This window comes from Lipophrys pholis (assembly GCF_963383615.2).
Source record: "Lipophrys pholis genome assembly, chromosome: 14".
NCBI lineage: Eukaryota > Metazoa > Chordata > Actinopteri > Blenniiformes > Blenniidae > Lipophrys > Lipophrys pholis.
Window position 1 is genome coordinate 20,939,841 of NC_137633.1, and position 120,662 is coordinate 21,060,502.

At 42.7% G+C, this 120,662-nt stretch overlaps 3 protein-coding genes across 6 annotated transcripts; 1 reads left to right on the top strand and 2 right to left on the bottom strand.

Moving 5' to 3' along the window:
• Nucleotides 1-34,371: 34,371 nt before the first annotated feature.
• Nucleotides 34,372-47,829, bottom strand: exoc5 (exocyst complex component 5). Of its 2 annotated transcripts, XM_080479367.1 has the most exons (19): nt 47,646-47,826; nt 47,250-47,344; nt 45,467-45,516; nt 44,905-45,052; nt 44,501-44,695; nt 42,945-43,009; nt 42,724-42,752; nt 42,160-42,269; nt 41,992-42,036; nt 41,765-41,905; nt 41,595-41,677; nt 41,308-41,517; nt 41,074-41,221; nt 40,871-40,979; nt 38,932-39,052; nt 37,613-37,699; nt 37,410-37,518; nt 36,519-36,734; nt 34,372-35,531 (listed from the first exon to the last, which is right to left on the bottom strand). In XM_080479367.1, the coding sequence occupies exons 5-19, from the start codon at nt 44,564-44,566 to the stop codon at nt 35,343-35,345; spliced, it is 1,728 nt and encodes a 575-aa protein (XP_080335493.1). In that variant the 5' UTR covers nt 44,567-44,695; nt 44,905-45,052; nt 45,467-45,516; nt 47,250-47,344; nt 47,646-47,826; the 3' UTR covers nt 34,372-35,342. The 2 variants fall into 2 exon arrangements, with proteins under 2 accessions (XP_080335493.1, XP_080335492.1); XM_080479366.1 differs by lacking the exon at nt 45,467-45,516 and having other exon boundaries at nt 47,646-47,829.
• ap5m1 (adaptor related protein complex 5 subunit mu 1) lies at nt 47,820-53,563 on the top strand. Its single transcript, XM_080479368.1, has 8 exons — nt 47,820-48,084; nt 48,953-49,613; nt 49,727-49,954; nt 50,051-50,190; nt 51,686-51,771; nt 51,883-51,995; nt 52,128-52,224; nt 52,316-53,563. Exons 1-8 carry the CDS (start codon nt 48,017-48,019, stop codon nt 52,396-52,398), a joined length of 1,476 nt encoding a protein of 491 aa, XP_080335494.1. The 5' UTR covers nt 47,820-48,016; the 3' UTR covers nt 52,399-53,563.
• Nucleotides 53,564-64,653: 11,090 nt separating this feature from the next.
• Nucleotides 64,654-88,539, bottom strand: slc35f4 (solute carrier family 35 member F4; the record flags this gene model as incomplete). 3 transcript variants are annotated; one of them, XM_080479319.1, is made up of 8 exons in its annotated part: nt 64,654-65,357; nt 67,086-67,175; nt 67,994-68,186; nt 68,268-68,393; nt 68,838-69,057; nt 69,885-69,971; nt 70,091-70,185; nt 88,148-88,539. In XM_080479319.1, 5 exons carry the CDS (start codon nt 69,024-69,026, stop codon nt 65,116-65,118), a joined length of 840 nt encoding a protein of 279 aa, XP_080335445.1. In that variant the 3' UTR covers nt 64,654-65,115. The 3 variants fall into 3 exon arrangements, with proteins under 3 accessions (XP_080335445.1, XP_080335444.1, XP_080335446.1); XM_080479318.1 differs by having other exon boundaries at nt 69,885-70,185; nt 88,148-88,538; XM_080479320.1 differs by lacking the exon at nt 88,148-88,539 and adding an exon at nt 76,602-76,677 and having other exon boundaries at nt 69,885-70,185.
• Between the last annotated feature and the right edge of the window lie 32,123 nt (nt 88,540-120,662).

A 120,662-nucleotide genomic window follows, 5' to 3' on the forward strand; every position in this document is an offset into this window, starting at 1 on the left:
CCAGCTGGACTCCAAGCCTGACAAGGAGATCCGCTCCTATGTGACAAGGAGGGCGGAGCTGCGGGACGACACTCATATAGTGCATGGCTTTCTTCTGCCCTATCTGCACGGAGAGGGCACATACACCAGTTGCTTTGATTAGTGTCTGCGGCGACCCTGCAGCAAGCAGGCGATGGCTGTGCTGCACTTGGACAAGGAGTGCGTTGTGTTGGCACAGATCCTTTAGAAGATCGGCATCAATGGCAGATTTCTCTGACCACAGAGCCAAGAGTGTCTCTGGGACCAAGGTCCCATTCAGGTGTACCCCCCCCATGATGTGGGGATTGTATAGTGGAGATCCATCGTTCGCCAGTGCGCATAGGAATGATGGATGCTCTCTCAGAGACTGATAGCTCCTAGACTGCCGCGACTGCTGGCCGTCAGGGAGCATGACAAGAGGGGTGTTTGAGCCAGATTCTTTGGAAGGCGTACACATGGGATTAGAACTTCTGGACTCGATGGCAGCGTTCATGCTGTCAGAAGAGGGAGGGTCCATGTCTGGACCGATTCGAGTCGGGTTGCGTACTTGGGCCCAAAGGTACCCGCGACGGCAATCGATCAGTGGGGCTAATCGGTTAAGGAGATCTTGGCCAATGAGTAATGGTTCTGTGTCCAGCGTGGTGACATAGATGGGATGCACCAAAGACATCTCTTGGAAAGTGACATCCACCCAGACGCGTTGGGTGATGGGTGAAGTGTCCTGAGTGAAGCTTCTGATGTTAATGCTGCAAGCTTCGACCTGCAGTGGCTTTCCAAGAGACAGCAGAGCTCTCGCAAGCTCGGCGAAGGTGGCTGAACACATTAGGCTTATTTCGGACCCGGAATCTAACAGCGCGAGGGCGTTTACACATCCTCCCACCACCACGGATGTGTAGATGCGGTTGGCGTTCTCTCGGTGCACGAGATTGCCTAAGAAAGTCAGGAACGGCAAATCGGTGGACTGGGAAGCTGTCGTTCTTGAACGTTCTCCCGCCTCACCTGTTTCTCCCCCCCACCCGACAAGGTAAACCTTGTTTGTGGTGGGTCGGGGCCGCCGCTCTAGTCAGGAGGGAGGGGGCCTACGTCCCCGTCCCCTTGAGGGGGGGTGGCGCCCCCTTTGGTTGGACAGGTCCAAGTTCTGTACAGCCTCTTTGATGCAGGTTTGAACCCACTGCTGTAGCTCAGTCTTTAACTGGTCAGCTCTGTAGCGACCGTGGTCCCTTTCCGAACCTTTCATTTTCCACTTTGAATTCGGGTCGGGCCCTTTCTTCGGTTGGAAGTTTTGTTCTGACCTGGCCCATTTTCCACCCTTTTGATTCTGTTGTGCGCCTTTCTGCTCAGACGGAGAGGGTGTACCAGACCCTCCTCCAGCATTCGTTCTGGGTGTCGGCAACTCATCGCCCTCAAGCCTCAAATCCGTGTTTTCCCTTGGCTCCATTTCCAGGACCCTCTGGTCAATGTCAGGCTTCTTACCCGGGCATTGACGCAATTCCCACACCATCTGCGCGTGCTGGCGCAGTTCCTTCATGGTGGGTTTGGCGGTCCTGCAAAATAGAGCCACATCGAACCTCCCACTGTCGTGGAGGTTGTTGACAAACAGAGACTTGAAGGCGTGATCTTCCTCCAACCCCGGTGCATTGCGGCCTTGGAAGTAGGCCACTCGTAGGCGCCTGTAATACTCCTTTGGAGGTTCAGACTTCCGTTGGGTGATCGCGAATGCACCAAACGTTGCCGAAGCAGGGTCATTGTACAATGAATACTCTTCCCGGAGAGCCTGGCAGAGGGTGGAGTACCGGTCTCGGGTGTCTGGCGGCAGGGATTCCATGAAAACATGGACTGTTCTGGACGTTGTTTTCCAGAGAAGCTTTAGCTTCTCCCGCATGGAAGGACGTGCGATGTCGAGGAGGCAGCGTTCAACCTCACGGAGGTAGTCCTCGATACTCGCGTCCTTGTTGCTCGGGTCAAAGCGTTCGATGTCCTTTGCGAGGGATTCGAGCTGGCGGGTCCGGACATCCCACCCCCTCACGGGACTGGGGCCGTCAGAGTCCTCTGACGACAGTTCCCCGTGGACTGCTGTCTGACGCGGGTCGGGGCCGCTAGGGCCATACAAGGGAGGTCTACTGGGGTGTAGAGGCACCCTCCTGGACCCCTGCTCCCGACTGCTAGCGTCGCGTGGGGGCTGCAGATGGGAAGGAGTGGCGGAGTCGTCGAAGCGCACCGTGCTGCGGCTGCGCGTGGGCTGAAAAGAATCACCATCTAAGCTATATGAGGCGTCATACCTCTGCGTTGTGGCGCATGAGGAGTCGATAGTGCCAGACCTCTCTGGCGAAGCCAGATTACGACGACCCCAATTAGGGTCACGTTGCGCACCTAGGGTGGCAGTGTAAAGCTGGTGTCGGAGATTTTCTTCCCTCTCCATGCCCATCGCGATTAGCGACTGAGCTTCTTCTAGGTTTTCCTTTAACTCCTGGATCTGAGGCTCACTCTCTAGTGTGCACTCATCGACCTTCGTCTCCTTATGAGGAGGCAGAGCCCGTTGCTTCTCGGGCTCTGAAGGCTGATCCTCGTCCTTGGAGGCGTCCAGCTCCTGTCGGAGGCGAGCGTTGTCCTTGGATAGCCTCTGGTTGTCCAGACGCAGCCGATCCGTACGCTCCTCCGCCTCCTTTGACTGTAGCTCTGCTCTACGCTGGTAGAGCAGGCTGATCTGGCCCAGGACGTCCGGCACTGTACGTGCCGGCTTGTCCCCTGGGTTGTTGACAAAACTTACCAGCTCTCGGATCTTTTCTTCGCAAATCTCAACGCTGTAGCGTTCGAGATTTGCTTTCTCCTCCAAGGAGAGACGGACGAGGTGGGACACCACGTCTCGTATGGCCGGCTCAGTTAGCACCGGCGGAGCCTCGGCTCCCTGTGCCCGGGAACTCTTACCCTCCATTGAGTGGTTGAGATTTACGCCCGAAGTCAACAACGTTAGCTGTGGTTAACGGCAAATTAGCTTTGCTACTACACAGGTAACGGCTGTACCTGTGTCTTACAAACCTCTCGGTTTCGTTAATTGCTCGAGCTGCACCCTATCCAAGTTAGTCAGATGCGTCTAACACCTTGGCGAGCAATATTGTTAGTGTCTATTAATCGTAGTCAGAAATCTTAACACAGCGTGTTAATCATGCGTAGAATGCAGGGAAAGCAAGGCACTAACCACTTCACAACTGATTTCACACCACAAGTGACTTTGTTCGACAGTGCTGAAAAAGTGTATCTTGAAAACCAATTCTGGGAGAATAAAGTTAACGGCTACACCTTAAGTGAACGATTCAGGATTATTTTGTGCAGTTATTCGTAACAATGCTGGTTTACAACAGCCTCACACGGGGCACCATTATGTTGGGGTCAGCGTGTGATCAGAATATGCAAATTACCCTAGTGGTAGGCTACCGGAAGGTTCTACCCTGTCAGAGGTAATTTACATATAAACGAATCGCCAAACAGAAGTAAATTGTTATTTACGGGTTGACAATTACTGATCACTAGCGGTAGGCCACCAAAGTAATGGATTACTGGAGTAATAGATTACTAAGGTAATGTACCAAGTGTAAGTTATGCAAAGCTATAAAGGTTGATTGGAGTAAATAGTCAGTTATCGGCCAACAGCTTTGAGCTAAAAAGGGTCGCCTGACGGGAGGAACCTCCACGGGGTCCAATCGCGAAGGCGGTCCACCAGTGGCACGACCGGTCAACAGGCGTGACGGGTCACTCCTTTGTTGACAACTGCGGGTCAGTGGCGTGACCTACCGAAGCGCCTGTGGACCCACAGGAGGCGACTCGCTGGAGTAACCGGGGAAAAGCTCAAGCTGCGAAGGCGTCACAAATGGCTATTGACCTATCAATGAACAACGGTACTTGATTACGAGTGATGATTAAATTACGGAGAGCAACCTATGATTCAAGTTATCAATGAAACAAACCTGCGATTTGTAAGTCAATAACTGAGGGGAGGCTGAATTACTTCGGTGGAGTGGACCACCGAAGGTGATCTGCAAGTAATTTAGAATGGATTGTTAATCAAACAAGTTTGGTTATTTATCTAATAACAATCGGGAGTAATCAAGGAGGAGTTGGAATTAATTAAGTAAAGTCGGGGTTTACTAATTAAATACAATGAGTTATTTGAATGAGCTAAACCATTGAAATTGAATTAAATGCAGTTAGGATTATTAATTGGATAAACTTGCGCTTTATGAATTAATAATACTGGATAATTGGATGCTGAGATGCACGAAAACCACTTAAAAATGATTAAAAGCACTCTTGAGTATTAATTGAATAAATTGACTAATTTATTAATTAATAAAGCATACAAATTATCTATCTGCAACAAAAATAAATGAACAATAGCTTAGAGACAATTCAAGTTGTGATTAGGTTAACTGGGTAACAGATCAATCAATAATAGTGCGGGTAATTAACCACAGAAAATGCGATGAAACACTTAAAATTATTTAAAAGCAATGCGGGTTATTCCCGTGGAAAACCTGCATTCATTCGCCAACGCCTCCTAGGTGTGTTAAATTACCCAAAGCGTTAAAATCATTGAAATTGATTTAAACCATTCAAACTATTAATCAATTGAATATTACCGTTACTTAATCAAAGTCGGGGCACCAGCTGAAGTTAGGGTCTTAAACGAAACATCAGTCTTAAAAAAGAAAGTTCAATTAAAATGTTTAAATTATTATTTCTGATTGAAATGATAATCGCAATTTAACTGAAGCAGGAAAGGAAGGCTGTAAATCCGAGCACTGACTGTTACAACCAGCAGTTGTCGCTGAAAAGCACACAAAAACCACCAAGAATCGTTCAATTCAACTATTAAGTGTTTATTAACAAACGTCTATTCCTAAATCATCAATCTATGAATCACATCTAATCAATAAACATCAAGCAAGATCTCATAAAACAACACAATACAAAACAAAGCCGGCTAATAAAGTGTGTGTGTGTGTGTGTGAGTGTGTGTGTGTGTGTGTGTGTGTGTTCGAGTGTGGGGGAGCGATGTGTGTGAGTGGGTGTGTGTGTGTTCGAGTGTGGGGAGCGATGTGTGTGTGTGTGTGTGCGGGTTTGTGGAGCGAAAGGGGCGTGACTTGGTGAGAGGGTAATGACCACGAACGTCCACCAGAGGGAGGTAGACGTCGGCGGTCCGGTGTAATCACCCGATCTGGCCACTAGGTGCGCGTCGGCGCGCGGGGCAGTTGTGATGACTTAATGCAACCACCAGATGGCGGTACGAGCGGTTGCAATTACCCACGCGACTACCAGAGGGCGCCAAACGGCTCGGCGACCCGGCGAGGAAATCGATGTGATTACCCACCCGGTCACCAGAGGCGCTCGGCGTGCTCTGCCTGGGATAGCGTGACGTCACTGAGCTCCGCACGGGCCGTAGCCGTCGGGAGCGCGCCGGATTCCTTGTGGCCGAGAAATCCGAGCCGCAGTGAACTACACACGGTCCCAGGGACGCACTGAAAGGAGGCGCTTGGAGGCAGCGGCGGCCGTACCGTGCGCTGGTTAGTGAACAGGGAAACAGAGGAGAAGAGGAGAGAGAGAGAGGAGAGAGGAGGGGGTGTCTGACTGTGTACACTGACGCGACCGCCTCAGCTTACACGTACAGAGTCCAAAAACGGCTGTTCAGGCAGATATGGACTCTGGGAGCAGAAGCGTGAGCTGAGGATGAGGAGGCTCGCGCGTGCGTGCGATGATTCGCGTGGATGGCCGTCCACGCGTAGACACAAAAGTACTCAGAAACAGGGATCGGCGTCCCAAAGTTACAAGTACCAACAATAAACACACAGCAATAATAATATCACGTTATTCTAATTCCTGCCCAGACTCTAAGCCTTACTTGGTTGGACGAGGGGGAAACGTGCTTCCGTGGCCAGGTGAAATCCGTCGATTTGTGGCCGCGGGCGGTTCTCTGGCGTCCCAGAAAATAGAGACCTGACGTGGACTACGGAGGGGGAAACCCGTAGTGTGATCCGAGGGGCGATCAGCAGCTTCTTGCGATGAGGGGGGGAGTGAAGAAGCGATGCTCAGGTCGGTCTGCAGACGAGCGTGCGGTTGCAGCGCGCGCTCGGGGTCCGGATGATGCAAACAAAAAAAGGGAAGAAAAAAAAGAAGGGGAAACCAAAAATAAAGGGAATTCCCGCTTTTCTTGAGCTCGTCCAGCGAGGTGAAGAAAATTCAGGCCCGGTCCAGGTGCGTTAACACGAGGCGCTTTGTCTCCTTACGAAAAGGTGCGTCTGGGTTGACGCGATTTCGTTTTGGAAGAGGCTGGATCTCTTCCCGGGCCTGAATTTATACCGTTATGATGTCTTCCGGGCTCCCCGCGGCGTTGGCCGTGGTTCAGCCAATCCACGCGGGGTTGGCTTGCGCGTCACCGGGCCGGTGACCCGGTGATGACGGGATTTTGGGTCCCCCTGCCGTCGAGCTGCAGTGCCGCAGCTAGAGGAGGGGGGACCCGGGGGCCCCCCAGGGGGGGGTCATGTGATCAATGGCGAATTTTCCAGGGTTGAGCACATGGTTTCTTTGTTCTCAAAGAAACGTGGCTCACCCCCCTCCTCGCCCCCCCCCCCTTCCTCATGAGGGTGAGTGAACAAAGGATTTTGGCTCCAACACCATAGTTCATGCAGTATCATCTTTTGTGATCACTGTGATGCTGTTCATGACTTTGTCTTCAACACCTGTCATGTTATGGCAAAGTTCTGGCGTTTTATGCCAGTTGATGTCAATAAAATAACATCAGTTACTTTATTAAATTCCTTTAATTCAAATTGAGGTTTTAGCTTTTTCTTTATCCTCAAATTAAAATAAATATACACATTCATTAATTCATTCATTCACATGTCAGGTGTTGTAATCTGAGGCTGCTGTTATCTGACGTTTAAAGCCACATAATTTAATCTGTGTGTTTTCTTCACTTATGCTCCAGTTTTGTTTTGTTTTTTATCAAATTGTTGTGTGTATTAAGTGTCTCAATATTTGGCAGATTGTGCTTGATATATATCTTTTTAAATGGTGACTTATGAGAACACAGTTGAATAACAAACTTTGACATTTTAAACTGGGTAAAAGTAGAACAGAATTATGAACACCCACACTGGACCCTTTCAGCAGCTTTCAAGAGACATCAGATGAATATGATTTGTCACATTGGAGCATGTTCACACTGTTTTTTAAAAAGTTAACCAAAGTTTCTCTCATAGAAATACCCATCATTACATTTAACACTTACAGAAGTGAGGTGCAGAAGAGTATTTTGGGGGCTTCAAAGCAAGGGACGGCAATCTCCATGTATCAGTTGCTTATTCTACAATACCAGAAGCTCTGCAACAACTAATAAAATCATGACGTACAAGAGAAGAAAATTGATGCCATGCCATAGAGCTGTTTAAATATTGATAGTAGCAGCTGTAACAGTGTTTACTTGACAGTGTTTTTCAGTGAAAATACAAAGCTTTTGTTGTGTTTTGGGTGTCCATTTACACGACTACAGTGCTCAGACTCACTGAAAACACAACTTTTAGATGGCGAAAACGCTGCTAATGCACATGCAACCCACTGCCGTAGTAAATAGTTCTTCTGCTCATGTTCAGATGGACAATAACAACAATGTTTGCCTCCAGAGTGCCATGACTCCCAGTCAATATTCTCCTGAGACCTGGTCATTTTATTGATGACAGTCACCGTAATATCAATCTAACTTGGTTGTTTTTCCATGCGAATGTCCGTGTTCCCATTGTTAATGTATTGTTCTCTACCTGCATGTGTGTGGTTTCATTACAACAAACAACAGCACCATTTTAGTGGCCCGACAGGAAAACTATAGCATTGTTAGCATTTCTGCCGTTCCCGTGTAAACAGACGTTGTTTTCAAAATGTTACTGTGCAAATGCGAAACAAAATACGTTTTCACTTGAGACGTTGTGTAAAGAAGGCATGAATCATGACTGATTTACACTGTGTCCATACCATTCTTCACTGTGTTGAAAGACCAAAAAAAGTCACCATTATCCACTAAGTTAAAAACAAGTCACCTGAAGCAGAGAGAAAACATTAGCCAATAAAAACCACGTAACATGTTACTTTTTATCATGAGACTCAGCCCTCTAAAGTAGTCCCAACTTTTATTGTGGTTCCGTCAGGATATTTATCTCATCACCATCCTAACATCCCCGTCACAAAAATTAGGAAGTAGATTAAAAATGGTGTTAAATTACACTTTATACATTGTAATGAGAGACCAATGAAGCCTCTCATACAAAAACATGTGACTTGTCAGCTGCATAAACTTTGCTTCCGAGTGAGTTCTCCTTTTCCTTTAAGGAATTTGTAATTGGCCGTTGGTGATGTAATGCGGTTCATAATAAGCCCATTAAAGCCTTTCTCTGTGCTGATGGAAAACGCAGTGGCAATATGGACACCTCCGCTATTTATACCTCTCAAATCCTCATGCATATTCACACAGTGCAGAGACGGGGAAAGAGCAGGCAGACACCCTGACAAATAAGTGCCTGGATCTCATTTCTTTTGGAGTCTAAGCTATTTCAGCACACTGGGCCTCCTCCCCTCCTCACACTGTGGCCGCAGCCTCATCCATTCTCTGGCTCGGCCCGCTTTCATTTGCTCTGGGTCAACAAGAGCAAGAGATGTGAGTTTGTACGAGGGTGTTCGACAGAGCGAGACAGAGGGAGAGAGATGGTAATAACAAGACTTTACCAGATAATTTCTCCTGCTTTGTAAATCACATCAGTTAATAATCAATATCGAGTGATTTCTACTTGAGATACACTGAACTTGAAGATTTTGTCTTCCAACAACTTCTCTCTCTTTTTCTCTTTCAGTATCTGTGAAATGATAGAAATAGAGGTTTTGAAGCGAACTGAAGTACAAGTAAAGAGAAAGAATTCTTTTTTTTTAACTCTTGATACAAAATGATGTTTCAATGCATCTTCAATCTTGTTTGATCACATGCACATATATGTATTCCGACGTGCACACATACATATATTAACTGTAATTCCATTTGAAAGGTTTGGAAGATTAGTTGACTGTTGATTATTGGTGAAACTTGAGGACTTAAATTCAGTGTGGATAACTCAGCTGTTTTCATTCTTTCATTACAAATCTAAATTGCCCGAATAAAAGTTGAAATTAGAATCAAGCAAGTGTGAAGGGTGTGAGGAATAGAAAGTACACATATTTGGTTTTCAGTGTAGGAGGTAAAATGAAAAAGTAATAAATCATATTATACATAATCATATTACTATATAGAATACATACAATAGACTACAGAGTCATAATTATATAAGTTATAAATTAAAAATGAACTTAATTACAGTGGCTCCTCTGCATAACAGTCCTACAAATGAAAATATCCAGAGTGAATTTTCAACAGCAACACCTGACAAAATAGTTTTTTCTGGATTTATTTATGTTTTCGGAGAAATGCTCATATTGTAAAGAGCAGCTACAATTCTACCAAGACGTACAAAGTTAACACTAAAGTGAAGCATAGTTTAACTGATGTATGACATAATGTGTTATTCATATGTCAGCATTCTGGCTATTTTACCCAGAATGTATCTGGAGACAATGTTATATTCATATATATTTGCTTCTTGTAATTTGGAGGGCCACTTCAGCATTTGAGTTGCATTAAAATTATTCTATTGCAAAAAATGTGTGATTACTTGCCATTTGCCATTATTTGTATCACAACATAAATATTTTAAATGAAAGTGGGGGAGGGGTTGAGGGGTGGGGGGGTGTTAAATAATGTATTTATTTATATGAAGTGACTTGCAGCTCAGAAGATTGAGATTCCTGTTGTAAGTATTGAAAATAAACAATGCATGATATTTACGGAATGTTTTGTACACTACACCAATGGTTGGTAGAACATATTGCAGAGCCAACAAGGTGTGCAATGAAGCCTGAGACTCCATTTGAGAACACAGCACTCAGACTTTGGTAACTAGTGTTAACTAGTACATTATACAACACTGGGTGTGATCAGCTGCCACAACCATCTCACTCGTGGTGTTGTCACAATTATCACATAACTTCCTCTAACCAGGGTAAGAACATATAGCACGGTGACCAAAAAATAACAAAAACACAAAAAACACAGGCAGAATAACAATTAAGAAGAAGTCCTGGGAAATTGCATCCCATAAGTCCTTGCGCTATCCGACCCGACTGCGCCACCATCATCCCACAGCCAACACTACAACATATTAGCTTAATTGGCAGCAACTGATGTCACGAAGATGTTGTATGTGCTTTATGTTTGACGCCTCTGCTCTAAATGCTTGTTAGAAGGTTAGAAGGTAGATAGTCAAGTTCAAGCTGAGCCCTCACCTGATCACAACTGCCCCGTGTGGGGTCATCTGGCAGCGCACAAGTCATTTTGGTCTGTTTGATTTGATCTACCACCATTAAAATCCCATGTTTTTAATCTTCAAAAGCTCTACCCTGAAATCCAGAAGTTATGCAGAACTGTAAAAAACACCTAATGTGTATTTGTGTAATGTCAAAAATACATCAAATGTAATATTTGGACGGGCTAATGTGGATGCTACTGATACTGGGGCTTTTATGTCACGTGATCCTCCTCCAGTAATCAGGAGGTTCATGAAAAGCTTAAATACTAACAGTCTGCACATGTAGATGTAGAAGAAGAAAGGAGAGAGACAGAGAGAGACAGAGAGAGACAAAGACAGCAGCTCCAGACGTTATCATTTACTGCAATAGTACAGATTAAAGAACTCACAGAATACTTGGTGAACCATTGATATCAGTGGTGTTCCAATAGCCTGGGACTTTTAAATGAGTGATTCACTGTACTTCAATCAAAACACAAATTATAACAAAGAAAGTGATCAAAAGTGAAACATGATCATGGAATTAAAGAAATAGTTAAAATAAGAATAGTTTCAATTGTGGTCATTTGAATTTTCCTCCCACATCTATAATGGGTGCCCAACTCTGTTGCAGAATTAATGTCAAAATCAGAGTCAGGTGAGGATATTATGTTTCTACAAACCATATTGTTAAAAAGTGCAGTGAAAATTACCTGTACAAGTTTATAAATGTCCACACAGACATAACCTAACATTCTGAGTAGGAGTATTGTTTTTTTCCCCTTGGTTTATCAAAGTTAGTCAGCTCCTGGGCAGATAGTCTGGCTGACCACACTCAGCTGTTGTCACATGAGTGGTGGTCTGATGAAGCCGGCGCTCCCCCTCGGTCTCGCTCCGTCCCTCTTTGTTCCCCGACCCACACTTCTTAATCCTGCTTAATTTGAGTGCAAAGAAATTCACATGTGCCAGTAAGAACATTTACAGAGTACACTGCCTCCATTTTCCCCCTTAAAATAAAACCGGGCTTAAGCACTAAGCTGTATTGATCTTACAACTTGATAGTGTGATTAGAAGGGAAGATGGTGCCTTTCTAAAAAAAAAAAGAAAAGAAAAGAAAGTGCACACTTTGAAATGATGGCCCACGAGAAAACGCTTTGGATCGGTGATTCAATAGCAGCGGAGAAGTTCCCTTGAGTTTCCGCATGGATACGTCTTTGTTGTAATGTGTTGCAGAGTTTAGTGGAGAGGAAGGTAAAAGAAGTGTTTCTAATCCAGCGAGGTGGCGTTAACTCTGGCTGCCGTTACCATTACCAGCTACCACAGGAGAGGAGGTAGAGAGAAAGCTGGGGAGAGAGGAGGGCGAGAGGCAGCCGAGGGCCACAGAGATGCAGATTTGTCCCAATGGAGATTTGAACACCTCCGTATACTGTGGGTGGGCAGAGAGCGGCGGAGCTGAGGGGCTGCACGGCCACCCGGTAGGAGAAACTCTACACCCCAGCGACGGTAGGCATTAGTTCAGCACCAGCTCTTCAGCTCACACACATTGACAAACCCAAAGGGCTGCGAGAAGGAGCGGCTTTGATCACCGAATCACTGGCAGTGACGACGAAAACACTTCCATTTAACCCACTTCCACTACGTTACAAAAAAATGTCTTTTCCATCAAAGTAGCACAAAGCTGTTTGCTTTTATTCCAAAAGAGACCAAACGCTCTGCGGCTTCTGTGTACGAGTGTCATTTTAGACTCCAGATATTAGATGTGCCGATAAACAAAAGAAAAACCACTTCCAATAAAAGTGTGCCACAAGATTTTCTCCACATCAAGCCAAGAAAAGGTGAAAAAGCATGAGATGAAACGTCCTCACATGACAATGGGAGTATTTCATTGTTTGCTGATACTGAATGTCTCAGATCTCATTGGCATCTTCCTCTGGCAGCCTCGCTCGCGCTCCTCTTTGTATTTTTATTGTGGATTGTTATTTACTGGCTCCGGCGCGTTATATCGCTGCCTCTCTTTCCTCAAAACACCTACTCATTTGAGGCCTGATTCATTCCAGGCTAATTCATATTCCCAAAGGATTAGAGACATTTAATTTGGTGATATTTCTGTCATGCACACTCTGGATGTAGTATTCAAAGAGTCGTCCCCTCCCCATTTGCCACAAGCACAAAAGCACACAACAAAAAAAAACTAAAAAGCGCTGCAACACACCGTGTAGTTGTCTCGCTTGCCAAGTTAAACATCTCCGCTGCCTCGCATGTGCTTGAAAGACTCTCGATCCATGTCTTCGTTGGACATCAACATGGTGGTGTGATCGGCAGATAAGGGTTCAGAACAGGGACAGGGAGAAAAAGAAGTGGCAGCAACGTGAAGATAAGTATTTCCGAAATGAGACTGTGGTGCCGAGGCTCGCTGAAGCACACGCGTGTATCAGTGGATCCAGATAAAAGAGGGAGAGTGGAAAAGATTGGACAAACTATGCAACAAACAGATTAGATCACAGGAGAGAATCCATTTGGTTGATGGGAACGATTTGAGTCAAATGTGAATAATTAGGGTGCAAAATATAGATTCTGTCTATAAAATCCTCCCGAGTGACTCACTAATGCCTCCAACTGTTAATAAAACTAAACTAGAGTCAGGCCCCGTTTACACAACATTTCTAAATGAACACGCAAAAATTACATTGTATTTTGAGTGTCTGTTGCCAACGGGGCCTCAGACTATTGGAGGGGTTTGAAATGGGCAGAGGTGAAAAAGTGGGTCTTGTAGCACTTTTTACCCAACATAAGGTGAGCAGGAGTTAAACAACATCACCAAGAAAAATATAAAAGCAGTTCTTTAGAAATGTTTTGCTGATGCCTTTAAACTCCGATCAATTCCAAGAAATTAAAAAAGAAAAACTGTTTTCTTTCTAATTCTATCAGAAGGTGATTTACCTTCTGATGGAATTAGATCACATATACAGCACAGCCAAACGTGGAAGTAACAAAATATCAAATAATTACATCACTGTAATTAGGTAATATGATTGGGTACTTTATGTGTGTGTTTGACGTCATGGAGAAATGACAGTATATAATCTTGTTTTAACTGCATTTTGTATTTAAACTGTGGTTTATATTTGAAGTTATTATTGTGCTATAATTGTCCTTTTTTAACTCATTTTTGAAACACCTTGTGTTTAAGCATGTTTGCTTTTTTTGTCTGCTTTTTTTGCCGCATGAATTGCAGTCAAGTGTTCTCATTATAAGAAAAGAAATTGAAAAAAAGAAACCTCTGATGAACCCCCCCCCCCCCCCCCGAATGTACACCTGATCGTTTACAAAACAAAACACAGAACCGCATAAACACCTGGTTTAGAGCTACTCTTAGCATGTCAAACCTGTAGGGGGCAGTGTAACAAGAAGCCTGCAGCCATAATAACCAACCACAATCCTGGAAAAAAAACACAACGTTACGTTATTTCCTGTTCGTCATTATTGGCACACGGATCATTTATTTGGACTGATAAAGAAGCAGAACTTCTTCTAACTGTGATGGTAGAATATAATGTAAACTGTAAAAACAAGTACTGCTTTCACTGTATCCATTTTCATCACAGCATTCATACTGTAAACCCGGGTCGCACACAGATGATGCCGATGTCGCATATTGTGACGTTAATCTCTGTCTATCCCGCTTTCGATGCAAACTGAGACACAGAGTTTTTAGAAATCTCCACTGTGGCCAGAGTTCTCAGAAATCCTTGTTTGTTGCAATTATGTGTAAATGCAAGACCCAGAGAACACAGAGAAATATCACAGTTTTGTAAATACTCTGCTACGTGGAAACGTGGCCTAAGAAATAAGAGATATCACATGAGGAGAAGCTTTGACCAGATTGTCAGAGATCAGTGGATCTCAACGCAGACTCATACATGAGAGATAAGGTTCAAGTTAATTAAAGGTCCGAGGCAAAATATCTTGGGAGGGTAAAGGCCAATTCATACTGAATAAAGACAAGAAGGAAGTTCAGAATTTCAGGGTTTTGCCGGGCACAATGACGTAATTTTCTTCGGAAAGCTCCCTCTTGCCGAAGAAATGTTGTTCGGCTGTGCCAACCGTCCGGGCCAAAGTATCTCCACGCCACACTGCCAAAGTTTCGCCAAGTCCGTGACAGGGAATTTGCGTTTTGTGTTCACACACTGCTGGGTGCTGCGCACACACGTACCAGCTTGCTAATGAATGTGTCAGCCATATTTTAATCATGTTTAGCAAGTGGCCTCGCCACTGTGTGAGCCCCGACGCACGTTAGCATGTAGCACGGTCGGGGTTACGTCACGTAATGCCCCAGAACACGTCACTCAGGACTGTCAGCTCCTACGGTTAAAACGTGCAATTAAAACTGGACCAACATCGCAGCTCAGATACAAACTTCCTTTTATTACTGAAACAGTTCAGTGAAATGTATTTCTGAAAACAATCGAAAAGCGAAATAAGCTCTGCAGTTGAAAAGTTAAACCGCCGCTACACAGACGTGTAGAAGCAGTGAGGGGGCGTGGCCTGCAATTTTGACAGCTTCTTCCCGGAGTATGAACTCTCCTGCCGAACAAGTATTTCTTTGGGCGGTTCGTAGCCAAACCTTTCTTCTTGTTCTTATGGGACTATGCAGCAATCAAACCAAATGGTAAATCCAAAACACAAGCTAAGTACAAAACACGAAGAGAAGCACGAGGAACACCAGGAATAACATGGCCGTCTTGACAAAAGGTACAGAGACGATCTGACTGTGAGACAAGAGAGAGGGGGGGTTTTGTGTACAGCGGCGAAGTGGAGCACACAGGTGATATACGTAAATGCATGAGACACAGGGAGGGAAGGCAATATAAGTAAGAAAGTAAGGCAATATAAGAGGAAGTATAAGTGTGCAGCGATGGAGACGAGACGGGTGAGAGATGAAACAGGAAGAAACAAAAAAAGTATGACACCCAGACTTTACTCAGACACAGAATAAGATGTGACGCAGACGCCTGAATATGAGAACCTGTTTACACGGCAGCGTTTCAAGTGAAAACACATCATTTTGTTTCAGAAAAGTTTCGCATTCACACGGCAGCGTTTTGAAAACGATGTCCGCTAACACGAAAACAGCAGAAATGGGGAAAAATTTGTAGATAACATGTAGTGCCACTAGTTGGCGCTGTTGTTTGTTTTTGTCATGAAACCACACACATATGCATGCAGAGAACAATACGCTATAAACATTAACAATGGGAGTACACGGACATTCGTATGGACAATGAAGTTGGATTGTTATTACGGTGACTGTCAACTATAAAACTTCTTAAAAGGAGAATATGTGCCGGGAGTCGTGACACTCTGGAGGCCACCATCGGTGCTATTGTCCATGAACTCGCACATGTGCAGAAGAACCCTTTCCTATGGCTGTGGTGAACATTTGCGGTAGCAGTGTTTCCATCATCTATACAGAGACGAAACCCAAACCTTTTCCAAAAGTTGCGATTTCTCCCATTTCCGCTCAGTCATGGTGTATTCAAAAAGTTCGACCTTGGGAAACTATTTTCAAAAAGTTGTGGGTTTTTTTGGCTCCAAGCTCCATTGTCTTGAAAACAGATGCTAAAAATGCTACGAAGATTTGACATTTTCACTTGAAAAAAATGTAAGCAGGGCATCAGTCATGGTAACACACACACGGACTAAAGCAGACATGAACACTGACATCACTTATGAAATGTGCACAAACATAAACTACAACCTGAGTTCAATTTGAAACACAAAGAACCAGGAAGAGAGGGGAAGAAAGTCAAGGAAACAAAGCAAAAGACAAACCAAAAGAACCAATTCAATCACATCCACCAGTTCTTTGGAATTTTGCTGAATCCAGATTTTAGTCGGAACAGAAAGGCGAAAACCTGATCAAATAATGTAATCGATACCGTTTGCTATAACATGAAAATGGAAAAGGTGGAGGCAACAATAAATAGTTGATGGAAAAAGAACATCTGGTTGAGTTTTGTTTTTTTATATCAAATTGTTTTAACTGACAAATACATGTAACTGCATCTCCCTGCAGTAACGATGGGAAGACTATCACCTATCACCACAGTTTCAATAAATAAAGAAATTACACACTCTTGATGAGCCATAACATTATGACTGGTGATGTGAATAACACTGATTATCTTGATATCATGGCGCCTGTTATGTGAGTGGCTAAATGAAGCAGCAAGTTCACACTCTGTCCTCAAAGTCAATGTGTTAGAAACAGAGAAAATGACAAGTGTGAAAACAAGGCTTGATTTGTGATTGCAGCACAGCTGGGTGAGCGCATCCCCAGAAGCCAGAATCTATCGAAAGTGATCCACTGAAACAAAAGTGGTGGCCGACGTTCATTGGTGCAAAAGGGAAGTGAAGACTGTCCTGGGTGGTCTTTGTATGAGGAGGAAAAGGAAACCCAAACTAAAATAGTAGGGTGGTCATAATGTTATGGCTTGTTGATGTACCTTTGTAACTTCTGTATAGAGCCTGTGTTCAGACTTTGTTGGAGGGTATGAACTGATTTTTTATTTTTTTTTTCTGCTTGAAACTCGACAACCCCGAGGGTGTAAATACTAAAACAAACAATTGATGCATCAACACATTCACTCTCTCCTCCGTCAGTGGAGCAGCTCCAGGCTGTGCATCAAAGCAACGCCACAAATCGCAGGCTTATTCTCCTCACTTCTTTCTTTTCCTGGCAGCACACCGTCCACAGGTAGAGAAGGTCTGACGCACCCACCCAGCAGCCGCTGACTTCTCCATTCTTAAAAGTGTTGATGCAGTTTCTCGGCAGTGTGGCCTGGTTGTGCGAGGGCAGCGTGACAGTGATGGATAGCCTGTGAGCTCGGTACCAATAAGAGCCTCCGACTGGCCGTTTTAGGGCCCAGGACTCCAGTAGATGGGCCCCTCCAGGAGACCTACTCTAAATTAAATCCTCTGAGGCTGCCAGGCTACAATGACGCTTTCCCCCCCATACCCCACACCCTTTCTCCAACGCCGCCTCCAGCCAGCCTCACTTTTGTTCCCCAAGAACAACTTTTTTTTTCTCCTTAATTAATTCAACAGAAAGTAATTAAACCTTTGCATTTTGCCGACATGCCTCGTCTGCCCCTGCCCGTACGAGACACAAAGGCAAGGTGGGATGGAAAGAAGAAATTAAGAACACTCAGTGCCAAATGACCGTCGGAAGCAAAACAATATTAGCCCCCCGAGTCAGTGGCCGGGACTCATAATAAAGGAATAACAAGAGCGGGCGTGGAGCTGAGATGAATGCTCCACGGTGGCAGCACAGGTTGTATTGTTCGGCGGGAGGTGGAGGCCGCTGAGAGAGACGGCTGTAGCCACAGAGCCCGCTCTTAATTTGCTGAGTGATGTAAGTCCTCAGGGGTGCGTGTTGTTTGGCCCTCAGGGGTAATAATGTACTTGGCAGCTTCAGCCAGTCGCCCCTGAATTCAGCACTTTAAGTGGAAATATTAAAAAAAAAAAAAAAAAAAAAGGAAAGAGAGAGAGAGAGAGAGACATTTCCTCACTTCTCAGTAAGTGCGATTAAAAGCACAATAAAACAGTAGAAGGAGGAGCCCTGCAACAGGAGGACTCAGTAGTGCTTATATCATCATCTTTATCTGAGTAAAAGTAAAAAAGAACAGGTTCTTAAATGTACCTAAATATATAAAGTACAAATGACTCTCTGGCTTCAGTCATCACAATTCGTCTTCATTTCTCTGGAACCTTTTAATTTTTTCTGCGGAGGAAAAAAGAAATGTGTGAACACACATGCACGCAAACATAAACAAACAAAGATCTTAGTTAAACTTTAATCAGGTCAAAGTGTCTAATTAAACTTTTTTTTTAATATGTTAAAGAACAAACACACCGGGAAACCTTCAAATTATTTCAAATGCGAAATTCAATCAAATTTTTTTTTCTGTAGCACCAAATACAGCACAGTTGTCTTAAGACACTTTTACAGAGAAAAAGCAACAATTTCACATTAAGCAAGCAGAGGAGAAAAACTCCCCTGTTAGGAAGAAACCTGCAGAACCAGACCCAGAGTTGGATCACTTGTGTTATTCCGGTTGGGGTTGTTGGATAGGATAGGAAAGGATAGGACAGAAAGACAGATGGGGAGTGATTCAAACCTTGTCTCAGGCAGGGGGTTGGAGATTAGAAAGGAAAGAAGCTTTCTGGTCTAAACCTACAGCAGCTTCACTATAAAGATGAACCAGCTCTCACTGACTGTGCTTATTAATAAATGTGTAAATATTGAGTGTGACTGTGTGTCCGTGGTGGCATAACCTGCATTAATTTATAATCCCACTGGGATTATCTCACAGCACAAAGTTGAGTTAAACAGAGCAGAAAAGGGATGAACAGTTTAGATAATACACACTAAACAATAAATAATACACACTAACTAATAGCGTGTTTCTCTGTATTAACCTGAGTCTTGTTAGTTTCTTACAACAATATAGTAACATTTTTATTATAAATTGTTTGCACAGTTAAAACAGATGCACAAGTTGTTTTCTCCACGGCAGCACTGAGCTTGTTTGGTTGTTTCATATTGATGCATTTTATCACACATTTAGGAAAATATTCTGGACTACCTTTATGGATCAATACAACCACCAAAATATCACACCTTGCATACAAAATATAATTTTAGAAGAAATATTTCCACTTTCGACTGTCCTTGTCCCTCACTGTCTACCTGTCCTCTCCTTTTCCCGATGTCTACTCTCTAACCCCAACCAGAAGAGCAGAAAGTCCCCACCTCTGAGCCTGGTTCTGCAGGTTTCTTCCTGTTAAAGAGAGTTTTCCTTTCGACTGTCCCCTCTGCTTGCTCATGCGGAACTGTTGGTTTTTCCCTGTAAAAGTGAATTTGAAATGACTGTGATTTATCTGGAGTGATAGAAATAAAACTGAATTGAATTGATATAAGAAGGCTAAATAAGTGAAGAACATCAATTAAAAAAAGTCTGTGACAGTGAAAGGTGTCCTCTACACTGTGCATCAGTAGCAACAACACTACCATCAGTTATGTAAAGAAAAGTACATTCAATCCAAAGTCTCGCAGTGCTGAACACTGGTAATCCACTACATCCATTCTCTTCACCTGTTATGGGACCAATCCCAGCAGACACTGGATAGAAGACGGGGAAAAACACTGGACAGATTCCAAGTCTTATAGAAAATCAGTGCACGTACAAGAGGAACATGTAAACTACTTACAGAAAGGCCCTCGAGCCTGGAATGGGAACTAGTAGTCCATCGTACTGCTCTTTTTCTCTCATTCACTCACATTTTCACACAGAAGTGTTGGGGGACGTCCACAACAAAGAACGTGGGGTTTATAAGAGGTTACAAGATGGGGAATGAAGCAGCACTTTTAATATTAGAAGGCCATCTGCTTCTACAACCCCCCCCCAAATGTTAATCACATTTACTCACACAACCATGCACACACTTGCATTGGAAGTGTCACCTGGACTGACTGTAATCAAACCAAGCAACCTGCTTACCACCCACTTTACCTTAACTTCACCATTTTCAGTCCGGAAATTCTACTTTCCAGTGTGAACCCCCATACTCAAAATGAAATCATCTAAATCCTTCACTCATCACTGCTCAACTTTAGTGTTCCCAGCAGCCAGTGAGAGTTTGTTTATAGTAATCCACAGTATTCATGTTTATATTCTTCAGTCCGCTCTTGTAATTACCTCACTTTCAATGGTGCACATGATCCGTCAACACTTCACCGGCGTTCTCAGCGTTTTGCCGCCATGTGTCTTACACTCTGCAAAAGCGTATTCAGTGTAATCGGCTGACGTACAAAGACTCGGAGAAATGGAATTAAAGTCCCATTTTAGTAGTTTTTATTAGTCCCCTTGAGCTATAAATGATTCATGCGCAAGTGTCCTGGGTGTGGCTCAGGGATGTCTTGATTATTTGTCGAGTAAAGAGAAAAGTTGGTTAAGCCATGTCTTTGAACTATGATGTTGGGTCAGACAGCCAAGGCAGATATTTGCCCAGCAAATATTTTAATCCCCAACTAATCACTTGGTGAGTCCAGTGGGTGGAGGTTTTTTTTTTTTTTTTTTTTTGGAGGGGGAGGTGGGATTGAAGTCTACGAGTTGGGGGGGGGGGGGGGGCTGCCTCGGTGGCCTGGCACATTCTTCCTGTCAGTGACACGCCCTTTTCTTTCCAAGGGGATTGTGGGAAGAGTCAAACAGGGCGACCTCCGGAGCGAGCCACAGGAAGGCCACGTGGGTGCGTGCATGTGCCACACAGGTGCTCACAAATCCCCCAAACCCTCATTAACAAATGCCCACAATTAATGAGAGATAGGACTGAATTTGTCATTGATCTAAATCGGAAGAATAAATGAACATTGTGAGAGTGAGCGTCTCTTTCATCTGCAGCATAAAGCGTCTGCCCCGGAGATGCCCCTCTCTTTCTGCACTTTGGATTACATTTCCTTTGAGTGGAAATGCTCTGCGCTCAACTATAAACACTTTTCTCAGTGATGCGGAGGAACACACTCTCTCACGCTGTGGCACTCCAGATTCCTCAGCCATTCGGTGACTCTTGGCATTTGCTTATTATCAGAATATTCTTAATCATAGTGGAGACAGTGCCAGTGGAGAGAGCGAGCCGAGAGAGACACGTCAAAACATCTTCAACCGTAAAGGACCAGACAGCAAGCGTGATGGGCAAATTAGTCAGAGGCGCTGCCTAAATGGATGGCGAGGGCACAGGGGGAGAGATAGGGAGTACGAGTGTGTGTGGAAATCAGCGAGGGAGCAGAAAACAGAAAGAGAGAAAGAGAGGAACCTTCTCCATTTCACCATTCAGCGGTGCCTCCTATTCCCGAAGCACTTCGCCAGATCACAACCCACTAACTGATAGAGAAATAAATTAAGGAAAGGCTGCTCCAATAGATATGATTCTGCAGGAGATTTAAGGAGTGGAACTGATTGTGCATGTCTGATTCCTGCGCTTCAGAGTCCTCACCCGGGGGGCTTGGCTTTCAAAGCTGAGTGACTTGCACGGAGAAACACTCCATTAACAAAGTTCAGCTCTCCTCTGAGCCCCCCCCCCCCCCCCCCCCCCCCCCCCCATCTCCCCCCCTCCTCCCTCCCCCCCTCTCCCACCACACAAGACCTCTTCCAGGCAGCACAGCAGTTTGTTTGTTTATTTATTTTTTTTCTATCTCCAGAGATGTTTCAGGGAGCAGCGCCTTCATAAACACTAGCGGTGTGTGTAAGAGAGCTCACAGTTGACAGAGGCAGCTTCAGGCCTGGTTGGAGTATTAAAAGATAAATCCAGTTTATTACAAGACGGATCTTTATTTTTGTGGCTTTTCCCATCGATTCTATCGGGGAGGATAACATTGTGCTTCACTAAAGAAGCAGATGAAATCACACCACACACTCACATCCACATATAATGAAGTCAATGGGTGTGAAAACAACAGGTACTTCAGTCTGGCTATTTATTTATTTAACTATTTAAATAAACGTTAGTATTACCTCAATATTCCCGCTGTTACATTCACAGATTGAGATATGTTGCTATAATTTTGCCTAAACATGAAGTGAAACACAGCTCATAAGGTCTGAAATTAAAAACAGGACCTGAATCTAGACCAGTTAATTTCCCAGAAAGGCCTCATGATCAACTGAGAAAATAAACTCAACTCTGCTCAGTATGAGTATTAATGTGGTTTCACTAAGCTTCTGTCCATTCTCCGCCCCAAGTCAAGTTCATAGGTAAAGTTCATGTATTTAACTTGCATTTTTCTGTCTGATAATGGCCAATGAAATTGTAATTTTTCTACTTTTATTTGATTCTTACTCACTCACTCTGTGACATCCGTCACAGGCCAATCAGGGGCAGTCTATGGTTTGTGGGCTGGACTATGCCCAGATCTGATTTCCATTGAAACATCTTTACATGAGGTGAAAAAATAAGCTAATTCGGAATTAATAACCATAAAAACCAAACAAGTGCACATACAATATTTGTCTTGGAGATTTCTTTTTTTTTAAACAAATATGACAAACATGTTCCAAACGGCCACACAGTCGTATGTTATAATGGATTCATTGCAAGTTCTATGCGTGTGTTGTAATCCGAATACTTCCCTTTTGGTCGGAGCAAGAGAAACTCTGATTTTCATTCATAATAATTGAGCTAAAGCTCTAGATTAGCAACTTTCCAGAAAATAAAACTTTTTCTATAACTCTCATTTCTTATTGTTTTTGGAAAGAGTTGATGGATTTATATGTAATGATATGACATAGGACAAAAGAAATATTGAGTGAAAATGTGTAGCTGCAGCTTTATTGATCGCTGCAAAAACAATTGAAGCATTCTCAACTTGTACCAAAGGGTTAATTCCAGCTTAGGCAGTGTAAGACAGAGAGGCATTGAGCAGGCAGCATGGAGGAGAGCAGTAGCTCGGGTCCCGAGTCCCGGGATTAGAGTCATGGGACTCGGCAGAGGCAGGACCATTACCCCTCAGTGCAAAGGCTCAAACTCAGTGACTCCTTCTCAGATCAGATGGAGAGGAAAAGACTCAGAAAGAGAAGAAGTGGAGGGAGGGATGGAGGGCACGGACAGCAAGTGCGTCCGGATAGAGGATTGCAGAAGTGCAGAGCAATTAGGGGTGGCGGGACGGGGAAGCTGTGTTTTTATGGTCGGAGAAGAGTCTTATGTTCACTTTGAAAGTCTGTATTCTTAATCTCTGATGGAGGGGTTACACCAGCGAGAGTGATGGTGGAAACTGAGTTCACTTCATTTAACTTAGTCCGTCCCTCCATCTGAATCTGGTTCCCTAAAAAAAAAAAAAAAAAAACCCTCCACAAATCCCTGTATCATACCTGCAGGGCCTTTTATCTCCGGAATGCGATGCAACTTCAGAGCTCAACTCATGTCTGCAATTGAGCTGTTGACCGCTGACCCCTTTAACTTGTCAGCATTGGAAATACTTGACTTGTGCATATTGCTTTGCATGGGTACGGAGGACAAGGAGAAGGAGAAGTGTAGGAGCTAGGTGAGTGTGGATAATTGAGCAGGCTGCAGGCGTGGAGCCCGGAGATAAGTGAAAGAGTCAGAAATTGAGAGCGATGCTGAGGCGAGGGCCGGGCCCTTTATTTGATGGAGAAAAGAGGAAACGGGCGAAGAGGAGAGGAGGAAGTCTCTGAGGAGGAGAGATAGACGGCAGCGGAGCGAGGGACTCAGAGACAGACAAGAGGAAAGATATGGATGGCAGGCAGCAATTACTGAGACTGAGGCTCCATGCGAACACAGCCAAGTGTGTGTGTGTGTGTGTGTGTGTGTGTGTGTGTGTGTGTGTGTGTGTGTGTGTGTGTGTGTGTGTGTGTGTGTGTGTGTGTGTGTGTGTGTGTGTGTGTGTGTGTGTGTGTGACAGTACGCGAGGAAAAGAGAGGCACAGAGTGAGTGTGGGGAGTGGGTGGGGTGGGTGGGGGGGCTGGTGGATGCAGGAGAGGGAGGATTGAGATCTCTGCCTGCCTGGGCCCCTGCTGACTCTCATACAGGCAGATCACAGGCTCATCATGTCAGCTCTGTTTGTGGAAATCCTCCCTCATCAAACGACAAATTTGCTACACGTTTACCTTTATCAGATCTGGGAGGAGAGGCGGAGGGTGTGAGCGGAGAGAATGAGTGTGTGCATGTCTGTGTGTGTGTGTGTAAGTGCCTCTCACTGTCACCGCTACCATCGAGGGGCCAATTACTTGCTCCTGCGAGAGCAACTCTGCCATCTCAGGCCTTTCATCCAGCCGTCCTCTTCCTCCTCCTCCTCCTCCTCCTCCTCCTCCTCAGAAACATCTGTTTCTGAATATGCAATGAGCATGTCAAAGAGAGTACACCCACGTCCTGCACAAAGCTAATATTTACCAACATCAGACCTGTCTGTTGTTGCTCTGGAGCTGTGGCGCTGTGGAGCCGGGTGGGCCTGCCGCCGCCGCCGGGAGCCCCCGCCACCCCCCGCCAGCCCCTACCGCCCCCCACCCCCGCCTCCTGCTCTAAGATTACTGGCCTTGTTACTGACACCATGCCTCGCTGCCCTCCTCCTTCTCCTGCTCGTCCTCCTCTTATCGTTCTTCCTTCTTTTCCTCTCCCATCAAAGCTTAATTAACTGGACTTGGGCCTCATTAGCCGTCTGCGGGCTTCTTGAGTAAACATCAATATTGACCAAAGTTTTGCATGTCGGCTTAAGATATCTGAATCATTTATGGATCATTGATAATGAGAATGTCGAACCAGCAGAAACCTGCTTGTCCAGTCAATGGAGAAACATGGATATTTTAGTTTGCACAGATATGAAGAACATTTGAAACATTAAGTTCTGATTTCATATACTTTTCACTTTGTTGAGGTAGAAAATACAATAAAAATATCTAAATTAACTGCAGGGGCAAATGCAAGTAAAGGTTCTGAAGCTCTGAAGGATGGATAAAGTAAGCACTTTGTTGAAAAACATGTTTTATTGCTTCGATGATAACAGCATTTCAGTTTACTAATATGAAATATCGCCATTCAGATCCTATTTCTCAGACAAATAAGTTGGTAAAAGATATACGCATGTAGATTAAAAAAAATGATTTATTGACGACAGAATACAGAGCAAACATGTTTGAGTTTAAAACAACTCAATGAATATATTTTGAGTAATAGCAAGAATACACGGACTATTTGAAAAAAATTGTCTGTGCTAGTGGAAAAACCTTTAACAACTAAAGTACTTTCATGTGAGTATTTGTTGTCCATTGTGCAACAGCTACTAAAATACACTGCTGTAGATAAAAAGTCCTGTATCACAACTATAAACAATTCTCGAATATTTTCCGGATATGAAATTTAAGTTTGAGTGATTTTCAAATTTTTGCTATTTTTCTTTTCTATTCTACATCATGTAAACCGACCAGAAGTGTAAATACTGAAAAATCATACTGAAGTACAATTTCTGCTATATTGATTTTATTGTTCTCAAGTGAGGAAAGTAAAAAAAAAGAAAGTGATTACCTGTATTCTAATTACACATTCACCTACTTTTCTCAAATATATTAATCCAATTACTCCAATTACAAAGCCGATTTTTCTTTGTTTAAAGACTTATAAAATGACTTATGTATCTCAAAAATACTTCCGGAGTACAGTAATGTCAGTATTAGTTATTTCAACCACAGAAATCGACACTGTCGTCATGTGAATTTTATGCCATAGTCAGACTAATTAAACATATCAAGGCATCATGGTTTTTATACCTTTTGTCACCTCTGGGAAAAATGATTCAGATTTTTTTTTTATTTGTACCATCACATATAGCCTAATCTAACTACATCCAAAAAAAATTTTTTAATTTTAATGTATCCCATTGGGCAAAACTCAAGTCAACCTATGTCACCGCCCTCAATAGTCGAGCTTATATTTCATGCAGCTCTTTGGGAAGATGATTTTCCCAGCCCTGGTTTACCCTCACAAAGCTTCATGGACTTTGTTTCCATGGGGCATTTTCACCACATTCATGCGGTCACACACTCACACACCGATGGTGACAGCTGCCATGCAAGGTGCTCAGCCCCCAATGGGAGCAACTTAGGGTTTGGTTCTCTCGTCCAATGACACTTTGACGGAGGCCAGATCAGGAATTAAACCACCAACGTAGTGATTGGACGACGACCTGCTTTACCTGCTGAGTCATCCTGCTCAGCCCTCCTCACAGGAACGTTCAGGTAATTATTGTCTCATATCTCACTTTTCCATTGTGGTTTGATACTGAATCCACACGGATTAATATCTTATTGGGATATATGAAGTACATTACCTGTTCTTTGGAGAGTAAGGACATATAAAAAAAAGAAAATGATCGCAAAAGTCAGATAAATCCAGTTCGTAAGGGTTCAGTCAATTTGATTGGAGCACTCACAATGATAACATTGATCTACATGTTAAATTAATCAGGTTGAAGATTCTCCTCCTCTTTTCCTGAGTGGAAAAACAAAGTCAAAATTCATTCTTATGTATGATTTTGGTTTTCAGGCGCTTCTCTAATTGTCACAAGTGTAATCATATTTTTAATGAGCGACCAATTCTTTGCAAATGGACTGCACCTGGTACGTTTTTTATTTGGACTTTCTCTATTTGGAATACTCTCACCCATTCATACTGTGACCAAGCTGAGTGGAGCTAAGATAGGTCAAATATAGCTATAACTCAAGATCAGAATTTAGAGTAACTCTTAAAGTTAACTTTAACCTCACACACGTAATTTCTATTAAGTTCAAATTGAACTCCCCCATTCAGATCAATTAATTTCAACTTGTTTCATTCAAATTCAATCCACCTAATCTCAATTCATCTACAGGTATATATCCAGTTCAGGGTGCAGGAATCAATCCCAGCTGTGGTTGAAGAGAGGTTAGACCCTGGACAGGTGAGACCCTGGACAGGTTAGACTCTGGACAGGTTAGACCCTGGACAGGTTAGACCCTGGACAAGTTAGACCCTGGACAGGTTAGACCCTGGACAGGTTAGACTCTGGACAGGTTAGACCCTGGACAGGTTAGACCCTGGACAAGTTAGACCCTGGACAGGTTAGACCCTGGACAGGTTAGACCCTGGACAAGTTAGACCCTGGACAGGTTAGACCCTGGACAAGTTAGACCCTGGACAGGTTAGACCCTGGACAGCTTTGACCCTGGACAAGTTAGACCCTGGACAGGTTAGACCCTGGACAAGTTAGACCTTGGACAAGTTAGACCCTGGACAGGTTAGACCTTGGACAGGTCACCAGGGCAAACACTTTCATTCTTTTTCTATTAATTTAATGTAATTAATTTTGGCTTGGAAACTGGAAAACGCAAACCAAACATGAAATATGCACTAAAAGAATTAAAAAATAAAATAACATAAATGTTATTTAGATTCTCTGTGTGTTTTCCATCCATCCATCCATAGAAAGGCCTGGCTGATGTTTGAAACCAGACCTGTTCACTGTGAGGTGAGAGCGCTAACCGCTGCTCCACCACTGCTCTCACAGGCCCAATAAAGAGTAGAAGGAAGTTTGAATTCATCAAAATACTTCCGAATATTAATGATCCTACATTATTGAATGATCATGCTCTTCTTGATTGTTTTTAGGGCCACCAATTCACCTCAGATGCCAAATGTTGTATTGTGGATGAAAACTGGAGTATTTCAGGGACAAATTAAAATGAAAAGCTCGTCGTCGGTGGTTCATTGGTGCGGCGTGGTTCAAACTCATCCCCCACACACATTCAACCCCACCATGTCCTATTTAAAGCTGCTCATAATGTGCAGAGCTCCCCTCGGGTCTCCAGCACCTCTCCATTAAGCCTGTTGATCAGAATCACTGATAACCGCTCTCTCAATATGCACCTCACCTTCGATAAAGCGATAACACACGTGGAAGGCTGCATTCTCTCGTGAACATTTCTGAAGTTTGTCATGAGGGACTGGGGCTGAGGACGGAGAGGAGGAGGCAAGAAGTGAGAGGAGAGCTGTTTCCACAGGAGAGAGTCGAACTGCACTGTCTGTGCCTCAGCTGACTGCTGAAGATTAAAGAGAGAGAAAGATTATAGGAGAGCAGAGATTGACTGCACGAGAGAGGAAGGGTGAAGAACGAGAGAGAGCGAGGGAGAGAGAGAGAGAGAGAGAGAGAGTGAGAGAGAGAGAGAGAGAGAGAGAGAGAGCGAGAGGGAGTATTTGCATAATGTCCTCCACCACAGTAAGTCCCCGAGGCTAGCCATGCTGGATAACAGAGGACCAATACTCTTAATTCAATCTCTTTATTTTTCTAATACTTTAGAAATTAATAATTCGTCCCCATTCCACCCGCAGCCACCCCCACTCGTCCACAAAAACCACCGTGAGCGTCGAGCTGAGCTGCCTAAGTTTGTAACTTTAACCCAAGAAATTGATGTGAGCAGGCCTGGAGGCAGACCTGCTAATGAATGGATAGAGAGAGAAAGAAGAAAGTTAAAAGATGGTCTTTTATAAAGTAATTTAAGAAAATCCTGTTAGCTGGATCAAGTACAAGAGTATAATTTCTCAAAATGGGAAAAAGAGGAGCTTTCGCGCCTCTCCCGCACACTTAATAACAAAATTAAGGAGGTAAAAAGATAAAGAGACGGAATCAATTAGGCCGGGGCTGGTAAACAGTGCTAATTGTAGAGAGGGTGGGATGGCCCATGGAGGTGGGATGATGGGTGTGATGCTCAAGTCCTGCGGCTCTTTAATGTCACACCGCCTCCCACTGTGGATGAGATCTGAAATCCAGGTCACATGTTCACCTGCCCTCACTGTCGTCAGGGATTATAAGTGGTGGAAAAGAGGAACACTTTACAGAGACACAGAATATTTCTAATATTATCAGTCAATACGATTTCTTTGATTATTGAGAAGTTCAAATCTTCTGTACCTGTTTAGCCGGTGCAGGGTCACCAGAGACGGACAACCACACACACATCCACACTGAAGGACAATTTAGGGTCACTAGTTAACATCTCATTATGTTTTTGGACTGACGGAAGGAAACGCACACACACGCACAGGGAGAACATGCAAACTCCATGCAGAAAGCCCCTTGCCTGGGATTCGAACTTCGACCCCTCCTATTGTGAGGCGAGAGCACAAACCACTGCTGCACCGTGCCCTTAGATGTTAGAATAACTTTTATCATAATGTTTAAATACATCATAATGTAAATTCTTTCATTTGTTTTTAATTGCAGCTTCTGTTTCTCCCTCCCTCTCACACACACACACACACACACACACACACACACACACACACACACACACACACACACACACACACACACACACACACACACACACACACACACACACACACACACACACACACACACACCCATCAAGTAGACAGCCTGTTAACCAGGCACTAAACACACTAGAGATAAGAGGAGATTATCAGACTGTTATTGTTCCGAAGGGGAGTCCTCTGTCACAGAGACCTGGCCAGGCTCAGTCAGTCAGAGAGATGGACTGATGCTACAGTGAGCGTGTGTGTGTGTGTGTTTGTGTGTTTGTGTGTGTGCGTGTGTGCGTGTGTGCGTGTGTGCGTGTGTGCATGCGCTGTGGGCTTATTATTTAAGTTGAAGAGGATCCTTCACTATCTCTTCGCTCTCTCCTGTAAGCCCAGCTATGGTTTCTTCACGGCGGAGACTGTAAATCAGATACATTCAACAAAATGTTGGATATTAAATCAAAACAATTATTGTGTTCAGAAAAACAAAAAGTGGAAATAGACGCTCAGACTGTGAAGAAGAGACTGGTTTAGATTAAATCTGACAAATGATAAATTACAAGATTAACCTCCTCACATAGTTTATTTTTTCCTTTGTTTCGCTTCGAGAAGATTTATTTTTGGAATTATAATTTTTATATTGTTTCATGGATAAATGCAAATATATCTTCTATTTCTGCTCCTATATAATGCATCTTCATATTATGTAAATAAAGGTTCATGAGGGTGCTTCTCTTCTACACACCGATCTTATATGTAGCACAGTAACATCTATGTGAAGTAAGTGGAGTGTATTAAAATTCTATTCTTCTTAATGTTGTGATCGTACGTAAAATATGCAGAGATTTACAATTTTTTCAGGTTATACAGTAAAACAGATAGTTATAAATGTAATTATTATTATAGAATTAAAACAAACAGACATTATATTTTGAAGTTTTTGATATTAATTACAAACATTATAAACTGTATTTATTCTCTATATTAAAAAAAACCTCTAGCAGATAGTGAATTGTGTGCATTGCGAGTTGATTTTCACGGATCAGATTACGTTTCTGTTTGGAATAAATGCATCTTATCTTGTACACGTTGACAGTTTGTACCTGCACCTCGCAGCCAAACGCGACCCTTTTGACCTCTTGTGCAGCGTTTCCCTTCGTCAGTAGATAAAAGTGAGGATGAATGGTCTCTGCGGGCAACAGCAAACACTGAGCTTCATTTGATTCACGTTCCCTTGGGTGTTATGACTGGGAAATAATTGTACGTATTTGTATTTGTTTCTTTCTCCACTGTGCTGTGCTCTGGGAAATTCTTAATACCTTCTAGAGATTATACGGTAACTCCCAAACTCCCATGATTATAATTAAGCCTGACTTGGTTCTAAAATGAGCAAATAGCAATTTAGTTTTGCATCGTGTGAGGGAGCATCTCTGTGTGTTCCTGCGTGTCTCCCCACATCTTTACATTGCTAAATATACTTGGTGATGGTGAGTTTGAATATGCATTTTGTCTGTGCCTGTGTGTGTGTGTGTGTGCGTGATGCTGCAGAGGAGAAGCATATATAGAAGAGTGTTTGCTCAGGCATGCAGACTGCTATCATCTTTCCTCTGGCAAGAAAAAAGGAAGACAAAAAAAAAAAATACAAACATTCCCTCATCCATTCTCTTTCTCCTCCTTATTCTCTATCTGCACTCACTCTGCTCAGCTTTCTTCCTCTCTCTTTCTGTATCGCTTACAAAGGCAGCCGTTTTTCCTCCAAAATGAGGCCACGTACGGAAGGTATGCAAATGAAATCATTGCTCGTGGATTAGAATGGGACACCATATACCCTAAATCATGATTGTCAATCATGGCTGGGGATTAAGGGATATGGGCTCACAGACCTAAAAAAGCAACATTTCCCCCCTCAGGCAGATCCCCATTGTGAGGAGCTCTGAGGAAGAGAGGGCCTCCACAGGGGAGGAGCGCAACACTGGAGCACTAGTGCCCCCTTCTGTCTGATGTTCACTGCAGCGTTTCATCATCAAACACAGCCAGCCTGAACAGAAATAGAGGCTGGCACACACACACGCCTGTTCATTTACATTCGATGTAGCCGCAGGCAAAAAGCTTGATTAGACAAATGCACATGCTTTGGTGATGCAGTGTTTCATCTTCAGTGGAGGAGAGAGAGACCTCATTTGTTTCTCTGGCATGTGTGCAGGCTTGGTTCAACATCAGTGGGTTAGGAGGGCCATCGGCCTTACAAACCTAACAGATGTTTGTTTGCCCTGTGAGTGAACGTGTGTCGCGCTGAAGTCCCTCAACCATCAGAATCAATTTGTTTTTTTAATGCTGTGTGTGTTTGTTTTTTTTATAAATATATAAATAGTGTGTGTACAGTATGCAGCTTTATGTATATTTGTACTTGCACCACATGTGCCATTGTACCATTAGTGGTGCATATTAGATGCACTTGGGCATGCGCTGCATATTATATTAACACTAATGCATACCAATAGCGACTCATAATATCCCCATAATAATATCCAGTTTAATATTTCAGGATTCCTGCTTTATCTTCAAGAAGCACTGTAGCTTCTCACATGGAGACATGTTTAGTGGATTGTATGTGCAGACCCTGGAGCCCTCAGCGAGAGTGCCAGTCTGTTCCTGTGGAGCAGTCAACCAGACAAACCCAGCCAAGAGAGAGCAAGGCACAGGCACCGGGCCAGGAAATAGCACTGGAAAACACTCAGCTATGGCACAGAATTAATAGTGTTTTTATAGGAGATGGGGGAGGGTGCAAAAAAAAAGAGGGACAAACACAGTCGCTATGCGTCACATAAAGGATGTACAGTTGCAGGAATGGAGGGAGAGATATATTAAGCGGCATCGGACCAGACCGCGACGATAAGAAACGCGTGCAAAGGAAGAGACTTGGCAGCGTTCACATCCTGCTCAGTGTAGCCCTCCGCCGCCCAAGACTGAAGGTGGCGAGGCACCTGTGCCTTTCTGGCCCCGGCATCATATGGGCAGGAGGTCAAGGCCAGGCCAACATCTGCATCGCATCAGAGGGCCTGGCGGTCTGCCCACCGCCTGCAGGCCTCGCACAGAGCCGTCCCAAAGAATAGACCTCAATGTGCTTTCTATGAATATGTTTAGTAAGACCAGCCATGACGTTATGAGCACAGAATCACACTCATTATGAACATTTTGTCCTCAGTGTTGATGTGTTAGAAGTAGAAAAATGGACAAGTCTGAGAATGGTAAAAACAAAACATTTAAGCCAGTGTCATGGTCTCATGAAAGCCTTTCTTCCTGGACTCGTGAGTCTCGTAGTCCATGAATCCTGCGCTATAGTCTGTAAGTGGTCATAATATTATGGCTGCTTTATTTAGACTTGGCTCAGCTTGCTCTAAATGTATACCACACACTCTGGGCTCCTGACGTGAACAGAGCGGCAGACATTCACCAACGCAAGACGGCCCAGAACCAGACTGAAACACTTGGTTGTCTACTCGCAATTACACCAGTCATTTTATCAGCGGTCGACTCAAAAGCCTCTCAGACTGTCCTCTGGAGAGAGACCACCTGAGTCATCACTCCAAATAAACCAGCAAAATTGATATGAGCTACCAGCACACTAAAGAGCAAATCATTATGCATCATTAGGTGAAGATTTAGTTTAAACGTGTTTAGCAGGAATTAAGCAAAGCTGTTGTTGACATGGATTGACTGCTGTAATGCTTTATTGTCAGTGCTCCAGGAGCCTGCGAGAGGGCCGGCCTCGTCGGGGGGGGGAGCAGCAATGCGCCGAAAGCAAGGATTTATGGGATGTTGGGAGGACGAGCAGCGGAAAGAGTGGACAAACAGGAAGCCATGCTTGATGATTTGTCAGAGGAGACTGTCTCTGTTGACCTGTCCAGGTGCATCCAGCTCTCGCCCATAGTCAGCTGGGATTGGTTCTAGCGCCCTGCGACGCTGCACGGGATTAAGCGGTATAGAACATGGACGGACTGAAAGACAATAAAGATGTTTTAAATTCAAAATGTTTGATAAACCTAAGTATAAAGTCCGCAAATATCACAACTGTTCCCTTCACAATTTTGAACTAAAGCTTCCAATACATAATAACGTAATGTCTAATAATGTTTTTATTTCTTTTGATGATGATTTGTGCCCTCGCCGTGTTGTCATGGCTCCAGCTGGTAAAGGCCTCAAACGCCATGTGGATTCAAAGGTGGACCAACTTGTCCACGTCCGGCTCAACCACAAGTTTTCCCCTGCCGTCCGGACGCCGCTGTATGTGTGTGTGCGCTGGGAGTCTTTCTGTTTCTGAATGTGTATGCAAGAGCTGCTCAAACTGACGAGTAAGAGAGGACAGTCTTATCCAGCTCTCCAGTGTTGACAGTGTTGCTAATCCCCTCCACCTGCTCAAACACGCACCCCAAAAAACACATCCCTCCCCCTCCTCCATGTGCCTGTGCCGGGAGTCCCCGGGGCCAGGCTGCGCCTCTGCCTTCGTCTCCACGCCAGTTATCGTCCCTGGCCCGGCTCCGCTCCCCCAACCCCTTCCCGTGCCACGCACATTAATCGCCGCAAAAACAAATAGTTTTCAAATGTTTGGAAAAGACCCACTGTTTGCATCAGGGCCTAACAAAATAATTTTTACAAGCTATCCAGTTGTGATTAGGGCTGAGAGAATTGAATTTATGTGGCATTGATAATATTAATATTAGCCTAATTAATTATGTTGTTTGAACTTGCACAGCACTGTGTGTACCTTCTACACAACACTAACCAGCCGGCGCTGGAACTGAGCTCTCAGCCGTCTCTATCTCCCCGGCTCTCCCCCAGTCCATGACTACTGCACACAATTCATCAATTCGTAGATATCTAATCCCCTCTGGCTCCGCTCACTTCCTGAAGTCGAAGAAAGAACTTTACTCTGGTGGCAAGAATTCCTATGAATACTTGATGACTTCTATAGAAATAGAGGACTGTTTCATCTCACTTTGAAAGTGACATTCGCACACAGAACTGGCCCAACTTTCCATTCCCGGCTCGCAGTTAATGAAGGATGCTCACAGAGGGCCGATATGAAATGCAACTTTTTTTTATTGAGTCACTAATTAAGGTAAACAGCAGTACAGAGGGAGCAGCTTTGTGCCGGAGACGCTGAGGATGGTTAACGTGGGCCTCCGATAAGCCCTGTGTGAAGAAGTCCCTTCTAGTTTGTTTCCTTAATCATCGGAGGTCAACACGTCTTTGTCCCCTGACCCAGAAAGACTGCAGATCAGACCAAGTATGTCTTTGGACTGCGCGCACCGCTGGATGAGCAAGTGTTGATCTGTGCAATTACAGTGACACATATTCACTCAATGACCTGAGCCATGAAGGGACCACCCAAACCCCCTGGGAGGTTCTCAGACCTGCTCAGAGTTCAGATCACACTTCTCACTGATGGCTTCTTGACCTCTGCTTTGTGGTGGACGGTCAAAGGTTCCAGAGGTGATCATGTGTCTCTCTCTCTCTCTCTCTCTCTCTCTCTACCAGACGGAGCTTGATCTCACGCCTGGTCAGGTCGCCTCTGTCGGGGTTCCATACAGAGCGACCGCAGGCCTGGTGTTTGACTTGAGACATCGTCTGTTTAAAGCAGCTTTATTTAGCTATTCCTGTGCATGTGTGGCCACATTTACATATTTGGCACAATCAATTAAGGGTCCATAAGCACAGATCAGTGTAGATCATTCCATTTTAATATGTCAGACATCTTTGCCACATAGATTTAGGATGGATTAATATTTAAAAACAAATTAAATCCTAAGTCAATAGACATTTCTTGAGCTTGGAGGAATAAACAATGAAAAAACAAAAGGTAAAATGCACATTTCCCAAATTCAAGAAGCAGCAGCCTTTGTCTCCTTGATGCACAAAGCACCGTGGTAGAGTCAGTGCGCTGCGGCCAGACTGACGTCTTCTCTGAAGTGGAAACAGATATCTGAAAAGGTGCATCGTCTCAATCAAAGTATAATTTACTGGACGGAGCGCACGGGGCCGCGTGTTCAGTCACTAGCTGAAGTGTCTGCCCAGTCTGGCTGAGCGGTAGTCCACTCGGAGCTGGACGAAGCCGTGCAGCAGGTTCCGGTCCAGGTTGGTGAGCTGCTCGCCCGAGCACACCTGCTTCAGGTTGTCGGGCGCCACGACCAGCAGGTTACAGAGCGCGTGGAGGGTGTCGAAGAGCTGCAGCACGAGAGGCACCTGCAGGACGGGACGGAGGGAAAACCGAGCTGAAAACAACCGACGAAAGGCTGCAAGATCATTCATTCATGTTCATCCTCATTTATGTGACGGGACTTTAAATCTTTACGCATTCAATGTCAAATAAAGGAAAAACTGGGGACAATTTCATACTAAAATACAAATACTGTCATGATGCTTTAAAAATCTTTTTTAAAACATTTTGATAATTGAATGTTTATAGCAGGGGTGTCAAACAAGCTTTAAAAACAAAATTGAAAAATGCAACATTTGCTTTACATACAGTATACTTTGCACCCCAACAAAGAAAAACTTTAAAGTTTAAATTTCAAGGTTGATGATGTGACACAGGACAGAAGCAGCTGAATGAATTCTGAGGCGTTCAGAGACGCACTGTTTGATCAAATTCAGCCCAATGGGCGGCGTCTCATAATCCAGATGGACAAAGACCAAAGTGTACAGCGAAAAGCACCCTGGGAGATTATCAAAGCAATGAAGTGGAATATTCAACCCAAACTGATCTTAACCCAACTGATCATGCCTTTCAAATGTTTAGGACTAAACTTGGGTCAGAAAGGGCCACAAACAAACAGAAGTCCATTGCAGTGACGGTCTGGCAGAGAATTAAAATGGAGGAAACCCAGCCAGCGCCTGGTGACGTCAATGAGTTCAAGACTTCAGGAAGCCACTGTCAGCATCGAGTTTTCAAGCAAGTATTAGAAATGAACATTTGATTTTCAATTATTTAATTTGTCCAGTTACTTTTGTGGCTGTGAAATGAAAGGATTGCGTTCTAAAAATGCTTTGGTTCCTCTTTGTCTCAATCCAAATATTTATGGACCGAGCTGTTATTTATTAATTGTGTTTAGTATTTCGGAGAAGCCGACCCGTAGTGACGGCTCACTGTCCCAGTAACACAGTCATGTTAGCCCTGTGACCAGTGTGTTCTGGCCCCGTGCCCCCCCACCCCCACGCCCCCCCGCTCACCCTGAAGTCCTTGGCGCTTCGTCGGTATTCGGCCACGTCGCAGATGGCCAGCATGCCTCCCATCGAGCTGTAGCTGTACTGCTGGAGGTGCTCGTGGATGAGCCGGTGGAAACGAACTCCCAGCTCCGTCAGCACCGTGTCCACGTTCTTCCCGTCCATGGACTTCCGCACGTGCTCCACCTGCCGACTGACGTAGGCGCACACTTTGGAGCAGGCCTGCCAGACGGGGTCACGCACAGGGAAACACAGAGAGCAGGCTGACAAAGTGGCCAAAGGAGTGAATGCGTTCATTTCAAATATATCTAATTCTACTGAAGCCATATTGTTGCCCTGGATGCTCTCGGCTATAACCTGGATTGTTTTCATTTTAATGAGGAGTCTTCATGTTCTCGCTCTGTGTGCTTGGGATTACTAGTTCATGTCAGGATCCCAAAAAATGTTCAACGTTCAATAACTTGAAATTAAAGGTTCAAGTGTGTGTGATTTGTCCATTTCTGTTCAGGACAGCTTCACTCTGTGTGTCTCCTCAACATTGATGGATCTATAAATATGCAAAAAGGTCAATTTTCATGATAAAATTATTGGACTTATAGTGAAACTACACTTGAAGCACAAATATTAAGATAGATTATTGTTTTATGAGTGATTTTTTTTTTAAGTTCCTCACAGGTTGTACATCCTAACACAGGGGTGTCAAACCGGTTAAATAATATCATGACAACGTTTAATTTTGAATTTTTTTTGCTGTGACACAGAACATATGTGACGAAAGCTAAATGTGTGCCGGTTTTGGCAAAACGGGCCACATGTTTGACAGCCCTGTCCTAATAGAAGGTGTAAATGTTTCATGTGAGAACAACAAGATGTGCAGTTTTTTTCCCCCCCTCTTACTGTAGTGTACTGGATCATGACGTTATTTTCGTCCTCGGGCTTAAAATCCGTCTTCCTCTGCTCCGTCGCCAGGATGTGCTTCATCTGACCCACCATGCAGTTTAGTGTTCTGTGAAAACATTTTTGAAGGATTTCAGCTCACAGATAAATGCTCCCAACACCTCTTCCTGCTGGCAGCCGATACCTGTTGTAAGAATACCAACCTGTCGATCCCTGTGTCCAGTTTCACTTCCATCTGTTCTATCACCTCTTTCTTCTTGTGCAGGCACTCGGCTAACTTTGGAGATGAGCTGGGGACAAAAACGAAAGGACATTTTGAGAGTTCCGACGCATAAAGAGACTTTGAAAAAAACAAAAAAAACCTGAATACCGCATGAACTACACACACGGTGCTCACAATAACGGGGGTATTATAAAGGTAGATAGACTTTTGTCGTAAGTGATTATGGGATCTATTAAACTTCTTTACACTGTATGTTGCGGCATGTCGGGACGGGTTGATTAAGACAAATAGAAAAGACTCTTGATACAGTCTGAGACAACGAGTTGTAGAACTGTAGGAGGACTCGCAGGCAATGGTAGTCATCCTTATTTTACCGTTTGTCTGACAAGTGTACTCACACACGTCAGGGGAATCCACACGACAAACTATTTAGAGCAGTGGAGTCAAACATAAGGCCCGTGGGCCAAAACCGGGCTGCGAGAGGCTCCAGTCTGACCCAACAAACCACCAAGTCAAATATAGAAATTTCAAAGAAAACTGAATTTTTCTTTTTTTAAACAAATTTCTTAAGAGTAGCACTTTAACACTGAGACCCGAGCTGCGATATCAGTGATGCTGCCATGAAAGATAACTACCTCATTGCTATCAAACTAACTAAAAACACGCCGAATACAACAGTTTGACTTGTTGTTTTTTGACATTTCACTGTATTTTGCACCAGAAGGTTTACTATGGTACTATTTTACCAATCCGGCCCACTCAAGATGAAATAGTTTGGTATGTGGCCCCTGAACCAAAATGTGTTCGACACTCCAGAGTCGATTAGAGACGGAAGTCCTGACAAACCTGCAAGTCCCGCAGTGTGCCAAACATCATCCCTGCACTTTACAGTCAAAAGAATTCAGATTATTTCACAGATGTATTACATCCAATCGTTACTGTGCCTCTATATGCCTTCTGTTCATGGTTGACAAAGCACCATGTGTAATGAGCAGATTTCTCCAGCTCTTAAGTACCTCTGAGATCAATTAAAACGACACACAGGATCACACTCAAACTCTGGTTCAACAACTGCAAGTTGCGCTGCAAAGGGTGCCCACACATACCATAATAGCCCCTCAATGTAGTTTTTGAATCGGGAGTTCAGATACTGTCAGACTGCTGGGAGCAATGAACGGTTTAAGCGATGTGGCCTGTCCGCCAAAATCCTTCAAAATAAAACAATTGCTCTGGAGGAAGTGTCTCATTCTGGTTTCCTTCAATATTAGCAGATCGCTGGTACTTTAACCCTTGACTGACCTTATCAAAGGCATGAGCTGGTCATTAAACTGCTTGTCGAACAGATGGAAGATCGAGTTCGCTTGTTGAACTACATCCAGGAAGTACAGGTTGGCATTCTTGGCGTCGGATGAGGGAATTGCTGTCGAATAGAGGATTGGAGTGAGGATCAGTAAAACAGGAAAGATTCAAGTGTGAGAATGAACCCGCATGACTCACAGAAAAGCAGAAAAACCAAACGTTACAAAAGAACAAAGCACGAAGCAGAAATTCTCTTTCACAGTGACGTTTCGCTTCGGCGTCAAACAGGAGAAAGTAATCGAACTACATGGACATCAGAGATCCACTTCTTCAACACACAATACACCTCAAGAACTGAACACAGGAGAAACTAACTGCATGTTTGGTTCCACTGGATCTGCTTGAAAATGATAAGCTGCCTACCTACTGTACAGCTCCACACAACCCATGTAAAGAAACACACTTGGATACGTCACTTTTCCTGCTTTTTGTTGTTGGAAAAAGTGGCTATAAAATCGGCAGCCTATAGTGTGTAATGGTAACCATAGCAACAAGCTTAATTTGGTCATCAGACCGCAGTAAAATGATGTTACGGCAGGCGTTGAAGCAAAACATCTCAACAGTTTGAATGTTTCAACACACACTGTTTCAACATATGTTAAAGTATCCTCCACAGGTGCCTGAGAGACCATTTTGAATCTGATTGGCCTCTTCCTGGGTCAACAGTAGAAAACATCACACGTGGAGGACAAACAAAAAGCTGCTGCAGGACGAAAACAAAGGCGCTCCTGACCCACAATGCACTGCTCCTACTGTTGGATTTCATGAGAACTGAATGTGCTAATGAGAGATGAAAATAAATAGAAAACAGCGTAAAGGATATTACTTACCCAAAGGACAATTTGGTCATAGTCAATTCAATTTAATAGTTTTCGGCTTCTAAAGGCTCCAGACTGTTTAGTTTTAACTGATTACCTGCTACGCTGTGCAATGTGAACCTAGAAGCTGCTCGAAAACACATATTTAACAATTACAGGTGTAACATGTAACGAATAGCTGCTTGTAATGTAATACAATCAAGGGAAAGGCATTAAATTTAGCATGCTATCTTGTCCACTAGGTGGTGTAGTGAGTCAAAGTGTCTGGTTGGTCGTTGGAAATACAAAACTGTCAGCAAAAAAAGGTACGAGCACAGGTAAATACATTTTTCATGTGAAGATGTGGGAAATATTAGAGGTGAAAATCTGAAGCAAAACAGAAAGGTTTCTGGGCAGTTCCACACTAATTTTCCTTTTGCATGTAAGTCAATGTTGTACTTTCAGCCAGCCGCCCATTTCCCATCCAACCAGATCCCTAACCCAGCTATTGTGGCCGGTTCCCAGTCTGCAGTGACCCCCTAACCCATACACTTGGAGAAGGTTTGCACTTGGAATAGAAAGTCTGACTGCACAATGTTTCTCTCTGTCACAGCGTTCACTACAACAGTAACCACATGAGGGAATCACCAAGCTTCACTTTAGGTCATTTGATCGTCACGTGTATCGGCTGCAATTAGCAGCAGCTCTTCAATCACACTGTGCGATGTAGTTTATCAGAAAATTAACTGTTTGAAGTCCCTTGACCATGAAAACAGCAGTCAATGAACCCCTCTCACCCCAGATTTAAAATAACCATTAAGGTGGTAAAAAATGTCACAGTGTATAGCGACACAACAACTTTAAACCAAACATATCCCACAACATGATAAACCATGATATGTTAAATCTTGTGTGTTCTCAATAAACATATTCTTTTTTTTTATGTGGTGAGGGTGTGCAGTTTGGTTCTGCAACACTTTTGTTTGCCCATCGCGATTTACTGGATTTATGCTCTTAACAGTAGGATGAATCAGCACACGGCGCACGCACATTATGGTTTTATGGAGCTCAGTGGGACGTACCTGAGAGGCCGATCTCCAGGGCGTAGTCGATGTGTTCCACACACAAATGATCCACCAGCAGCAGGAAAATGGAGAAGGCATTTTTGGGCAGATCAGAAGGATCTGAAAGCTGTAAAACACAGAACGAGAAGCATGTGACCTTGTCCTTGAAGAAGTGTCCACTGAAGTTAACGCCCCTCGGGTTTCCAGTCCAGTGGACTCACCCTGTGACACCTCTCAAAGGCGTGGCGCGTCTCCTGCAACAGGTTGACGACCAGTTCTGGAGACAGGAAGGTTTCCCCGTGAGTGTCAATGATGGGGCCCAGAGCAAGGTTGGTACGCTGCCTGATCCGCTCCTTCAGCTCCTGAATACTGTGGAGACAAAAGCTCAACATCAACCTTCGATGTTTCAAAGTAGGTTAAAAACTCCCGTGTGAAAAGAAGCTGAACTGACAGACCTGCCGGTGCCGATTGGACGTTTCTGGTGGTTCTTGGAGTCGTAGTATCGCTGCAGGATCAGGGCACCTCGAGTGCGAAGGTACTCCCGCTCCATGTCGATGTAACTCTCCAAGTACGCGGAAAAGATGCTCTTGATGAGCTTGGAGAGAAAGGTGTGCTTGTCTGAGCCCAGGTTGAACTCTGTGAGCTTCGCGGCTAACGCTGTCGTCCTGGGAAAGTGGCACATTCAAACTTTTCACAGCTCATCCGGGAGGTCAACTAGAGTGAAGATGCACTAATGTATTACCTGGTGTAAAGGTCATAGAGGTTCTTCAAGTACTGCTCCACATCAGAGTGTCGCGTCTCGTCCAGTTTTTCCCGAACGTGTGCCTAAAAAAACAAAAAACAAAACACAAATCAAGTTTAGTACAAGAGCGAACAAACAGGGATCTAGATAGTAAAGAGAAGCAGACATACCTGCAGTTTGTTCTCGAAGATGTTCTGGATGAGTTTGGCCATGACCGTCTCCGGACTGCTGAAGACCTCGCCCACCTGTTTGTTGACCCTCTGACAGAGGACGGCAGTGTCCTCAAACACATCGTTCCTCAGATAAGCCCCCTAAACAAAGAGCGTCAAACTTCTGACTGAGCAAGTTTCTGCAGAATATAAACAAATAGATGCGAGAAAAAACTTGGTCCACTCACTTCCTGACATTGCTTGATGTAGACATCCACACAGTGTGCATAGCCCTTTCAAAAAAACAAATGGGTGTTATTATTCGGGTATCATTGTCTGTGTTTTCTTGGCGTTCTGATACGTCGTGTATCAATTGACAGGCTTTTTCCAAGTTGAGGCTCTTTCTTCTGGATCACCTTGAAATGTAAAAGAACCGCTGCAACCTCACGCATCCGTCCGATCTCCCCCCTGCGCTGGGCTGCTGTGAACTCCTGGATTAACTGTCTCTCCAGGTCGTGATATTTACCTAAGCAGAAAACAATAGAAAAAAACCCGTAATATATTAAAAATAGCAACAGAAAAAGCAAATACTCGTGAATGGCTACAAACAAACCTTTCAGTGGATCGAAATCGTCAGAGTCATGAGGTTGAAAAACAAATCTTCCTCTTATGATTAAGGAAAGATGTTTACATCACAATATTTGTCAGAATAAGGAAGTGGGTGGAGGCCTGCCTCTTCATCCCAAACACTGGTTGTAGTTACCTGCTACCTGCTGCTGGATGGTGCTTTATTTATTTATGCATTCATTTATTGGATATTGTTGCAACCTGATGTGAATGTAGTTCCCACACTGATTGGATGAAAACATAAGCATCTGCTTTTATGTTCATGTGCAGTGTGTTTCCTTGTGTTCTTTCAGAAAAGAATTTCAATAAAACTTATCCCAAAAAGAAGCTGGTAAGTTCGGTTGCAGACTTACTTGCGATTTTTGCCTTCACGTCTGCAAACCTGTCAGAGAAAACAAAATAAAGTGGAATAAAGTGAGTTCCTTTTTTTTTTTCTTCTTTTTTATAATTATACTGAATTAAAACAGTGAACAAATACTTGATAGGTTCACTGTGAGGAACATAACTAATACACCACCTCCCCGTTGTTCGACGGTGCTCTTGTCTTAAGCTGCCTGCAGGATGCCTGACTCACCTGTCGAATGGCAGCTCCTGGGCAATGAGATGCAGCTTCTGAATGATATCAGCAGCCTCCTTAATCTGAAGGGGCAGAAAAAAAAAGGGGGGGGGGGGGGTGTCAGTGGAGGTACAAAGAGGGAGAGATAGAGCGTGTGAGGTGGACATCCGGACAGAAAGTGGGCAGGCCCCTGGTGGTGCCTCCACCTGAGGGGATCATCATCTTAGAGCAGCCCTCCTCCACCACCCCCGTGTTGAACAGGGAGCTGATAACAGACGGGCTGTGCTCACCTGGGCACCGGCAGCAGCAGTCCTGACTTAGCAGCACATCCAACTCTTTATTGGCATGCCTTTTCTGAATGGGCTGTAATCCCACAGGAGTCTAAATCGCCTTCAATAATCTGTCCGGCCGGGGATATCTGTCTAAAAAAAGGGGGCCCTGTTGAGGACCCCACCTCCCCCACCCCCACCCCTCCGTCCTCCCTGACATACACACTGGATGAAAAAGCCCCGGACCTACGAAAGGCCCGCCGTCCGCAACTCCTCTGTTCCCGCAGATGCCTGCCTCAGCTAACATCATTACTCTGCTCCCGTGAGGAGGATCCAGCCTTTCTGCTCGGCGAAGGTTTTCTAAGTATCTGTCCCCCAGCTAAGATTAGCTAAATCCCATGTAAGTAATGTAGCCGTCTCCCTGCAGTCAGGGTTTAGCAGCACTTGTCTCCACGCTGGCGGCCCAGCCCTCCCTTTCAGAAGGATTAGCAAAGCCATCCCCCTCCAGCTATTCACTTGCAGCTTTCCTCTTTCCCCCTCGTCTGGAGGTATGCTCAGGAAAAGGAATCTGACCAGATATTTCTGCACGCCTTTCCGGAAAACGAGCTCCATCTTTAGCTTCCGTCTCTGGGATTGACCCCCAGACTCACTTCACTGCATCCACTGATGATACTCCTACCAACAGAAATTAATCTGAAGCATCCCAATCTCTCCGCTGTCGCGACTAAAACTGCAGCATCAAACTTTCGGGGGTCACTTGTCTGGGATCAGCACGGTCTTTGTGTCAACAGGAACTGAGCAGGAGTGTGCATCTCATCTCCTCGCCCGCATGTTAACGCTGCCCTTACACGAGCCATCTTAGCCAGAAGCTCTTTCCTGCTGTAATGCGACACAAAGCTGAGGACCAACCAAATTCTCACTTCAAGACAACCTACTGAAAATGCAATTAGGTTTGACATGAGCATGTTGACATCCATGCTAGTCAATCAGCTCGCTATTGTCAGACAGCAAATGACAGTTTATTAATCCAAATTAGCCGAGGGATCCAACTAAAGGGATAAACTTGACAAATTAATATGGATGGTTTACCTCATAATCCTGTTCATTCTCACCTCCAGCAGTAGCACAGTGGGGGCCCTCATCAATGGACACACACACACACACACACACACACACACGCACACGCACACGCACACGCACACGCACACGCACACGCACACGCACACGCACACGCACACGCACACGCACACGCACACGCACGCACACGCACACGCACACGCACACGCACACGCACAGCGTGTTCACCTTGTCGGGGTTATTGAACACATCGCTGCGTAGTTCTCCGTCCAGGAATTCGTTGAAGTAGGTCATCAGACGCTGAGCTTCCACGGCCCTTTGGCGCGGCGTGTTCACCCCCTCCAGCTGGTCGCCAAGGTGACAAACCTTGGTGGCCACGTAGCTGATGTGCTCATCGAGCTCTTGGAAATGTTGAAAGGCCACCTGTATTCGAAACCAAAGGAAATATTAACGAAAAACAAAGGCAGTTTGTACTAATATAATCACATCCACCCATTCACACACCGACAGCGACAGCTGCTATTCAAAGTATTCCCGCACCGTTTGAAGCAATGTCCACACATGGACAGGGCGACGTGGGAGATAGAACTACAAACACGGGGATTGAAAGACATTTTCACAGAACACCACACCTGGTTGCTCCTCTGCAGATCTTGCACTTTATGGGCAAATTCTTTGGCCTCACGGTGACACTGATGCTCAAGCTTCTCCACTTTCCGCTGGATCTTCTCATCCAGTTGCTTCAGCTCCTCGATGTGGTTCTCAAACTCCTCTAGCAGCCTAACACAGAGAAATGAAGTTATGTAGAAAGAAAAAAAACTAAACTGCTCTAAACAACAGGTGACACACGCAGAAACAGTTTAATTTCAGAGGAGTAATTGGGCACCACGAGGCTAAATGTGTCCCACTAACCTCACAGTTACAGTTAATAGTCGCAGAATAGTGCCAGATGCTTAATTCCTGGGTCCCAAGTCTTAAGAAGCTCTGAAAACTAGCAGCTTCGTCAGCTGCATTTTAAGTGCCATCAGGACTGCAGAGCAAATGTTCTAAGTCAGCACCACATTTCACAGAGCAGGAAACATCCCAAAACGATGAGTGTATAATCTCCTGACTAATTCCCTCAGCAGTGGCTACAGCTTAAAGACATCTCCCATCCCTTCCCAACAGACACTCATTCCCTGGCTGGTGACTCACAGTATGGTGGCCCTCCACAGATATGTTGTCTCCCGACTCCTCGCTGAAAGCTTCCGAGGAGGTAGTGGCAACAGTTTGTGGAGGAAGCAGATAAGGCGGGACGGATCTACGGTATCGTTAAACTGTTGTGGCATTTTTGCTTACGAGATGCAACCCTGTCCCAGAGTGTAAACATCACAACAAACAGGAAGGGAGGAAAACATGCAAAGGATTCTTAAACAAATTTATTTCTCGATTTCCTGCGACCCGTCACAAAGTCCAAATGAGCGTGACGGTAATAGGGAAGAGCTTTAGTAAGTGAGGGGCGACACGTGGTTCTGTAGAAAATCTAAATTTACTTCTGGAAAGAAATATAAGTAAATATATCTAAACATTGTTAATTATATTTCAGTAGTTTATTTGGGAGTTTGCATGTTCTTCCCGTGTGTGTGTGAGTGAGTTTCCTCCAGGTACTCCGGTTTCCTCCAAAGTCCAAAAACATGCATGTGAGGTTAATTGGCGACTCTAAATTGTCCCTCGGTGTGAATGTGAGTGCGTGTGTGTGTCCTGTGATGGACTGGTCATCTGTCCAGGGAGTATCCTGCTCTCACCCATAGTTAGCTGCGAAGAAACTATATATGCATCAATTTTTCTTTCTTATTAGAAATGTATGACGGGTTTGCAGCTTCTAAATAACTTTAAAGCATGAATATACTAAAATATTCATTCTGGACAGAAATACCACATTGAGATGCTGAACGCTGATGGACAATTATGATTGTTGACATTTTGAGTGCAAAGAAATAATTTCTTGAGCAAAATGTGCACACAAAGCAATACAGCGCACAATAAGAATGTTACATAATGTGACATCTACACCACCAGATTCACGGAGAGAGCCACTTGCACCCTCCATAACCCCACCCATCCTACACACTAACTGTTTACCTCCCTGCTCTCTGGGAGGAAGCTGCGCTGCATCCTGGCAAAAGACTGATGAACTGCCCTACTCCCCGACACTGAATGCTGCAACTTGATAATGTGCCTGACGTTAAAATGTTCTAAGTCACTTTAGCCACCATGACCGCTGATGTACTTGTATTGTTACACTGACCACCACTTTAAGCTGTTGCTGCTGCCCTATGCTGCTCAATACTGTACATATTTTTCTATCCTACTAGTCTATTTATCCCTTTCTTAGTTTATTTTCATTAATTCTGTCATGTTTTATCTCTATTTTTTTCACTATACACCATCACCTGAAAATCGTGTTTTGTTCTCATCATGTCACATAGTCTGAAAGGCAATAAAAGGAGTCTGAATTATGCTTCTGCTATTAATATGCATGTATTAATGCATTTGAAATTCCTTTTTCAATATATTCCTCATCCCATTTCTATGATGTGGTGGACCGCCACATTATGGCGCTCTGGAGAGCTGATGGAGGTTAAGGGTGTTGGAACCTGCAGTGGTGAGCTGTCTGCTGTGGGAATTGAACCTGTGAACTTCCAATCACAAGTCTCAAATCACTAGCCCACCACTGCCCCAAACAGTGGCTGTGGCTACACTATTCATCCAATGGGGGCAGTTTGTGGATTAGATTAGATTAGATCAACCTTTTTTAGTCCCACAACAACTGAGATATGTCAGGGGGATAGGAGGAATCGAACCTGCGATTGAAAGACAACAACTCTACCAAATGAGACACAGTCTTCCCCATAGAGTAACAACGTAAGAAAAGTCTAGTCACTTTTATTATGTGAGTGTGTGAATGTGTGTGTAGGTTAAGGTGTAGTTGCAGTACCTTTTGGGGTCAAACGCCTCAGCTCCTCCTTTGGAACCTCCTCCAGGAGTCCTCCAGGCCAGCCTCTCTATGTACTCATCTGCATCAAAGGGCTCCTGCGGGGAGAGATAAGGTCTGCGTGAGGCGATAATCTTTCGGAATAATAATAGTGATTAAAACCCCACAATCAGCAGTGTCTTGGTAAATCGTTGCACTTTGATTTGACTGCAGAACACTCAATAACACTGCAGTTTGCGCCAATTATCGACATCGTCTTAGTGAACAATATTCTTCTTTTAGTATACCTTCCCAGCTGTTTATATTATTTCTTCATGTGTGGATGAATAATCTCAGAACCGTTAAAATAATGATAGTTAGCCACTTAGCTCCTGGGATAGCATGATGCTGTCTTTTTACCTCGAACAGCTGAGCCGTCGTCGCCATGTTCCGCTTTCAGCTGGCGGCGCAGCGGGGTGAAATTCAGCAGAAGGAGCCCGCGGAGGCAGCGGACCTCTACATGGATGTTTGGGATTTGGTGCAGTTTTCTTTTGCCCTTTGTTGACAGCTAGCTGCTCGGTAATCCAGCTTCCGGTGTGGGAGAGACGGGTGGGGACAGCTGACAAACACTGCGCGTGCGCAGGTGTCAGCTGGTTGTCATGTGATACAGAAACGGGAAGTGAGACAGAGAGAGACACAGGGGTGTCTGGATTTAACAACAAAAGATGGAGATTTTATAGTTTTACGTTTCAGAATATCTCACTGATAAGGATTTTCTTGAAGCTCGAGATATGACCCTGCGCGCTTTGTGGATTATTTCTCATGAAAAAGGAGAAAATGCGTCTGTACGGTTCTCAAGGTTTGTGGCTTACAGGCATTTGTTCATAAACATGCTGCATTTCAAATGTTTATATTTCTGAGTCAATTCACTGGATTGATATATCGAACGTACCTAAACTTGTTATGTTTCAAAAGACTCGTCAAGTAAGAATAAATGGACACAACCAGAGTATCAATTCATATTATTCAATCAAATCAAGGGAAATCATGAGCATTCAAACGAAACTCTGTGTTTTCTACAAAATCAGCGTGCTGTATATATTCACATGCAAATGTATTTCTCTAGCACCATTCAGACACTAAGAAGTTCAAGAAATAAAGAAAATAGATATTCCGATGTATCTGAAGAACAAGTGGAGAATGCAATCGCTCGGTCATTTATTTCTAAGAAATGAAATTGGAATCATGATGTTAAAAAAGGCTATATATCTGATCTCATGAAATATTGAAGTAATTGGAGATACTGTATAACTGGTGATAAGATGACATTTTAACCAGTTAAAAGATAGATTTTAATTATTACAGTTTATTTGTAATAAATCTGAAATAAATGGAAGCTTTGCTGTTTAAGTCTGGACAATTAACCACTGTTTTCCATTTGTTAGTGATGCACCTGTTTGAACCTAATTCATGCTTTTCTTCATCATCTTTAATCAACTTATATTAATGATGCAGCTAAAGTTTAAATATGAGTGGATTATGTTTACCTAAGGAACTAAAGAGCTTTGTCTTGTTAATATGTTCAGTATAGTGTAAAATATATCAGTGTTTCATTTGAATATGTATATAGTATGTATTTCTTTTTTCCCACCCGGCCAGTGGATAGATATCATAGGGTCTTTTTTTTTTTTTTTTGGTGTTATGATGTTTTGTGTTTTCCCCCACAGGAGGTTTTCTACTGTAGAGTACCGTGCAAAAAGTCTTGCAGGTTCCTTGTACCTCCCAGTCCCAGAGGATCCTGTCATCCTGCAGCACCTCCTCACTGAGCTGGGCCTTTCAGATTCAGACAAGCCTTACGTAGCTCTCAGAGATGACTGCCGATATCGTCCAGGGGCGCCGGCTCTGGAGCTGCATGTGGACGGTCCTGAAAAAGAAGCACTTTGGCCAGTGTTGGCTATTCTGCACGGTTCGCTCATTCTGGCCTGCCTGCCTTTGGTAGACGCCCCTCCTGAGCCACGGCCACCTCTGGCCAGCCTGCTGTCGGTCTCCCAGGGGCTCACGCTGCTGGCAGGCCTGCAGACTTTCCTCCTTGGCTCAGGGAGCAAGCCGGATGGCGAGGGGCTGGCCTCTCGGCTGGCAATGTTGCCCTCTGTCCTCCTGCAGATTTGTCCACTTGGCACACCCCTCGATGTGCCACCACTGGGCCCACCGCTCACACCCACAGTACCCGCTCCTGGTGGGATCCAGAAGCAGCCGGCCTGGAAGACGGGCCTTCACCGCGGCCGACCTGTGGTGAACGTAGCCCTGTTGGAAACAGTACGCTCCATGCAGTATGGTAACCGAAGCAGACAGGACTTGTGGGATGTTTATGGGACTGTGACATGCAAAGTACGTACGCACTGTAAAATATAGTTTTTCATGTCATCATAACCAATTGATGGAATCTTGTCTTTTTTTTATTTTTTTTAAATGTCTCTACTTTTTTGTCCCTCTGCCGACAGTGTGAAGTGGAAGGGGTTCTTCCAAATGTGACCGTGACTCTTTCGTTGCCACCAAACGGTTCTCCACTGCAGGACCTCCTCATCCATCCATGTGTCACCTCACTGGATTCTAGTATCCTGACTGCCAGCAGTGTCGATAACTGTGACAGCTCAGCTTTCTCCGGTCCCTATAAGTTTCCCTTCTCCCCCCCTTTGGAGGCTTTCAGACTTTGCAGCTATACTTCTCAGGTATAAATCTTTACAGAAGTCAAAGGAGCTTCACTGTCACATGCGTTTGAATTTGTTTTCCAGCTGCGTCACCCTGAATATCTCAATTTGCCTCAGGTCCCCGTTCCCCCCATCTTAGGTTCATATCAGCTGAAGGAAGAGGAGAACCAGCTGCGTGTGTCAGCAAGCCTCAAACTGCACGAGAGTGTGAAGAACAGCTTTGAGTATTGTGAAGCACACCTGCCATTTTTCAACAGGTAAACAGCACGAGATGATGAAACGGTTCAGCTTTGACTATCGGATCCAGTGTTCTCCGTTTCCTCTTATATTGAGGCTTTGCAACTTGATGAATTCTGATTTTATTGCCGTAAACTTGTGAGAAGTCCTCTGCCCCTTTTTCCAGTGCAGCCTTATTGCAACATATATGGTTCTCCAATATTACAGTGCGTTTTTGACTGTGTTCTAAATGTGTAACATGAGGCCACTGTAATTACCAATATATAGAGGTGAAGCGTTATTCCACTGCTTTCCACTAGTTTATGGATCTTTTTGATATCGGAAAATACTCTAGGAGTTGTGGTAAGAAGGATCAACATTGACAGGATATGATTGAAAGGGTAAATGCATCTTGCTCAATGTGGTTTTCACCTATGGAAACCCCTAATAATGAACAAAATTGCTACATACAGACCTAAAGCCTATAAAACTCCTAAATTATTTTACTACCACAAATCTAAAGAAGATGTTTTGTGATCTCAAATAATTACAGCGAAGCCAAAAACTGACTGAAACTCTGACTTTCATCAATACACAATAGCAAGAGCCTCAAAAAATTAAGTAGTTTGTAGATGACATGAAGTGTCTTATTGTGTTTTTATAACACCTCCAAAGCAGAAAACCCTCAGATCCTGTCTGCGAGGAACCATTGCAGGACATTATTATAGCATACAATGTTTGAATAAGAATCTGAAGTAGAATCACTTTTTGTGAGATTATTTTCACTGAACCTAACCGATTGTTGGCATCTCTCAAATGACTGTTTGTGTAATAAAAAAAACCATTCAACATAAGTCTTTAACATAAGTCACATCTCGACTAATCCTCAACTTATTAAGCAAATCCTCCAACAGCCAGGTGAATTCTTCTATTTACAATCCAGCCACATGTTTTAAATCAGAACCACAAACAGCCCAATTTCACCTTTTGTGTGTCACAATAACCTTGAACTATAAGGGTTTTTTTTTTGTTGTGGTGCAGAGATTACGTGATTAAAATGTCTATATTTTCACAAAACTCATGATGAAACCCTCTGATGCAAAATGCTGTACAGTGAAATGTCCCAAAAGCTTCTTCTAGCTGTTGCGTGATGCATGTTTTTGAGTCTAATGCTAGTTTACTCACAATGATCTCAGGATCTCCGTGTTGTGTCCACTACTCTTAAGAAATCTGTTCTTAAAAAAAATTATGTTTTCTTTGAAACTTTCACCCTTTGCTTGGTGGTTTGTCCAGATTGGAGCCTCTTGCGGGCCAGTTTTGGTTCATGGAACCTTATGTTTGACATCCCTGCTTTAAATGCTGTCCAACAACCATAGCAGAAATAAAATCCACAAAGTCTGTAATAATTGCAGTCTACAAGTTTCCTTTGTGGCTTCAGCCACCAGAAACGATTAATGATGATACAAAAGTTGATTTGTAAAAGTGGCAAATGGGAAATGTTGCTTGGTAAAGACCCTCCTGTCTGTGCGTCTGCAGGGATCAGATGGGCGTCGTGGAGGTGAAGGTGAGCTCCGGACAGGTGGACGTCTCAAAGGAGAAGAACCTGCTCGTCTGGGCCCTGGGTGAGAACCGTACTCCTCAGCAACGAGGTCAAAATACTTTCATTGCAGCTGAATCCTTATACAATAATATATGATAATAATAATATACTTTGAACTTCTCTTAATGTGAAGGACAAAAGTTTCCCAAGTCTCGTGAAGTCACTTTGGAAGGTAAAATCAGCTTTTCTGGGCCTGCAGCAGGACCTGCGGACCCCCTCTGCACAGACCTCACCGCTTACCTCAAAGTAAGTTCATATGTGTTTCAGTCATTGATAAAAAAAGACATAATACTTCTCTGTAAGACACATTGAAATTGATGCGAAATGTATTTATATATATATATATAAGTATGATTGGTTGTCATCCTCTCTGTGCAGATGTATTTCAAAGTGCCTGACATGACGCTGTCTGGATGTTGTGTGGACCAGCATTCAGTGCAGGTTTATTCCTCAGCCAAACCTCGTATTATCACGTGTAAGGTTACATGAGGCTTTGTTTCAAAATGTTTGCTGCATATCACAGATCTAAAACTAAATATACTGTGCGTGTGTGTCTCCTCCTTCAGCCAGAGAACTTCAGTCCAACGAGTACTTCATATGGAATTCAACAGGTTCTGCTCCGGTATCGTCTGGACAGATGATGGTGTAACAAAGAATAAAAGAAGATCATAAAGTGATGCAAACGTCTCTCTTTTATGCTGATTTATCCAACTTTAGATTGCAGCAGTCTGGAGCTGATCAATGTTTACACTGGGTGAAAGGTGGGACACAACCTGGACACTCATTCATAGAGAAATACAGTATATTCACCTAGTACACACGTCAAACTTAAAGTGCTTAATGTTCCCCTGATAGTCCTTTAAAAGCCCGGAAGTAACAATAAACAGCATTTATTGAAATACATGCTGACGTTGTGACCACCAAAATGACACTATCCTGTCTCAAAATTGAAGTATTTCCAACTTGATGTTTTAATTGTTTTTTAATTCAATTGAAATAGATGGGGGGGGGGGGGGGAATACCAACATGACAGAGAAGAAAAATTCATGCTGACGGAAAAAAGTTCAATAGGAGATGATCATTAAAAACATGTTAGTGCCAAATTTCATTTAACCTCCAGTGTTTAACTTCCATTTAAAAGTCACAATGGAAGATTTTCACATAGTTTCTTTTTTCTGATCTTTGACAGTCGCGTGGCGATGATTAGAGATTTATTCAAGTTTTTCATATTTTTTTTTAACAGAGAAATATATTTTAAACGATTAAGAAAGTTAACTGCAGACACACTTATTTACGTTCGTGTTATTCTATGTTATTTAACTTTAAATTACAACCGGCCCTTTAAGAAGAACTATCATTATGTTGTGGTGCTTGATGAAAATGATGTTTTCACCTTTGACCTAAATCACATGTTTGGACTGTTGAAGTTACCAGGAGAACCTTGAGGAAGCGAACGCTCGCTCAGGGAGAACATGTGGACCTTGCAGATTCTCTTATTGTGAGACGAGAGTCCTAACCTTTATTTCCACTGTATGGCCACGGTAATTTCTTTATGTTTTGCGTGAAGTAAAAGTTGAGTTTTCAAATATGCAAGCTTTGTTTTTTCCACAATATGTTTAGTGTCATATTCTGTTTGTACTCAAGGAACACGAAGAACTTGGATATTTCGCCTCTTCCCTCTACTTTTTTGATTATAATTTCCTCAAGTTTTGTTAGAGGTGGCAGACACATTATCTGTATATGTTTTGAGGATATGTCACCTCAACTGTACGTAAGATGGTTTACCAATTAAAAAAACAACAACTTCCACCTGCCGTTGAAATACTTTTATCCCCCTGGTACTCGCCCTCCCTCGGATTTATCCCAGCGCAGACACAAGGGCCACCCCTCGCTCCGACAGTCCCACTTCAGTGACTCTCCATCAGCCGGATAATTAGCAGCTGGGGTCTTGTCATCAGCTGTTGTGGGTCTGGAGGAGCGGGGCGGCGGGGCTGTGAAAGGCCAGCCTGCTCTGGCCAACGTCCTGGCTACAAAAGGCTTCTCTTTAGAGTTGGCAGGAGTCTCCTCACCCACACCAATCACTCACCCCCACCCCCACCTCCACTGACCCCATCCTCGCCCTGTCAGCCAGTGGCTGGTTCAGACACGCCGCCAGACTGTGATTGAGCACTGACCCTGTGGCCCTCTGGGACTCTGGAGCAGCCAGTCCCATTCAGTGAGCAAGAGCGGCCTAATTGGTGAAAAAGTCACAAGGACGGTGACAGCCGAGTTGCCTGTCGAAGGAATGAGAGGTTTTGATCTTCGCTGCTGTAACACAAGCTAATTTAGTCGTAAATCTGAAAAAAATATGAAAGTAAATTAACTTCCAATTTTCTAGAGGCACCCATTCTTTTTTAATTACAGGGAAACTATTTAGAGAGCTGCATCTGGTCGCTCCGCAGCATTTCACCTTCACGAGCTCCACCTTGGTGCATTAAGTAGAATGAATAACCAGCTGGTGAAGGGTTAAACCAGAGGAGATTGTGTGCCACTCTTCCACAACAGCCAGACTCCTCTGAGTGGCCTCATTGTCTGCTGTTGGCCTCTTGTGCCCCTTGCTGGTCCAAATGCAACATTCTCACGTGGATTTTCACTCAGAAGGCTGACCATGACCAATCCTCTGTCAATTGGAACCAATTGCTCACACGGCATCCTTCACCTTCTTTTTATGTAGCAGTGCGGAGTGGCAGACACCAAGACCTCTGGGCTCTAGCCCTCCACCATCATTTAGCTTTAAGGCCCAGTGTGTGTGGCTAGCCAACTGGAAAAGGAGAAGTTTTTTTTTTTTTTTTTGAAGAGTTGGGCCACTTTAAATCTCTGTATCCCAATATGTGGCCGGTCTGGCTCCTCCAGTCTGCAGCCAGTGGCCTCTCACTGGCAGACTTTGCTTTGTAGATTGAATAGCTCACTAAGTAGGTGGACTCGTTTTAATGTGCTGCTCTGCTCCGTATGTCTTTGAGGATTTACTTGTGTGTTGATTTCTGGAACCAGTCGGGGTTTTTTTTTTCACTTGTGCACACTCATAGAGGTGCAGATCAACAATTCTGATGCATTTCAGGTTAAGTTTTTCCTATATTTAATGAAAACAAGTGAGACTTTTATATATTTGTTTTAGAACTATGGCACAAATATTTCCAACTTTGTTCATTTTATTCTTCATAGTTCTAGCTTAGAAGTCAGAATAGAATAGAATAGAATAGAACAGAACAGAATAGAATAGAGCTCCAAACAGAAAGAACACAGAATAAATAGCATAGAAGTTAAAAGTCAATGTGACAGGATAAAGTTAAATAAGTCATATTAAATATTATTATATACACAGGGCTAAGCAGTGACAAAAATGATTCACAAAGAAAACTTATAGATAATCTGAATTTTCCATCCATCCATTCATAAACACCCCAGCCAGTATTTGAACCAACAACATTCTCGCAGTGAGGGGAAAGCTCTAACCACTGCTCCACCATGCGGCCCTAAAACTATGTTTATTTTTCTGAAAATATCAAAGTATTTAATGGGATTCAGGAGGCCACAATAGTTTGGATTAAAATGTAAAACTTGCTTTCGACCTTCTATTACACTGGGAAAATGAAGAAAATGTTTTTGTAAATTGTCTTTGTTTTTTCAACTGATTTAGGACAATTTTTCACCGCTGAATCCGAAAATGATGTCCGTTTCTCTCGATCAGGTCAGGTTTTTACACAAAGTTGTTTTGAAGAAAGTCCGATCTTCTGATTGCATCGGTTATATTTTATGTCATTATCAGTTGATTTTTGTTAATATTTCTCACCCGAAATAGGTTTTTGAGAAAAAAATCTTTTTCCAACAAAATGTATTAATTTTATGTTACAAACGTCAATTTCTGTAAATTGAGTAATAGACATTGATGAAGCCAGATCATTTAGCTCTTTTTGGGAGAAAGGATGTGGAGCGTCATCGTTGAGAATCACTTCTTCCTCAGTTACTTGTTCACTGGGGGAATCTTCCTCACTAATGTCAGGAAGTTCTCCAAAGACAGGACCTGGACGACGTGCTGATTCAAGATCAGGATACTTGAGGCTACTCCGGTTCTTTCAGTCCCATTTACATTGATAGTACAAAAGTAGCCAGAAGTCAGTGACTTGATTTGTCCCTCTAAACCATAGGAATCCCAAACTCCAGACAACTCTTCCTGTGTTGGCACAGACATTCAGTACAAGCCTTGTCTTGATCACCAAGCTTAATACCAAATGGTAAATAGACTCACTTGTATAGCGCCTTTTCGCTGACAGCAGCCCCAAAGTGCTTTACATGATTCATCACATTCACACATTCACACACCATGCACGACATTGTCACTCCAATGGGGGCAGTTTGGGGTTCAGTGTCTTGCCCAAGGACACTTAGGCATGGAGGCAGAGATGGGAATCGAACCTGCTTCCAACACAACCGCTCTACCAACTGAGCTATGCAGCCCCGCATACCAAAATAAGCATGGTGAGCACACTTTATGAAACTTGTGACTGGATTTCTGTTAGGAACAACGGTGTATTCATCACAGATGTGGCGGAAAATGTCAGGCTTATTTTTGCAAGATCTTCTAGTCGAAGCCATTCTATTCACCTGTAACATAAAAAATACCACTTAGTCATTTGGAGCACACAAACTCTTCAGAGTTCCCTTATTTCAAGAAATAAGAAAGATTTTTGTGTCATACAAAGTGAAAATAGTTGTACATGCAAACACAAATGTCAAAAAACATGTAACTGGCTTAGTTATAAAAGTTGACCTGATTGAGCAAAACCAATGTTATTTTTGGATTCAGCACATCAAAATGACTCTAAATCAGTTGACAAAAACCCAAACAATTTTTTGGCTGTTGACCAGTGTTGTAAATGTTATGATTGTAGAAATAACTTACATAACAATGAACAATTTCCAAAAATCTTTTCTTTTTGTGACCTTCGTTTAGCCCGAAGTACCAAACATCTGCATAGAAATATCTGTCACAGACTCTAACCCAGGACTTCTCACTGTGAGGCAACAGTGCAAACCACTACTCCACTGTGCAAAGTAATTATTGAATCATCAAACCCTGCATAGTGGTGCAGTAGTTTACTTGTATAAAAGTCAGAATAGCCTCAGTTGGAATTTAGAGGCACTTTCTAGACAGAGTTTGCATGTTGTGTGTATTTATTCGTGGGTCGGTTTTGCCTATAGGTGGGAACGTTTGTGTTTGTCTCAGATATAAGTTTTACAGGGGGGTTGTGAAACATGAACATCCCACCTGCAGTAAACATAAAGGTGAGTTAGTAAAGTAAGCAGCTCGCAGGAGCCATCAGGGAAAAGACAAAGACGGACAACAGAGTGTATCAAGAGAGTTACATAGTATATGTCTTCATAGAACAATGGACAAAATCCTCTTTTGTGATGAAACTACATGAACCAAACATCCAGAGTCGAAGTGAAAATCTAAAAAGATTTTCCTCTGAAAAAAAAAAAAGGATTTCATTGGTTCAAAATACAATAAAGAACCTGTACTTTAAATATTGTGTTCTGAAGTGACTGCAGCTGTACTTGTGGTGGGGGCGGGGTCACCTAAGTGTATCATGGTAAACATTTGGGTGGATGGATGTGGAGAACTCCACTGGGAGAGGAAAGAAAGGGCTTCCTCTCATCAGCTCTCTCTCTCTCTCTCTCTCTCTCTCTCTCTCTCTCTCTCTCTCTCTCTCTCTCTCTCTCTCTCTCTCTCTCTCTCCCTCTCCCTCAGCCCAATAATGACACCCAGTGGCAGAGTACAAAAAAGTTAACGTTCACATTTCTGTCATGTATTTTAATGCTCTTTCTCTCTGATTAAAACAGTTCTACTCCGTCATTACAGGATTATCGTAGCTGGATTAATTCCCCCTGCTCTATGATGTGATCCCAGCAGAGTTCACGTGACGCAGCGTGCCCGAGGCCCGGCCTTTTGTCAGCCACCGTGGCCCCAGGTGTTTGGTTTGAGTCCAGTTCCTCTCAGCCTCTCTAAGTCTGCTAAGTGCCGGCCTCGGGGAGACCACTTCAACAATGATGGTGCAATTAGCAGCTTCCTGTGTTCGCCCTGATTATTCTTCAAGAACCTTTTGTTTGCTTTCAAATGCCAGGATATCTTCAGATGGTGAAGGATTCCTTTGTGCCAATATCTTAACCAAAAGAACGCCATAATAGACCAGCAGTTTCAAAGCCAGCCGATGCGGATCCTGACTCTTTGAACTAAATATAAAGTTTATTTTGGGAAGGTTAAATGAGCTTTGGGTTCTACTGCCTCATACTGCAGGTTTTCTTGTTTCGGTGCATCACTTCCACCCACAGAGGGCACCAAACCTTCAGGGAAGGAGGCGAATCAGGCACAAATAGTTCAATCTGATGGGAACTTTAATTTGGTCTCTTGCCATAAACACTGGAAGAGGACAACGACTGAGTGTGTTATCTAAGGTTCACTGTTTTATCTCCTCTCTAAATACCAAAGGTCTCTTCTGGTCGCTTCTTTCCCCTCTCCTTTTGAGCTGTATGTCTTTTGAGATTGTCTCTCTTCACAAAAGAGGAGGAGACATTTGTTTTCCTGAAGGCAGTGAGAGTCCAGACTTGTTCCTGTGGTTTCGTCTCAGAAGACGTTTCTCCCTGTGGTCCTTCTCACAAGTTTCAGCCCCTGGATTTCTCCTACACAAAGCAAAATCAGAAAGAATCTTCAAAATGAATTCAATTCATGCTGCATTTAAATGATGAATTGATTATTTGCCAGCCTACCATTAATGCTGCAGACCACTTTCTGTCTCCCCTGCACTCTCGCCTGCCTGAGGTGATGAATGTGTTGAGTGAGATCCATTTGGGCCTGAAAGAAATCCTGAACTGCAGTTCAAAAGAAACTCACACCAGTCCGCTCAGAGTTTAAAATTGGATGTTAGAGCCATTGGTTCAGTGAAGGCACTTTGCACAACATTGCCTTAATTACATATGAAATTCCATCCATTCATCTTCCATTCCCACTCGTCCTGTGCAGGTTCACAGTCAACCCCAGCTGTCTATGGGCTGGAAACCGATGCACACACTGGTAAAACATAAACTCCTCAGAAATTCTTGACTCGTATTTGAAACCACGACCTTCTCCATATGAGGCCACAGAGCTAACCACTTCTCCACCGTGCAGTCCACAAATAATACTATTGTTAAATACATGTAACTCTTTAAATTTAAAAAAAGGTCTTATTACTGCCATCTAATTTAGTTTACCTGTACAGCATATTTACATTCAAAGTACATAAAAAAACCCCAATAAGATATATCAATCCCAATATAACATACAGATAAGATATATAAGATATAAAAACGTTCTCTTCATAAAACAACATATTTTTTGTGAGTAACGTTCAGATCAAGAGGTTTAAATATGAATCCAAGGTGTATGTTTGACTGTGAAAATGAATTACAGCATATAATCTATTGTGCTACTTTTAAAAACAAAACAATACTGAGAACGGCTACAGTTTGAATCAATAATCAACCTTTTGATGTGCATTTTTGTAGCTGGTTGTTTTTTTGTTTTTTTTAAAGCGAAAATCCTCGATATCTTCATTTGCTCACAGTACAAAAATTACCAGTGTTCAACTTTTCTTTGCTTTATTGTTTTTCTAAAATAAATACATTGATATACTGTACCTAGAAACTTTCAAATAGTTCTTTCTCGATAGTTCTATAGAAAGGTATTTTTACTTAAGTTTTTATAACTACATCAATTTTAATTGTAATAGAGTTCAAGTTTGGTACAAACCTATTGGAGTGCTCCTTACTTCTAAGAGCAAGTTATTACTTGACTCTTTTTTGATATGTATATAGGATTTTCACTTGGGGCCACATGGTGGAGCAGTAGGTGGCGCTCTCACCTCACAGTGAAAAAGTCATGGGTTCAAATACCAGCCGGGCCTTTAGTGTGGAGTTTGCATGTTCTCACTGTGTGTGTGGGTTTCATCCAGGTACTCAGGTTTCCTCCCTCAGTCCAAAAAACATACGCGAGGTTAGTTGATCACCCTGTATCGCCCCACGATGAGATGGTGTGTTTGTCTGTCTCTGTGTGCTTGTCCTGTGATGGACTGGAGCTCTGTCCAGCGTATAGTCTGCCATAGTGAGCTGGGATTGGCTCCAGTGCTCCGTGATCCTGAGCAGGATAAAGTGGTGAAGAAGATGGATGTATGGATTTTTTATTGATCAAGCTTATTCATAAGCTAGAGAAAAATAATATCGGGAGAATTTATAGAAGATTTTCTATAAAAACAATCATATGGTTGTAAAACTGAGCCTTTTCTTTGTGTCTGCTCGTTTGTTTTGTAATAGTTGAAATGTTTCTGGTCCCTGTACCCACAAAATGGATCCCAGGGAGGGCCGGTCATGGCTATAGACCGCCCAACTTTCCACTCCAGCGGTACTTTAATCAGATCCACTGGGAGAGGAAAGAAAGGGCTCCCTCTCATCATCTCTCTCTCTCTCTCTCTCTCTCTCTCTCTCTCTCTCTCTCGCTTCCTGCACCCTCGTTTATCTTAAGCGCTACTGCACTCTTTAATTTTTTCAAAATAGAATATGAATTATTGATGTTATGGATGCACTTGCCTTCTTCTTCATGCTTTGTCAGGATCTTACCTGAGTCCCTCTGCTGTTGCTTGGCAGGCCGGCTGTAAAACTCCGGTGGGTATCCCCACTTCTGCGGACCTGCACCCACACAGAGGAACGAAATCTCTCACTGAGTGCTGAAATGGCACTGGGATGATGCTGTCAGCAGAGATTTATGTGTGTTTTTTTAATATCATGGGAATTCGATCAGCAGCGCTCGTGCGGCCAATTTGACGGGTTATAATGCCCGAGGAGAGATAATGATGGGATGTCTGGGTGAAGTTCATGGATTGTAATGCAAAATTATGTCTCCAGCATGACTATAAAACAAGTGACAGATGTACTCTAACCTGGATGATGCTGGAATTGTTTTGTTTTGGAGTCAGGGTCCCTGTAAGAGTGCAGTTATTGCATCACACGTCACACAATCACGACAGTAATGCAATGTGAATGATCAATGCAAGCGAAAGATGAGAAAATGGTCACATGTTGTGGGATTTCATGATGCAAAGCTAAAGATGGGGAGTCAGGGTCTCCACTACGTTTAGGATACAAACACAAGTCAGCTGACTGAGAGTAAGGTAAATATGATATCACTGATACTGAAGTTAAAAGATTCCACATCATCACATACTAACCTGAAAGTGAGGAGAGAGTGATTTCCTGTTTGAGTGGAGGTAGGGCTGTCCTTCTCAGAGGTCTCGATGGTCGCTCCACGGTGATGGGCAGAGCAGGTAGGGTCCACAGTGGCCGGGGTGTCTGCATTGGTCCTTGTGGATTAAAACATGGGACAACTTTACACTGTCTGGGTCTGGAGTCTGTGGAGCCCATTGTTCTGCTATCGCTCCGACATGCTGACAAATAAAACTGTTTTCCCCAAAAAGAAAGTTGCAAAAAGTTTTATAGATGCAGCTTAAGAGTTAGTTATAAAAGTTCCACTTTAGCCTTCTCTTGTGCACACGAGTTTCTTTAACTCACTGTGCGATTTTCATCATTTCCTTTGTAGGCGATGAGTCCTTCTGGCTTTTTGGCCTGCCTTGTAGGAGTTGCCGTACAACCTCACTCAGTCTCCACCTTGCCTCATGTAATCCAGCTGCTTCCAGCTGCACCCAGAAGTCTCCACAGGTCCCCTGCTGACAAACCTCATGTGTCCCGGAGCCTCGCTGTCTGATGCCAAACTACAGATGCAGTAAACACTTTTGGTAGTGGTTGAAAGAGAAGGTGCAGACTCCATCGCTGCCTTCAGAGTTGACTCTATTATAATGAGCTGGGTTTCCATGGCAACCATCCCCTACAGGTTACTGTGTAACTCAAAAGTTAATGCTTGAAAGGACCTGTTATTTTCCTGCACCCTCCCTTTGTTCAGTGAAAGCTTTGAGGGCTGACAGAAGAGTTCAGACGAGAATGTTTGTTGGGGAGTTGCAAACTAAATGAAAGAATATTACTTTTAACTTGTGACAGGGGAGAAACAAACACCTAAACAATAGCAGTATGAGCACTATTAGTACAATTCAAACTAAATAATAGCACTTGAGCATGTCTGAATAACACTGTTGTGTCACTTTTCTAAATGTTCGACCCAGTGGCGGCTGGCCAATATAAGATGCTCGGGACCCGTCTCCTCTCGGACCCAGAAGGAGAAAAAGTCAAGTAATAAAGTGTATTGATTAACTGTAATAATGTCCAATAAGTTTCTGCCAACAAACTAACAATGGGCCCTGTAATGCATATGCTTTATTTACTATAGATAATCTATAATTATAGAGCAGATTTTTGGGATTTCTCTCTTTCTAAATTGCCCATCGCCACACTTGCTCCGTCATTGGCTTAAAGTTAGTTCTTGCTGTTGGAGCTCCATAGAAAGATTCACAACAGGTTTTTGATCAATCAATAAATGTACTGTAACAGTCGTCCTCATCCTGCTGTTCACTACTTAAATGCCCTACCTTCGTAATATAAAATTACTACAAACTTAACTTCTAAGATTTTCCATAAATTTCACTGGAAAGCCAAATATCCCAACCTTTTTGTGAGTATAATGACTGGTATTTTGCCAACCCCATATCTATTTAGTCTCTGTCTAAAACACGCTCTAACTTTTATTATATTAGGACCTTTTTCCATGATTTATGTATCTGCAGTCACTGTTATGAAAATAAGATTCTATCATTATACATTCCCTCACATCTTGTACCTCATATGTTTTAATATGTCAAAATGCCTCCATGACACTTCAGAGAGAGTGTTCTCTCAGCTACATGCTTCATTAGAGGTCCTGGCTACCTGCACTCCACCTTAATGGCCCTGTGAGCGACTCCTGGAAGAGTCTATTGAGCAAAGAGTGATCCAAAACCAAAATGGTTCCACTGACACCATCATCATCATCAGTGTCAATGTCTGGATCCAGATTTAATTCTGTCATCAGGTTACAGTGTTTGTATTTACCTTCTGTCACAGACTGTGTGTCTGAAAAAGAACAAACTACAGTAAGTTTTCCCTTATGCATAGTTCATATGCACATATCAGTAAATGAACATTAAGTGCAGCACATAAAAGCACTTTAGAGTTCATTAAAGCAGAAACAAATTTTGCAAAGTCATTGATGCTAAATGCACTTTACAGATTACGGATACTGTCTGACTCACAACCGCTTGCATTCGCTAAAAATACCTGAGCATGATACAAGAATCTGACTCATCTTTAAAGCTACATTAGCAAAATGTGCACTTAGATTAAGTTGTGTTTATAACAGAGGTTATTTAGCCATATTCACCTTAAATTTGATAGAATAACTATAAATACTGTCAATTGTCTCAATGTTTGAGAGCAAAAAAACTATGAAAAAAGAATATAAAATAAAGGCAAACTGAGCTTTCACCAAAGGGACTAGCTTTACTTGCTGTATTATTATTATTATTATTATTATTATTATTATTATTATTATTGACTTTTTTACATTATTTGAAAGAGCAAAGAACTTTCAAAAAAGTACAAAAAATAGAAAAGGGAATAATAATTAAAATGACAATAAGATACCTAATACAACAATTCAGTGGGATAAGAAATAATGAACTATCTCAAGGTCAAAAAGTAGATTCATTAAAATGGATGCCAGACATTCCCAAATCTTTACAAACTATAATGGGTTAGTCCCCTAGTGGACATGTCAGGGACAGCAGGTACTTTAAGTGGAAGTTAGCTGTTTTGTGTTTACGTGACATTTCAAGTGGAAACGTATTGTTTTTGTATTTTCATTTCAGAAAAGTTCCATTTACACATCAACGTTTTGAAAACGATATCCGTGTACATGGAAATGACAGAAACGCTGATATCGTTTTCATGTTGGGCCACCAGTGGGTGCTGTTAGTTGTTTTTGTAATGAAACCATACACTTGCGCACAGAAAACAATACGCTATAAACATTTACAATCCCAGGAGAATATGCACTGGGAGTCATGACACTCTGGAGGTCGCCGTTGTTATTAATGTCCATCTCCTCGCGTATGTGCAGAAGAAGTGTTTACTATGGCTGTGATGCGCGAGCGCAGAAGCAGCGTTCCCCTCATTTCCATGGACACGGAGCATTCTCAGAATGTTCCCTCTTCGGGGCCGATCTCAAAAAGTTGTGTTTCCAGGGGCTCCGAGCACCGTCGTCGTGTAAACAGACACTCAAAACACAAGGAAAGCATCTTCAAAAGATTGTTCCAAACCGCCCCTCAGTGTTAACTCATCATGGGCCGGATTAAATCCTCCGGTGGGCAATTTGTGGCCAGCCAGCCGCATGTTTGACCACTCCTGGTTACAGGATGGTATTTATCATGTATGAAATAAAAAGAAACAGACAACATTAAAAAGTAAACCAGGGCTAGTATTTTGGGTATTTCATTCCAGTTTGTATTTTGACCCCGTTTTAAGTATAATTTACACCATGGGTTAACTTTTATATCATAAATGGTTAAATGAAGCCAACTTAAATCTGCATTTAATCTTTCTGAATCTTTGGAAAAACCTCCAAGATCAACAGGCTCATGTCATAAAATGTAGCTTGAGCCCTATATACTTAAATAGTGAAATAAAATCCTAAACTGAATGGCACCACAGTTTTAGGACACTTGTAGTGAAAGTGATACTGGCAGAAAAACATTGTTCATTTATTTACCGCCCGTCTGATTCGGAATGTTTTGCAGCTGCAGCAGTGTTGCGTAATTGATTCCGAGAAAAGATTTTGTCCCATACACATGGAGCTGAAGGTTTTAAGTCTTTTATTATAAAAACAAAAGAGTCTATACATTACGCATAGTATAATGATCATTCTTGTATATAATACTATTGATTTGGACTTAAAATTAATACTCTTATCGATACAGATCTAAATAAATATCATAAATACATATAAGATTGAGCCAAACTGGCCCTGCCAATATTTATATTCACAGAATACAGTCCGCATGTTGGGGGAAGCCAGCCAGCTCTTGGTTTGGGTGCGTGCGAAGGGACAGGACGGGGCGTGGCAAGTATTCGAGAAAGTAAATAACACTTTCAAGCCTTTCGTTTCGCATGGACCACAAATGTTCTCACGACGTGTGAGCCGACAGAGACACAGATTCAAAGCTCTGTCTTTCCTGATGAATGTGGACTGAGCATCCCACCACACCTCCTGGGTGGGCGCTGGAGGAGATGAGGCCTTCGGGGCGGAGTCCCGGCAGCGTCACGCCAAGGGGATGGAGACCGTGCCGTTTGCTCGACTGCGGCTCCGAGTTTGGACGCTGGAGTCCGTGAGCTCCTCGCCGTGTTCCTCCGACTTCTTGTCCGCAATGGTGGCCAGGAAACGCAGCGTGACGGAGTCCCACTCCTCCGGCAGCAGCAGGAGCAGGAAGCCCAGGCAGATGATGCAGGTGGCTGCCAGACGCACCACGCTGAAGATCACCTCATGTTTCAAAACATCCACCGCTACCAGCAACGAGAGAGGGAGCCAAAGAGCCGCATGTGGAAGCGTGGTGAGCAGAGAGAGAGAAAAACACAAACAAATTGAGATTAATTACATAAAGTAAGATAAACCACAGGACACTGCGGCTAGGAGGGGATGAGTTTAGCAAATGCGGCTTATAATCAGCGCGAGCGATCCACTTTATCCTTGGTGTCTTTGCAGCCTGGAGCCGCGGGACGAGTCGCTCTAACCCACTGACCTTCATACAGTGCGTCATGGTTAAAGAAAAGAGTTTGTCTGCAGGCATTTAGTGTTGCCTTGGCAACCTGATCCTCCCTGAGCGAGGGGATAGTTGCAGGGTCTGTGGAGGCGCACTGATGATTGGGTTTCCAGGACGAGAGAGGCAGACCTGCTGTGTAATCTGTTTGTCACTGCGGCCCCGAGTGCTGACCTCTCCACACAACCCCACAGCGTGTGCAGCCATTTACTCTCTTTCACACAATCGTATTTACTTACAGCGCAATGACCAGGAAGTAACCTTCTGTACATCGTATGAGAGACTTCACTTCAGTTCAGTTCGGTTTATATTTGTGTCCCTGTAGGACAATTTGTGTTGCAGTGAAGCATAAAACGCACAAACGTACATACATACACACACTTTCTCATTCAAGACATTTACTTTATTTTCAGGACTATTTACATTGTAGATTCTCACTAAAGGCATCAAAACTATGAATGAACACATATGGAATTATGCAGTGAACAAAAACATGAAATAAATGAAAACACGTTTTATATTTTGAGATTCTTCAAAGTAGCCCCCCCCTTTGCTTTGATTACTGCCTTGCACACTCTTGACCTTCTCTGGATGAGCGTCATGAGGTCGTCACCTGAATTGTTTCTCTAACAGTCTTGAGTTCCACAGATGCCTGGCACTTGTTGGCCCTTTTGCCTTCACTCTGCGGTCAAACAGAGGTGTGTTTGGCCTCAACTAAACACAAACCGGATGGGATGGTGTGTCACTGCAGGATGCTGTGGTCGCCATGTTGGTTCAGTGTCCAGTAGCTCTTTGACCATTAAGGCCCGATTCATTCAGCCTCCTCTGATCAGTTGATGTAGACCCGTGTCTGCTACTAGAACTCTGTCATCTGGCCTCTAATCTGAGCTGCTGTTAGGTGACACGTTTGTCTTCCTTTCCTGGGCCGATCTTCATGTGAGACAGTTTCATCGAAGCACTTGATGGTTTTGTGCGATGACACCTTGGGGACACACGCAAAGTTTTCCCAATTTTCCAATCTGACTGAGCATGAGTTCTTAAAGTAATGATGGACTGTCGTTTCTCTTTACTTAACTGATTGGTGCTGTTGTCAAATAGGGCCATCAGCTACTGAATGTACCAACCCGACTTCTCCACAACACAACATATGGTCACAACCCCATTAAGAAGGAAAAGAAATTCCTCAAAAGAACCGTGATGACGAGGCTCAGCTATTAGGTGAAAACCATTTCAGGTGACAAACTCATGAAGCTCATTGAGAGAAGGCTGAGAGTTTGCAGCAATGTCAACAAAGCAAAGTGAAGCTACTTTGAAGAATCTGAAATATTATACGTTTAGAGTTATTTCCCTTTTTTGTTTGCTACACAATTCCACAAGTGTTCACTCATAGTTCCGATGCTTTCAGTGAGAATCTACAATGTAAATCATGCATGGTTTGACCGGGCTCTAAGATTAAAGTTAAAGGACGACTTACCTGCGTTACCAGGCACACTGAGCAGTGTACCTATGGAGATGAGGATGGGGTAAGTCAGCACCACACCGACATGGACCAGGATGTTGAACACTGCAGGTAAAGTGCAAACAACTGGTCAATTCATATAGTTTCAAATTTTTGTTCCAGCATTTCTGATGTTCAAAAGATAAATTGGTTTGACTTTAAAAAGTAATGCCAGCTAAATAGAGACCGTCATGTTACTCTGACACGCTGACATTAGCATTCCTCTCAAAGCGCCGCTCTGACAAAACGCAGCATCACTTTACTTCCTCTGTCTTGTAAACCCCCGAAGCACAAAGCTTTTCTTTTTTTTCTTTTAATTTCCAAAAGTCTAAACCTCCCCCCAAAAATAGTCAGTAACAGCTGAATAACTGCACAGCAAAAACAATAACCTGGAGCTCGGTGGAACAGAGGCACTGGAGTGAAATAATAGAAGTGTCCTTATTGTTATCACCAGGCCAGAATGCCATTCAGCGAAAACTTTAGCAAAAATTGACATTTGTACTCCTACGCACAAAAAGCTGCGGGTAATTAAAAGTTTTACAACAAAGAATCAGTGACAGATGTTACAGAAGCAAAGCTTTAGGAAATTGTGGTACTCAAGAAATGTGGCGCGACGAATGCTACGTCAGTTTCACACACAGAAGCAATCAGTGTAATGCAAGTCACTAAAAATAGCATTTTATTACATTTACTCGTTACTTCTTTAAAAAGTAGTGAAGATACGTGATTGGTTAGTGAAATATGATGCTAGTTATGATTCATATTGAACTAAAGATCATGTGTTTTCTGTTAAGAATGACCAATGTAGGTGAGCTTGAGCAGTGGGGAATATTGATAGTATAATTCAAAGTAGAAGCCTGTGCTGGTAGTATATTGACTCTCACCGAGCCAAAGTCCTGCCAGTCCACACAGGTATCCCCAGGGCAGTGAGGACAGCGAGCCCCAGTGCTCCACCTTGGTGAAGTAGAGGATGAGGGGCACACAGGAGATGAAGATGAGGTTAAAAAAGCCCATGGTGGAGAGAAAATGAGCCACCTCCCCGAGGTTGGCGCTGCCGAGGAACATCTTGAACAGCACCTGGACGGCGAGGAAACAAAGACCAGGCTCAGAGTCGACTCGAGCCAACGCAGCGAATTCGCTGAAGCTTCGTGGTCTGACCTTATACAGGGCTGATGTTGAGGCCGAGCCCACAGCTAATGCCACACCCACGAAGGAATCACCATGGAAACCGTCAGCATAGGCCATCATGACGATACCTGTGATGGCCATTATGGCTGCCACTATCTGCAGACAGAGATTGAGAGCAAGTAACAACAAGTCAGTGGGAGTTTATACGTTTCCTATGGGTTCCATCTTCTTCATGAAAGAAATTAACCTTATTACTCAAGTTCTGTTGTGTGTGTTTTAGATTGTTGGCATGTTTTAAACACACTCACTTTACTAGAAATACAGTATTAATCCCAGAGGGAAATTCTTTAAGCCAGTAGATGTGGCTGCCACATGTAAGGCGCACTATCCATACAATGGGAGCAGGTTGGGGTTCAGCGTCTTGCTCAAGGACACTTCAACATGTGGAATCAAACCTGCAATCTTCCAATTGGAAGACAACCACTGTCCCCACTGAGCCACAGCCACACTGTTACTTGTCTTAAACAATGTAACTCATCCGATGTTGGGTGAGATTTAATGTTCAATGAAATTCAGTTACATCCATTTCGAGACAGTTACCCGAACACCCATAAAGCGGTCCTTGAGGACGATCCATGACAGGAGGAAAACAAAGGCCTTGTGGCAACAGTAGAGTGCAGAGACGTCAGTGGCGGTCAGTTTCTTCAAGGCTAAGAGGTACAGGTAGTTGGTCAGTGTCCACAGGATTGAGAAAGGTGCTGTCCGCTTCACGAAGAGCTTGAGAGTCATTCCATCCTCCCCGAAGAGTCTGCTGCACTCCCTGCCAGAGAGAGAACAAACGCCGGCAGAGAGCTGGTAACTGAATGCAAGCATGGATATAGAATATAATATTCAATGTTTGCAGGTACATACAAGCAGATAGTGTACTGATCTCAAGCAAATGTGTCTTAACTTTATGTTGAGGTTTATCATTAGAAACAAAGCCAAACCGTGAACATGTAGGTATTAAAACATGATAGTGAACAGTCAAGCTGCATCAGTATTCATTACCAGAGCGGTGGTGGCCGAGAGCTTCATTCCCAACCTTTTTTTTGAGGGACCCACATTTATTACCACTGTAATACTCTGTCTCTGGTGTTTGGTGGTCTGGTGGCACTTCAGCTTGGACAGTTTCAATCATCGGTTGTTCATCGCAAAAGCAGAAACTTTAATTTTGTCCATTGCTTCAATGAAGCCATATTCTATGTAACTCTCTTGATAAACTCTTTTTTTTCTTTTTGACCGATTATTCTTTCTCTTCAGCCCGACGACCAATTCCGTGCTTACTTTTGTGTATATCACACACACTTTTAGATTCTTCTCACAAAACATTTTCAAATGGATGATGGACTTTTTTATACAATCACTTAAAATTGGTAGCATTGGGACGTAAATTAATTAAATGCTGACTCAGCCATTTTTTTTGGGACAAAACAAAATGGCGCACTACCTCACCAAATGCCAAGATGACAGAACTATATGTCCGAATAACCATAAAGATCTACTCAGAATCCGCTCAGGAAGCTCCCTTTATCATCTCATCTTCTCTACAAACATGAGAAAGGCTGACGTATATCAGGAAATGTAAAAGTTTCTGAAGGAGTTTACCTAAACTTCTGTATGGGCGTCTGCTTCTCGCGTGTGATCACCACATGACCCGAGTAGTAGATGGGAAAGAAGAGAATGTTCCAGTTGCTGCTGAACCAGGAGATGAAGAAGGGACAGGAGAATGACTGGAAGGTCACCTTCACAACCTGCGTGGTGCCCACCCAGGAGGAGGAAACACACAGCACCATCAGAAGACCTCCCAGCACCTTCAGAGCAGTGTTGGTACATGTCTGGTAGGAGCGGCTTTCTCCGCTGGTCTCGCTGCCTGGCGTCTCTGCGTGAGACTCTGAACCATCTTCTCCTGATGAGATGGAGGAGGAAGAGGAGGAGAGAAGAACATGTAAGACAATCTGTCGCAGCATCTGGTTCAAGTCGCCGCCCGATTATAGTAAGGAGGTGTGGTTGTGATGATGCAGTGAGCAAAATATCACCGTGATGAGTTTCACCCAGAGAAGAGAAGAGCCCGTAATGCCAGTACTGTTGTTCAAGGAATTCTCACATAAAGGTACACAGTACTCAAAAACTTTAGGTTTGATCCCGGAGTATGAGCGCTTGTTTTCACTGCTTCAGTCGTCTCAAAGCACTTTACACTGTTACATTCAACCATTCACACACACACACACACACACACACACACACACACACACACACACACACACACACACACACACACACACACACACACACACACACACACACACACACACACACGCCCCCTACACAGAGAAAGACCCTGCAAGTGGGGTGTTAAATAGATTTTAGTTCAGGAGTCACATACAGTTAAATTTTATCTTGAGTTGGTCGGACTGGTAGAATAGTGGCATAATAACCTTTAAATTTACATTTTTCTTTGTTGTGACGCAAAGTATGTGTGATGAAGATGTCACAACACAATTACATTAGAAAGTGACTACAACCTCAACATAAAACCAGTTTTAATGAAACTTTTTTGTGCAAAATACGGTGAAATTTCCCCAAAATGTTCTCCTCAAGCTGTTGCATTATGTGTGTTTTTACAAACTCGGCTAAGGCTAGTTTGCTATCCTGGCAGCATCAATGATATCTCTGTTCAGGTCTCGGTGTTGTGTTTCTCACTTTCTCAGAGAGAACATGTGGACATTATTATTTTGGGCATGCAGCTCCTGATCGTTCTGGTCATCGCTGGTATAATAGGTGACTTTCTAAGTTGCTATTGCTTCCATGACAATGTTACTTTAACACATCATACGTTTAGTATTTGGTTCAGTTTTTTTTATTGTTTTACGGAAGTGCCTTGGACCTTTGACTTATAGACCATCTATTCAGTTAATCTGTAATAATGTCAACGTTCAAAGTACATTTCTCAAACAGGTACTAAAATGTGTAAAATTTTAAACTACTACAATTAGTGTTGGAAACAAATACAGAGTCAAATCAGAGATGTTACTGTTGTTTAAACAGATTATTTTGTGCTTACTGGGCAGTATTGAGCAACATTATTAAAAATTTCTGAGTGTATCGGTACAGGAAATACACTTCAACTTGTATTCCAACTTGCTTCCAGCTCTAGTTTTACCTCCAAACATCTGATGTGTCAGCTCACCATGTGCTCCTGTGATGTTGTCTGCAGGGTGACTCTCTGGATGGAGTCCAGCCCATAAGGATTTATCGATCGATCGCCCTCAGTGATCACTACCTTCTTGCTGTAAAGGCACTAACGCACGGGGCAGGGCCGTTGTTTAAAATGTGTGGGGTTAGCACGGTGGCTGTGCGTGTCAGAAATAGCCTGGTGGCCTCATGATGCAGCATATACTGCACACTCGTCGTAGGCAGGTGTGCACAGAAACCCGACGCTCAGAAGGCCAGAGTAAACCTGAGCACACGACTTTCCACAAGAAAGTCGTGACAACCTTGATCCTCACCGAGAAAAGATAGATAGATAGATAGATGGATGGATGGATGGATGGATGGATAGATAGATAGATAGATAGATAGATAGATAGATAGATAGATAGATAGATAGATAGATAGATAGATAGATAGATAGATAGATAGATAGATAGATAGATAGATAGATAGATAGATAGATAGATAGATAGATAGATAGATAGATAGATAGATAGATAGATAGATAGATAGATAGATAGATACAAGGACAGAAAGATGTTTTAGAGGCTTTACTTTAATCTTATGCCAGTGACGCATGGCCGGTCTGGCCCGGTGCCCTAATGGACTGCGGGTGAAAGTGGCTTCTGGACCTCAACTCTGCTGTATAATACGTGAAGTGCTGTGTGTGTGTGTGTGTGTGTGTGTGTGTGTGTGTGTGTGTGTGTGTGTGTGTGTGTGTGTGTGTGTGTGTGTGTGTGTGTGTGTGTGTGTGTGTGTGTGTGTGTGTGTGTGTGTGTGTGTGTGTGTGTGTGCGTGCGTGTGATTTCCGGAGAGGGGCTCAGATCCGTTCTTTACCTCTCAACAGTGTGATCAATTTACACAAGGCCAGGAATAAAAGATGACATGTGCAGGGTGTTGGCTGCCTGCGCTCGCTCTGCTCGCTCAGCACGTGAATCTCTGCCGTTTCCACCATGGCTACAGGCTCCTGAGCCCCGCCAAACACTGGAACACTGCATAGGATACAGTGTCGTTCTCTCCACAGCAGCAGCAGCAGCAGCAGCAGCAGCGCCAGGCCATCTCAGGGGTTCTCATTATTACATCTCATAGTATTTTGTTAGTTATCTGCACAGAGGCCACAGCAGGATCGTACACACAAGTACATAGATCTTTGTTTCATCTGAGGAAATATGTGGAGCACAGCACAAACACTAAATAACCAACCGGTGCCAGGAATAGTGAGAGCTGCTTATTCATTGTGCTGTTATCTGGCATATTTAAGAAGGGAAAACAAAATTTTTTAATCAAAGTAAGTGGTGTAAAAATTAATTGACGTACGAGATCGTAGCACTAGAGTCTGATTAAACTGAGTCTTCAAATGTACCTGAGTGATTGTAAAGTCGGGGCAGTGGTGCAATAAGTACAATGGAACAATGCTTTACTTTAGAAAAGTGACTGATTTAATAAAAACCTGTACTTATTTTGGAAAACAAATAGACTTTATAAGCCATACAGTATCATAGTATTTTATTTTACTGTGTCAGAATAGTTTCTAAATTCTATACTCAGTCCAGTTCCAGGTGACACATCCGTGTACAAAATTAAGATTAGCAGGAACTAGTTTTAAAAATAATGTTTTTGTTTAGTAGGTTATTTGTGAAATAATCTGGCATAATCTGGAATTATAGAGCAAACATGTGACTTTATGGCCTCACAATAGTGTGGTGGTAAACACATTTTCTTCACTGTAGGAATACAATTGGATTGATTTCTGTTTTTAGTTTGCATGTTCTCCTTGTGCCTAACCCTCTACCTGACCCAGGGTTTGAATCCCGACTCACAATCTGTCTACATCCTCCTCTCTCCTTCTATCTCTTAACACCAACCGGATGACAGAAAGTCTCCACCTCTGAGTCCTTCTACACGTAGTTTTTCCTTTCCACCGTCTCCTCTGCTTGCTCAAGTGGAATTGTTGGGACTTCTCTATCGAAGTGCCTTGAGATGACTGTGTTGTACTTGGCATTGCAGAAATAAAATAGAATTGAACGGAGCTGCTCTCAGATTTCATCTCACAGTCCAAAGACGAGCTTATTAACTCGTCTCAGGGTTTATTTGGTCTGCATTATATCATGGCATTCATTTTATATCTATTGAGTTGTTGCTCCTCTATCACAGAGCATCACATAGTTGTGTCACTCAGGTCCAGCTGCGATCCTGCGCTGGACGAAGCAACCCAGAAGATGTACGGACGAATCTGTCTTTGGTTGAACCACTAACTGCTCACAGACATTAGAAATACGATGCTCGTCTGTTTTGACATGAAATCCCAATCTGGAAAGCATCCAGTAACCAGAGCTGTCAGATAAAACTGGTGCAAATAGTAAAGCTGAACAGTAGTAAAAGTATTCAATTACTTAGTACTGAATGCATTTTTGAGGATTAAAAAAAAAAAAAAAAACAACCTTAAAACTGTAAATGACAATGAAAATCTTTTTGTAATAAATCCCGCACCAAGTTGTTTTTCACTTCAGTTCCTCTGTAAACACGCTGTCGGAAAAACGGCGAATAAAAAGCTCAGACAAGATGTTTAACCTCGCAGTAAATCCCAGCTGGCAGCGGTTCGACAGTATGCGGTGGAAGCAAAGTGTTCAACACTGATACAGTTTTGTTTCTGCCGGATCATCCAGGGATTCAGTCTAATTACATTCTGTCACAGCAAGGATTCCTAATCAACCTAATGAGGCCGCTGGTTGCTAACTGGAAAACTGAGATCTGATATTTCTGCAGGAGAGAGGCAGCACTTTTATTCCTTTCCCCTCCTTTTTGTCTGCTTTTCCTTGTCCATCAAGCGAGGCGGTTAGTGTTTCACAGCACTGACAAAACCTAAAGCTTTTAGTGTTGGATGGGAGCCCACTTGTCCTGAGGTAAAAAACCACTACAGGCTCAGCCGCTGCCAAGACGCAGTAATATTAGAACGCTACTATTCCCCCGTCCCTTAAAGGAGCTATAATGGCCAGAATTCTGTTCTCATAACAGACAGTGTTATTGCTGACTGATCACGGTGGTAAAAAGTTGCAAAGGAAACAATAAATCTGCGAAATAACACAGGCTGACAGCAGCATGCTGCAGAGGAATGCTGGAAGTACTAATGTCAGTTCACCCTGTGTATTTGTTAAACTGCTCAAAATCAGCAGTGCTGCTGTAGAAATAGTTTAACTCTTACCTCTGCAATCAAATCATAATTTGCATAATTATGAGTCGTGGGTGTTTCTTCTGATAATCAGTTACACTGCAGATTACCGTGCAGCAAAACAGTGCTATAAACATGAAAAGTAAACGTAGAAAGATTTCCATCTGCATATGAGCCTCAATGTCGTTGGATGCTTAGGTTGTACTCAAGTCACATGTAAAAGTACAATTGTTTTCAAATACTCATGTAAAAGTAGAATGGACATTGTAGCTGCATTTTCATTACAATCCTTATTAGTTTCTCTGGATGAAATATCTTCTCAAACAAACTATTTAAAAATCACATGATGACATTTTCCCTTTAATATCAAGGCACCTAGTATAAATACATCACTACTGATTCAACAGAGGCTTAAAGAGCACAGGAAGTATGTATTTTAACTATTGCTACACTGCTTAGATTGTGATAGTGTGAAAAAAAAGGCTAAATTACGATCTCAAAAGTATTACTTTTTACTAGATATTTTATTATCTTGATCCATTTTACTTTTAACAGGCATGTTGAATTAGATATATGTTGTTATGTGTATATAAGTATGTATAGGTGTGTGTATAAATGAATATGGGTGATTTATATTGTGTAAATGTATGTTCATAAATGATAGATAGATAGATAGATAGATAGATAGATAGATAGATAGATAGATAGATAGATAGATAGATAGATAGATAGATAGATAGATAGATAGATAGATAGATAGATAGATAGATAGATAGATAGATAGATATATATGCAGACAAAAATTGATAAAAAAAATGTGAACTCACTCAGAAGTAACGTAGGACTGCATGAAAAGTACTTACACGTGATTAAAAACTACATATTTTGGGAAGAAAGTTCTACTTAATTACATTCCTGTGAGTAATCAGTTACTTACTACAACTATAGACCCCTAAGAAATTGAGACATTTTTCATTGAGAAAGCAGCTGACTGTGTGCTAACGTTTCATTACAGAAAATACTGTGCTGTACGGGATCCTTGGCCCGTTAACCGAGCTGATCCACTCCGTGTGACGCAGTGTGCTGCCTGAACCTCACATTTCAATCCTAGTCTAGGTTTAATCCCCACCACTGACAGTGAGGGATGGAGCCCTGCTGAACCCAACGACAGGCTCACGTTCACGTCTGCAGGGTTGGTCAAGTCTAACGCAGGTCAAATGTATTTGCTGTTGAACTAACTTTAAAAAAATGTTTATTTGTAACTTTTCTCTCCTGTATAGAAAACTTTTGGCTGTTTCATCGCCGCTGCCAGATTGGCTGAAAGCGTACATCACTGCTGCCCAACATTTATGATCATGCTTGTCACAATTAAAACAGTGTGGCTCAATAATCTTCATTATACAAGAATGAAGTGGAAAGATTTCATGACACAGTGAGAGCTGGAATGCTCATCGACTGATTGGCCACAAATTGCTTTCTCAGCAATAAGAGACTGAGCAACTCAAATCCTGCAAGCGTGCTTTAAAAACATTCAGAATCTATTTGTAGATCCAAAGCTAATCTGCTTTTACAACTTTATAACATCATAGTCTCTGATTTCAGATATTCCGAGTCCATTCATCATCATACTTTATGTGTTTCAATAGAAATATCCTTCCTCTCAGGGCATGTGATGCATCATGGGAAACTAAACTAAGATAAAAGTTCTGAGCTTCATGCAGGCTGATGATTCAGATCATGATACCACGCACGCACGCACGCACACACGCACGCACGCACGCACGCACGCACGCATGAACACACGCACACACGCACACACACACACACACACACACACACACACACACACACACACACACACACACACACACACACACACACACACACACACACACACACACAAACATGAATGTTGATGAAGCTCCGTGGTTCCCCAGGTTTACCTTCAGAGATGGGGCAGGTGAGGACCTGAGTGCTGTATGAGCTGAGAGGAGCCACTCGGGCCGAGTGCTTCTTCATCCTCCGCTGGGGGCACCACACACTGTCCTCCCCTGAAGGTGTGTGAATGTGTGTGTGCGTGAGGGTAGAAGTGTGGTGGGGTGCTGCACGCTCAGCAGCTCCTCCAGCACAAACCGAGCATCCTCAGACTCCTGACTCCTCCGCTTCTTCTTCTTCTTCTTCTTCTTCTTCTTCTTGGCCCTCCCCCCCGTCCCTCTCCTCCCAGATCACTGTCAACTCTTCACTCCTCCTCCCGGCTCTCCGGTCCAGACACTCTCCCCTCCTCTCCAGGCCAGCGTTGCCTGTGTCACTGCCGCCCTGCCTCCTGTCAGTGTGGACGGTGACCCAGCTCAGTGCCGACAGCTCAGTGGAAGTGCAGCGGAGTGGAGACTCTACTCTTGCACTGTCATGCTGTGATCCGGTGCTGTTGCTGTCTCCAAGGGAGACTGAGCTTCAAGTGTGTGTGGCACGGTGCAATCACTCCCCTCATCTCTTTCTGTCTCTCTCCCCCCCCCCCCCCCCCCCTCCCCCCCCCCCCCCCCTCCTCCATTCTCTCCGACTCACGCGCTTTTCCCCCTCCTCTTCTTTTGCTCCACAAATCAGCAGCTTTGTTTGGAGGGTAACCAAGCAGCCCGGGATGATTATGCTGTGTTGGCTGTGCCCCCTCCTTCCCTCTATGTCCACCTGACCAGGCTCGCCTCACTCCTTCCCTCCCTGTCACTCTCCACACACTCTTGTCCTCTGTCTTCCAATGACTATCCTTTCTTGGCACATCTCCTGCTCTTGACGACTCCTTGAGAGTCAGATTATTATTAAGGCTCTTTCTCTATTGAGCTACAATCTGAAACTGAACATCAAGCACATAAAACAATCCCTTAGATATGAATTCTTTCAAGGAGACGGGTAATATTAGTGCTCTCGATATTCAGAGGAGGGATAAGAGGCCTCTCTGCCCACATTGCTGCGCCATAACTCCATATTGCTCTAATATGCGGCCCACAGGAATTCCCATTTTATGCAGGTAAACATGTAAAAAGCAAAAACGCTAAACTATAGTAAATTGCTGCAGGTTTCAAATTGTGGTATAAAAGGCCTCCCGATACAGCTTAGACCTCCCATCCTTTGATCGCACATGCTTTGTCTAAAGTGTTTTTAGTGTTTTATTCTGTTCTATTACAATCCTACTCACCATTATTGGCACCGCTGAACTTGCCAAAGTTGCCAAAGCAACGCCCCGAGAGCCTGAACAGGATAAAGCGGTATAGAGGATGGATGATGGAGCTTAGTTCTTTAAGTGATTATTTTCTACTGCTTAATTCACCTGGAACAAAGAAAACTCTGCAGTTTGTCGTCTATAATGTGACAAACGAAATCATAGAAAATCGTAAAAAATGTGTTAAAACAGCTGAATAAGCTATTTCTTACCACTTTAGCCCAACATACTGTACTTACTGTAAGCACTTTTATATCAGGTACTGTAGATATTCCTACTCAGGCTGTTAATGGAGTGTTGTTACATTAAATATTTACATTGCGGTGCAGATACCTTGATTATTTTATTATTTATTATTACTTGGATGCATTTTTCCAGCGGAGTGGAGGGGAAACCCTCCCATCAGTGTCCGTGTGGACTTGAGGCGGGTCGGTCTGGATCATGCGAGTCACCTCCAGAATGGTGGTCCGGAGTTTCCATTTCAAGGAAAGCCCTCAAGTCATTCTATCTCCAGCTGAGCGTTATGCGCCTGACGACTTAATGGATCTCGATATTGTTTGGGCCTCTCCATCAACAACATATCGACGATTCTGCGGTCAGACACATGAAGCCGGACCGCCAGCAATTTAATCTTAATATAGCCAATGTTGTGCAGCGCTCACCAGTAAAATCTATACGTCAAGATAAAACAGTAGCACAGTGAACCAGGGAGGTAAACACTGAAAAGATGGACGGAGTTTAGGCCGGTTTGTTACGAAATGCTTCATGAGTGCTGTTACACTGTGTGTAAGCTGCAGGGTTTCCGTCAGCATCACTCCGAGCCCCTCCTCTCCTGTCTGTCTCCTCTTTCCAATGCTCATCAGCCAAAATCCTGGTGAAACTACAAAGAGCATAGCAGATCAGAGTGCTTTCTGTGCATTCTTCAGGCTGAGAGAGAAACGAAAACAGCCCAGTTATCGTTTGGCTGTTTGTTACGATGGACGGGAACAAAAAAATAAAAAATAAGGCCACGTTCCAGTAAAACCGCAATGATTCAATTGTTAAACTGCAGGTTTTAATTCGGCTGAAACACTTTGAACAGGCGGCTCTCTGATGTCATTTCTTTTTAGGACAATGCCACTGCGGTTACACTGTGAAACAGAGTGAGTGTGACACTAATGCAAAAAGCATTACATGCTGTCACAAGAATGTGCTCTGTTTAAAATGTTTGTGCATTAAATCTGTGACAAGCACGAGTGAATAATGTTTGATCAGGTGTGAGCAGGGGATAAGCTGGGGGGGTATGGATCCCCTGAGGAGGGCTAAACTTAAAAATAGCTCTGCTGATGAGAGGAGCCAACAAGCACTCGAGGAGGGGACAGAGAAACGACGGTGTCAGCACAGCCCAGGATGGTAATCGCTATCAGATTAGGAGAAATACCTGGAGTACAGACACCAGGGGTGGGGGATGTCAATCTCAAATATTAGACATAGGGCTCAAAGTTTAGATTATTCCCCTCTACCCCAATATCAATTCACAGATGTCATATCACCTCCTCACCAGTCACTATAAAAAGTCCAATCAGAACCTTTTTCCAACAAAAACCTGAAAAACTAAATGACAACATCAAACCAAGTGATGGAGATGCTGTATGACAGCACAGTTTCCATGTGTTTGAGATGGAAGCATCCTTCCTGTTTACCTCCATAGCAACAGCGCCTCTCCTGTGCACACTGACGCACTCAACCCATTCACTCTCTTTTGTCATTTAGATGAACAACAAGCGCCTCGGTGGATCGTCTCTTTGTCTTGAACCTCCTCTCTGTTACTCATCACATCTACATGAGGACCCGGAGGAGGGAAGCAGTGTCTGGTTGGAGCTCCAGTGAGGCATCGGACAACCTCTGAATAAATCTCTCCTTGTCAGCTGAGTTTCCTGTGACAGTAACTCATCCCATCAATTAGAGTGTGGACAACACTGGAGGATGAGGACACCTAGTGGCCAACGGGATCTGATGCATCAAAGGTGCAGTGCTTATCAGTGTGAGTGAAGTAAAAAATGTCATTGATACCACCTGAGGACCAATATCTTTCAGTTATAGCAAAAAATTTAATTGGAAAATGTACGCATGTGTCATTTTCCACACTAAAATATGCTTGGTAAACTTTATAGTTGAAATTTTAGGGTTATTAGGAAACTTCTTTTCCTGTCCAGCCCACTCAAAATGAACTAAAATGTGTTTGACACCCCTAAAAGGTTGATAAAGTCAAAGTTTTGAGACACTTTTTGAGTAAATTTAATCTTTTTAGTGAACACCTTTTAACACAGTAGTCTCTGATTTGTCACGCAGCACAGACTTATGTGGATAAATTCACTTTTTTGTATTTTATATAAACATTCACGCTCTCTCAGTACATGTGAGGCATTTTGAGAAACTATATAAAAGATGTTGTTTGTGTCTATAAAGTCTGCCACTCCTTTATGATTGATTCTCAAAGTAATCCAGGTAATAATAAGACACATGCACTTAATGTCAATGAATTAAAAATGGCATATCTGGTGGAAATAATCTTTTCCTTTGTTTGTCAGACTTCTTCATTTTGTTTTAATTGACATTGTTCTCTTAAAAATGTATTTCTTCAGTGTAATTAATGAATTATAACATAACAAGCATCTTCAATGGTGCAAAACAAGAAGAAAACCGTTTTACCAGTTACCAGTTATCACATAGTGTAACTTTGATTTCTGATTTGACTTTTATCCTGAAAGTCAAATGAACAACATAATGAGACTCATTTTAAACTTCCTGCTCACGTATTTAATCAATTCTCTGTCTAGGATACAATGATGGATGGTAATCTGACACAGTAATCGTCCACAATGAAATCTCTGCTCCTACGGAGGCTGAATTCCATTATAGACCCTCAACAGGTCATCAATCGTCAAGCAGAGTCACACCATTACCTGAAATCACTCCGCTGGTTTGTTTGAAGCATCCGAGTGCCAGTGAAGCAGCCCTGGTTGTCCCGCATGCAGTATAATTAACTATTTGTGCACATAATGCAGCTAATAATTTAGAGTTTTGTGTGTTTTCTGCAGACAAAACATACAAAAATACACAAATACCTGACTGACACAGTAACAGAGGCTCTAAATCCATGTCCATGCAACACACTACTTTTTATGATGAGGTACAGCAAGATTGAGCAGAATCATCTAAACACTTTTAAATGTGATAATTGATCCTCCCCTGATTGAAAGTCAACATAATAAACATGCAAACTACACAGAAAGAGACCAGCAGATTTGAACTAGGCACATTCTGGCTGTGAGGTGACAGTTCTAACCACTTTCTCCACTGTGCTTGTGTTTGTTATCTAACTGGTGTATCTATTGTTGTTATTAGATTTCCAAACCACAAGAGGACAGTGTTAAGCTGCGGCTGTGCCTCCAGCGCTGGAGCTGCAGAGGAGCCGCCACAACTCAAACTCCCATCACACTCCCTCTGTTGTGTAATATTACTTTTCACAAAGTTCACATAGTGAATTTGCTGGGTCCAGGCAAAATATGAAAATCACCTGACATGCAAGTACGACCATGTCTGACCGACCGCGGCGTGGCAGGAGCACAGGTCAGCACTTCTGCAACTCCAGAGGAGAAATAATGCTTCCATTACTCTCATGGTGTTTCTGCTCATTCCCATGAGCGCACAAGACTAACAGCACTCCAGGAGTCATTCAGGCAAAGCTCATATCCCATTCGGTCGGGCTCGGTTAAAAATAGCAGCGGGTGAGCAGGCATGGGAACGGAACAGTCCAAAATAAGTACCAGCACACACAGATTATCTGAGAAGGAAGAGATTCACCTGCTGTGAGTCTGAGTGAAAACAAATACATCAGCTCTCTTTTGTAGACAGAAGTGCACATATAAAAACATACTCCTCTGTGATGAACAGTTGCCTTTGGGGCTCTTCAAACATTATTTCTCTCTGAGTGCTTGAGTGTGTCGACCTGAGAGAACAACACTTGGAGAACCTGCCACTGTACTTGCTCGCCCAGCGGGGAGCTCGCACGCACCCCACACATCACTAAGATGCACAGCACATTACTGGATCGTCTCAGAGAGATGCTGAGGGAGCAGTTACGGCACACACACTGTTGTCTTCTGCTCCAACCAGGAGCCGGAGATTTAAAGTCAATTTGATTTTAACTTTTCTCCGGAGGACACTTTTGTACGGTTATTTACCCAAAGTGGTGCGGTAGGAAATGGTGCACTTTACTTTCTGAGAGTGGAATTCACTTACTCACAATCGTGTCTTTTTCACAACAGATAAGCCGTTACATCATGGCCGTATTGTGTGTTTGACAGCCTAGACCCTGCCTCTAAATCTAGTCCATAATCCCCCTCTGAGGCATCTTCCAATTCACCACAGATGGCAAGTGGCGAAAACAACAAACTGGCAACAAGAGCTTACTAAATTTATCATTACCCCATAGGCTTGGCAGCTTGACTCCACTCTATTTAGGTGCTCTTGTATATTAAATCATAATTGATGGAAAATGATGCTTAGAAAAAAGGGGTGTCAAGCATATGGCATCTGTGTAATAAATGACCCGATCTGGGCCAACAGGTGAGCAAGTTGACGTTAAATATTACACAGAAAACAATAAATGTCCCAGATTGGGCAAACTTCCCTTTCTAATGGTTTTCTAACAGTAACATGTGTCCCCATAGCCTGTTTATGAAGCCCCAGAAGTGAAGAAGGTCTGTCTTCTCCTTCACTGGCTTGCTCCACTTTTTAGTGAATGTGTGCTCATACCGGCAAGTCAGAGATTTTTCCTTCATGACATCACATGGGGGAAATAACCACTCCCTCTGGTAATGGATATTCATTTTGACCCTCCCACAGGTAGATGAGCTCTGCCCTCTAAAATTATGAGTTGGCACCATTTTTTGTCTCATGGCAAAAGCTACTGGAAAACAGCTCAATTGCATTCAGGGACTTTCAGACTGGCGGAAAGTCAAATCCAAGGCTGAATTTGGGGGAATACACTTTGAATTCAATGTGGTTGAACCTCTTGACACCTACAATATCTGAAATGGTTAAAAAGAAAAGTACAATATGGGAACGTTAACTATGATTTTTCAATGAAAGTAACTTCACTTTGTGCTTCATTCTCTTGTTTTAGTAACTTAAAACAACAGTCAGACCTGAGCAACGACATTCATAATGCAGCAACGCAAGCTTTGATAGGTGGCGCAGTGGTTAATGCTATAATCTCACAGCGAGGAGGTCCTGACTTCGAATACCGGCCAGGGCATTTATGTGTCAAGTTTGCATGTTCTCCCTATGATTGCATGGGTTCCCTCACAGTCCGAAAACCTGCATGTGAGGTTATCTGGTTTTTGCCTCTAGGTGTGGTTGTCTGTCTCTGTGTGTTTGTCCTGTGATGGACTGAGGATCTGTTCAGGTGTATCCTGTCCTCAATCATACTGTAGTATGCTGGGAATGACTGCAGTGCCCCACAACCCTGCACAGGATTACATGGTATAAAGATGAATAGATTGAAAGATTTGATGATAAACTGGTTGCATGAATTTGAGAAAATGCGCACAGTGCTGCAAATTGACGTTTTGGGACATTTTACTATATTCTGCACCAGGATCCATCATTTAAAATGAAGTCATGCAAATATTTGCATTCATTTTTCTTTTTTAAAAATTCAATATGGTCAGGTTTTGTGCAAATACATTAAAACAATTTGTTTTGTTTTTTTTCCATTATGAACTCAGATCTATTTGCACTTTAACGAAAAGAAAAATTTTGTTGTTGGCATTCACTCATTATATTAATGATTTGGCCAAAGATATGCTGTATGTGCCCAAAACTGATGTTAATGTGATACTTTCAGACAGAAAATCATCAGTCAGGAAAGTCTCTTCTCACAATTGTGTTTCTGAAAACTGGCAAATATGTGGAGGACAACTGTCTGCAGAGGTATTTCACTCAGCCTCCCCTCATAGTGACAGCACCAGCAACAGCATGTTTAATAGCCGTGCAAGCAGAATAATGATGATGATGATAAGTATGTTGCCCTGAGGAACACCTTCTGCCTGACTGTGACATTCAGCTGATGGCAGGATGGAAAACCACGGGGGCTGCAGATGGCACTTTTCTGTCACATCCAATAACCCCTCCGCTCCGAGACACGATAACTTTTATGAGCTTTCTATTACAAACCACACCTGCTTCTTACAGCTGCAGTACATAGAGCTGACACGCCATCTTTTATTTTCCATGTTATGAGTAGATAAATTAAAAAGGATAGACTATGCCCTGAACTACAGCAAAATCCTTTATTTTTTTCTCAGAAAAAATACATCCAGCATTGGGTATATGTTGGAAAAAGGTGAAAGTACTGGTTATGTGATGTAGTACTGACGAGTCACACAACAGGAACCACAAATTATCTCCCACCCACTCTCACACTGCGCAAACTTTTCACACCAGTTTCACACCAGGCAGTAATCTCTCCTTGGTATTTTCACATTATACAAAGTTATAGTTAAGGACTGTTGCGATCTCTAGGCATTAATAAGATTTCTCATGCTGGTTAGATGCTATTCATTTGGAATGTGGTAAATCTTAAAGGGCCCATATTATATACTTTTTCAACACTTTCACATAGGTGACAGAGGTCCAACAACATTGTATTCAAAGTGTATTTCAGCAAATCCAACCTAGAGAACAGGCTGTTTCTGTGTCTGAACAATGAGCTATGTCTGTTAAGGCATACTCCACGCTACACTCGGGGAGAAGATCAGTGTTCTTAGAAGCCTATTTGTGGTAACTTTTTTCTTTACTTATTGCAGCTGTGTGCTTATGACATGTTCTTTATGATGCATATAATAATTTTACAACAGAGGTTGCGTTAATGTTTAAACTGGATTTATCGCTATGGCTTGTAGAAGCACTGTTTTTGTGTTTTTCAACCAAACCAGTTTGAACCAGAATGTGACTCAGAGGGAGAAGCTCCCGAAGAAGTTCAGACTCTGCGGCTGCAGCACGACATTTCAGAAAGGTTAGTTAAAATATTGCATTTCTGAATATGATATTTAGTTTGGTCATATGTGAAGCAGCTCGTGCTCATGTTTAACCCTTCATCATTCTGTATTTTGCTTTTGAAAGTTGACAGCGAGCTACTACATTTAGGTTCCTCACTGAGAGTTTAACTCTCAGAACAGAATCACATCTACATTGTACTTTAATACACTCTTTACGTAGTTCAAATATGAACAGTCCTCTTAATTGGCCTTTTCTCTACTTAAATATTATAAGACATTTTGTTGCAATAAACAATCTAGATTTTTACCCTTCACATTTTTCGTTGTATCCTTTTCTCGACTTTAAAAGGATATATGAATGTCCAAGATCTGAGCTGTCCTCTAGTATGAACCATTACATTAGAATTTCAGTTTTTGCTTAAATTTTATCGTGTTACTGTCAAACAGATGAATTGTTAAAATGTAGATATTGAAAAAAGGAGGTGTCAGCATAATTTATTGTACTCTACCTCCTTCTCCATTAATTTAATTGACAATAGGACCTTTATACCGTTTACACAACATTTTCTGAAAACGCGCCATCTCCGTGTAGAGAGCAGAAGCACTGCTGCCGCTCATGTGCACCACAACCGCAGTGAATAGTTCTTCTCCATATGCTCAGTCGATAGACAATAACAACGTTTGCCTGTCATGACTCCCAGTCCATATTCTCCTGGGACATGGTAGTTTTATAGTCGACAGTCACCGTAATAACAATCCAACTTCATCATCTGTCCATACGAACGTCCGCGTACTCCCATTCTTAATGTTTATAGCACGTAGTTCTTTGCACAAATTTATGTGTGGTTTCAGCCTTCCAGTCATTATCTATCTATATCTAGTAAATGATACATTAAGTTATATTATCTAAACCAGTGATTTCCAACCATTTTCTTTAGGGACCCAAAGTCTTACCATTGTAAACGGAGACCCAGCTCACTCAGTTTCCCTAAAGAAAGTTGAAGGAGCCTCGTGAAATACAGTTTCTTTGTTATATTCAGATGAGTTTCTTTTTCTGAGAATAAACTCGTTGGGTTTATACTGTGTCTCAAGGCGTTTGGTGGACCGGTGCCGCTTCAGCTTAAACTGTTTTAAACTTTTATTCTCCAGTTTTTAACCCCAGAAGATGTATTTAGCTCTAATTTCATCCATTGCTCAAATGAAGCTATATTCTATGTAACTTTCTCAGTACACAGTTTTTCTCTTTTTGACAGATCCATGCTTCTCTACAGCCTGAAGCCCCCCGCGCTGCTTTATACTTATAGGTAAACACTTAATCTGAATCGATTTATGACATCAATGAATTAAATGCTGACTCACGCATTTTCAAAATATAAAAAAATTTATACTGCAGAAAACCGAGAAGGCTTCACGACCCCTCATAAATCCCCCTCGAGGGGGTCCAGCCCCCATGGGTGGGAATTATTGATCTAAAGAGAGGTCCGATAACACAGAGTATTTGTCTAAGATATGAAGTATTGCACATTCTTCTTTTTAGCTGGCTTCTATTTTCTTTTACATGAGTAGCACAATACACAAAGCCAATACGGTAACACTCGATTTTGTTTTCAGGATTTCAGCCAAACTGTTGGTGCTGTTTCACGTCGCCGTGTTTGTCTCAGAAGCCATTGAGCTGTGCAATCAGCTTTCAATTTGAAGTAAATCAGCTCTTCGTTCACCAGATTAATCTGGGCGGGTGGCAGTATTCCCAAAGGAAACGTGTGATTGCTTTCACGGTTAATCTACTGCGGATGCTAACTTGCTTAGCTGAGATGCTAAACAAGTTAGTCGAGCAAATGCCTTTTGTCACAGAGTGTCACATTCTACCAGTAAACGTGGGGAGGGAAGCCAAAATGTTGAGAGTGAACGTCTCTCCTCAGTGTTTGTACGTTCAGGAGTTTGTTGTGGATCTTTTATGTAACAACCAGAGGGAGACGCTGGGAAGCTTGCGTGACAAGTCCAACTCAGTTGTAGTGAAGGATTTCAGCATCACAACCTCAAGACAGGAACAAGTACCACCAACTATATTTGTGAGGATTTATTTTAAAACCACCTAACCAGAGCAGCAGAACGTCTCAACCTCTGAGTTTGGTTCTGCAGAAAGTCTCCATCTCTGAGTCTTTTCCTTCCCAACACATCTGCAGGAGTCTGTTTTATGACATCTAGAAAATTCTGAACTTTCCAAAGAGCAATGAAACAGAGCTTTACGCCAACAGCGATCACCAGAACAGACTGACAGTCCAATCACAGACAAGACTCATCATCAGCATATTAAAAAGTAAGTTATTTTGATGATTATACAGCCATAAATTCTGAAAATATCCAACCAGTTGAATATATTTATAGTCATAACAAGGTTGTAGTCTTATGTGAGTTTTGTGATGATCATCCTTTGAGTCTGGATTAGACCTTTTAATGTGTCACTTCTGGCCCGTGGGACCTACTTTTGACACCCCTGCCTTGGCAGAACAGGAGGGGAAAGTATTCACAGATCCTCTCAAATCAAAGTGCACCATCAGCTCCCTCCTTCAATCCCTGCTACTGTCTCAGCATCAGCAAAATCCACACTCTTGCCCCACCAGTCAAAACCACATCGACAGATGAAAATTATAGGAGGAGCTGAACATATGGAGGCTCTGCAATACCTCAAGCATGGAGGGGATTGCCGACAGCATTTGCATGCATCACAGAGGAAGAAGTGTTATTCTGTAAATTTATAGTTTTAATTAAATGTGTGACATCAACAATCCATTAAGAAGCTGCCATGCAGAATGTGAGTGACTGCTGACTGAGGCAACATGGGAGGGCAACGTATAGCCACAACTTTGAGTTTGAATATGGGAACATGATTTGAGACTTGAATGTGTAATTGCATTATACAGCAGTGTCAAACTGGTGTTGTATTTTTCCCCTCTGCTATCAGCGATCACATCAGCTTCCAGGTGAAATCAGTGAGAGACATCAGATTGCTCCCAAATGACCATCAAACCTCCTAATTTGGCCTAACAATTACGAAAACTAGTTGATTTTTTTTTCTATGCATAAATTAAACATAATTTTTCTTCCCGTGTTAGTATTACTCATGCAGCAGTTCTTTGTGTCACAGTGATCATGCATGCGCACGACCTTACAGCTGGAAAAGAAATGCGTAAAAGTGTCGCATCCACTGACGCTCCCGCTTAGTTTCACTCACTTCTGTGGCTGGAGTAGCCCGGGTTATAGCCGTAGTAGCCTGTGATCCTTAAAATGCGGTCCTCGATGTCGTGCACCCCGTTGGCGGTCACTTTCTGGCCGCTGTCCATGATGCCTGCGCAGTTGCCGCCGGTCGGCGTCGCCTTGTTGCCTGGCAAGTGCGCGCTGCTGAGCGGCTCCAGGCGGATGCACGGCTCGTCTCCTGCGCTCTCCAACACGCTCTCCTCCACGCTCATCATGGTCGGTCCGGGCGGACAGAGATCACCAGAGACCCTGGACGAGCCCTTATCACCGAGCTAGGGACCCACCGGGCTGCATCAACAATTAGCAGGAGGAGGAGGAGGAGGAGGAGGAGGAGAAGGACGACGACATCCAAATCCACATTCCTCCAGTGACGCTCCAGGACGCAGAGCAAGGTTATCACACTCCTGGCACACGTCAAACACTAGGCGGCGTGTTACTATCACATGCTTGGTGTCTGGCTTCAGTTGATCAGAGGAAAACTTGGCTGCAGACTTTCGTCACATAAATACAAACTCCTGAACACGGAAAAGAAATTTAGATCACAAAGGCTCGAAATACCAAGTCTGGTATTTTTATATATATTTCATTTTGTGAGGGCTGGATGGCGGTGCCAAAACCGGAACAGAAAGTCTTCATCTCTGAGTCTGGTTCTGCAGAAAAGTCTCCACTTTTGGTTTTGGTTCTGTAGGTGACTTCCTGTTAAAAGGGAGTTTTTCCTTTCCACCATCTCTTCTCGTTCATGAGGAATTGTTGTGTTTGTTTTTTCTGTAAAAGTGCCTTGACATCACTGTTATATTTGGCGGTTTAGAAATAAAATTGAATTGAATTGAACATCAGGCGGTGGGTTATTTCCACGAGCACTCCTGTGTGAAGCTAATTAACAAACTCGTTTCTGAACACATCAGATATAGTTCAAAACAGCCTTTCACATTCATAAAATGAGTCCAATGGGAGTTTCCGAACAGTCAAGATATTTTTTCTTCTGTTGAAATCGAGAAACCATTTGTCTTAAAAAACTGAAGATCAGTAGGTGTTATTGGGATTATCAAAATAAGAAGGATTATTAATTCCGATAGCATCCATCCGTCTTCTATACTGCTTTATCCTGGTGAGGATCCCAGTTCACTACAAGGCAGGAACAAATCACCAGTTCATCACAGGTCCTACCACTCTCACACTTCATGCTTGTGGACTGTGGGAGAAAACCCACACTATGCCTTTTAGCCCCAATTGAATTCGTCTCACTGATTTTTCACCTAACACAGAAAATGTTATCCATTTTTTTTTTCATCCTCATTTGTTTCATTTTTATTGCTTTTGAATGTGCGTCATAAATAAAGTAGACGACATACAGACCCCACACAGACAGGCTCCCCTGCCCACAATCAAACTGGGAATAATCGTACTGTGATTTGAGAGCAGTCGCCACCACACTTCCAGTAGAGATTTATTAATTTATTACATTTTGAAAATAGTTTTTAAGTAAGAGTCAAATGACCTGCTTGAAGAAAATGCTCATAGAAGTAGATTACAAACAGGTTAAGTGTAACTTAATTACAGTACAGTGACGCAAATATGAGTAACAAGCCGGAAAGAGTGACATTGGTTAATACAAATGTGATGGGAAACATTTACTGCCTGCATCACTGAAACATCCTGCTCGACTTCATCAAGAAAAGATTTTTAAGAATGATCTCATATTCCAGAAGTTAAAAGTCAACCGCACCTCTGTTTAGAAAGTTTCATCTATTGATACTCTGCAAACATGCATATTTATGTATAAATTCATCATCAATAATATTTTTTTTCCTCTTGTCATCAGATGTTCACTTTGACCCAACGAAGAACCCAGAAGTCCTTCTGCAGAACCAGGTTCTGAAATGGAAGAAGCTCAGTGCAGTAAACGTCTCCCAGCAGTCTAAACCTACGGCAGCTCCACTAGAAAACGGTCCAGTGTGGCAGGAACCAGCTCCAACTGTAAGCTTATCAAATAGAAAAGTCTTCAGCCTAACCTTAAAAGTCGAGACTGTCAGCCTCCTTAACTGAAACTGAATGCTCTGCCTCCCACATTAAACTCTTTCTAGTTTGTGCTGTCAGAATCATTCACTGATGTGGGAAATATCTCTACATCTTTACTCTATATCCCAATACAAAGTTATCTCTTGCATGGGAGATATCAAACTGTGGAAAGTTAGACAAGCTCATGCTTGAATTTTAGTCGCTGTGCTTCCACTTGTCATTGAGGAATTTAACAGCAATAGAGCATATATAATGTATATAATCTTTCAGTATTCCTGCCATGTCCTTCTCTTTGTACAACTCCGATTTTCACAAGTAGATCTTCTTCATTGTATCTTCCAGCTGAGGTTGAGGGCCTTGCACAAGGAAAATATGCAAACTTGACACCTTGACCAACTTGATTTTTTCTTCTTCTTTTTAAAGTTTTTAACACAGTGTGACTTTCTGGTAATATTTTCACAATCTCATAAAGGCTTCTTTGACTTTACATATGCAGTAAGGAACTGTGATAATATACAGAAATATTTACTGAGGCCCCGTTTACACAACAACGTTCCGGGTGAAAACGCATCATATTTGTGTTTTTGTTTCAGAAAAGTGTTACATTGACACGGGAACAATCTGAAAACGATGTCCGTTTACACAGAAACTGGTGAGAACTTAGCATGTTGAGCCACGAGTAGGTTTGTTATTGAATTGAAACCACACACAGAGAACATTACACTATAAACATTAACAATGTGAGTAAACGGACATTATTATGGACAGACGACCAAGTTGAATTGTTATTACAGTGACTCTCAACTGTAAAATTACCAAGTCCCAGGAGAGTCTGGACCGGGAGTCATGACACTCTGGAGGAAACATCGTTCTTATTGTCCATCTATTGAGCATGTGCAGAAGAACTATTTACTATGGCTGTGGTGCGCATGTGCAGTAGCAGCGTTTCTACCATCCGGTCAGACTGGTGTTTCCAGAAAGTTGCGTTTTCGCCGGTTTACAGAATGACAGAGTCGTAGCATTTTGAAAAAGTTCCATTTTGGGAGCCGTTGCATAAAATGTGTGTTTTCAGTGGCTCCGAGCATTGATGTCATTTAAACAGACACAAAGAAACCCAGTGAAGGTTTTGCATTTTCACGTGAAAACGTTGTCGTGTAAACGAGGCCTTAGAGATATTAGCGTGCTTATTTGTTGGCCTTGCATATTTTCTTCCTGTGAAACCTCATCTGGGTTGTTCTTTGTTTTTGTCAGCTCCAAAAGCGACTTTCTCAGTCACTGAAGTGTCTGAAAATGAAAGCTGATCAGTCAGGAGCGATCACCCCAGTGTTGCAGCACTCTTTAGTATCGACATGCCAGTCCAAAGAGAGAATAAATAGATATCGACTTCTCATCCACACAAATAAATCTGAATTTATTTTTAAGATGTTATTTTCAGCATCCTCCTCCCTGCTCATATTTCTGGACTCATGCCGAACCTCTCAGTCATGCTTCCATTTGTTGTTTGCTATAAAATATGCATGTGTGTTGAGAAACAAACACAGCTTTGTCCCGCACGCTGGTTCCCAGCTATCGACTCCTCTACATTTGAAAGTGGGCCACAAGTGTTATTTTTTTTTTTTTTTAAATGTTTTCCAAAGCTCACAGATTATGAAGTTTGTGCACATAGCAATATGCCATACAAGATATAGGGTTCCCTTACTATTTTCGAGCCTTTATTATGAATTTTATTCTAAGGTAAACCCCAGAACAATCTCTTTTCCTCAGCTGGCCACAGGTTCTCGTGCTGGCTCGCTGAAGCTGCACTCGACTGGATCCCCCAGCTTGCGGATGCTGTGGAAAAAATTCAGAAAAACTGGTTTTCAAATCCAATAAGGGAAGATGCAGTATTTCAGTGTCTCTCTGATACGCCTCTTTCCAAGTCCTCCACGCTCTGTGTGAAATTGATTCCCGGCGTGTGGAGAATTTGTGCCCCTGTTGGCATTGTTATGCAGACACATGCCGGGGTTTATGATGCCCTTGGACGGCAGATGTGCTTCCTCCCCCTGTCTTACTTACTAAACCAATCTCCACCTCATGTTCCTTTGTTTCAGTCTGTTTGCGCTCCAAAGCACTTATCGCACACACTCAGTTCAGGGACAGCTTTGTGGCAACAACAATGAAATGCCAATGCCCAGAAACTTTTCTCCACGCCTTTTGAGAATCGCTAATTTATTATTGGACACTTTCTTACAAGTCTGTGCCGCCGCGGCCCAAAAAAAAAAAAAAAAAAAAGTTTTCTTCATTTGCTCACTTTTGTTGTGGCGCTTCCTTCTGTTACGACTCCCCATAGTTCAGGCAATGCGAACCGTAAACACTTTCTCTTTTTGACGTCCAAGGTGCTCGCCCAGGTTACTGTTTCCTCCCGGCTGCTCGTGCATAGCAACGAATTCAGCCCGAAGGGATAATTGCTCTTTGACAGTAGCAAACTGATTAAAAGTCTTTGCAGCTATAACCCACGTCACAACAGCAACTTATGCATGAGCTGCTACAACGCAAGTCCTGGTTTTTCGATTTGAACACAATCTACAAAGTAGTCACGCAACGCTTTGCAGCAATTTTCAAACAGCCATCATTAAAGGATGATCCTCATATCTTTTTCTTTAATATCGCCTCTGATTTGAGTTCAAGTCCAGACAACATGATTATCATTCACAGCATCTCCACACACGAGTCCTCCGTGCACCGTGTGCATCATCACACCCTCCCTTCCTCTCACCTCTACTACTGCAGGAGGAGAAATTAAAGCCTTATAACTCTAATTATCATGATGATGAGTTCCTCAAACGTTTCCCCGCTGTTGGCCTTAGCTGTGGGGTGACGAGGGATTTTACTGGTACTGTACAGCCGTGCTTTTCCACAGCAGCGTGTGCAGCAATGTGTGGCTTCTATTTTTAGATCCTGATTTTTGATGCAGACAGATGTGTATTTTGGGACTTTTCTTTACAGGCTAATGTCATCATGATATTCATTGGCTCCTCTGCGTTCATGGCAGGCAGCTGAACATAGAATATAATCCCTCGCCTGTAAGTGGGCTAAAAGGACAGACGAAGGAGACAATATGTCCCATGTGACTGAATCCCAGGCCGGCCCCGGCACATCAGCACCCCCCCACAGAGCCTCAGCAAGTCACCTTAGAGATCAGTGACCGACTCCCCAGCCGCCTGCTGTATAAATATTCAATGTGCACTAAAGATAACCTGGCATGTGTGGTGGGGAGAGAGAAACAGGGCTGTTTGGTTGTCATTTGAATACTGTGGTTGCATGTTGTGTTGGCCTGCAAAGGTCATGTTTAAAAGCTTGGTAAATATTTTATACCAGAATCACCACGCATCTGTGAGGAGGAATGGACTTAATTGGAGAAAGAAAGGAAGGACTACCAGAGGTGAGAGGAGTACTAATAATTTATACCACTGTTAAAGAGATTAAATTGCACTCAACTACAAGTAAAGTACTGCTGTTAATATTTTAACCACATTGAATAGTCAGTATCAGACATTCAATAAAGTTATTGAGGTTTAAAGCATTTATCAGGAAAATAACACGTAATGTTAAACAATTATTATAGATGTAAAGCAGTGATTTTTGTCTGTTTACACACACTCACTATAAAGAACCAAATGAGAGTAGAAATTCTTCAACCCTAAGGACGTCTTGGAGATTATTTCAAGGGTCAATTTTTATCCAAGACATTTTAAAGTCTTCAGAAAACGACCTTTACAGAACTTTGTGCCTGTTGTATGTAATAACATTTGTTGAAAAAAGTAGAAAACTGATGAAAATCACATATATGTCATCATACAGAGCTTATAAATATATATAAATCTGATGTATTTCTCACTATTTACAGAAAAGTCTTAGTCAATCCTCCAGATGTTGATTAAATCTATTCTCACGTGATTAAATATGGGTTCCCAACCCATAACATTTGATCTTTCATTCCAAAAACAAGCACTATTCTTGTGCACTTATTCAGAGTAAGAGGGGCTTTTTCACAGAAAAACAAACAAAACACATCATTGCTGGTTTGAAAGAAATTAGAAAGTCACCAAATGTGGTCAGTTGTCTCAAAAAACATCATCAGAAGGTTTGATTATTTATTCTGGTGGGGTTGTGACTCATTAGATTATATGATGTAAATTGCACTTAAGTACCAGTAAAATTACATGCTTGAAATGTACAAATCCCACAAAATACTGCAACATGGGAGTAATGTGAGTATTATGAGGGGGTAAAATGCCAATTCAAGAGAAAAAGGATGGATTCAAACTCAGGATTTTCTGCTTGTAAGAGTGCTAACCACTATAACACTGTGTGTTTTTGCACTGAAGTATATTTACAACTGGATCCCCTTTCTGGGCACTGAATGTTGTTTATTCTTTCTTAAACCTGAAATTCCTCCCGTGAGACCGCCCTCTCACAACAATAGGTAGTTTGGATTCTTCCTCTTCATCTGTTGCAGCTCTGCACCAGATAAAATATTGTAATGTCCTTTGAAGCCTCGTCTGACCTTTCTTTGTTGTTTCCATGCAGAGGAAAACACAGTCGCTTGCTCGTGAAGTTACACAAAGCAAAAGACCGCATATAGGAATTCTTCTTCCTCCTTCTCCTCCCCCTCCTCCTCCTCCTCCTCCCCCTCCCCCTCCCCCTCCTCCTCGGAAACAAAAGTTGATTTGCCTCGAGGAAGCAATCGGGGAACCAGTCTGCTTGCTCTCATTTAAGGATGCCAGTCCATGTATAAATAAAATATACAATGACCAGACTGCATTTTTAAAAATAGCCCATCCACTGGAGCTATTCCTCTACATTACGCCGCCCTGCTCCACTCCTCGCCACTGTTTCATGCCTGTTTGAGCATGCTTTTAGTGGAAGACACTCGAGTCATGAATTCAGAGTACACGCCACCGCTGTAGTTCACACCACTGTCACATGTACCCCAGCGGGCAGTTTGCCTCACGATCACATGCCCGATACGTTTAACCAGAAGCACATGAAATTTTCATTAGCATCCGTGTAGGTGTTCACTTAAACTGAAGGTCACTGGCTCCGTATGTGGCCGTTCATTAGAGAGCAGGAACCCATGGTTGACTGACAGGTGAAGCTGGACCCCCAGTCAGCAATATGGAAATCACAAGATGTTTTCAACATGTGGCTCATATGCACGAGGAAGCACTTAGCCTCTGACCTCATAATACATATTGAAGGAACAATCAATCAACGCACCAATCAAAGGCAGTCTGAAGACTGGAGTAAGTACTTCCATCTCATCAGTCGGAGGCTGGAGCACTTGGAAAAACTCTATGAATCTGTGCAAGATTACTTCTTCTGAGTCAAACATAATGCAGTGGGCACTCATATATAAAGTATTTGTAGATGGTGAGTACAGTTCAGTAATTACAAGGCTGAAAGGGAAAAAAAAAACGGAATATTGAGGATTGTTTGTCATATTCTATCATGTTAACAGTCTGCCTCTCACTGAGAAAAATATCACAATACGTGTATAATCTGACACTGTTATTTTTTACTGCACATCTACCTACAGCCTTCAGGTTATGTTTTGTGTGGTCATATGAATATGACACAGTATTTAGTGCTTTTTACATAAAAGTGGGTTTCCTAACTTGATCTCACCTGCTGGATGTGAGATGCGGCGGCTGCAGATTTATGGTTTCTGGAGGTAACCACGTTACAATGGCTCTCCGGCATGCTGCATCCCTCTCGGCTGCAGTCAGGATAATGGATGAGGCCTCCGGTGTGAGCGCGGCGAGGAGCAAAGGCTGGATGACAGCAGCAGGGAGGGGGCATTTAGTCTGATTGACCGATGCAGGCGGGGGAGTAATGTTCATGTCGATATTAGCTCAGAGTCTGCCTCACCCTCACCGGCTCTGAATCCAGATCATATCAGGATGATTTTAATAACGAAGAGTGTAATAGAGATTGCGCAATTCCGCTCGTTTCATTTTAATGCCAATCTGGTTAAACAGAAACATGCCTGGACTCCAGGGCTGTCAAACAGATTTTCAAGGATCACATACAGTCCATTTCCATCTTGAGTGAGGTCGCCTTGTAAATAATAATGTTTAAATTAAAATGTAAAAGTTTTTCTTTGTTGTGGCAAAGAGAACACGTGATGAAAATGTCTATATATTCACAAAACTAAACAATTACTGCAGAAAATGACTACAATCTCAACATAAAGTCAATTTTAATAAAACCTTCTGATGCAAAATACAGTTAAATGTCCATAAAACGTCTCCTATAGCTGTTGCATTATGGGTGTTTTTGCAACCTCCCCCTGAAAGCATGGCTTTGAGGCTCGTTTGATAGTAACGAGGTAGCTATAGTCACAGATATCTCAGCTCGGGTCCCAGTGTTGTATTGTGTCTGCTACTCTTAAACAAATTGTTAAAAAAATAAATTGAAAGTTTTATATTTTTCCCATTGGTTGGTGTTTTGGAAGGCCGGATTTGAGCCTCTTGAGGGCGAGTTTTGATGTAGGAGCCTCATGTTTGACACCCCTGACTAAAAGATTGAGACAGAAGTCAGACACACACCTGAAGAGCACAGACAGTCACAAGATGAAAAATAAAACAGTTTCATCATCTTGACACATTAATGTTAAAACCACAACCAAAGAAACACAAGACAACAGGAGGAGATGTGGCATGAAGAAAGCACGAGAAAAAACCAACTCACGAGGCCTCAAAACACAAAAGTCATCCCCAGAGCTTTGGAACACTGACGGTAAACAAAAAACAAAAGTACTTTACAAACGAGAGGAGGTCTGATCATCGCTTGATTTGCATTTCTGCACCTCGTACATTAGCATATAGAGAGCTTTGCCCGTCTCCAAAGATCTTCAGGTCACTATCTCATAATCAGGGTCAGTCAGACATCCAGGCCAGGAAGACAGGAAGAGCTGTCAGCGAGGACGTAAACCTCCATTTAATACACAGCGACAACCTCAGTGATATGAGTGGCTTGTTTTTTTTCATTTTGTAATAAGAACACCAATATCCACTCATATGTAACACTACAGCAGCTCCCTATAGCCAATAACAGTCCTGACTCTTCCCCTTGTTTTCCTCCTCAACCAGGTGAATGGCTGAATTAAATTCTTCTCTTGTCTCGCAGTGCAAGGCCATGATGCGTATTGACAGGAAGGTCTCTTATGAAGGGTTAAAAATTCTCAAACGAGCTTGTATTATAAGTATTGGTGTGGGAGGCTGCTCTTTTATCTTCTCCAAAATGCTGCAGCTCTCACACTGTGTCCAATGGAATTCATTAAATGCTGGTTCTCTCTCTCTCTCTCTCTCTCTCTCTCTCTCTCTCTCTCTCTCTCTCTCTCTCTCTCTCTCTCTCTCTCTCTCTCTCTCTCTCTTTCATACAGTATGTTGCGTCCTCATGGATGGCTGATTCAGCTGCTCTGTAGCATTGCACTGTCACAAAAAAAATCACATTTGTGCATGATTACTATGCAGAGGAAATATTGCAGCAACATTTTGTGTTTTACGCACTGCTGAGGTGTTAGGATTGGAACTGTGTCCTCGTCTATACGATGAATACAAACTACCTCCAACAGCTGGCGGAGGCTTCAAACAGCCTGGTGGATATATCCACAGTGACTCATCACTAACGGCTAAGACTCTCTCAGCTGTTTGGATTTACCTTTTAATGATAGAAAAAAACAACACATCTTCATATTAAAACTATATATATACACACACACACACACGTGTATGTGTATGTATATATATATATATATATATATATATATATATATATATATATATATATATATATATATATATATATATATATATATATATATATATATATATATATATAACAGACCCATACAGATTGAAAAGACAGCAAGCTTTGCTGCCAACTGTACTCATCAGGACCGATATCACACCAGATCCTCACCCTCATGCGGGGGCCATGCCTGGTCCTCTGACCGGTGGATTGAACTGTCTGAAAGCTTGTGGTCCCTGGGCTCTGGAGGTGGGATGCTGGAGTTGGGTCGGTGTGGATGGAATCATTCTTCCCTTGTTATTCCCGGTGTTCGGATGAGACTCTCCCTTTTCAAACTCTTGGGTCTGAGTTCTCTGGAGGCTGAGCTGATGTTGACGTGAAGTCCTGGGGTGCTCTCACACCAGCCAATGTTGCTGCCGGATCCAATTGAATTAAGCAATAAGTGTCGGCCTCAGTGACACATTTCCAGTGCATTTCTAATGAGTACTCACACGGAAAACAACCAACAGCACCCAATAGTGGCCCTACATAGAAGCTATATTGTTTTCAGCATTTCTGTCGTTTCTGTGTAAACCGACATCCTTTTCAAAATGTTGCAGTGTGAACACGAAACCTTTCTTAAACAACAATGCAAATACAATGAGTTTTCACTTGAAGCAGTTTCTGCTTGTGCTGTGCGCTTTCTGTCCTCTCTCTCCTCCCTTTGTCTCTTTATTCACTGTGGTGCAGCACTGCAGTGTCTTGCAGATAATGAAGCACCTCACCTAACACAATTTAACAATCTGATATCCAGGCAGGTCAGTTAATGGTCACAGTGACACACACAATACACTCGTCAATATTTTCTGGCTTTTAATGGGGAAAAACACCGTCAACAACCAATTGTTGCACAATAAAAAAATAGTTCTTCAATACAAAACTATTGCCAACAATAATTTCTTCTATACTTTTGAATTTTCTCAGACAAAACTACATTACAGCTATCTGTTTTTCTGCTGAGGAGAGAAAAAAATATCAATCTTCACATTTATCAGGAAGCATAACTCAACCAATGTCAGATGGTTCCTATAATTTCCCATTAGTGGATGTTTTATGGACTCAAGCTATTTAATGACCGTATGAGAGCCTAAGTTACAAATCTGTCTTGGTTTGAAGTCTTTATGGCCTCCTAGGTTCCACATCATTCTTTGAAATATTGATCCTCATCCCTTTCAAACCGGACGTAAACATGAGCACCAACCATTACAGCTCGTCTTTCCTAAAAGGCCCAGACTGATTAAAGCCTCCAGGTCATCCAGCTGTGTCGGTGGAGCGTCACACACTCTCTCCTGATCCTCGTCCCGGGTTCCAGAAGAGTGTACAGAGGATCGATTCTCACTGATGGCCTCGTCCCAGAGGAGTTTTCTCGTCCACAAAAAGCTCCAGCTTGGCAATGAAGAACTGACCAATAAAGCCTGTTAACGAGGCTTTTCATCAATACTTGGTTTTAGGTCGAGAAGCCGCAGCGTCACATTCACAATGACTACAAACTCATTTGGAGAACCACTTTAAAAACAATTCACTCTCACTCAACTCATCCCCAGGAAAGGTGTAACTATATCAGTATCTCACATTCGGTCAGTTGTAAACTCTGCTGATGTTTTTTTTTTTACTTTCAGGCTCTTACAAATACAAGTTATATTCTGCAAAATTGTCATTGTTATTGTCATAACTGCTAAAAGCTTGTGTGGTAGCAGACGGAGTCACAAAGCAGGTGTGGTAATGGTGACGTGCTCAGGTCTTGTTTATACATTATTATTTAATTCATGGCTTGTCAAAACAATGTGCAACTCTTTCAGTTCAACTTTCTGCATGTAAACTGTGTGTTTACATACAATGGTAGAATAAAGTATGAAGAAAGATGCTGTGATTTAGAGTTAAAGGTGTTGGTTTCATCTGCAGACTAAGATGTGCACTTCATAGATTATCCATGGTCTAAAATAGTCTAAAATCAGTTTCTTCTGAAACGGGTTTTGAACAAAGCTGACATTTTATTTTACTTAAATTATGAAGAAAATGCTCAATAAGCATGTAAAAGACATGGCTTATAAACTATAGTTATCAGTTTTATCTTATGATCTCTTATTCAACATCATAGCAATTTAACCTACTTAATCAAAGTTACATATTTTGATGTAATTTGGAAAAACATTTTTTCTCCAAAGACATAATTGTCCATGTTATTGGATGGATATTAAGTTTCTTAACCCTTTACAAGACATTTATTAAAGTGCCACACAGTGTTATCCAATTATATTTGAATAATTTGAAGGTCATAAAATATTTAATGACATTATATAATGACCAAAATCTTGCTCAAATAAAATCTCATTTTAAAACCTTTCTCACTGGATTTGTGTAAAAGGTTGACTACATGCTGTTGAGCACCACTATTAAAAAAAAAAGAAAAAAGAAATAGCCTAAATTTGACCTATTTAAACAGGCAGTGCAATGCTGGACACAAAGAAGTTTTAATTACCAGATTGTATAGTTTTACCAGAACTTTCACCTGTTACTCGAGCGCCCCCCGCTGGTCAAGATGCCACGAGCACAAACTGGGCCTCTTTCCCAGATGCATTTCCAGGAACGACAGGGAGAGGACATGTGAGTCAGATGCAGCAAAAGTAAACCAGGATGAGGCTGTTGATGTGTTTTTATGCGTAATTACAGACTACGTTCATGAGATTATGGCTGTTCCCAAGGGGGGTGGGGGGGGGGGGGGGGGGGGGGGTGGGGGGGGTGGAGTGGTGGGGGCCTCTCCCTGCTTTGACTGATGTTTCTCTGCGCAAATCAACACCATGAATTATTAAATTTAATGTTCACTTGTGTCAGCGGTAATAATGCTGCATTCTTTCACGAGTTGTACTGCTCGGGTTAGAACTCTGTGGCATCGTTTCAGGCATTTCGGGAAATCAGATGACGTCCACTTAAAATATGCACAAGATGTTTCGCTGCCTGGAAAAGGCAAATGATGATGACTCGCAGACTGATGGTTTATGCATATTTGATTACAACAGAGACAACTTTGTCACCAAAAAAGGCTTATTTTATAGTCTTAATCGCTTGAAAAGGGCAAAGCCGAAATGAAATAAAACCTCTATTTGACACAAATAACCAGGAGTTTCCTCAGTTCCCACCGTGTGTCAGCCTGCTGGTTCAGTGTCCATCAGAACAGACCGGAAATCAACACACATGGCAAAAGTTATCACACTGGCATTACAACAGAAACACGCTGTACTTTGCTCAAAATTCACAGCCAAACCACGGTTCCCATCAGCTTTCTGAACACGGAGATTAGGAGCAATTTCAGATGCTGGAGTGATTGCCGGATCTCAAAAGCTGAAATTTGTCCAAAACCCAATTTTCGTAGTGATAACAATCAGTCTCTTAAGCATGGAACAAACTCATCGGGCTCAACGTGATCAATATGACTTCTGACAGACTGAGATGATTGCATGGAATACATCCAGGGTGAGGGTCAATGCTCACAAGTGATCTGAGGCTGTAATTATCCATGACAGTGCAATTTGTTAATTCTCATTCAGCAATCCGAACATGAGACCTTTTCTCTCTTTTTTTTCTTTTCTTTTTTTTCCAATTTCACATCTCGTCTCAGTCACTTCTTTTGGATGTTTCTGTTAGTGTTAGTGGGACATCCACTGGCCCTCTGGAAGTCCAGGAAGTCTGCCACAGTCAGCCAGTGAGGGCAGTGCTCCACCGCAGTGACTGAAGAGGAGGGAAGCAATGGACAGATAACAAGAGGCTGTGCTCGTAGTGTGAGCTGGAGGGGAATCTGCTGTGTTGACCCTAATAAATCCCACTGATAGAGCGTGGTCCAGCAGAAGATAGGAGCTGAAATGATATCAGTAATCTGTAAGAACAGAAGAGTGACACAGCTCCTGCTGGACAGATCCAGTTCTAATCGGGCCCAGTGAAACGAAGGTTGAAGGAACCTCATAACTCGCTGGATCTCAACCTGTTTGATAGTTTGACATAATACAGTGGCTGTATTTTTTTGGGGGGTCATTTACCCATTTATTATCATTTTCTCTCAACTGCAAATTCAGTTAAATAATTGATATCCCTTTAGTTTTTTTGTTTTGTTTTTGCTCTCCTTCTTTCTTTTTTGTTTCCAATATGCAGTGTGATACAATGGCATGATGTTCAATTTTATGTTCCTTTGTTTATTTGTGAAATCCAGAAAACAATAAAACTCTATTAGAAATAAAAAAAAAAAACTAATCCAGACAGCTTCCTTTTATTCATGTACAGTACATGAATGTTCTAATTAAAGATCAACTTTTGTTTTTACCTAATTTTTTCTTGCTCCTTTATGAACTGCAGAAATGACTGTCGTCCCTCGTGGCTCCTTAAGAAGTCCGTTAAATGATTGTTTGTTTGTTTTTTGGCAACAGAAAATGTTTCACTAATGTGAAAAAAGTCACGTTAAGGTTCTTTGCCTTCAAAGTATTTGAAGTAAATGAAAGTTGCTGTTTACTGCTGAGACCACATAGTTTTCACGCTTCAGACTGATGCTTATTATTTGATAAACTTCACTAATATGTCAGTGAAGCCCCTCTCTGGGGGTTTTTTCCACCAGAATATGCACACAAAAACAATGCTACCACAATCTATTTGTTCATGTTTTTGTTTTTTTTACAGCATCTTTCTTAAAAGCCTTTGTTTTCTTTGTTTGTGCCTTTTAATACATGTTTCTTATTGTTGCCTGGAGTCAGTGCAAAGTGTTTTCCTGGTTCTGAGTGTTAACAGTGGAACGTGTTTGTTGTCTGTTGAACTACTTTCTCAGTCTGGATTTTTTTTGTGTGGCGGGTAAGTCATTTTCCAAACATACTATGCTTGGTTCTGATTTAAATGTTTGATTTGAAAGAAGAGATCATGATTAAGATGACATAAATAGAGAATAAGACACCAATAGTATATAGTTTAATTTTAATACAGTTATTGGTTCAACTGAAAAAAGTATGAGGGAAAAAATATGCTCCAAATGGAAGAATATATTATTAACAAGTGCACATTTAATTAACTATTTACAACACAACAAACAAAAATAAAAGAACTGAAAGTTCAAAAATATCATGCCTCAGTTCACTATGTGCTTTACAACTTGCAGATCACAGTGGATTTTTAATAAACTATTTACACCTTCAAAGACACGAAACATTTGGTCACATGTAGCTGGAATTTAAACAATATAGAAGGCTAGTTCATATTATAATCAGACTAACTTGTCAAATTCTAGAAATGATCTTTAATGTAGGAAAATGTAAACATCTGTGTAGTAATCCTGTTCAACTGAACGGACTCGTCATATAGTACAAACTGAAGTGCGCCCCTGGTGGTCAAATAGACACATTGCAGTTAAAGTCAAAACTTCTCACAGCTGGAAAACGTCATCTTGCATATTGATTGGACTCTCTGGGGGGCTGCGTCTCGCCCACGGGTCGTATGTTTGACATGTCTGCTGTAGACTAAGCTATAATTTAAAATCACAAATCAAACTGTGATACTGAAGGAAGACCGTATGGAACTGCACATCATCACCAACTTTCCAAAACTTCCTAAAAACTGTTAACGGTCTCTCAATATGAAATTTACTGGGATTTATCGTGAAGTCTCAACTAAATTAAATATCTTCACATTGAACCAGCACATTCCCTTGGAGGTTTTCTGTATCTGGCTAAGGCCCCGTTTACAACATTTCAAATGAAAACGTGTCATTTTTGCATTTTCGATTCAGAAAAGTTTCAGGTTTACACTGAAATGTTTTAAAACGATGTCCGTTTGGGGCTGCACCCCAACATTAACTTGAAAAGTACATAGTTTTCAGCATTTCTGCCGATTTGTGTAAACAAACATCTTTTTCAAAACGTTGCTACGTGTAAATGTGGAACTTTTATCAAATAAAAAAAAAGCAAAACTAATGAAACGTTGTCGTGAAAACGGGATCTTCGGTAGCCACCAATTGCATCAGATTGTTCCTTGTGAGTCATTTCTTGGGGCTGACCTTCTTTTTTTTTCTTTTCAATTTGTGGTTTTTCACTCCCGTCTCTCGGGAGACTCGCCTCTTGGCTTGCAGGCATCACAACATCTCAGATACCATCTGCTGTGGACGGGACAGTGAGAGTAGTATTTTAGCTTCTATCTTGCTGCATCTCTGAAATTAAGACGAGCACTCGTCTCTTCCTCTGCTCCACTTTCCTCAACTTCCATCTCGTTGCCAGGGGCAGGAAATGGAGATACCATGTAACTGTCAGTTGTTCCACTTGCAGGGTTAGAAATTAAGTTAAAAGCAGGATTCCTCAGGAAAAGAGCCGGTGAATAATACTTTCCCTGCTCGCAGGACTAGTTTGTTTCAACGTGACGGTAGGGACAGTAGCGTTCTGTCTCAGAAGCGACTACATGTGAAACACGGCAGTCTTGAACTGTGTACCATCTTTCACGATTAGTTATTTCCCATGCTGATGTCTTCCTGATGTCACAGCTGTTCAACATCTGCAGATGTGTGTTTCCTGCCCGGAGTAGGGAGGTCTGTCCATTCACGGGCGCGTTTCCAGTCCCTGAGTGCTCGGCCTGTTCCTGCTGCTGTGTGCCACGTCCATCAGGCCTGGAACCAGAACGCAGGTCAGGTCTTGTAACAAACCCCCATACAACCCCCCCCCCCCCCCCCCCCCCCCCCCCCCGCCCGCCCGGGCCCAGGCCTCCCTGTCACTGCAGATTGAAGACGAACAGCAGTGTGCAGACTCCTCAACTTAAGTTGGCATTTCCTTCGGTGACTTCTTCACGTTGATAAGAGCTGTCTCAGGAGACGCGGGCCGCAAGGCGAGGGGGGGGGGGGGGGCACATATGTAATTGCTGCGACCATTTGAGTGTGTAAAACCCACTTAGCAGAACCCACTACAGACATTATCTGGTCTATACAAGACAGATGGGATAGTGGTGGCGTCCCCTGGGCCGGTAAACCCCTCCGTCCCTTTAACATCTCTGCAGATTTGTCCCATTTTCTCTTCAGTGAAAGTGGACAAAGTCACGACAGAAAGAAGCCAGACCTCTTGTGGTCGCACTGTGGGAATAGACCCTCTCAGGAGGAAATGAGAATAGTAAGAAGAGAAGGAAAAACCACAGGGAGGAGGTCTGAAGGGAGGGGGACTACTTGTAACTGTGCCATCAAGGGCAGCAGATGTGGGACTTTCTTCTGGTTCGGAGATAGAGGAACCCCCTTTGGCTTCAGTCCCAGCATTGAATTCCGTGTAAGTCCTCTGTTGTCCCCGTTTGTTCACGCTATCCCGCATATACGTGTCTGCATGTCGTGACCGCGGTGTCACAGTTTCACATAAATCACCTGCCTTCATCAGCGGCGTGATTAATCTCTCCATCTGCAGCCTGCCGGAGGCGCAGGTGCCTGTGGGCTGGTGTTTCTTTACTGCCAGGTGTAGCAGAGTGCGAACGGAGCCCCGCCGGAGGCCACAAGGAACATTAGAGCAGAGTGGCAATTGTTCGCTTTCAAAATATGTCAAGATGACTGATGAGTTCAAGGCGAAGTGCTCACTTTTGTGCGGAAGGAGAATACAAAAATCATCTATCAAGAATAGACTGCGGTTCCTCTCTGGTCACTGGAGGAGACGTTTGATCCTTATCGGAATCTTTAAACATTTGAAGCATCGAGGTTTGATCATTTTAAGATGATAGGAAGAGGTACGTGGATTGAGGAATCCTTTCATCAGTGTTTGATTTAAATCCTCCAGCTTGTCTATGACTAATATCATCTGTCAGGAGACGTGTTATCCGTAAACCTCCGGCCTGGCAATCACTGTGCAGCATGAGCAGAGTGCGATTCAGCTAATTACTGGGGGAGTAGTTCTGTGGTATTCCTGCTGATAAGAAAGAGTTCTTTGCATCTTGACCGGCAAACCTCAGTGTGTGTGTGTGTGTGTGTGTGTGTGTGTGTGTGTGTGTGTGTGTGTGTGTGTGTGTGTGTGTGTGTGTGTGTGTGTGTGTGTGTGTGTGTGTGTGTGTGTGTGTGTGTGTGTGTGTGTTCTGGCTTGTTCTTTTAGTCAGGACCTGAACCTCATTGCAAAAGAAACCAATCTGAACTAGTGTCACTGTGTGGGCGAGAATTCAGGTTCCCATCATGGAAATCAATCGGATTTGTTTAATGTCATGCTGTGGATGGGGTCAGGCCCAATAAACAAGATGGGGTTGGGCAATTGGCAGTTTAAGTCTGCAAGAAACAATCAATGCGTTGTGCGCATAAAGCAAAGGCCAGAACCGGCATATCGGTGAGTCCAATCCAGCCCACGGGAGCAAATTTGCCTGCTGTGAGAAGTTGTGACATTAACTGCAATATATTCATTTGACCACCGGGGGCGCACGGGGGTGCAACTTCTTTTCTTTCCACTTTAGTCTGTGTTATGAAGTGAGTCAGTTCAGGTGATCAGGATTACTGCACAGATGTAGATGATTAAAGATAATTTCTGGAATGTGACAAGTTATTATATTTCAGCGTTCCAGCTGCATGTGGCCAAATGTTTTCTCCCCTTGAAGATGTAAATGGTTCAATAAAAGTCCACTCTCTACGTGCTAAAGCATATGTTGAACTGAGGCATAATATTGTTAAAATTACAGCAGGTTTATTCAAATTTCACGTTTCTTTATGTGTTGTAAAAGAATAGTTTATTAAATGTGAACTTCATGACGTAGTGCTGCACTAAAACAAGACAGAGATTTAGAGTTCTAGTTATTTATTCATTATAATGCTATTATGTACTGGTCTGGCCCATTTCACATCAAATTATGTACTATGTGACTTCTGAGGTAAAGAGAGTTTGACACTACTGACAAAAAGCAAAGAAATATAAACTGTATGTGTGTGTGTGGGTGCGAGCATGAGTGCATGCGTCTCCACCAGTGTGTGTTTTAGTTTAACCGAGCCTGTTGGGTCTGAAGCCAGGTTGCCCACCTAAACTACACCCATTGTAACTGGGTCACCAAACGTTTTATGTGTACTGAAGCATCAACATGTGGTTTTTTGGTTAAAATTAGGTTATAATTTGGGTTTGTGTCAGGTTAAAGGGGATGCACACAGTTCACCAAGCCATGAGAATAGTATGAAACACTGTGAAACTGATCGTTAATCATTTTTCCAGTGCAAATCAAAATCTTACAAGATCGAGTGTACAAACAGGATCTTTGGGAGTTTCCGTGACGACAAGATGTCAACAAACCTGGGTATGTTCCACGAAATTTAAATGCTGAAAATACATGTTTTTATGAGTGTAATGACAAATTTCCTTCACAAGCGTAATGGCGGCGAATCAGAGTTGTACATCAACAACTGAAACTGACTCATAGATTTTCCCCTGTGGATTCTGGTTACTTTAATAGTCTTTCACCAAGTTGTAAAATTTTGTTGAATGTCTCATACTCTCTAATTTATTTCACATTTTAAACTGTTGGCTGTTTAAATCTGTGTAAAGTGTAAACTTCTTATGCTAGCTATATATATATATGTGTGTGTGTATACATATTGACTTTCTATAATTTGAATTTGTCTCCATTACACTTGATGTATGTAATGAGTGTTTTATTAAAACACCCCCACCACCTCCAAAGCTGTCTGGCGCCCACAGCGGAGGCCCGCCAACAACCCCCTTTATTATGTCAATGGGTGTGCTTCACAACTAATGATGCACAAATGTGTGTGTGTGTGTGTGTGTGTGTGTGTGTGTGTGTGTGTGTGTGTGTGTGTGTGTGTGTGTGTGTGTGTGTGTGTGTGTGTGTGTGTGTGTGTGTGTGTGTGTGTGTGTGTGTGTGTGTGTGTGTGTGTGTGTGTGTGTGTGTGTGTGTGTGTGTGTGTTAGTGTGTGAGTGACTTCGAGGCTCCTTTTAATCCCGGGTCATTCAGGTCTCCTTAAACACGGAGACACAGAATGTAAACACAGCCTTATTAACACGGCCAGACTCCGTAAGCTTCCTCAATAACCTTCAAACACGACTTGAGCGTCGGCCTCAGATGTTCCCTGCTCATTACAACGCGCCGCATCGTCGTGAAGTTTATAGTAAATATTTCCCTCCATTTGGACCGGTTTCATTTCTGTGTTCACTCTGAGTTAAAAACTTCCATCACGACGTTATAAACACGTGGTTTTTTTTTTTTCGAATGTTGGCTTGATTGATTGATTTTGCAGAAAAGACAGGCGCAGTGTATTTACATAGTTTTTATTGGAATGTAACCAGGAGCACTCTGAGCACAGATGTCGATAAGGGTTGTAAATGGGGTCTCTAAGTTACGAGTCCAAACAGTATCAGTGAGCATGTAAACCAAGACGTTGACACTGCAGATGTTCTGTGACGTCCTGCTGAAAATGCTGACTGATGTCCTAAAATGCCCTTTTTATTTCTCCCATGCTTAAAATAATGTCAGTATTGTTTTAGATCTATTAATGAAGTTCTACAAAAATCTACGACTGCTCAGAGATTTTCACAACTGATGCAGAAGAGCAATAAACAAATGAACCTATTACTGTGTGTTTAACCCTGAAACAACTTGAAAGAAAGCCAGTGTGTAAAATTGGTGGAATTTCCCTTTAATTGCATCAAATTAAACGAATTTGTTTTTTGTCATGGCTTGTGCTGAACCAGATATTAATTCATATCCCGTGGGTCGCTCTCTTTCGCCTTCTTCCCTTATCTCAGTTTGGAGGGTCAGTGAAAGAGCAGCCTCGTAAATGCCTCCAGGGATTCAGTGTGTTGCTCAAAGACACTTCAGCAGTTAAAGTTTTGTTGAATCTGGGCCTTTAACCTCTGGTTGAAGGTTGAACTTTGGAAACCACGGAGCCATCCGATTCACTAAACAATCCCATAGCGAATGCCTTATCTCGGGACGCTGGCACGGCAACTCAGACATTCACCAGGCAGCCTTAAGCCTCGTATCTTGTCCCTTCGCTCTCCCGCCTCACGATACTCAGTTGCTCTCATCTCCACTGGGAGTTTCTGTTCCCCCCTCTTGCTGATCTGTTTACAGCCCAGCACCAAACAGCCGCTGATAGGTCCACAGTTTGTCTCTGTCTGTTTACGCTGCAAGACACAGCGTGCACGTCAGTACTGAGCCGCGGGAGCCAAAGGCTGGGTCTCTGGGGACGCTGCAGATAGGACCCTGCAGGGCTGCAGGTGCATGAGGCGGAGCGGGAGAGCATTTTCTCTGAGCGTGTCAGACTCGTGATGAGAAGAAGACCGAGAATGCACCAGCGTTCCCTGCCTGAATCCTCCCACTGGCAGAAGTTAGTAGTCGCAAACCCAGATGAACACTGGGAATGAAAACATGAAGTCAAAGTAACTCCCGTCCACCTAGAAGAAGCCGGCCGCGGCCAGCTGCTGTCCATTTTGAGCGGGGATCGTCAGAGCATGACGTTGTTATCAAGTTGTCTTGTTTGGTTTTTTTTCCATGAGAAAGTTGGGAGCTGTTGGACCGGCTCCATGTGCTCACAGCGCTGCACCTAAAGGCAGTGCCTCCCACAAAACGGGCTCCTCCGTCACGCGATTGGGCTTCAAGGACGGCCACCCTTCCCATGGTGCTCATGTTCCTCCCCCTATCCCCGGGGGGAAGGAGGGCCAGGTTGGACTGTACGAGGGCGGGAGACTGAAGCAGGGTCTGTGTGACAGCCAGGGAGTGAGACAGAAAAAATAAAAAACGGAGACATCTGCTTCTCATCTCTATGGGAAATTTCCCCCCGATCGTGGAGATTGGGACGGAGTCCCCCAGACAGAGTGCAGCGGCTCCTCCGAGGCTCACCATTTGTAAGCAGACTCCCTCAGGCCTCGTTGGCTTTAATCCAGAATAATCCACTGGAGTGAGAGAGCGAGCCTCTGCTCGCAACAAGCCTGTCATACATACAACAATGAAATAATCAGTGGAGTTGTGCTTGTTCTTCTCGATAATTCAGGAAACAAAACCAGCCTTGAACTGAGTCGGACCGTCGAGGCCGCCGTCGAGGCCTCACCATCCTGCTCTCATTTCTCTTGTTACCGCGGCCGCCTGAGGGTGCCGCTCTGTTTATTTTCACCTGATTAGCGCTGCACAGTTTCACTCCTTCACAGCTCGGGGTGTGGGGACTCAGCCAGTGGTCTGTGTTCATTCAACACCACTTCTTTCCACTCTGGTTCAAAGCTTATCACAACACGGCGCAACCCCCCCAGCATCTCGCTCCAATCCCCCGGTGTCGAGCTGACGTCGTGATGATTCTCCGAGCACAGAAAGAGCCTTCTGCATTGGTAGCCTCCGTTTGTATAGTCTAAAAGCAGCCATGCCTGTAATCACAGCTGATATTTCTGGCATGTCGCAGTCTAACAGACATGATGGATTTTCTGTTCTTCATCAGAGATGTATATTGGACCGACCGCACAGTTCGGTTTCCACAGACAAACGTCTCAATTCTCCAACAGAGCCGTCAGATAAACAAGCAGGATTATAGAAATCTCTGCAAATATCACACAGGACTGTAAAGGTCTGAGGACTGTGAGGAGCTCTTGAAGCTCTGTGATCATTTTTCTGTATCAATATGGATCCAATCAGTGGAATGAATTAACTTTATCTCTCATTATCTTCAAGCATTGACAAATATTTGAGAGATTTAGGTGGATTAGATCTGGGTTTGTTCTTGTACCACAGACATTAAAAGGGAAATGACAGAACAAGGAAAGGATTTCTTCTAATCTCCTTTCTCACAGCGCCGGCCTCGACATCTTGGAAACTGTGTGTTTATTTGTTTATTTTTCTGTTTCGTAGAGTAATGGAGAGTTACAATTCATCCACAGAGGAAGTCGAAACCAATTCGAGTCCAAAGTCTTGTTCGAAAGAGCAAAATGATTAGAGACGCGTCAATCCAACCTCTCCACGTTCCCGTTGACTTAGGTTAACATGTTCATCCCACAGACTCAGTGTCACTGTCTGGCTGTTTCATCCACCCTGGTGGTCCTCATTTATTTGCCCCCTCAGGCCCGTCTGAGATCGGTTGTCTCCACCATCTCGTCAAGAGGCGACGCTTAATCGCGGGACTCAAACACACAACACACTGTCTCCAGTAATTAAAACTCACTTCTCAAAATGCTCCCGCACTTTAACAAGGCAGACGAAGCCATTAAATAAATTGCACTGTTGCCAATTTCCCATCAGTCGGATGTGCTATTTATTATTCCCAGTTATTAACTTTCCCTGGCTCTTTGACCTCCACCCGCCCGCTCTGTGTGCTGCTCCCATTTCCTCGTTCCTTGTTCTACAAGCTATAGCTATTTGGGTAAATGTATTCGTCTGCACATAAATAAATCTCAGCCTGCAATTTTGCTTGGCTGCAGTTTGTGTAAACAATTGCACACAAATGAACTTCACCTTACACTTGCTCAGGCCACGGCCTGCTTCGGTGCTTTTCCTCCCAGGGTCCGGGGCCCATTCTACCTCCTTCCAGTCTGGGTGTGTTTATCAGCAGCGGATGAGAAAGTCTCAGTTTTTCTGGATTGTTGCTGATATTCTGGAGGTCAGGCCTTGTGCAAACATGATTATCTCTTCCAGTAATCCTTTAAATCACGATCCAAGCATGCGCTCACCTATCGGATGAATAAGTGGATGACATTTTAGAAATCTGCCTTCCATTTTATTTCGATAAAAAATTTGTGTGAACACGAGATATGTCAGAGAACTTCTGGAAGCAATGTCTTTTAATCAAACTTCATGAAACGCAACAATCCTCATAAAAGCTAAAACATTTTAAAAATTAAAAAATAGGGGCCATTTTTCGACTGGACTGTAGTTAAAATTTTGTCCAGTGCAGATTGAGGCCCCGCTTAAGTGAAAACACAAAACGCTCATTACGTTTTGGATGTCCTGGAAACACAACGTTTTTGGCAACAGCTCAGATTCAGTCTCCATGGAAACGGGCAAAGACCCAAATTTTCTGAAATGCTGCAACTGTGCATGGGCACTATGGCCATAGTAAATAATTCTTCTGCACATATGGGTGTAGATGGACAATAAGAACAATGATTTCCTCCAGAGCGTCATGACTCCCAGTCCATATTCTCCTGGGACTTGGTTTTAGTTCACCGTAATACTCCGATCGTTAATGTTTATAGCGTATTGGTGTCTGAACCTGTGTGTGGTCTCATTACAGGGAAGAAAAAAAAACACCCACTAGTGGCCCAGCATGGACATCGTCCTCCACCTGCATTTTTGCAAGTTACTCAAAATCATTACTTGATAACAGAAACTTAGTTACCTATTTACAAACTATGCACTGAAAATAATAATTCACTTGATAAACTTGTCATGCTGTCAGGGGGAGTTTGTAAAAAATAGCCATGACGCTTCAATGAAAGTTCAGAGAGATCTGAATGCAATCTGGGGGAGCTCCCGGGAAAGAACGATTGGAAACGAGTGGTGTAGAGGCCAGTTTCAAAACTTCTTGAGAAATATCTTCATGCAGACAAGACATAAATACACTCAGGAGCGTCTCAACTGTTACCTTCTGATATGTACATTGCAGTACATTCGCAATATTTCAACATCCTCAGAGTTTTAGATAGAGCTCAAATATAATCTCATCTTAAAATTTACTTTTTCCCTCATTTCTCTGGAGGATACTTGTTCCATGTAATGCAGGGGTGTCAACCATAATGCCGTGGGCATAAAACTGGACCAAACGACTAAACATATGGTAAAAATGAGCTTTGTGTTGAAATTTGTTGTCATTTTATGTTTGGTTTTGTGAAAATATAGACATTTTCATCAAGTATACTCTGCGCCACAACAACAAAAACCTTTAAAGGTACAAATTTAAAAGTTATTATGGCAGTATTTTATTGTTCCAGCCCACTTAAGATGAAATTGGGCTGTTTGTGGGCCGTGAACTAAAATGTGTTTGACACCCTGTAATGTTTGTGATGAGAGAACTGTGTCGTGAAAGTTTTTTCAAAACATCCTGTTAAAATTTCAAATCATTTAGAGATTTTGGGTAAAATGGTAAAATATGTCATTTTTTCCAGTTTCACAGCACAAAATTTAATTCTATTTAAGTGGCATGTAATCATGTCCATACATGCCAAGTTTTCAAGCGATATACTGTGAGTTGTTTTTTTTAAAAGTTTAGTTTCCGTGCAGAAACACCAACAGTTATTTTAAGTTATAGTTGAACATAAATGCAAAAAACATAATGTGCATACAAATATTACTGTCAATTTAATGAGGTTTAACCTACTTTATGAATGCGACAGATGTGGAAACCTTTTAAAGCTCTTACACAAGGACCCTGAGGGGGGGTAAACTAATTTGAGGTTCAAAAACAACACTCAGCATGCTGAAAAAATAAACTGCAGAGTCTAAATGTGATTCCAGTCCAGTAAATGCTGCCGCCTGATTGAGTTCATGTTTACTTAAGGGTCTCCCACTTCTAGGAACACTAAATCTAATCTCCCTGCCAATCAATCTCAATACCATATTCACTATTAAAAGATATAATCCATTAGGCTGTCTTCGAGCCGGGCTCCTTCATCTCTTTTAATAACATGCCAGATAACAGAAGAAAAGTTTACAAGAGCGCTTGTTTACAGAGAAAACTGAGGCTTGCAGCAGTACACCTGCTGCAGCTTGAAGAAGTGGAGATTATATTTACATTAAGCATAATTTGGGGCTTATTATTTGAAGGGAGTGTTTCAACATGAGGGAGACGTTAAAAACATCTCATTTATCTGTTTAATGGCTCGGGCTCAACCACCACCAACGGCGTGGACCCGTGAACTCATGAAGGTGCTCCACATGTGGGACCTCTTAATGGAGTTTAGAGTATCAGTGCAGGCCTGAGTTATAACCTGCTCTCTGACTGCGGGATCACTTCCGCTCAGGCCACACCGCTCCGCTCTTCATTTATAAAGCCAGCAGCGCTTTACAGCGGGCATCGACAGAAGCCGTGATAACTCACTCTCTGCCTTGTTTTCCTCGCTCTGTATTAGCTCACAGCCTTTTTTCGCCTGCAGCTTCTGGGGGTGATGAAATTTTATCTTGGACAAACACTGGGTTTCCTCTCAGAGAAGCTGCTGCTGCTGCTGCAGCCGTCTGTGGAAGAGAGCCAACACGAGCCAATCACACATCGACGGGGCTAAGAGGACAGAAAATGTACACTCCAGTAACATCGCTGTTACAAGCAAAAGTGTGTTAAAAAGTCGTAGTTACTTTTTAACCTAATTCAACTGAAAGTTTTCACAATTACTGCAAAAAAATCTGTCCAATCTCAACAAGAAGCCAATATTAATGAAACTCTCAGGTGCAAAATACAATGAAATGTCCAATAAACTTCTCTTATAACTTTTATATTTTGCATGTTTTTATAAAATCACTCTGGCAGCGTGAATTTGAGGCTAATGTTCATTTGCTATGGTTCCGCTATTCTTAACCTGTTAAAAAGCTGGGGGGTTTTTTTTGCAATATTTTCTTCTTTTTGCAGTATTTTCTATTTTGCAGTATTTTCTATTTGCTTGATCGCTTCCTGGGCCGGATTGGAGCCTCTGGTGGGCTGGTTTTGGTCCCTGGGCCTTATGATTCACTCCCCTGCTCTAACTGTTTTAGAGTGAAACACATCTGGATCTTAATCTTCTTTTGTTTTTGTTGAATTAATAAAGTCATTGGCCAGAAACATTCAGATCGACAGGTTTGAATATTGATTCAAAAAGCAGGCAAGAGAGACATTTCAAAATCATTAGTTGAGTCATGTACTTAATAAGGAGTGTCGGAGGAAAGCATGAGATTACATTAGGTCCTGTTTACAAAAAATATGTTTTGTGTAATCAACCAGAAAACACAAGACTTTGTTTGTGTTTTGGGGGTCCTTTCCAGGATTTGGAGCCCATGAAAACACAATTTTTTGAAAAGGGCTCCCAAGGTGGAATAAAAACAAAATTTCTGACTCAATCGCCATGGAAACGGCCAAAAACACATCATACTGAAAACACTCGGACTCCGTATGTAAATAGGGAAAATGTAACTTTTCTTAAACCCTGCTACTGTGCATGCACACCACAGCCACAGGAAATAGTAACTAGGAGTCATTCAAAATGTAGAGAATTAAATTTTGTATTTCTATACATTTTAAAACTACAAGTGCTTTGGGAGTGTATACTACCTTTTACTGTTATAAACCTGCCTCCATCCATCCATCCATCCATCCATCCATCCATCCATCCATCCATCCATCCATCCATCCATCCATCCATCCATCCATCCATCCATCCATCCATCCATCCCCCGTCTACTTGCACATGTGCAGAAGAAGTATTATCTATGGCCGTGGTGCGCAGCAGCAGCGTTTCTGCTGTCTATACAGAGACAAAGCCCGAGCTTTTCAAGAAAGTTGTGTTTCCCCCCTGTTTACATGATGACAGAGTTGGAGTGTTGTCAAAAGGTTCCGTTCTCAGTGGTTCCGAATAAACAGACCTCCAAAATGCAACAAAATATTTGTGTTTTCACGAGAAAATGTTGTGTAACCAGGGCCTGAGACTGGGCTTATACTTTGGACGTATTGCTGTTCATCTAAATATTTGTCCCTTTCTCTACTTGGATTTCCAACATGAAAATATTTTCTTCATGATTGATCGGATGCAGTATGCTTTACTACGAACGCTCCTCAGAATAAACAGAATTAATGGATTCACAATTCCTCCCGACATCACGAATGAGTCTTCACTCATCTGGTGGTCTCCAGGGCCAGCTGATGCGGTGCCGTCCAAGACGCAGCTGTGAAAAGTCAAAGTGTGCCTGGAGGTTTCTGCAGTGACTGATTCATGAAGCATATGGGCTGAAATAACTTCCACTGGTCTGTTAACGCGTCGGCCGGTTTCCGACGAGAAACGAAACAATGCGCGTGTGAGCAGGAGATGAAAACAGGATGACACCTGACAAACTTGGGACAGAAATGTGTCCGAGACAAAAACACGTGAGTGGAGGTGGAAGCGTAAACAGGATTCGACATGTGTGAAATGAAAGTAGCCGTTGTGATATAATACTAATCACCTCATGAGAAGGTAAGAGGCTTTTTTTTTTTTTTAACTCACAGTCGAAGCATTTCCTCGTTTCAAACGTTTTCTCACAATGGTACAGAAACATACGTGATTCATCACGTCCAATTAATGACAGGAAGACGGGGTTTTAGTGTCAGCTATTACTGCGTCCTGTTTGGTCTGACTGTCCAGGTGCTCCATCATGAGTAAAATCCTATTACATCATCTTCCACAATACTTCACAATGCATACTGTGTATTTTGGCTTTCTGGGTCTTGGTGGTCAGATTCCAGCCACATAATTGATAAATTACTACATAAGATTCACGGTGATGCTTCCCTCTTCAGCTGAGACTCACTGATGGTCTCCAACTGATGTTAATGAGATCCTTTAAAGTTGGGGGCACCGTCCCCTTAAAGGCCCCACCGTGGAGGAAACCCAAGCCGCCCCAACAATGATGGATGGACATCATTAATGTTATTCATCTGCTCACTTTTTACTCTGCAATCTGGGGAAACGAGAGGTCAGCGTTACGTACTTTTGCACTCCTGCTCCTGAGAGCCACCCAGTTAGCCTTCGCATAAAATACATCATGAACCACTTCTTTCTTTGAAGCGGTAGGAAGTAAGTAGTTTTTTCATGTCTATACTGGAGAACTTTTTTACTTTTACTCCTTACTACTTACTTGTTTTGACCTTGATGGATGATAACTGAATTTAATTGATGTCACAACACCGGGAGAGAAGGTGTTTCACAATATTTTATTCAATTCACTTCAACTCGTATAGTACCAAATGAAGTAATGTTATTTTAAGGCAGCAGAGGAGGCAGTGGAAAGGAAAAAGTCCCTTTTAACAGAAAGAAACCTGCAGAACCAGGCTCAGGGGTGGAGAATTCCTGCAGAACTGGACAAAAAGGAGAAATATAATATTAAAGACATTTATTCAACTTTTAGACTTAAAGACCTTTTCGAGAACTTAAAAGCAACTTTATGAACAGTGGTCAAAGAAGACGTTGTTTGCGATCGTCTGACCAGTTCAAATGTGATTTATCTCCTATTGTTTCATGGCTTTCAGTTTGTCCTCATTAAATATAATATATGTTTTTCTTCACCTTTTAAATGAAAGACAAATACTCTCTAAATAGAGCTTTATATCAATGTACAAGCAGCCAATTCATTTTGTCTCTATGTGGAAATTTAAATTCTAAGTGCAAATGATGATGATTGCTAATAATAAAGCTTGTGACGCCAAAGTGACAAACTGTTGCGGTAGAGCATTTTGTCTATGTGTGTGCAGACATGTTCACATTCTGAAAGTATATTTCAAAACGTCTACTTCCTTTTACTGAACTAAAGAGGAACGCTGTATTTTTCCACAAGTACATGGTTCTATTTCAGTAATAAATGTGAGTAATTTGTTTATGCGACCAGCTCACCTTTAATCAACCGAAAAGGCCCGATCCTACAACCATCCCTCTTCTTATGCCTCGATATCCAATTTGTGGTTCACCAGTCTACTGCAGTGCAGAAATACAGAGTCACACACACATTCACAAGAATTTAGAGTCACCAAACACATGTTTCTGGACAATGGGAGGAAATATGTGGAGAAAAACGCTGCACACTCTGGAGAACAGTATCACAGTGGTTATCGGTTCACTCTACTTAAATCCTGTAAGTCAATCCCTTTCTCTGTCACCACAGGGGTTCCCCAGGGCTCTATCCTGGAGCCCCTCCTTTTCATCATTTACCTCTTTCCCCTCTGCAATATCTTCAGCAAATTTAACATACGATTCCGGTTGACACCAGGCTCTACCACACCACTAAACCCTCTCCCACCTACCTCCCTCACTGATTGTATTTCTGAAATAAAAACCTGGTTCACCCTCAATTTTCTTATATTAAACAGCAATAAAACTGAAGTCCTTCTCATTGGCCGCCTTCGCCCCCCGTTCGCCCCCAACACTGCCGCCATCCCAGTCCACAGCCTCGTCACTTCCCGCCTGGATCACTGTAACTCCCTCCTCTTTGGCCTCCCTCACAAATCCCTCCACAAACTGCAACTGGTCCAGAATTCAGCTGCCCACATCATCACTCGCACTCCCTCCATCAACCACATCACTCCCATCCCCCAACAGCTCCACTGGCTCCCGGTTCAGTCCAGTATCCAATTCAAAATCCTTCTGTTTACATTCAAGGCCATTCGCAACCTCGCACCCCCATCTCTGTCTGATCTCCTCCACATTTCCACTCCCTCCCGTTCCCTCAGATCCTCTTCCTTCATTCACCTGTCTGTCCCCTCCGCCCGTCTCACCACCACGGGGAGCAGAGCCTTCAGCCGTTCTGCTCCCCGTCTCTGGAACTCATTACCTCTCCAAATGAGAAACCTGGACTCTTTCCCCCACTTCAAAACAGAACTCCAAACACACCTATTCAAAACTGCATATTCCATCTGATGCCAATTGCCCTGTGTCTTGTGTTGTTTTTAATGTGTTTTGACTGTTGTTTTTATTGTTTGAATACAATGTTTTCACCAATTGTGAGGTTATTATTATTATTATTATTATTATTATTATTATTATTATTATTATTATTATTTTTATTAGTAGTAGTAGTAGTAGTAGTAGTAGTAGTAGTAGTAGTAGTAGTAGTAGTAGTATTAGTATTATTAGTATAAGTATTGGGCACCTTTCTTTTTCTTTTTGAGTATAAATGAGTCCATTTTAATTGAAGTTATGAACAAAGAGACTAAATAGTGAAGGGTCCATAAACATTACCAACATACAAGACAGACAATATCTCACATTGGCTCACTTTGACACACACTGGATGGGTAGATAGAACATGGCAAAAGTATGAGACATATGGGTCTCCTACCGTCTCTAAAATCTGATTATTCAGCAGGTTGAGCTGTGAACTTCTCGGATTTCATCTACTCTTAATATTTGTGAACAAATTGTGCATATTTTCATTAACTTGAATAAACAGCATCCCTTGAGGATAACTCGTTAAAGGTGATCCATCCAGTTGGACAGTGAACAAGGAGACATGTGGTTAACACTATCAGGCTGTGTCGTGTTAGTAAAACCAACAAGGGCCTCAAAGACGCTTCACATTCTGACAGCAGGGAGATCCGTCTTCCTCGGGGTTCCCCGCAATATCGCTCAGACCAGGCCCGCTCGTCTTATCAGCTTGTATTTATAGTGCAAACAACTGGGCGATCTTATTGATCCTTATCAGCTGGTGCACCGTCAGAAAACACAGATAGATCACGAAGCAGATGGCGAGGCAGCGGCAAGCATCTGCCTCTGTCCTGTGGTCAAACTGCTGCAGCACGAAAAAAAAGTGAAGGTTTAGCTTTTCCATTCGGAGTGTATTCTAAACAAAACATGAAACTCGATATTGTGACAGCCTTACATAACCTTTTTCCAGACAGAGGTGTCAAATTCACAACCTACTTCTGGGCCATCAGGCCGAAACACGAGATCGTCATTGTTATACAACCAATGGCAGCGCAGAAAGAAAAGCAGCACAAGACTAAAACAAAGTAATTGTAGAGCCCAGTTCCTTTTTTCAAAGCCCCTCCATCAGTGAAGAGACAAATTCAGATAAGGCGTGATATCTCCCGGTGTAATTAGAGGAAATGTCTTTCATCATTTCTGATTGTTTGCACTCACTGATGCTCGGGTGGAATTGGTATGAGGAGGGGGGTGCTAAAGCTTCTGAGATGTTTAGAAACTCCACTCTCCTGAGTGTGGTCTGTTCAATAGCAAGCTATTCAGCGCCGTTGAAGGAATGTGTGGAAGCCCACAAGGAATCCTTTGGTTCCAGGCTTTCTGCAAACACAGGAGTCCCACACTGAAGAGTAAGTCCATGTGTTAACAGAAAATGGAATCTCCTGCTCTGTCTCTGCAAACTCCACTAAACGGTGAAGCCTCAGAGGGAAATCTCCACGCACCAGCAGTGAGTGAACCATCTATGTCACCACCGGTGAATAAGAGCTCTAAATGTTTACGTTGCCGTGTATAGCTCCCACAGAATGCCAGGAGTGCTCGCAGCCCGTCTGTGTATACACTGTAGTGTAAATCACCTCCGCTGTATAACCTGCAATTCACAAATAAAGCATCTAAAACATCATCATAAGTGCTGATAGGCATCATATAAATTGCTGTCATAACGGGTGGAGCTTGAATGGGTACTTCGTCCCTCCTGTAATCTGATTGGACACCATGGTTGTGGACATAGTTGGTCATTGGCTTTTAGTTTGTCGCTGTCAAGAGTTTATCAATTTGTAAATTGCCACACATTTTTTTTATTATTGCATAATATAAACTGAAAATGGGACCAAACTGAACAAGAAGTATGTATGGGGTGTCAAATACAATTCAGTTCAAGGGCTACAAACAGCACAATTTTATCCGAAAAGAATCTATATTTTTTTCAGACCTTTGGATTTCTCTGTCATTATATTTCTGTGTATAACAAAAAGAAACGGTGATATTAGCTGGTAATTATCAATGATGAAATACAGCTTGCTCTTGTTGTAGAATGACGAAGCAGATGTTAAAGAGAAAAACCAAGGACAA

Bases quoted from the DNA above. Each gene is read 5' to 3' on its own strand.
- exoc5 (XM_080479366.1), bottom strand. From the start codon at position 47,672: ATGGCGACGACGGCTCAGCTGTTCGAG. The intron at 42,753-42,944 runs GTGAGTCAGGCA...TTTCTCTGACAG, and splicing joins CAGGAGCTGCCATTCGACAG to GTTTGCAGACGTGAAGGCAA. The intron at 35,532-36,518 runs GTGAGCGGGGGG...CCCGTCCTGCAG, and splicing joins GAAGCGCCAAGGACTTCAGG to GTGCCTCTCGTGCTGCAGCT.
- ap5m1 (XM_080479368.1), top strand. From the start codon at position 48,017: ATGACCCTGCGCGCTTTGTGGATTATTTCTCATGAAAAAGGAGAAAAT. The intron at 48,085-48,952 runs GTTTGTGGCTTA...TTTCCCCCACAG, and splicing joins GCGTCTGTACGGTTCTCAAG to GAGGTTTTCTACTGTAGAGT. The intron at 52,225-52,315 runs GTAAGGTTACAT...CTCCTCCTTCAG, and splicing joins CAAACCTCGTATTATCACGT to CCAGAGAACTTCAGTCCAAC.